This window comes from Mustela erminea, chromosome X, assembly GCF_009829155.1.
Source record: "Mustela erminea isolate mMusErm1 chromosome X, mMusErm1.Pri, whole genome shotgun sequence".
Taxonomy (NCBI): domain Eukaryota; kingdom Metazoa; phylum Chordata; class Mammalia; order Carnivora; family Mustelidae; genus Mustela; species Mustela erminea.
Window position 1 is genome coordinate 59385491 of NC_045635.1, and position 115662 is coordinate 59501152.

Genomic DNA, 115662 nt, shown 5'->3' on the forward strand with positions numbered 1-115662 from the left:
CTTCTTCTGGAGAAGACCACAGGAAAGAGCCTCAGTGAAGGCAGGGGATGAAAGGGAACATGCAGTTAAGAAAACCAGGGTGTAGTGTAGTTTGTTTCTCATAAAACAGGGGCTCCAGAGGGCATAGTGGAAAAGGCCCTGAGAAAAGGAAGCAGAGGGGAAAACAGGTTGGGGCTGTATGTGGATTAAACAGAGCATCTGGAGCTCTCATATAAGATATTAGCTCCTCCCCAATCTTGTGAAGTTGGCAACACCTACTCTACTGTAATTTTTTTTTCTTTGATGCCATTCTTTTTTTTTTAAGAGGTAGGAGGAGGAGGGGCAGAGGGAGAGGGAGGGAGAGAATCGTAAGCAGGCTCCACACCCAGCGTGGAGCCCGATGTGGGGCACAACCTCACAACCCCGAGATCATGACCTGAGCCAAAATCAAGAGTCAGACACAACCCACTGAGTCACCCAGGCTCCCCTCTTTAATGCCATTCTTAATGTGCTTCATTGCAACCAATTTTAGTTTCACTTGAACATATTTCTCTTACTTTCTTTTCTCCTTAAAATCTATAAAATTAGATTGGTATGTCTCCAAGTAAATACTCTTTCTAACCCTTCTGAAGTGTCCTCATTCTATAGCTAAAATGCTGCCATTCCAGTATCTTCAATCTGGACCAAAAGGCCAAATTGATTTTTCTTTTTTTTTTTAAGATTTTTTTTTTTAATCTGACAGAGCAAGCGAGTGAGCACAAACGGGGAGCAGCAGAGGGAGAGGGGGAAGCAGGCTTCCTGCTGAGTAGGGAGCCCAATGCCAGGCTCGATCCCAAGACCTCCAGATCATGACTGGAGCCAAAGGCAGACACTTAACCCGCTGAGCCACCCAGGTACGCCCCCCACCACCAAACTGATTTTTCTAATGCTATCAAAGAGCTATGCATTCACTTCTGCTCATATCCTCCTTGCTCTCCCAAAACCCCTGCCTTCACCTAGATGAAGAGGTAGAAATGCTCCCTTCTGCTCTCAAGAGCTTCAGCTTTTGGCTAGGCACCATTCCATACAAGTGCTTTGCAAATGAGTTGTAGAAGTACTATTCAACCCTGTGGGAAGCACCGGGAGCAAACAGAGCTCAGAAAGTTTGACAGAGGTTCTTTGACACACTCCAGATTCACAGTTTGGAAAAACAGCACCTCATCCCCTTTGAGAGTGGCTTTATATACAGTATTTCATTTTTGTACACATAATGTATAGTACAAAAATTGAAATCTACAAAGAAGGTGTGTGGAAAGAGTAAGTTTCCCTTCCTTTTCTTTCCTCCAATTCACTTACCCTCCCTAGAAGCAATAGCAGTTGTCAGTTTCTTATATATTCTTCCAAATAATCTATACATTTGTCAACATATATCTGTACTTTAAAAAAATCCCCACGAATTGTAGCACTATGTGGCCACCGATGTTGCACTTGGCTTTTTTTCTCTTCATAATACATCCTGGAGTTCTTTCCAAGTTAGTCCACGTAGAGCCACTCTTTGTTTCTCTGACTACATACTGTTACATGCTAACTGTACCATTGTTTGTTTTAACCACTTCCCTCCTGGTGAACGTCTAGGTTGCTTCCAACCTTTTGCTCTTGCAAACAATGTTTCAGTGACTCTTTTTGTATGTGTGTCATTTTAAACATCTATTTACAGAATATATATATGTATATGAACAAATACACACTCTATAGAGAATAAATAAATATAGAAAACATCCCTCAAAGTGGAATTTCTAGATCAAAGACCATGACACTATCCTTTTTGATTGGCCTCAAAGAGGCTCTATCCAGTGATCTCTTGAACACTGTGGCAACAAGCCATCCATTTCCACGAAGTCTCTGCTATTCCTGCCAAGCGCAACTGTTTCCACTTCTTTTTGTTTCCACTTACAGAATCCTCCCTCCTCTTCTGTGGAGTATGTGATAAAACATCTTGTCTAGTGAGTACCTACAAATCCCTCATGGAGAATTCTTCATATCTGGGGTGTAACATGGCTGGTTCAGTGTGTTTTTCTTTTCGTGTTCTTCTATGTATCATTATAACTTCAGTCATGAAAACCCTCTGCTGACCTGGTGTCTTCTCCCTTTTCTCTTTCCCTATGACTTGCTTCTCCCTCTCCTTCTTTTCCTTCTTACTCTCTTTTCCCTTTTCCTTTTTTTTTTCTTAGTAAAGATTTTATTTATTTATTTGACAGAGACAGACACAGCGAGAGAGGGAACACAAGCAGAGGGAGCCGGAGAGGGAGAAGCAGGCTTCCCGCTGAGCAGGGAGCCCCATGCAGGGCTCGATGCCAGGACCCTGGGATCATGACCTGAGCCAAAGGCAGATGCTTAATGACTAAGTCACCCAGGTGCCCCTCCCTTCTCCTTTCCTACACCTCTTCTCCCCTCTTCCTCCTCCTCCTTTGTGATTTTTTTTTTAATGTGCCAGCTTGGCTAGGTTATGGTCCCCAGTTACTGAGTCAGACTTATCTTGGTGTTGCTGCAAAGGTATTTTGTAGATGTGATTAAAATCCATAACCGTCTAGCTGTTGGTGTGAAGGTATTTTTATATGTGATTAACATTTAAATCAGTAGACTTTGAATAAAGTAGATCACTCTTAAAAAAAAATCCATAACCTGTTATCTTTCATCAAGGAAAGTATCCCCCAAAAGGGGAGATTATGCTAGAAAAACTGGGTGGGTCTGATTCAATCAATTGAAAGGCCTTAAGAGCAGAGCTGGGGCTTCCCTGATGAAGAAGATATTCCTCATTGTGAACAGCAGCTTCAGCCTGTGCCCAAGTGTTCCAGCCTACCCGTCTTGATGGCCTGCCCTCTGGATTTTGGACTTTCCTAACCAACCCCAACTATGTAAGCCCATTTCTTATAATACATTTCTTTTTTTTTTAAGATTTTATTAATTTATTTGTCAGAGAGAGCGAGAGAGCACAAGCAGGGGGAACGGCAGGCAGAGGGAGGGGGACAAGGAGACTCCCCCTGAGCAGGGAGCCAAATGCAGGACTCGATCCCAGGACCCTGGGATCATGGCCTGAGCCGAAAGCAGACACTTAATCTTACAGAGCCACCCAGGCCCCTGCAATAAATTTCTTAATATATGTTTTCTACTGGTTCTTTTCTCTGGTTGAACTGTGACTAATGCTTCTTCTGAAGTATTTTCTCCATCCAGCCTGGGAAGTCCTCATTTCACTGATAAGCATAGGGAGACACTCCCCAAAGGCACTCCCTTTTATCTGTACCTCAAGGGGGAAGACCAACTTCAGTAAATACTTAGAGTTCCATTGTTGCTTCTGACAGGAAGGAAAGCATTCTGCAGGTCCCAGGGAAGGTTTCCCGGTGTCAGGAACACTGTGCTAGGGATATCGAATGAATGACCCTCTTATGGTTGGTTGATGCCAGAATGCTGTCAATTGCATAACAAAGAAAGTAAAAATGATTGAGCATAAGAACCGAGAGTGGGGTAAAGTATAAAATAAAGACCCATGAGCCCATACTGATATAAATAAATGATTGAATAAAGAAAGAAGAGAAGAGACAAATGTCCCATGCAGAAGAATTCCAAATAATCTCTGTGGTTACTCTGCCCTCAAAGAGGTGGAGCTTGACTTCTCTCTGTTGTGCTTGGGTGTGTAGAGGGACTTCCTTCCGATGAGTACAGTGTGGAAAGAGGGGAAGGAGCAATTTTATATGGGAGAAATTTGACAGACACTACCTCGGGTAGGTGGTCAGCATCAGTAGTGAAAACTCATGTCCATAGTATGTATTATTTTAAGGTTTTTTTTTTTTAAGATTTTTTTTTTGACAGATCACAAGCAGGGGGTAGCAGCAGGCAGAGAGAGAGAAGGGGAAGCAGGCTCCCTGCTGAGCAGAGCCTGATTTGGGGCTCGATCCCAGGACCCTGAGATCATGACCCGAGCTGAAGGCAGAGGCTTAACCCACTGAGCCACCCAGGCACCCCCTATTTATTTATTTGACAGAGAGAACACATAAGTAGGCAGAGCAGCAGAGGGAGAGGGAGAAGCAGGCTCCCTGCTGAGCATGGAGTCCAATGAGAGGCAATCCCCCAAGCCGAAGGGAGACGCTTCATCGACTGAACCACCCAGGTGCCCCATCATATTATGTATTGTAACTATGATATAATGACAATAGCTCTTTACATCTGTGGTCTTCCTTCTGAAAACTCATAATCTCAGTCTCATCAGGAGAAAAACACCAGAAGAATCCTAATTGAGAGGCATTCTACAAAACACCTGACCAGCACTCCTTGGAATTCTTAAGGTCAGGGTGTCCCTGGGTGGCTCATTCGGTTAAGCCTCTGCCTTCGGCTCAGGCCATGATTTTAGGGTCCTGGCATCGAGCCCCGCATCAGGCTTCCTGCTCAGCAGGAAGTCTGCTTCTCCCTCTGGCCCTCCTCCTCTTCATCCTCTCTCTCTCTCTCTCTCTCTCTGTCAAATAAATAAATAAAATATTTTTTTAAAAAGAATTGTTAAAGTCATCAAAACAAAGAAAGTTGGAGAAAAACCATTACAGCCAAGAAGACATGAGGAGTAAGTGTAATGTTGTGTTCTGGATGAGATTCTGGAACCAAACAAGGTAAAAACTAAGGAGGTCTGAATAAAGTGTGGACTTTGGCTAATAAAGATGTATCAATATTGGTTCATTAACTATAACAAATATATTATAGTCATGTGAGATGTTAATAGTAGGGGAAGCTGGGGGTGCCTGGGTGGCTCAGTGGGTTAAAGCCTCTGTTTTCAGCTCAGGTCATGATCCCGGGGTTCTGGGATCGAGCCCTGCATCGGGCTCTCTGCTCTGCGGGGAGCCTGCTTCCCCTTCTCTCTCTCTCTGCCTGCATCTCTCCTACTTGTGATCTCTGTTTGTCAAATAAATAAATAAAATCTTTAAAAAATAGTAGGGGAAGCTGGATGTTGGGTGTACAGGAACTTTGTACTGTCTTCTTAGTTTTTTTGCAAATAGAAAACTTTTCAAAAAAAATTAAGTTTATCTATGGAGGTAATAAAAAGGTCAGTGGTTTCCAGAGGTTCAGTGAGAGGAAGGAAGAGGGGTTGAGTAGGTAGAGCACAGGGGGGTTTTAGGGCAGTGACACATACTTTATGATAGTGTAATGGGAAAATGCCATTATATGTTTGTCAAGGCCAATAGAAGGTGCAACACAAAGGGGGAGCCCTAATGTAAACTATAACTTATTAGACTATAACTATCAATTTTGGCTCATGAATTCTAACAAACATACCATGCTGTTGCAAGATGCTCCTAATTGGGAAAACCATGCGCCTGTGAGCGGAAAACCGTGCACCTGTGAGTGGAAATAGGTAAAGGTGGAGAGAGTAAGTTGGGTACATCAAACTTTACGTAGTATCTGCCCAATTATTCTGTAATGTAAAACTGCATGAAAAGAATTAAGTCTACTGAAATAAATGGAGGGGGATGCCTGGGTGGCTCAGGAGGTTGAGCATCAGACCCTTGATTTCAGCCTAGCTCACAATCTCAGGGTTGTGAGATCAAGCCCTGCATCAGGCTCTGCACTCAGTGGGGAGTCGGCTTCTCTCTCCCCCGACCCCCTCCTCCGTCTCCCTCTGCCCCTCCACCTGCTCACATGCTCCCTCTCTCTCTAAAATAAATAAATAAATCTTTAAAATTTTAAAATAAGGGGCTCCTGGGTGGCTCAATCAGTCAACCATCTGCCTTTAGCTCAGGTCATGGTCCCGGGGTCCTGGTGTCGAGTCCCATGTTGGTCTCCTTGCTCAGTGGGGAGCCTGCCTCTCCCTCTGCCCCACCCACCCACTTGTATTCTCTCCTTCTCTCTCTCTCTCAAATAAAATCTTTAAAAAAGAGAAAGGGTATATTTATGCAATATTTTTTCTAGTGTATATTCTAGGGGTAGAACTGCTGAGTCATATGGTATAACCATGTTTAGATTTATTAAATGTCAGCATGTTTTCAAAATTGTTATGGGGTGCCTGGGTGACCCAGTCAGTTAAGCGTCTGATGGGGTGCTTGGGTGGTCCAGTCAGTTAAGTGTCTGACTTTTTTTTTTTTAAGATTTTATTTTATTGATCTGTCACAGAGAGTACAAGCAGGGGAGCTGCAGGCAGAGGGAGAAGTAGGCTCCCTACTGAGCAAGGAGCCTGATGCAGGACTTGATCCCAAGACCCCCGATCATGACCTGAGCTGAAGGCAGATGCCTGACCGACTGGGGCACCCAGGTGCCTGCATCTGAATTGATTTCAGCCCACTGCTCAGTTCCAAAGCTGAGTCTCAGCAGGTGTTTCTGATTGGAAGAGGCTAAGTTCCCGGATGGTGTCCTGTCCACAAGGGAGGCTGGTGAAGAGTTCTGACTCTTACATGAGGTAGGCAGAGCTCATAAGGCAGAAATTCTTCTATAGATAGAAAGGCTATTCAAGTAATGAGGACAGCCACAAGTGTGACCCAGATGGTGCTGCAGTCAAGTAGCATAAGGCGTACAAGAGTTTTGGGGTGGTGAGGCGCCTGGGTGGTTCAGTTAGTTAAGCATCTGCCTTGGCTCAGGTCATGATCCCGGGGTCCTGGGATAGAGCCCCGCATTGTCAGGCTCCCTGCTCAGTGGGAAGCCTGCTTCTCCCTCTCCCACTCCGCCTGCTCGTGTTCCCTCTGTCTCTCCCTGTCAAATAAGTAAATAAATAAAATCTTTTTTTAAAGAAAGGATGACGAGTTCCATTGTGAACATAGGGACTGTGAGGTGTCTGTGGAACACGCACATACAGATGTCTAGTGGGGGGTGAGATATTGAGGTTTTTTTTTTTTAATGTTTATTTGGCAGAAAGAGAGATCACAAGTAGGCAGAGAGGCAGACAGAGAGGAAGAGGCAGGCTCCCTGCTGAGCAGAGAGCCCGATGCGGGGCTCCATCCCAGGACCCTGGGATCATGACCCAAGCCGAAGGCGGAGGCTTAATCCACTGAGCCACCCAGGCACCCCGATATTTGAGGTTCTTAACACACAGGTAGCCGCTAAAACAGGACTGAGTGGGATGGTCCAGAGAGCCTGCAGAGTGACATGAGAAGATATAAGAGAAAGTCCTGGTGTGGGAAATAAAACTTCCCCAGGTTTCTCAGTGACCCTGTAAAAAACCCTAGCCCCCAGGATGTATACAATAATACAGATCAGGGGCACCTGGGTGGCTCATTCTTTAGGCATCTGCCTTTGGCTCAGGTCATGATCCTCGGATCGAGCCCCACATAGGGCTCCCTGCTCGGCGGGGAGCCTGCTTCTCCCTCTCCCACTCCCTCTACTTGTGTTCCCTCTCTCACTGCCTCTCTCTCTGTCAAATAAATAAATAAAATCTTTAAAAAATAATAATAATACAGATCAAAAATATTTGCTCTCATTTCCCCTAGATACATTTCACTTTTCACGTACGATGAGGCTATCTTTAGCCATTTGTCTAGCTAACTGCTCTGATCCGAGTGGATAATAAAACTTCTCTTATCTCCCTAAGAGAGTCAAAGGGTCACAGCCAGGATTAAGTCCCCTGGAGAAGCTCCCAAGGTGTCAGGAAGATGAGCATTATTTCCCTAAGTATTAACACTTCAAAAGGGATGAAGCCTAGAACTCAGAGACAGCTCTAGGCTGTAAAAACTGGAGATAACAGGGCTTAGCTGGCCTTTGGAAAGACGTTAACTTTACAGAACAGTTCCTGTCAGAACCAGGATCCTTTACTTCCAACCTCCTAGAAGCAAAAGTTTTCTGTCTCAGAAGGGAGCAGGATGTCTGTGTTTTATATATATATATATATATAATATATTATAAAATATAAATTTTTGAAGATTTTGTTTATTTATTTGATGGAGAGAGACACAGCGAGAGAAGGAGCACAAGCAGGGGGAGTGTGAGAGAAGCAGGCTTCCTGCTGAGCAGGGAGCCCAATGAGGGGCTTGATCCCAGGACCCCTGGATCATGACCTGAGGCAAAGGCTCAGACTGAGCCACCCAGGCATGTGTATGTGTGTGTGTGTGTGTGTGTGTATATATATATATATATATATATATATATATATATATATATATATATATGATTGTTTTTAAATTTATTTTTTCATTATGTTCACTTAGCCAACATATAGTACAAGTTTTTGTTGTAGTGTTCAACCATTCATTAGTTGCATATAATACCCAGTGCTCATCACATCCTGTGCCCTCCTTAATACCCATCACCCGGTTACCCCATCTCCCAAGCCCCCTTCTATAACCCTCAGTTTCTTTCCCTGAGTCCAGAGTCTCTCATGGTTTGTCTCCCTCTCTAATTACATTTTATTTTTTTAGGGCACCTGAGTGGCTCAGTTGGTTGAGCGACTCTGCCTTTAGCTCAGGTCATGATCTTGGGAGTCTCAGGATCCAGTCCTGTGTCGGGCTCCCTGCTCAGCGTGGGGAGTCTGCTTCTCCCTCTGACCCTCCCCCCCTTCATGTTCTCTCTCTGTCTCTCATTCTCTCTCTGAAATGAATAAAATCTTTAAAAATAAACAGATACATTTTACTTTTTAAATTTAAATTTAATTACCCAGGTGCCCCTGTTTTGTTTTGCTCTTAATGAGAGTTTAAACACATGTTTAAGGCTGAGGACGAGGCACCACTGATTGAAATCAGAAAAAGAAGGGATACTTGTTGGAGGAGGATTCTGAAGGAGATTGAAAAAATATGGCACTTAGGGCACAGGGGGGATGGGTGGGCCTGGAATAGAAAGTGCGATGGAGATCAGGATGGGTGTGAATGCAGTGTTGTTTGTAGAGAGATTCAGCTGAGGCGGAAGACCAGGGATTTACAGTGGCCCAGTTTGTATGGTTTTGTGGATTTTCTGCAGCAGGGTGAAAACACATGGTTAAAGTGTAAGGGCCTACTTAGCCAGAGCGAGCCATTTTGTTGTTTATGCAGTAAACTTAGATTGAACCTGCCTCTTCCCCCCAAGAGAAAAGCGCTTAGAAACAGAACTGGTGAAATATGACTGACCAGCCCCTGATAACGGAGCCCACATACAAGGACGTGTCCGGCCAGGTGGAATCGTCCAATCAGTGAAAGGGCACGTATTACCTCCCTACCCGCCAAGGATGAGCCAGGCCAGGTGGAAACGTCCAATCAAGGGAAAGCGCACGTATTACCGGCCAAGGAGTGTGAGCCCCGCCTTTTGGGCTCCAGACAAATTCTAGCCAAGGTCATAGGCTGAATTAGATGACTATCATGGGGTAGAATGTAATTCCATTGGCCACCTGTGTGTGGCCAGGCTCAACCACATGGCCTTTACTCTATAAAAGTTAGTCTGTGAGGCTGGGAGGGGTCGCCTCTGTGCAAGAGACGGCCCTGGCCGGTCAGTTTGATTCTCGATGCTTGGCGCGAAATAAAGCTTTGCTTGACATTCGCTTTGTATCAGTCTCGTCCTTTTGTCTACGGGCCCTTTCAAAAGAAGGGGAGAGGGTGGTTTTCAGTACTGACCCAAGGTGAGAGGTTTGTAGGGCTGGTTCAGCAGACGGGAATGCGAAGGGGATTGAGAGTGGTGGTTAGAGTATATATAGTTCAGGTGATCAAGCACGGGGTTAAGAAAGGTTGAGAAGGGGGTGCTGGATGGCTCAGTGGGTTAAATGTCTGCCTTTGGTTCAGGTTGTGATCCCAGGGATCGAGCCCCGAGGGGGGTCTCCCTGCTCAGCGGGGAGCCTGCTTTTCCCTCCCTCTGCTGCTCCTGCTGCTTGTGCTCTCTCTCTCTCTCTCTCTCAAATAAAAATAAAATAAAATCTTAAAAAAAAAAAAAAAGGATTGTCTAGGTAGACTGGGATGGAGGGGATGGCCATTCCTGATAGAAGGAGATTGGGAAAAGGCATGGTTGGAAGTGTGGAACAGCCTGATGTCTTCAGGCAGCCAGAACCAGCATGAGCGTGAGCACAGGGAAATGGCAGGAGATGCGGCTGGATCAGCGGGAGGAGCTGACTCGGGATGGACAGCCCCACAGGACTTTGCAGCAGAGTACTGACTCAATTCTGATTTGCATTTATTTTATTTTATTTATTTTTAAACCTTTTTTTTTTTTTTTTTTTTTTTGAGAGCGGAGCAAGATTGCGAGTGATGGGGAGGGGCAGGGGGGGGGGGGAGAGGTCCTGAGCACAGGCCTCCATCCCACAAACCTGAGATGGTGACAAGAGCAAGAAATCAAGAGTCAGAGGCTTCACAGACTGAGCCACTGGGCGCCCCTCTGATTGGTATTTTAGATCGTCTCAGGTGAATCGTGGAACCTTAGGGTCAGGTAGGGCTAGAGACCAGTGAGTGGGCTGCTGTAGTTGCCTAAGCCAGGACCCAGGGGGAGTGGCAGTGGGCGGGGGAGAGGAATTCCAGAGCTATTTTGATACAACACGTGTTCCTTTCAGTGTGCAGTATGAAGCCTGGTAGCTTCATCTTCTCCGTTTTGGCTTTTGTGGCCCAGCTCCCCATCCCAGGGCAGCTGTCAGGACCTTTGAGAATGGGGCTGATTCCGCTCGCCTTAGAGGGCAAGGGATATAATTATCAAAGGCTTTTGGTCTCAGCTGACTGCTTTTTCCTTACTTGCTTTTGCTTCCCTCCGCCAACTCCTTCAAGTAATCCGAGACGAGAACGTGGTATCTTGAACATTATGGGATTGGGCTGTTTCACTCTTTCTCATTGCTCTATGACCCTACTTACTGCACACATGCAGCAAGCGGAAGGGGTGAATGCTGTACAGGAAAATTGAACCCGGATGTTTGACATGCACCAGGCAGCCCTCCCTCCTTCTTCAGGGTCACTCGGCCATGTGTGGTAGGTGGAATTCTTTCATGGCCCCCAATCCTGGCCCCCTGGGGAATGTACACCTCCTCCCCATTATTTCGTCAAAAACCAATCTTGAGGCAGGGAGGGGAGTGGGGTGTCTGGGTGGCTCAGTTGGTTAAGTGTCTGCCTTCAGCTCAGGTCATGATCCCAGAGTCCTGGGATCGAGTTCCGTGGGGAGCCTGCTTTTCCCTCTGCCTCTGCCTGCTGCTCTCTTTATCTCTCTGTCAAATACATAAACCAAATCTTAAAAAAAAAAAATCAAGATGCTACTGTGAAGGAATTGTACAGATGTAATTAAGACCCCAAATCGGCTAACTTCAAGAAATGGGAATTATCCTAAGTAAGCTGACCTAATCAGACAAGCTTTTAAAAGGGACTGGGTTGGGGCACCTAGCTGGCTCAGTTGCTAGAGCTTGCAACTTCTGATCTCAGGTTGTGAGTTTGAGCCACATGTTGGGTACAGAGATTGCTTAAAAATAAATCTTAAAAAAAAATTGGGCTCTTCAGTCATAGGAGGACACATATGGTATATAATTCCACTGGTACGAGGTATCTAAAGCAGCAAATTCATAGAAACAGAAAGTAGAATGGTGGTTAGCAGGGACTGGGGGAGGGGGGAGATAGGGAGCTGTTGTTCAGTGAATATAGTGTTTCAGTGTTTCAAAATGAAAAAGTTCTGGAGATCTGCACAACAATGTGAATATGTTTAACATGACTGAACTACACACTTAAATTGGTTTTAAGATGGGGTGCCTGGGTGGCTCTGTCGGTTAAGCATCTGCCTTCAGCTCACATCATGATCGCAGGGTCCTGGGATTGAGCCCCATGTTGGGCTCCCTGCTCATGGGGAGCCTGCTTCTCCCTCTCCCCCTGCCAACTGCTCCCCTGCTTGTGCTCTCTCTTTCTCTGTCAAATAAATAAATAAAATCTATAAAAAGAAAATGGTTGGGGTACCTGGGTGGCTCAGTGGGTTAAAGCCTCTGCCTTTGGTTCAGGTCATGATCCCAGGGTCCTGGGATCGAGCCCCGTGTTGGGCTCCCTGCTCATGGGGAGCCTGCTTCTCCCTCTCCCCCTGCCAACTGCTCCCCTGCTTGTGCTCTCTCTTTCTCTGTCAAATAAATAAATAAAATCTATAAAAAGAAAATGGTTGGGGTACCTGGGTGGCTCAGTGGGTTAAAGCCTCTGCCTTTGGTTCAGGTCATGATCCCAGGGTTCTGGGATCGAGCCCCGCAACCGGCTCTCTGCCCAGCAGGGAGCCTGCTTCCCTTCCTCTCTCTCTTTCTCTCTGCCTGCCTCTCTGCCTACTTGTGATCTCTATCAAATAAATAAATAAAATCTTTAAAAAAAGAAAAGAAAATTGTTAAGATGTTAATTTTTAGATTAAGTATTTTTTTTAATCAAATTTTTTTAAGAAGTGAGAGGGACTGGGCCCTTTGAGATTCAAAGCGTGAGAGGAATTTGATACAAGGGAGACTAGCACTGCTGACTTTGAGGATGGAGGGAGCCACATGGCAAGGAATGTGGGATGTCTCTGAGAGCTGAGAGTGCCCTTCAGCTGACTGCCATCAAGGACATGGGAACCTCAGTCCTGTGACTGTAAGAAACTAAATCATGCCACAATCACGAGTTTGGAAGAGAACCCTACATCTCAATGAGTTTGAAGCCTCTGAGACATCTTCGTTTCAGCCTCTGAGACCCTGAGCAGAGGACTCAGTCAACTTGAGACTATTCCCTATTCCTGACTCATGGAAATTGTGAAAAAAAGGGTGCCTGGGTGGCTCAGTGGGTTGAGTATCTACTGTTGGCTCAGGTCATGATCCCAGGGTCCTGGAATCGAGTCCCACAGCAGGCTCCCTGTTTGGTGGGAAGCCTGCTTCTCCCTCTGCCTGCCACTCCCCCTGCTTGTGCTCGCTCTCTTTCTCTCTGACAAATACATAAATAAAATCTTTTAAAAATAAGAAAAAATTGTGAAAACATAAATGTGTGTTTTGAATGAAATTTTTATTAATATACTGTATCTAGAAGCAGATACATAAATTCTTACACCATTTACTTCCAGAAACGTACAAGAAATTACTTTTATTTGTTTACAAACCAAACCACAAATTACAATCAATGGATTTGGGATAATTCATTCTGCGGGGTTCTAAGTACAAATGGTACATATCTGACTTGAGACACATATAAAAAGTGTAAACTATAGCAGTCTGGAATGAGAATATTACTTTCATGACACTCCATCATGATTCTAAAATCTCTTTAACCCAATAAGTGTATTTATTACAAAATTCTGTAAGAACTTTTCATCACCGCTACATGTAGAATTTGTAACACTTTAGCAACTACACATTTTGGCATGTCATGACTGATTAATAAAAGGGATGTTTATAGGGTTGCCTGGCTGGCTCAGTCGGCGGAGGCTGCGACTCTTGATCTCAGGGTTGTGGGTTCAAATCCCACACTGGGTGTGGAGTTCATTTAAAGCCTAAAAAAAAAAAAGGATGCATATTAAAAAAATTTTACAGGATTGAAAAAGTATTAAATTAAATCTGTGATTACTGATGTACCAATACTTTATTTTAGAAATCTAATGCTATTTATGAAACTGGAAGGACGCCTGGGTGGCTCAGGTGGTTAAGGAGCTGCCTTCGGCTCAGGTCATGATCCCAGGGTCCTGGGATCAAGTCCCACATCAGGCTCCCTGCTCAGTGGAGAACCTGCTTGTGCTCTCTCTATCTCTCTGTCAAATAAATAAATAAAATCTTAAAAAAAAAAAGAAACTGCTCCGCCTGCTTGTGCTCTCTCTGTCAAATAAATAAATAAAATCTTAAAAAAAAAAAGAAACTGGAGATTTTTTCCTTCTTAGACTTTTCAGCAAAACTGTGTATTGCTGATAGTATGATTTCATTTTCCAATTAAGACTTCATATCTGATTAAAAGCCATTAAAATTTAAATGTATATATAGTTTTGAATCACTCATAAAGCAATCTCTTATAAATAATGTGAAATGTACAGTAATTAAAATCGCCATTTCTGAAAGTATTTTCCTGTAGATTTATTTATTTTAGAGGTGGGGGAGGGGCAGAGGGAGAGAAAGTCTTAAGCAGACAGACTCCCCACTGAGCACAGAGGCGGGTAGATCTTAGGACCCTGAGGTTATGACCTGAGGCAAAACCAAGAGTTGGAAGCCCAACCAACTGAGCCACCCAGCTACCCCTCTGAAAGTATTTTTTTTTAAAGATTTCATTTATTTATTTGACAGACAGAGATCACAAGCAGGCAGAGAGACAGGCAGAGAGAGGAAGGGAAGCAAGCTTCCTGCTGAGCAGAGAGCCTTATGCGGGACTCGATCCCAGGAACCTGGGATCATGACCTGAGCCGAAGGCAGAGGCTTTAACCCACTGAGCCACCCAGGTGCCCCTCTGAAAGTATCTTATTTTATTTTTTTTAAAGATTTTATTTATTTATTTGACAGAGAGAAATCACAAGTAGGCAGAGAGGCAGGCAGAGAGAGAGAGAGGAGGAAGCAGGCTCTCTGCTGAGCAGAGAGCCTGATGCGGGACTCGATCCCAGGACCCTGAGATCATGACCTGAGCCGAAGGCAGCGGCTTAACCCACTGAGCCACCCAAGCACCCCTGAAAGTATTTTAAAGAAAATATTTAGACCTGTAAAAGTAGATATTGTGCATAGCCTGTTTAAGATTTTAGTAATTTATTCTGTTCAGTAATACTGACTCAGAAAAAAAATACTGACTCAGAAATTAAAATGCATACTTTATAGTTTACTTCATACATGCCAATGATTTAGTCTTTGGCATGGGACTTTATTTAAGAGCAAGATGGTCACTGGTTTCCTTAAAAATATTTTTAGTTCTATAATCATTTCTTGTGACAAATTTGACCCTCTAAATGTTCAGATTATTGCACTAAATAAAAGGAGAATAGTTTTTCTTAGACTGAGAGACAGAGACACACAGAGAAATTTTCTAAATTCTTTCTGTAGCTTTTTTATTATTTATAAAAATGCACAGTAGTTTTCTAATAAGCCTGATAATGGCTTGGCCTTTCATCATGGTTTTCTGAAGAAACATTGGACAAAAACCAGTTTGATTTTATGGTATTTGATTTTATTATATTATGGTGAAGGGACACATTTTTTTGTTTTGTTTTCTTTTCTTTTTTCTTTTTGTCTTGATCTCAGATTTTTAGAAGCACATATTTAAAAGTCAAGTGCGGGTTTTTACATATGTCCTTTAAGTTACCATTCAATAGAATCCAAAAATATACTCCAAATGTACTTAGACCAAACCAGAGGTTGAAATTTTCCCTTTTTCTCCTCCATTTTTAAAAAAGATTTTATCCATTTATTCGAGAGAGAGAGTGAGAGGGAGCATGAGAAGGGAGGAGGCTGGAGGGAGAAGCAGACTCCCCATGCAGCTGGGAGCCCGATGTAGGACTGGATCCTGGGACTCTGGGATCATGACCTGAGCCAAAGGCAGTCGCCCAACCAACTGAGCCACCCAGGCGCCCTGTCTTCCATTTTTAACTAGACTGTTCCAGTATCCCAGAAAGCTAAACTTTCACATTTTGTAGTGCTACCTACAGCAAATGGCTCGCTCTCTATACAAAAGCAGAAAATATGGCAATACCCCTTTCTTTCTGTTTATAAACGTAATTTCTTGGCAAATACTTCCATTTTTATTTATTTATTTATTTACTTATTTATTTATTATTTAAGAAGATTTTATTTACTTATTTGACAGTGAGAGAGAGACAGCAAGAGCAGGGGGAGTGGGAGAGGGAAAGCAGGCTTCCCGCTGAGCAGGGAGCCTGGTGTGGGGCTTGATCCCAGGACCCCGGAATCATGACCTGAGCCGAAGGCAGATGCTTAACGACTGAGCACCTGGGTTGGTATCAATTTTTATTGATATATTAACAGATCCTAACAATTTCAGATGGCATTATAATGGCATCTTTTTTAAAATTTCTATTTGAATTTGATTAGCATATAATGTAATATTGGTTTCAGAGGTAGAGGTCAGTGATTCATCAGTGTTATATAACACCCAGTGCTCATCACATCACGTGCCCTCCTTAATGCCCTTCACCCAGCCACCCCATCCTCCCACCTGCCACCCCTCCAGGAACCCTCAGTTTGTTTCCTGTGCTTAAGAGTCTCTTACGGTTTGTCTCCCTCTCTGATTTTGTCTTGCTTTATTTTTCCCTCTCTTCCCCTAAGATCCTCTGTTTTGTTTCTTAAATCCCACATATGAGTGAGATCATAGGATAATTGTCTTTCTCTGATTGACTTATTTTGCTTGGCATAACATCCTCTAGTTCTATCCTCATCATTGCAAAATAACAGCACCTTTCTTTACCATACTGTATATTATGGGTATCCAAAGACACATAAAAATTGGCTTCCTAAATAGAACATTATTAACATTTGTCCTCCCCAAAAGGACACAAAATAAAAAATTTGAAACACTTAGATAAAAAAATAAAACATTTACATGAAAATCAGAATAATTTTAACTTGGGGCACCTGGGTGGCTCAGTGGGTTAAAGCCTCTGCTTTCGGCTCAGGTCATGATCCCGGGGTCCTGGGATCAAGCCCCGCATCGGGCTCTCTCCTCGGCGGGGAGCCCGCTTCCTCCTTACTCTCTGCCTGCCTCTCTGCCTACTTGTGATCGCTCTGTCAAATAAATAAAATCTTTAAAAAAGAAGAATAATTTTAACTTAACGCTAAATAGCTAGATTTTATGTACACGGTATCACATGAGGAGAACCTGAGAACCGGGCTATGAACACGTGATGAAATGAGGTTCAGGACAAGTCCAAAGACTTTTGTGTACCATGATATCAAAAATAATACATGCCATTGCTTCTAGAAACATGGAGAAGTTACTGTAATAGTTTTTATTAATACACAGTGCCTCTCTGACAATAGCTGCCATCGAATATAGATGCATAAAGACTTTTACCTCATCCTAGATATATTTTAAGTTGTTTAGGGACCTGAATAAGTCCTTCTCCAATGAAGATGGTACAAATATCCAGATGGTGAACAGACACATGAAAAGATGTTCAACATTACTCATCATCAGGGAAATGCAAATCAAAACCACAATAAGATATCAATTTACACTGGTTAGAAGGGCTAAAATCAAAATGACAAGAAATAACCAGTGTTGGCAAGGATGTGGAGAAAAGGGAACCCTTGTGCACTGTCGGTGGGAAGGCAAACTGGTGCAGCCACTCTGGAAAACAGTATGGAGGTGCCTCAAAAATTAAAAATAGAGAGGTGCCTGGGTGGCTCAGTCGATTGAGCATGACTCTTGATTTCGGCTCAGGTCATGATCTTGGGTAATGAGATGGAGCCCCACATCGGGCTCTCCGCACAGTGGGGATTCTGCTTCTCTCTCTCTCCCTCTCCTCCTCACCCTGCTCGCACTCTTTCTCTCTCTCTCAAATGAATAAATAAACCTTAAAAATATTTAAAAAACGGAAATACCGCATGATCCAGTAATTCCACTACTGGGTATTTTTTTTTTAAAGATTTTATTTATTTATTTAACAGAGAGAGATTACAAGTAGGCAGAGAGGCAGGCAGAGAGAGAGAGGAGGAAGCAGGCTCCCTGCTGAGCAGAGAGCCCGATGCGGGACTCGATCCCGGGACCCCGAGATCATGACCTGAGCCGAAGGCAGCGGCTTAACCCACTGAGCCACCCAGGCACCCCCACTACTGGGTATTTACCTAAAGAAAGCAAAAACACTAATTTGAAAAAGATATATACTCCCGTGTGTAATTTATTGCAGCATTATTTACAATAACCAAGATAAGGAAGCAAGCCAAGTGTCTATCTTTTAAAATAAAAAAACAATTCCAGTATAGTTAACATACAGTGTTCCATTAGTTTCTGGTGTACAATATAACAATCCAACACTTCCATACGTCATCCAGGGTTCGTCACGACAAATGCATTCCTTAAACTCTATCACCAAATCACCCATCCCCCTATCCCCTTCCCATCTGGTAACCATCAGTTTGGTCTCTATATTAAGTGTCCACTGATAGATGAATGGATCTAGAAGGTGTGACATACATATAATACATGTATAATATGTATGTATATATAATTATATGTTATATAATTATTATATAATTTATATTAAAGTTCTATATCACATGTAATTTAATTTATATTAAATTATATGTATTTATTATATATAAATATATTATACAATTATGTATAATATAAAATTTATGAATACATATAATATATGTAATATATATAAAGGAATAGTACTCAGCCACAAAAAGGAGATCTTGCCACTTGTGACAACATGGATGGCCCTAGAGGATATTATGCTAAGTGAAACAAGTCATGCAGAGAAAGACAAATACCATATGATTTCACTTATATGTGGAATCTAAAAACAAAAGCCAGGAGCACCTGGGTGGCTCAGTCATTCAGGAGGTGCCTTTGGCTTAGGTCGTGATCCCACGGCCCCCTGCTTGGCAAGAAACCTGCTTCTCCTTCTCCCACTCCCCCTGCTTGTGTTCCCTCTCTTGCTGTGTCTCTCTCTGCAAAATAAATTTTAAAAATCTTTAAAAAAATAAAAACAAAAGCCAACAGGGACGCCTGGGTGGCTCAGTTGGTTAAGCAGCTGCCTTCGGCTCAGGTCATGATCCCGGCGTTCTGGGATCGAGTCCCGCATCGGGCTCCTTGCTCGGCGGGGAGCCTGCTCCTCCCTCTGCCTCTGCCTGCCTTTCTGTCTGCCTGTGCTCGCTCTCTCCCCCTCTCTCCCACTGATAAATAAATAAAATCTTAAAAAAAAAAGCCAACAAAATAAATGAACGAACAAAAACAGCACAAACAGAGTCATAAATACAGAGAACAAACTGGTAGTTGCCAGAAGGGAAAGGGGGTGGGAGGAAGAGCCAGAAGGGTGAAGAGCCAGAAGGGTGAAGGTACTGGCTTTCGGCCCCGGAATGAGGAAGTGGCATGGATGAAAGGTATAGCATGGGGTATAGCATGGGGAATAGAGTCCGTGGGTATTGGCATGGCACCCTGTGGTGAAGGATATTTGCTACAGTTGTTGTGAGCATAGCACAATGTATAGTTTTGTTGAAGCACTGTGTTCTATGTCTGAAACTAATGTAACATTGTCTGTCAACTGGACTTCAAAACGTTGTTTAAAAATAGGTCGCTTTGCAACAGTCTTCTGCGTGTTGATTCTGTATCCTGCAACTTTGCTGACCTGCTTCATGAGTTCTAGCAATTTTGGGGTGGAGTCTTTCCCGTTTTCCACAAAGAGTATCAGGTGGTCTGTGAAGAATCAAAGTCTGACTTGTTTGTTGGTTTGGATACATTTTATTTATTTTGTTGTCTGATTGCTGAAGCTAGGACTTCCAGTCCCATGCTATGCTGAACAACCCTGATGAGAGTGGGCATCCCTGTCGTGTTTCTGACCTTAGGGGAAAAGCTCTCAGTTTTTCCCCTGTTGGGGACAATGTTTGCTGTGGGTCTTTTGTATATGGCCTTTATGACATTGAGGGATGTTCCCTCTATCCCCACATTGCGGAGGGTTTTGATCAAGAAATGATGCTGCATTTTGTCAAATGCTTCTTCTGAATCTATTGAGAGGATCATATGGTTCTTGCCCTTTCTTTTATTATTGGGATGTATCATGTTGATTGGTTGCCCAGCCCAGGAAGAAATCCCACTTGGTTGTGGTGAATAATCCTTTCAGTGTACTGTTTGTTGGATCCTATCAGCTAGTATCTTGTTGAAAATTTTATTTTGTTTTATTTAAAAATAATAAGTGGCTTTGCAAAAAAAAAGTAGTTTAAAATGTCTTACACTAATTTGACAACAAGTTTACAACTTCATAATCTTCGTAATTCAAATAGTTTGCAGTGAAACCTTAAATTATATTATTACAACATCCCATGTTCCATGTTATTAGGTGAAAATATATCAGAAAATGAAAAAGGAGCCTCCCTAACAAGGTACATTCAGCGCTCCACCAAAATTAATTAACCCTTTTCCCTTTTAGTCAAAACACACAGTACCGTGCTATTATGGCTTTGTGCCTTTCCTTGGTAATACCTCAATTCCGACTTTAGGAACACAAATAGAGAAAAAAGTGGGAACAGATACATTTTTTTTAAAGATTTTATTTATTTATTTGACAAAGAGAAATTACAAGTACACTGAGAGGCAGGCAGAGAGAGAGAGAAGGAAGCAGGCTCCCTGCTGAGCAGAGAGCCCGATGCCGGATTCGATCCCAGGACCCTGAGATCACGACCTGAGCCGAAGGCAGCGGCTTAACCCACTGAGCCACCCAGGCGCCTGGGAACAGATACATTTGAATGACAAAGTCATGGGACTGATTTAAGACTTCTACCCTTGTGTTCACATGAAGATAGAGAAAAGTGACAAAGGAAGAAACATCTAGAATTACATCTTTCATCTTAGAAACATTTCTATCTATAGATAGATAAACATATAGATAAACACATCTAAAGATAGACAAACATATCTATCTTTAAGGCTGTGTATCTGGAAACATGTTGTGCACTGGGTAATCTCAGAACACTGTATTACAGCATTGTGCATTGAGTAAACATTCTGCATTTCAAAATAACTAAAAAATATTAGGGATACCCCCCCATACTGAATCAGAGGGAAAATGATTAACTAATGATTCCACATTAGCCAAGACTTAGCTAAATTAAAAATAAACAAACTTTTTAAAAGCAGCACTATATATGGTAGGCAATAAGACTTCCATATATCTGATATGGTTTTAGTATTTTTCTTATTTTTTTTTAAATTTTATTTATTTATTTGACAGATACAGATCACAAGTAGGCAGAGAGGCAGGCAGAGAGAGAGAGAGAGAGAGAGAGAGGAGGAAGCAGGTCCCTGCTGGGCAGAGATCCCAAGGCAGGGCTCGGTCCCAGGATCCTGGAATCATGACCCAAGCCGAAGGCAGAGGCTTTAACCCACTGAGCCATGCAGGCGCCCCAGTATTTTTCTTATAATGCTTCACATTTTCCACATTTTTTGAACTGGAGTGTTTGGTGGGGGCAGGGGTCAAGTCTAGCACATTTTACTAGTGAGTACATTAATGAAAAATATGAATCCAACTGCAATACAGTGTTTCCCTTGTATCTAAATCAATTAAAAACTTGATATAAAGCTTACTGTTGTAAGAGCATCCAATCCATTTATGAAAAGGAGTTGTATAATCAGGTTCCATCCAAGAAATTGTTGACTCAGCTGAAGAAATTAAGAGAAAATATTTGGGGGCGCCTGGGTGGCTCAGTGGGTTAAGCCGCTGCCTTTGGCTCAGGTCATGATCTCAGGCTCTTGGGATCGAGTCCCACATCGGGCTCTCTGCTCAGCAGGGAGCCTGCTTCCCTCTCTCTCTCTCTCTCTCTCTGCCTGCCTCTCTGCCTGCTTGTGATCTCTGTCTGTCAAATAAATAAATAAAATCTTTAAAAAAAAAAAGAAAATATTTGGCAAAGGAAAGTAACACGAAAAATTGCTATCATAGGAAATCTAACATCGTGTATTATTTCTTTAATAATAGTTCCAGTTCCATGGGTCTTTATATGTTATGCCACTTTGTATCAGAGTTTAATGGCAGGAAAGGCAACAATTTCTAAATTGGTGGCATACATTTCTTTAAGATTTTTTTAAATGTAAGGTCATTAAAAAATATACAAACGACTAGATGAAAATGAAGGCAGTGGAAAAATACAACTTTTCACAACCAGATAATTAACACAATCTAAAAAATAATTGAGAAAAGAGTGTTGTTAATTCACAATTCTAAATCTTTCTAAACTATGAGATTAACAAATCATTTTCAGTGAATTCTGCATTTTATCACATGAATATGTCTCTTTCATACTACCTTTTGAAAATAGGCCGTTTAAGGAGAAAACAATTTTTAACCCCAAACTTTCATTCAGCTTTACTGTGGGTTGAATACACGTGCAATGTGCTCTCAATGCATAGAAATCACAGTAGACAGCAGTGCAGGATGGTGGGGGGTGGTGGATTAAGGAGAATCTGCTAATTCCCGTGGTGATTTTTTTTTTTTTTTTGGTCCATGATGGAAGATAATTCACACTTCTAAAACCTCAAGACTTTCCATTTTATTTTTTAAAATTTTTTAAAGATTTCATTTATTTATTTGACAGAGATCACAAGTAGGCAGAGAAGCAGGCAGAGAGAGAGAGGAAAGCAGGCTCCCTGCTGAGCAGAGAGCCCGGCTCAGGGCCTGATCCCAGGACCCTAGGGTCATGACCTGAGCCGAAGGCAGAGGCTTAACCCACTGAGCCACCCAGGTGCCCCAAGACTTTCCATTTTAAAGAACCAAAAGCAAACTCAGGACACATCGCTAACCCTTCCCCACCCCTAAACAAATTGATTACTCTTTTCATCAAAAACTCTGAGAGTTGTAGCTGCAGAAGGTTTTTTATTTTTTTTTTAATATTTTATTTATTTATTTGACAGACAGAGATCACAAGCAGGCAGAGAGGCAGGCAGAGAGAGAGAGGAGGAAGCAGACTCCCTGCTCAGCGGAGAGCCCAATGCGGGGCTCAATCACAGGACCCTGAGATCATGACCTGAGCCAAAGGCAGCAGCTTAACCCACTGAGCCACCCAGGCGCCCCTGCAGAAGGTTTTAATAGCAATGCAAGTTTGCAAACTGTATTTCATTTTTTTTTCTTGAACTCAAAGTGCAGGATGCAGAGTTCTCCTCATTTTCATGAATGCTGCTCTTGTCACTAATCCTTCATTTTATTCTGCAAAGGCAGGTTTTGAATTAAGTCTCTTCTGGTGTACAGAAACATAATAAAATGAGACAGGTATTACAAAGAAAGCACCTGCATGAAATCATGATATTCAACTGGTAAGTTTGACCGGGTGAATAGCAATTTAGGCAACGAAGGCCCTGAATAACAACACAAAGCTCTGTTTTTAGAGTCCCTGGTTGAATGTTTAATTAGATCAGGAATTGTCTATCCACATCTGATTGTTCATCAAAGTGAAACCTACCGTTTGAGAGCCCAGTTCTAGTGTGACATGTTTTTACCATGGGAGCAAAAGCTCCAGCTTAAAAGATAACAGTCATCAGAACTATCCAGAACAAGAAAAGAACCATCTGGCACATTTACTAGATTTCCTTCTGCTTCCAAGCATGTGACTGGTTCCCAGTATCATCTTTATAAGGCTTGTCACAACCATAAGACCACTACTTTTCATTGAGTCATAAACTCTTGCAACCCCAGGAGCAGAGTCAGGATCAAAATTCAAATGATAGCACATAATTTGATTTTATTTTTTAAGGATTTTTTAAAAAAAATTTATTTGAGAGAGAGAGGGAGAGCGCACTGGTGGGGGAAGCAACAGAGGGAGAAGCAGAAGCCGACTTCCCACTGAGTAGGGACCCCCTCCCCCTGCTGACATGGGGCTCGAAACCAGGACCCTGGGGTCATGACCTGAGCTGAAGGCAGATGCTTAACCGACTGAGCCCCCCAGGCACCCCGATAGCTCATAATTTTAGACACAAGGACATCTGTGGCCGTGAGTCCACTGAAGTTCCTTTGGATTTGATTATTCTGCCCTGGAGTCAGCAATGGTGAGCGTGGGGGGACATCATCATGTCTTGTTCTTGGACTCTGCAATGTGATGACTATGGTGTCAACAAGCCATTCACAGACTGATTCCCAAAGATCCCTGGGGGCAATGACTGTAGGGCCCTGGTCTACCTGACTTCCATTTTCAGAGAAAGCTTCCCGCTGTCCCTCCCCCAAACACTTTAGAAGGCAGTGCTGGAACTTCCATTGGAAGGATCCAGAATACCAAATGCAGTACTGAGGTGTATGTCCACTAACTACAGACACGTGTTCATTGAGGTGACATTGCAAGTCTCCATTCTGGGATTCCGAGCTCCTTTATGAATTATCTTGCTCTTGGCACACAGTGCTGGGCTGAAGACTGAAAATCTTTTCAAACATCCTTGCGTGGGGCACCTGGGTGGCTCAGTGGGTTAAAACCTCTGCCTTCGGTTCAGGTCATGATCCCAGGGTCCTGTAATCGAGCCCCGAATCGGGCTCTCTGCTTGGTGGGGAGCCTGCTTCCCCCTCTCTCTCTGCCTGCCTCTCTGCCTACTTGTGACCTGTCAAATAAATAAATAAAATCTTAAAAAAAAAAAACCCACCACCAATAGCAAAAAACATCCTTCCGTGCTGGACTTGGATTGGAGGAAGGAACCAAAGCCGCGACTCTCGCCTTCTCCATTTTGATACACCTCTCTTCAGCTTTCGTGGGTCCAGAGGCCACAGGGTAGGACTATAGTCATGATTGCTAAGGGAAGTGGACCTCATTGGCCTCTGAGCTCTCACATCTTTCAAGACTCTAGGTGCTGAGAAGAGGAAAAGGTATCCTCATCTGGCAGAGCCCCCAGAGGGTGTGCTCCCCTTGTCTTTTTGCTTTTGTTCTGTAGAAAGTAGCCTTTTTTCATGTGCCCATTAAGCTTTGACTCTTTGATCTATTTTTTCCATCTTTTTCATCCCCACTGTTGATAGCACAGCCGGTCATATCCCTCCCTTAGCAGCTACCAAACAAGGAATCGTGGTTTCCAAACACTGGCTTAGGGATGCTTATGGTCCTATCATGAAGTCAGGGGCTCGTTTACTTTTATTCAGGTTCAAAGATTTCTGGAAGGTTTTAAGACTACTTTTCTTCGTGATGACGTGTTCTCTAATCCCCGGAGGGCTCAGTCCCTCTCTGGAATGTTATTCCCGAACAGCCGGAGAACCCTGCGGTGCGGCATCCATCCACGTGTGTTTCTCCAGCTTCGTTTAACCCTTGGAGCCATTTTCCAGCGGCAGCAGCGCGGCGGGTGGCGGCGGCGGCGGCCAAAGCGTGACTCCCGCTTCCTCTGCCAAAGCCGGCACGAGGGCTGCGAAATGCGTGCGGCTGGAAGCCGCGAAACTAACTGGTGGCAATTCGCTGCACGGTAACAAAAACCGAATACGTCATTAGCGATGTTAGCATGCAGGCAAAGTTTGGGGTTCGGGTGGAAAACGGGGCTGATTTATTTCAGACGATTCTGAATTTAGATTTGCTGCCCCTGAAAGGGAGGGAAAAAATAGCCAGAAATCAGGGTGAACGAGAATACACAAAAGCACCCTCTTCCATGCCCAGGTCAGGCCTCCAGCCTGAAGAGACCGTTCTCTCTCCAGATAGTTATAGACCTTCACATATTCTAGCACCTAATACTCTTGTTTTATGCTCCAGTGGCTTTTTGTGTCTGCCTAACTGGGCTTCAAGTTCCCTGGGGGCGAAGATCTCCTGCCGATTGCCGTGCCCCCCACCGTGCCTTGCACAAAGGGATGTGCTAGGAAATGTTTACTTGATTGGCCAAAGACGGTGTGTTTGTCCCATTAGCGAGTCCTTCAGACGAAACCTTCCAGGTGCTATGCCCAGAAGGTACCTGGAGCGGGTTCTTGAGACTTCAGCTGGGATTTTTCCTGATTGAAGCACTGTGAGCCTCACCATCCAGCCTCTCACAGCAGCAAAATGTATCATAATATCCTCTGACTCCTCTCTCTCTCTTGGGATAAGGAAACTTAGACCACAAGTAGGGATAAGCCCAATAGCCTGCCTCACAGGGAACATGACCTAACATTGAATAACAAAAAGAGTTTTACTTAATTAGCTAGCACCTGCTAATCAGCAAGGCCTAAACATCTGCCAGTGGAATCTGAGAAGTCTGTTCTAAAAGCTGAAAAGCTGAGTTTATTTGCCACAGATGGGGCACCTGTAATGAGAACGGGTAGAAAACGTTTACCCAGTTAACCCAATCTGAGAGAAGAGGTTGGTACCCAATTTCCAGAGAGAGTCTGTGGATTGAACTTGGTCTTTTTCATTGCATGTGACTATTAATCATCAGATGTGATGGAAGAAATTATCAGCATGAATTTTCTCTGCACTCCTATCCATAATTAACAGTTTATGAACTGTGCTGAAGAAATTGAAGCAGAACTTGAAGGCTTAGGGTTTTTTTTTTTAATGTAGTCAAATGACAAGGCAGTAGAAACGTTTTGAAGAAATTCACTGACCTGTTTTCTTAGATCAAGGATGACTTTTTGAAATAAAAAAGCTCTGAGAGATCCAACTTGTTGCCTCCATGGGCTTATAAAAATTTCTTGCTGATGTGACAAGGTAACTCAAATCCTTTCAACAAGGAGATATAAATTAATACCAATGTTACAAAATATCGGAACAATGGACTTGAAACTACAGGACGATCATAAGGGTTGATTTGTTCAGGGAAGTGGAAGCAATTCAGACTCAATCTGGATGTGTGGTTTTAGGTAGATGGCAAGTGAATTAATGTCATTGTTGAGCTGCCTTGAGCTAAATGTAATCATCGATTGTTAGGATCTGCAAAGCTATCTGGGGGAAGTGAAGTTACAATTCAGAAGAGAGTCAAGAATTTTGACGAATATGAATCATCTTTAACATTTTTATGGTTGCCTTTGGAATGCAAACTCTCAGCATGTCCCCGAGTTATGAAGCATTTGCCCGAAGACCGTGGGCAGAACTACGCTGCACACCAAAACGATTTTGAAATTTTGAACTGTATGCCTACGATCTGAGATGTTCAGGTTCATTCGGCCCGGTGAGAGTATCAGTGTCTTTCATCCAAAGTGCTGAGATCAGTGGGTGGAATCAGAATTGAGACTCGTTCCAATTATAACCTTCTCCGCCATCGTTTTGAACAACAGCTCAGTCTTTGAAATAGAAACCTTTAAATTCACTTGCTCAGATTGATCCATCAACCTTGTAACTATCAATTTTTACACGAATAAAGTTGATGGAATTTTTTAGACTCCTCTGGCATTGGTACCCAAAACCTTCACTACCGGCTAGGTAACAGACCGCACAACTCCGACAAAAATGTATCCGTCGTGTAGACGGATTTCTTTTTAACCCTCCGCTTCGCTATTGAAAAACTTGGCCGCTCCTGCCCCAGCCGGTGCCCTAAGCGCGAGTAGGGTTGACAGGGTTGCTCGCATGCGCTCTCGACACAATCGTGTTTGTCGCAATGGGCCCTGGGCGGAAGGTTACAGAGGAGCCAGCGACTTTGATTATAGTCATTTTGTCGGTAGCGCTGGTTACCGCGCTACTTCCGCGCTGGTACTTGATTGTAACAGAAAGTAGTTCCGGCCCGTGTTGTTTCGGCCGAGGAGCCGTCGCCGCCATTTCAAGACCGTGAGAGGTAGATGGCCAACCAGAGTTCCTAAGGTTCGAAGCCTGTAACTGCTGCCGCCGCTTAAGCCTGCCAAAACACTGGTACGGCTGCCGCCCTCTTTTTACTACCTCTAGAAACATTCTTGCCAGTAGTGGCGGCAGCGGGTCAATTACCCTCCTCTCGTTCTCCTTCAAGAAGCTCCAGATGGCGTCTTCCGTGGGCAACGTGGCCGACAGCACAGGTACCGGTGTCCGTTCTACCTTGGCAGACGCCCCGTCGGGGTCTCGCGCCGTCCTCGACCTCTCATCACTCCCTTCCTTACCCCTACCCATCCCCATTACATCAGTGGCATTGCTGAGCTTTTCGTCGTCTACCGGCATCTCTTCGGGTTTTCTGCTGTCCGCTCCTCGAACATTTCCTCTTTTCTTGCTTGCTTTCTGCTCCCATTTTTTTGCTTTTTTAACCCGATCAATTTTCTAGCTGCTGACTCTCTCGGGACGCCTCTGCCACACGTGCGCGCTTAGAACGTCTCAGAATGGACTGCATTGGAATCCCTGCCCTTTCACTCTCCTTCGCAGTCGTTTTCTCCCCGAATTCAGCCCACCGCCCCCTTCTCTTCCCCCTCCAGCCCTTTCCCCTTAGCCAGATTTGGTTCTTCTCTGTCAATCTAGGGCGGGGGTGCCATTCCAATGTAATCATGTCCTCACTTTGCATCACCCGAGGACAAGCAGAAGCTCCTTGGTGTGCTGTAAGTAACCTCGAGAAGAGGGGCTACTGAGCAGCACCCCGCTGGGCAGCGCCTTTTTGGTGGTGTTTCGGTCGAGCGGCCCCGGTTTAGATTGGAAATTTCCAGGGGTTCCTGTTGCCATCGCCCAATTCCACCCGCTGCCCCCAGCCTGGATTTCCGATCCCGTCTTCCCTCCCCTCCCGCGGGGAACCACACCCTTCCCTTCGCGAGGTTGCCAGCCCTGCGGTCCACTTCCTACCCTCGGGGAGAAACCACCCTGGTGCGGGTGCTTTGGCGTTGACCACCCTGCCCGCCGAATTCCTGCTTTGTGTTACTTTCTCCGTGTATTCCTCCGCCGCCGCCTCTGGGTCTTCCATCCCCATTCTTTAGCTTAGTGTCTTTTTATTCATAGGGTGTGTATTTTTTTAAGTTTTCATCCTTGCTTGAAGAGTTTGTAAAGCAACTGGAGTGTAGCTGCACAAGTGCAAGGCGGTTGCCCTTTTAGACAATTCAGTCGAGAGCATTCGGTACTAAAAATAAGAGGACCAAATTATAGGAGTGTCCTTCAGCTGCCTTTCCATATTGAGGCTATTTGGGGCGGAAGGGGGGGAAACTGAGCTGCGGTTCTAAGGTTTCCCACGAGGTTATTTTGTTGTTTCTCAGTTGAGATGTGTCAAGGGTTTTATTATTTTTGGACATTGTGCAGGAAGTAATAGAATCCTTCGTTGATCTTAATCCGTATGATTGTGGGTAGTGGGATCTCGTGATCAGTGTTCCCCTTCTTTCCAGGGATTTTAAAAGATGTAAGAGTCTGTATGAGCTTGCCCTTTTCTGTGTTACTTTGAGGAAGTTGTCATTTCAAGTGTTAATATTAGCAGATAAAGGGGCTTTGAAAGTTGATAGTGTGTTGAAATGAGGGGCTAGGAAGTTCCAGAGACTTGTCTAAAATGTCATTATTTCACTAGTTTCTACTTGAGATACCACCTCACCCAGATTTGGATGCATGTCTCTGCTATTGTGTAGTGGTCAGCTTTATGTTCTGTCAGGAAATTTACTTTGCTTTCCTGAGTATATGGATCACTTGCCAGCTCTAAGGGTTGGGGTACAAGGCTCAAATTTGAGCTTGTCACTGTGACCTTGGTAGAATTGAAGTAATTTGTACATGGTTTCCCATTCCAACCTCCTAATGAAAGTGCCATGATCAAATTCCTAGTAATGTATCATTGTTTAAGGAATTGTTTACAGTTGAGACAGGCAGTCTGTGGTTGTTTCTCTCCCCCTCTCTGGGCTTTAGCTGTACCCTTTATGTATCTGAATTAAGTCACTTACACAGTGCTTTCATTTGTTACTCATTCTGCCCCACTTTATCGAATGGTCTTATATTTGAGCATTTCCCCATTCTTCCTAAAAATCATTGCAGTTGTAGGTAACTGCTTGGTTTATTTAGGGTTGTTTGCAATGTCTTAATCCTTTAGTCAGTGTCAGAGCTCTTGGAAAATGCTGGTTTTAAACCACTATGGGTGGGATTTAGCTAACTTGGCCTCCATTGTGAATTGGGAATAGAGGAGCAATATAGTCTTGGTTCTTTACTTAAAAGGTTTGATGACCCCTTTAAATATTTTGGCTCCTAAAAGACTAATTCATGTTGTTTATCAGCTGTTTTAAAAATAGCACCTTGGCTTTTAAGGTTTTCCCCCTTAGTGCTGGTTTCAAGTGTATCCCTTAATAAAAAACAAAGTAGAGAAATTACCAATACATTCTTGTAATTTCAAGAGTTAAAAACACAGGTGGTGCTCCCAGTCAGTTGAAGAGAGAGATTGTTACCAGTATCCCACCCCCCACAAATGCAACTTGAAACATGGACAGAGTGTTTATTAAGTTTCCAGTAGGTGGTTCTGACATTAAATCTTTGTGACCTTGCAAATCATGTTGTATATTTTGTTTCTGTATGTTAACTAAGACAGGGGATAATGTTTGGTGACTCTTTAGATGCTACCTCTGTCTTATGATTTAAAAGTACAAAGTATTTTTGTTCATAAAAGTAATCTTATTTGGAAGTAAATGTTTCTATCTGGTCTGGGAAAGAAAAGTTAATGGTGAATTCTAAAAATGCCAATTCTGCACCTGATGTTAGCGTGGAGGTATAAATTAGTGCAGAACACTCTAGTGCTTTACATAGTTTCAAGCGTTTTCATCTTTGAGTTTAATATACCATATTTTTACATTTTTTTGTTTGCATTTCTAACTTTTTGTTTTCCCCCCTCCTTCCCTCAAATGTTTTGATGATTCTCCAGAACCAACGAAACGTATGCTTTCCTTCCAAGGGTTAGCTGAGTTGGCACATCGAGAATATCAGGCAGGAGATTTTGAGGCAGCTGAGAGACACTGCATGCAGCTCTGGAGACAAGAGCCAGACAATACTGGTGTGCTTTTATTACTTTCATCTATACACTTCCAGTGTCGAAGGCTGGACAGGTAGGAGATGTGGGGATACCTGCTGGTGATTGCTGCCTCTGGGTGCTGAGCTTAAAAAAATGATACTTAAATATTTGAACTTGAAATTTTTCCAGTACTGGGTTTCAACTAAGCCACCAACGCACATCTGCTCTTTTGCCCACTTGGGACATGCCCAGCTGCCAGTTTTTCTCCTTTCTTTCGTTGTGGTGTTTATATTCTCAGTATGACTAGGGACCTTTTCTAGATTTTCCCACCTACATCTGCCTTCTTAACTCTCTTCAGGTATACTAAGAATAATTTATTCCATCTGAGCATCCTGTCTCACCTTTGTAAGCTTTGTCAGTTTGAGGAATGGAAATGCTCAGAAATGATGGTGTATGTTGCTGTGGTAGGAGGTGCATATGTGGTTCAAGTTGCAGATGCACAAATTGTTATGATACGCTACTTTTAGCTCATCAGTTGAATTAATCAAAAGGGAAGAATCTATCTTACCCTTTTAATAAATTGCCATTCTGGCTTATTTAGACATTAAAAGATGAATGTCATTACATTTTAATCAACAAATGGAAATAAGGGTCATGCCCATAGCATTTTCATTCTTGATCTTAGTGTTCATGTCTTTACAGTGTGGCAGTTTGATAAGACTTTGGTAAAAATTTTATCTCCTAAGAAAAAATGATTCCAACTTGAAATCGGGGATCCCTCTACTTTTGGAAAACTTTGATTTCCAAAATATTTCCTACCCTACAGTAGTTGAAAGATACTGTCTTGTTACACAGTCAGCAGTAATAGCACAGGAGCTTCAGAAACTGAGTGCGTGTGGGCCATACCTTCTCTCTGTGACACGCATACCCATGTATCAACACTTTTCGCTTTTTCCAGATCTGCTCACTTTAGCACTCTGGCAATTAAACAGAACCCCCTTCTGGCAGAAGCCTATTCGAATTTGGGGAACGTGTACAAGGAAAGAGGGCAGTTACAGGAAGCAATTGAGCACTACCGGCACGCACTGCGTCTCAAACCAGATTTCATCGATGGTTATATTAACCTGGCAGCCGCATTGGTAGCAGCAGGTGACATGGAAGGGGCAGTACAAGCTTACGTCTCTGCTCTTCAGTACAATCCTGTGAGTAACATTTTAATGGTTATTATTTCCCTTTACAAAAGCCCACAGGGAAATTGCCTGCTACTTCAGACATTAAATAGGTTTTTGGATGGAATGAAGTTAAGAGTTAGAAATGTTTGATGACTTAAAATGGTGAAATTGCTTGGACTGGATCTGTATTATGTTTTAAAAAATTAGTTTTATCTAGCAAGTTACATTTAAAAAGCATAAAAATTACCCTTATTGCAAGAAGTTCTACACCTATTTTTATAATGACTGTAAAAATGCAGAACATATGACATTTTGTGGGGGTTGTTTTGATTAAATTTGGATATGTTCTGATAGGTATTTGTAACAGTTAATTGATTTTCAAGGCATACTGGATGAAGGGCCTTAATCTGTAATAGGAAATAGTTATAACAGGATGCTACTGTGTGGGTCAGTGACATGAAAACTAGGCTGTGAAATGTGTTCCTCAGTAGCTTATTCTGTTTTTGTTCAACATAATTACAAGTGGTGGAATTGAGGCAATAGCATCCAAGCCAGGTTTTTGATTAGTTTTTAAATTTGGGGCGCTAAATTGCTGATGTTCTCTGGCGGACAAGTGAGGCCCAGCTGGCAGACATTTAAGTTCACATTGAGTTAGGTAGGGTCTCTGAAAGATTGATAAAAAAAAGTAAGACTGGCCCTCAGAACTTTTGATGTAGTTAAGAAAGAACTACAGATAGATATAAACTTAGGAGGTAATGATAGGAGGAGTGTAGGTCTCCAGAAAAAATGAAGGGTACATAACCCAGCTAAGAGGTCCACATTTAGTTTTGCAACAAGTCTGGAAGTTATTTATGTTAGTTAAGTTAATTATGTTAGCTACCATTTATTGAAAATCTGCTATGAGCTCAAATACTGTGCCAGTTGTTTCAGATATTGGTCTTAATGCTTATGATCCTTTGAAGTAGATAGTATTATTGCCAGTTTTACCAGTTAAAAGAGAGTGTCAGGAGAGTCAGGTCCTGTAACTTTCTTGGGATCACACAGTCAGTAATGGAGAAGTAAGATATTAAAGCCTGAGCCTGAATATAATTTTTTTCCTCTTGGTAACTTTTTAAAAAAACTCACATAACATTAACATACAGTGTTATATTAGTTTAAGGTGTATAGTATAGTGACTCAGCAATTCTATACATTACTCAGTGCTTCTCACAATAAGTGTATCTTAATCCCCTTGGCCAATTCCACCCCCCCCCCCCCCCCCCCCCCCCGGGGGCAGCCACCACTTTGTTCTCTGTATTTAAGAGTCAGGTTTTTTTCCTTTGTTCATTTCTTTTGAGCTTGAATATCTTGAAAGTAAACACGGAAGAGGGAAGAAATAAAAGATTAAAAAAGGGATGATGTGCCCAGAGGCCATCCATCGCTCAAGGCAGCTGTTGAGTACAGTTTGAAAACCATTGATTGTATCCTACTATCCCTTAATCCCTATTTTACAGGTTTGGAAACTGCAGCTTAATTTAGTAGTTTGTGCAAAAGACCTGAAATCACTTTTCATTATGACATCTGTTAATGATTATTTTTCCAGTTAATTTTAAGAGTTTAATACTTATTATTATTTTTTCATTGCTTTTTGTATGGATACAGTGAGAAGTCTCCCAGTGACTCTTCTTGGAGGTAGTCAGTGAAACTAACTTCTTACATGCATTGAGTATTCTGAAAGGATATGTAGATTTGCATGGCTTTTTATGATTTTTATTGGCTAGTTTCCACAAGAAGTTATGGGGGGAGCCCTGTACTGCCACTGGGGCTTGGACCCTGTTCTTCAGAGCCAGGGCTCAGAGTTCACTTGTGCACCTAGTTTTCACAGTAACTTCGTACCTTTTATTAATCAGGGTTGGTTCTGCCCTTCTCTTGTTGATTGAGTATAAACTCACTTTTGTCCTCTTATATAGCTGTGGTTTCACATCTTGAACTCTGATCCCCTTGGCTCAGGTTTTCACTTGTTTACGTGTGTAGCAGAGCAGTCATTGCTGCTGACCTGATACCAAACTGCAAGAGTAGAAAACCTAAAGGAGAAGGGAAGACTAAAGTGGGAGACAGAACCGTGTTTTTCAATATCTAACCTGTTAACAGAAACCTTGTTGTTGGACCTTACCAAAGAAGTAAAAACAGTCCTAAAATATATCGTGGGACTACCTCCTTAAAGGCACTGAACAGCTATGAATTCCCATGTGGTTCTGTTTCTACTAGTGGAAGTCGCTGCTTTATTTCTGTGCCTTCACCAATAAGAGTGAAAAAAGGATTGTGCAGACTGCTGTGATTTCACCTTAAGTATACCAGTAATGTTTTAACTTATTGAAGGATATCTAACCTTAACTAGACTTCAGCTTAGTGTCAAATGCCTTTGTCAGTTCAGTATTGACAGTCTATAGTCTGTTCCTAAGTTGTGCTCTTGTTAGCAATGCATTGTTGTCTTGAATCATAGAAGTAGTTGGCCTATGAAAAATAGTTAAAATCACGTTATTTTGGTTTTGCAGCAGTGAAAAGGTAAAATGTTATGGTAGTATTCTTGGTAATCTGTTTTCAGCAGTGTTTATCCTTTCTAGTTAATGGTAGAAGTTATTCTGTGACTTGATTATAGAAATTTTAAGACCTGGAGCTGTTTCATACTTTTATGTTCTTAACTGTCTTCTGTAATGTTGGATGATTTAATAATTTCACTGAAATTTTAGTCCATTGTATTTAAAGGTGCTATTGCAGCGGTTAATCTATATGATGGTTCACTAGAGTTTCCTCATACCCAGCAGTTGCTTTTATGAATTACGTATAAAATTGTCCTTTGTAAAATGGCTATAACCCTGAGTTGTTCTAAGGAGCTCTGTTGGTTGTTGAAACATTGCTTTGGCTTTGATTGTGGATGCATAATGCTGAGAGCTACTGGCATCCTGACTATCACATTACTGTCATGTAATTTGTTACTGTTGTGAGCCAAGCTGTGGAAAACCATATATTTCTGTTTCTCTCTGCTTTTTATTATGTTTGCTGTGCAAATGTCACATTTAAATATTTGAGTGCTTATTGTGTGTGCAGTGCTTTATTAGGAATTGGGGTGATATGCCGGGGAGAAAAAGTTGAAGGTTCTAATATGAGAGAGGACCTGACCCGCAAAGAGAAAAAGGGTGTTAGGTTCTTTGGATGATTATTGTTAGAGAGTATTAATCAGAAGATATTCTTGAGTGGGTGCTTATAACCTAAGCATTCTGTAGGAAGGTAAATAGCAAGTAGACTTCCTTGGCTGAAGTGGTGAGTCAAGTAGTAACAAGAAGTGAGTGTAGTAGAGGAGAGTCAGTTTGAAGATTCAGAAAGAGTAGAGGCTGAGGAGTTTAAATTTAAATTGAGAGGGAATTGAGAACTACCGTATGTTTTTATCAACCTGATTCTTGCTTCATGTGTATGTGTGTAAGTGTGGATAGATAGATAGATGTGGGTAGGGGTTGGAGCTCTAGGAAGAAAGGCAGGAAATAAATGTTGTTTTGAGAGGGGTGGTTATATAGGAAATTCTTTTTATCTTTTAAAGATTTTATTTATTTATTTGAGAGAGAGATCACAGGTAGGCAGAGAGGCAGGCGGGGAGGAGGCCCCCTGCTGAGCAGAGAGCCTGATGCGGGACTCAATCCCAGGACCCTGAGATCATGACCTGAGCCAAAGGCAGAGGCTCTAACCCACTGAGCCACTCAGGCGCCCCTCTGTAGGAAATTCTTACTCATTTTGAAGCAGTCTTAGGTTTTGAACTTTTGGGAGAATACTTGTATCCTTGGATTTCCTAGAAATCTGCTGTTTGTGCATAAACGTTTGGATTCCCAAATGGGCGACTTGGATTTCAGTATTATATTTAATATGAGATGTTTTACCTTTTTCTAAAACTGCCTTGTTGATTATCTGCTAGTGATCTTGAAGATAATCTGTTTTTAACTGTGGGCATTGTGTTAACTTGATTTAGTATGCTGTAATGGATCAAGATGGTATTATTAAATATAGGTAGGCACTGTCAGCACTTGGATGGCATCCATCCAAGAGTTTATAGAAATTAGAGGGTAAAAGTATGCAACAGTTGGCTAAAATATATAGCCCATTAGGGTCACTGTTGGAGAATTATTGCAAGATTTTGATTATTATGGCTCAGAAGAGACATAGGAATTGGTAAAAGTCCAAAGGTAAGTAACTGCAATGTAGTAATAGAGCTTTTATGAGCAGATTGGATTGTTTAGTTAATGGTTGGCCCAAACCGAAGGGTAACCCTTAAAGTTTAGGAAGAAAAATTATACAAAGTAGATAGCAAGATTATAGAATCATTATTTCTGAGTATAAATAGGGCTAAAAATGCTTAGAGTCATTAGAGGAGGATAAATCTGTAATAAGACTAATGATACATGTGACTTTTTTTTTTTAAAGGATTAGTATTAGCCTTTTGTACGTGAGTTCACAGGAGACAGTCCTTCTCTCTCCAAACACCAGTCACTGCTTGATGGACAGACAGGACAGATCAGGTAGATCATAGAACTGACCCAATATGGTCAACTGTAGGCTGTTCTGTGGCAGTCTGTTTGCTGGCTGACTTGGTTCACCTGATGGATGATAGTATACAGTCACAAAAGCTGTTTGTCAGTAAAATTAACCACCTGATTCTGGAAGCCATAATACGATTGTGCATAGAATAGCGTATATGATGTTACTTTGGCACAATTGGCAAAATTTCTCTTACTGGGACTTAATAAGACTCTTTTCCCCCTCTGTGGAACAGTTTGAAATGATAAGCTTACTCCCTGTTGCCATTGTCTGTGCTTGTTAGCTGGTAGATTTGAGTGACAAAGGCAAACAAGGACAAATAAAAATTTAAGCTCACTGTTCTGATGAGTCTTTCATACTGATGAACGGAATGGTGAGTCAGATGACTCACAACACAATGGCGTTGCTAATAAAAAAGCAGAGTCAACTGCTTTTCATTATTCACCCACTCAATTCTAATGGCACTTAATACTAATGAGTGATCTAGTGGCAGGTGCCAGGATTGAAGCTTTGGTTGGATGATAATCCTTCTGTCTAATGCTGAAATGAAGTCAAGGTTTCTAAATATGTCTGACAGCCCAAGGGTAGGTTTGCTGATCGCCAGTCACAGCTAAATACTTTTTTTCACTATGGAAAATTTTTGGCCCTTGATACTGGAGTGATTCATCATAACCTTTGAACAAAATAGTTGAACAAATATTTGGTGCTTTTTTTTTTTTTAAAGTGACTGACGTTTAGGGAGAGGAGCTACAGTAGAGCCCCTAGTCTCCCCCTGCATTTTAAAAATTTAAATTCAGTTAACATATAATGTATAGTTTCAGAGGTAGAGTTCATGATTCATCAGTCTTACATAATACCCAGGGCTCATCACATCACGTGCCCTCCTTGCCCTCCTTAATGTCCATCACCCAATAACTCCATCCTCCCACCTCCCCTCCCCTCTGGCAGCACTCAGTTTGTTTCCTGTGTTTAAGAGTCTCTTAGGGTTTGTGTCCTGCTCTGATTTTGTCTTGCTATATTTTTCCCTCTCTTCCCCTATGATCCTCTGTTTTGTTTCTTTTTATAAAAAAGATTTTATTTATTTATTTGACAGAGATCACAAGTAGGCAGAGAGGCAGGCAGAGAGAGGGGGAAGCAGGCTCCTTGCTGAGCAGAGAGCCCGATGCGGGGCTCAATCCCAGGACCCTGAGATTGTGACCTGAGCCGAAGGCAGAGGCTTAACCCGCTGAGCCACCCAGGCACCCTGTTTTGTTTCTTAAATTCCGTATATGAGTGAGATTATAGTCTTTCTCTTATTGACTTATTTCAGTTAGCATAATACTTTCCAGTTCCAAGGCCCATAGTCTCTTATCTGAAACTGGTGGGATCAGATGCATTTCAAAATTTGAAATTTTTTAGGATTTTCAAAAGATGGTAATACCATGTATAAAACTCGCAGGTGAGTCTGGAGCAGTACCTTCTAGTAAAACACTTACATGTTTCTGCAGCGGAGGTTTGAGTATTCACACTAAGTGGGATCAATGAATTCTCTAAATAGCTTTGTGCCAGTTCTGGTCAGATTTCATCATCAGATAAGTTTTTGGAACTTTTTGGAATTTGGAATTGAGGATGTGGGGTTGTGGTTCTGTAATTTGTCAAGCAGTATCTTTAGTTGGCAGAATAAAAGGACAGCAAGTTTAGATGCGTAAAAGTAATTTCAAGGTATTTTTGACAGTATAATTAAGGAGTATCTCCTGGTTTCTAGGATTTGTACTGTGTTCGCAGTGACCTGGGGAACCTGCTCAAAGCCCTGGGTCGCTTGGAAGAAGCCAAGGTAGGTGTTTGATAGAATACATTGAACCATCAGTGTTATGAAAACTTGTACTTTTTGCCAAGTCTTCAACTCTTCATTGAGCTATCTCCAAAAAACAGTCCTATGAAACTGAGGAAAACTGATGGCATGAATCACCTCAGACTAGAGCAGGGCCAGGCTTTGGCATATCTGTTCTAAGTCTGGGGGTAAAGCAAGAGCCTGAACATTTTGGAGCCTTTCTGCTGAGCTAGATCATCTTTATAACAATGGGCTCCGTCATGATCTTACGTGGGAATAAGTAACTATTCCTTCAAATCTGAGGCTTGCCTGCTGGTGACAAGCAGAGCGCCTGTGATTTGGCTCAAGACTCCTATATGATGCAGGTGCCATTGAAAATGCTGCTCTTCTAAGTCCTTTGTGGCTTGTAAGTGGAGAAGAATTTCATCCAAATGTTACCCTGTAATACTGGCATTTAAAATTCTTATTTAACCTTCCTCCCTTCATCTTCCTTACCCTTTTTACAGTGGAAGAAAGGCTGTTAAAATGATTGCAAATTAATAATTGGAACATCCTGCCCCTTGTCCCTACTCCCTCCCCTAAGTTCCTTTTTCCTCTTTTCCAAACCTATTTGTCTACCTTCTTTTCTTCCTTACTTCCTTCTTTTGTTCCTCCCCACCCTACCTCTTTCAAAAAAAAAGAAAAAAAAAAAGGACAAAGCTGGTTTGTTTGGGAAATGGACTGATCGAAAGAAAACTTGCCAAAGTGGAAAGGTGGCTTTTAGCATTCTTTGTTTCCAAATAATGGATTTGAACACCAGGTTGGGTTATTAAAGCTTTTGGTATAATTGTAAATTAAATTTACAAATGAAATTGTCTTGTTACAAGCCACCTTACGCAACCGCGCTGCAGGGGTGAGGAGTGGGGAGAAACCAGAATGCTTCTGAAACTCCCACCTGTTGCTCTGAGCCCCACGCGCATGCTAATGCGTGGAGTGTATGCGCAGCGTAGCTGTCTGTTTGCTTCATCTAGGGAGGGCGAAGGCTTTTCAGCACCATCTAATGTTAAAAGGCACTAGTTTTAAGTGCGTAGCTCATAAATTCTGCTGACACTTTGGATTAACCTTTATGTAGGTTTCCAGCTAATGAATTGTAATGGATTTCAATCTTAGCTGATAAATCTAATTGGTAATTTATAGAACAAATATTTGATAAGCTCCTATTAATTGTCACCCCACCAAGCGGACAGCTAACATGAATTGCACTTCACTGCAGCTTTAGAGATCGGTTTAGGCTGAGACATTGCGCCTGCCTTAGGTTGCTGACTTCTTTATTTCAGAGCTCTGGAGACACCTAGTTTGAAAAATGTTTATTCTGTTTTTGTGAGAACTTAGTGAACAAGAACATACTCTTGAGTGAAATGCAATGTATTTCTTTTGTAATCAGTGCATTTGAAAATTCAAGCCAGCATATTCCTAGTAGATGGAAGCAAAATTAAGTTGTCTTTGTAGAAAGCGAAGAGCCTTTCTTCCAGCAAAAATCCCTGCTGTATGCAATAGCCCTGATTAACCCTCTCCCTTCTGCATGTTTCCCATGTTACAGACTTGAGACTGTCCTCATTCCCATATGTAATAGACATCCAAAGAATTTCAATTGCTTTGTTGAACTTTTACTAATGATCTTGTTTTTATTTTCTCTCTTGTTTTTGGTTTTTCACCATTGATATTGTATTTAGAAGGTTTCAGGTGGGTGAAACCTCCTATTCCATGCGTAAGGTGCCTCGCTGAAGGGAGCTCGAGGCCTGGATCTAGGGCAGACACACACCTCCTCCTCTTCCAGCAAGGAACGCACCGAAAAGTCACATGATGAGAAATATGGTAACGGGTTTGTAACTGCCACAGCAAAACAATTTGCCTCCATGCCTGAATCTTCTGTCTTGTGGCTTCAGAAACAGCTTAAAATAATTTTATTTACGAGCAAGTTATGTAAGAGAATGTTTTATACTATAGCCACAATTCTGTCAAAGATAAGTAAAAGTTAATTGATATTAAAAATTATTAGAGATAATTTACTAGTAAAAGCTTCTAACTCTTCTTGTTGTTCATTTTTTTCCTTTTTTCTTCTTTGTTTGGATTGCAGCATTCTGCTCTTCTGATGATGCGCTGTGACCCTGCAGTAGCGCAAAGGCTGCGCAGCGTTAATGCGCAATGCGTGCAAATGAGCCCCTGTGAACGGTTGACTAGATGAGTAATCTGATTGACTGGCTCCCTCAGTCCTATTGTGTAGCCTTTTTTGGATAAAATTGGGTTTTAACATACCTCGAGTCCAACTAATCTCATTAAACAAATATTCTCTCTGGGCCTGTCTAGTAGATTAATGGATCTGGTTGGCCGTTTGCTGCGTCTAGGGGTGTTCTATGTAGCGCAGCAGTTCGCAGCGATCGCGCAGTGCGTTGCTGTTAGGTTGCGCAAGCGATGTTTGCGCTCGCATTACAGGGACCTCAACCTAGGTGCAATCCTGTCATACGAGGTTTCAGCTTTGGTCCCCCTTGGGAGTTGGTCATTGTGAGGATGGATAGCCTGGCTTTCTTATACCTGATGTGGCAGAAAGACATTCTTCTCCTCAATAGCATAGTTTTGATGTGAGTGAGGAACAGTATTGTTTAGAGCAGTGTTTCCCAAAGTGTGTTTTGTAGCATTCTAGTAATATGTCCACGGAAAAAAAGAGTTCCATGGTCAACTAAGTTGAGGGAGTCCCATATAAACTGTTAAAGGCTTAGGCAAGTTCTGTAGCAAAGAAACCTGTTTTCTGTTCACCTAATTGATTTGATCATGAAATCTTTTTTTTTCCCAGTGAGCTCTGGTAACATTTTGTAGGGCATGCTTTGGGAAACTGGTGAGGGGGTGATGGGGTGGGAAATTTGGTTCTGAGTGTCACCCTCTAGAGCAGACTTGAAAACCTAACAGAAGCCCTTAGGAGTTCAGGTAAGAGAAGTCCAGCATAGAGTATTAAGGCAACTGACTTCCCAGATAAGTCCCAGAATAAAGGGTCGGTTGTTGGTCAGCAGAACTGAACATGGTGGTTTGCACTTGGGTTCTGGTGGCGCAGGCGCAGGAGCAGCCAGCTGTGGCAGCGCATTAGTTTTGGCGCAAGCGAGCCTATGCTGCAGGGTCACTTTTGGCTGGTCAGAGAAGGAATAATGATATCACCTTCTTCCCCCCCCAATCTTTTTTTTTTCCCTTTACAAATTTTCCCTTTTCCCTTTACCTCCTTCCCCTCCCATCTTCTTTCATTAACCCCTCCTAAGGCATGTTATTTGAAAGCAATTGAGACGCAACCGAACTTTGCAGTAGCTTGGAGTAATCTTGGCTGTGTTTTCAATGCACAAGGAGAGATTTGGCTTGCAATTCATCACTTTGAAAAGGTTAGTCATTAATAATTGGTACTTGGGAAGTGCTTATGTATGCAGGGTGTTTTTACTTAGAGCCAAATAATAGGCCTTTACTTCATCAGTCACTTAATCTTTGTTTCTTTGACAGCATTATAGCATTTGCTGGATGGTATATGATGTGGCAGTTTCCAGTTTTGTTTGTCTCTGAAGATTTTATTTTATTTATTTTAAGATTTTATTTATTTGACACAGAGAGAGAGAGATCACAAGTAGGCAGAGAGGCAGGCAAAGAGAGAGAGGAGGAAGCAGGCTCCCTGCTGAGCAGAGAGCCCAATGTGGGGCTTGATCCCAGGACCCTGGGATCATGACCTCAGCCAAAGGTAGGGGCTTTAACCCACTGAGCCACCCAGGTGCCCCTGAAGATTTTATTTTTTAAAGTAATCTCTACATCCAATGTGGGGTTTGATCTCACTCATGACTCTAGATTCAAGAGTCGCTCGTGGCTCCATCGACTGAGCCAGCCAGGTGCCCCCCCCACCCCACCGGCAGTTTCCAGGTTTGCATGGAAAATGTATTTTAGAAATTAAAGATACTTTTTTTAAGAAGGGCAACTTTAAAGAAGCAGGGTTTCTTGGTCAAAAGGCTGATTCCAGATTGGGGTAGGAAATGTACAAAATTAATCTGGAGTGCCCTGTCACACCAGAAAGCAAGGAATCTTTGATAGAGTATGTCGAGAGGACTCGAAAAGGCAACCGGAAGAGGCTCATGCTGGCTAAAGATGGGACTTGAACATCAGCTGGAATATTAACTGAGATATATTTGAAACTTGTCAAATGTGTGTAAATTCATGAGTTTATAAATATACTAAGAAGAAATTCATTTGTTACCTTTGGAAGATAAGGAGTAATTCATTTTGAAAACGGACTAAAGTAGGAAGAATAAAGCATTTGTCTTCCTTCTGTGTGAACTGGACCTTAGGGTAACCCAGTAGTTGATGGGGGAAGTTTCTATTTATAGCAGTGTTCCAGCTAGTAAATGAAAAAGGAATGATACAATCAGAGTTTTACCATTAATAGATTTAGGCATTTATCTGTAGCAAAGAAGACGTAACCAGACACTAGGTACTTTGTGATAGAAGCAAAGAGAAGAGGAAGTGTTCTTTATGACTCTTTAATATGTTCACAATTATCATTACCTTTACCTTTTCAGTATTTCAGTTAAAGTTTGCATTTATTACACTATAGGAGTACCTACCTCTTGCTCGGTGGTTCTCTACCTTGGTTGCACGTGAGGAGCTTATAAAAGATAGGAATTCCTGGTGCCATCTTCAGAGGGTCTGATTTAACTGGTACGTGAGAGAGCCCAGGCACCCTTTAGGAGGTGAATTCTTAATGTTATGGCCGGGGTTGAGAATCCGTGCTCTGGTTATATCTGGCCATATTTTAAGACAACTTCAGATTTATTTGGATAAAACCATTTAATGGTTAGTATCTCCTTGAAGTTATGTATATGACTGAGTGTGTAGCTCTAATTACATATCTTACTAAGGTCTTACTGAGTATGTAGACTTTATTAATGAGCTGTATATTTCCCTTTTCAGTTAGAGCCTGCTACTGCTTCTTCCTGCTATTATGTTTTAGAAGAGTTAGGATTTTTTTTTAAAGATTCTATTTTTTATTCATTTAATTTTAAAAAAAAATTATTTATTTGATAGGCAGAGATCACAAGTAGGCAGAGAGGCAGGCAGAGAGAGAGGAGGAAGCAGGCTCTCTGCTGAGCAGAGAGCCCAATGCGGGGCTCAATCCCAGGACCCTGGGATCATGATCTGAGCCAAAGGCAGAGGCTTTAACCCACTGAGCCACCCAGGCACCCCTGTTCATTTAATTTTTTGAGGTGGGGAGGGGGCAGACAAAGAGGGAGAGAATCTTAAGGAGGCTCCAAGGCCAGCGTAGAGCCTGATGTGGGGCTTGATCTCAAAACCCTGAGATCATGACCTAAGCCAAAATCAAGAGTTGAACACTTAACCGACTAAGCCACCCAGGCGCACTTTTAAGATTTTATTTTTAAGTAATCTCTACACCCAACATGGGGCTCAAACCCATAGTCCTGAGATCAAGAGTCACATGTTGCACAAACTGAGCCAGCCAGGCACTCCTAGAAGAGTTAGGCTAATTAAACTTGAATAAGATAGGGCCCACCGTTGGAAGTATTAGCTCAGTAAAATTGGAGCAGACCCAGTTTAAAATTTTTCCCTTCAGGACACATTGTGCTCTCCCATTACACAAGTTATTTTGATAACATTGAGGTTTGTGAATAATGAGTGGGTACTAAAATAACGGTTTTTAAAAGTTTGTTTCATAATTTCTCCACCCAGTGTGGAGCTCAAACACACAATGCTGAGATTAAGAGTTGCATGCTCCGACTGAATCAGCCAGACACCCCTATATGGGTTTTTTTTTAAGTGAAAGAAATAAGATTTAACTATACTGGAATATGTAATTGGAGGCCTAAAATTATCTCAGAATAAAAAATTGTAATTGCCAAGTGTAATCTGAAATCTTAACTTGTCTCTAAGTAGCTGTCTTGTAATTTTTAGGCTGTCACCCTTGACCCCAATTTTCTGGATGCTTATATCAATTTAGGAAATGTCTTGAAAGAGGCACGGATATTTGACAGGTGAGAGAATGTTCTGTTTGATACATTTTCTTGAGTGTTGTATTGGCACTTGAGCCTTTGGACTAAAAGGATGAACAGTGGTCCATTGAAAGACATTTTCCTTTTCTAGTATGTTACTTTTCCCTCATCATGTCAGCTGTGTTACCTTTTATTTAGAGGCATTGTTGCCTGACTTTTCATTGCTGGCTTTCGTCCAAGCCATTATCCTTCTCACTGGGAATTTATTTTGAAATTCCTTTTATTGTAAACCTGTTGAAGTGGTTATCTTTTAGACTAAATTTATTTCTTTCATCTGATTCCAAAGGCTAAGTAAATCCTGACTTTTTGACCTCTTTCTCTCTCTTTTTTTTTTTTTTAGTTAGGGAAGAGCTGATTTCTTATGTGGAAATAGAAAATATTTCAGTGTAAAAATACATTTTTATTAAGTTGGAATGTTGATGTGATGTTTAGTATAGCATGAATTATAATTAATTGATATACTTTGGTATAGCTTGAATTAATTGTAACAAAGCATCCATTAAAAGTTAGTTGCATTGTGTGTGTGTGTTTGTATTTTTTTTTTTTATTTACAGAGCTGTGGCAGCTTACCTTCGTGCCCTAAGCTTGAGTCCAAATCATGCAGTGGTGCATGGCAACCTGGCTTGTGTATACTATGAGCAAGGCCTGATAGATCTGGCAATAGACACCTACAGGCGAGCTATTGAACTGCAACCACATTTCCCTGATGCCTACTGCAACCTAGCCAATGCACTCAAAGAGAAGGGCAGTGTAAGGACATTTATTCAGTCTATTTCTTTGTTACCTGGTGGGATTAAAAGGCTGTTTCTGTACCTATTGTTATTAAGTATGGAAGTGGTGAATTGTTTTACTTTCAAGTTTTGGTTGAGAGCATAGCAAAAATACTTACTTTCTGGAATATTATCAGCCATTAGGCTTAATTAAGCAGTTGTTGGAATAACATCTGTGGTGGCTCTGTGCTTCCTCTGTATAGGTGTTGAATGATTTGTTTCATTTTCTAGGTTGCCGAAGCAGAAGATTGTTACAATACAGCTCTCCGGCTGTGTCCCACCCATGCAGACTCTCTGAATAACCTAGCCAATATCAAAAGAGAACAGGGAAACATTGAAGAGGCTGTTCGCTTATATCGTAAAGCATTGGAAGTATGTTCAGGGTGGTGTGGCTGGATATTTTTTTCTGTGTGTTAGTAGAGGAAAGGCAGTTAAAGATTGCCATGTCATCCACCTCTTTTGTAAAAGCAGTGGTTGAATCATTCATTGAACCAGTAATTGAGTATCTAAGGTATGAAAAGTCTTGTGTGACATTCAGGGAAGTCTCTATGTTGAGTTTGTTATTTTATGGGCAGGTAGAGCTACACGGAAAAGTTAAACTGAGTTAACAGTTCAAGAGAGGTTACAAATAAGTACATAATTTCAGTGCCTGATGGCTGTAATGGTGGGTGGTGGTTGTGGTAGGAGTTTAATAAGAGACCAAGATTTTAGAAAAGAGATGCTGGAGTAATCGGCATAAGCTGGATGAGGAGAGGTCTTACCTCCTCACCTTTGGAAACAAGGAGAGGTAAAAAATAAAGGAAGAGGTAGAATTTGAGTCACTTGATTTTGAAGAATGAGGAGACTTGGAGAAGGTAGACAGAAATGTAGGGATATAAAGATACTTGAGCAAAGTTCTTACCGTGGTAAGTTTTTACTGCTGGTTTAGAAGTTTTTTTTAAACCTCGGATGTCATCTTGACTCTGTAGGTCTTCCCAGAGTTTGCTGCTGCTCATTCAAATTTAGCAAGTGTACTGCAGCAGCAGGGAAAACTTCAGGAAGCTCTGATGCATTATAAGGAGGCTATTCGGTAAGATCCTCACTGTCTAATTTTTTTTTCTTTTACATTTTTAAATGTTTGGCCTGTGGCATATTTGGCTTGTGTTAAGATGACTTTTAATAACCACAGACTAACATTACAGGGAGTTAAAGCTTTTTGTACTAGAAGAAGAAAATCTTCGTTTTCTCTTTTAGAATTAGTCCTACCTTTGCTGATGCCTACTCGAACATGGGAAACACTCTAAAGGAGATGCAGGATGTTCAGGGAGCTTTGCAGTGTTACACCCGTGCCATTCAGATTAACCCTGCGTTTGCAGATGCCCACAGCAATTTGGCTTCCATTCATAAGGTTACTACTGTTGATTATAATACATGCATCTAAGCACCTAATGTTTAATTCTAGCAAAACTTTTAACCATCCCACTTTACTTATTTCTAGGATTCAGGGAATATTCCAGAAGCGATTGCTTCCTACCGCACTGCTCTGAAACTGAAGCCTGATTTTCCTGATGCTTATTGTAACTTGGCTCATTGCCTGCAGGTAAAGAATAACAGGCCAGTAATTGGGTTTCGGTGTGGCAATCACTTTTTAATTGTTATGTGCCACATTAATCCAACCCTGGCCAGAGACCTTTAAACGAACTGTTTTCTAAAGGGTTATCTGAAGTTATATTAGGCCAAAGTCATGTAAAATGTTAAATCTTGGAATAGGGTTTTCTGGGAAATAACCCCCCCCCCAAGACTTTATTTGACAGAGAGAGCCAGAGAGCACAGGCTGGGTGGTGGGGCAGAGATGGCAGAGGGAGAGGGAGAAGCAGGCTCCCCACTGAGCAGTGAGACTTACATGGGGCTCCATCCCAGGACCCCGTGATCACAACCTGAGCCAAAGGCAGATGCCCGATCACCTGAGCCACCTAGGTGCCTCTGGGTAGTAACTGCTTCTTGCCTCCTCTAGATTGTCTGTGACTGGACAGACTATGATGAGCGAATGAAGAAGCTGGTCAGTATTGTGGCTGACCAGCTAGAGAAGAACAGGTTGCCTTCTGTGCACCCTCATCATAGTATGCTATACCCTCTTTCTCACGGCTTCAGGAAGGCTATTGCTGAGAGGCATGGAAACCTCTGCTTGGATAAGGTACGATTGTTTTGTCTCAATCTTTCTGTTTCATAATAAAGTACAGATACAGAAGATGACGTGAATCAGTCATATGTATGTGGTTTCATGAGTTACTTACTATAAGGTGAACACAACCCACGCTGAGAAACGAGATACCCCAGAGACACCATGTCTCAATCATGACCCTTCCATCCCCTAGGGTGGAATTCTAACAGTAGAGGACTGGTGTTTGAAAACCATGATGTTTAATAAAAGTGTTTGGTATTTTATACTCTGCTTTGAGAATTAGAGCAGTACTTGATCAAAGATGACAGTTTGCTCAGCAGAATGGATTAGAGTGCTAGATGTAATTCTGTGTTTTAGAAATGCTTCCTTATAGAATTTTCTAAAATGCAGGGTATGTCATGCTCTGTCCACATTGCCTCGAGCTTTCTCCAAGTTTTAGATTTGCTCATGCTACTTCTTAGGCCTCAGGAACAGGTCAGAGTATGAAGCATATTATATAAACTGCTAAGATTGGATTGAATTGGCTGTATGACTTAAGTATTCTGGGCACACCATTCCCAACAGATGGAAAGTACAGGCTTGTTTTGTTTTTTATCAGTTTTCCTAGATGAAGATTTATGTATAGATTCAACTGTACTAACCGGCATTGGTTTCTGTTGGTAGATTAATGTCCTTCATAAGCCACCATATGAACATCCAAAAGACTTGAAGCTTAGTGATGGTCGGCTGCGTGTAGGATATGTGAGTTCTGACTTTGGGAATCATCCTACTTCTCACCTTATGCAGTCTATTCCAGGCATGCACAATCCTGATAAATTTGAGGTAAGACTAGTATTTCCCTAGAGACACTATTTGTTTTATTAAAAAAAACAACAACAACAAAAAATATTTCTGGCTTTATCATCACCATTAGGTGTTAAGGTCAGTCAGTGTCTTTTTGAAAGATTTGAGCCAAGATTAGTTTTACATTTAATTTTTTAATTGAAATACAGTTGACATACAATATTACATTAGTTTCAGGTGTACAACATAGTGATTCACATTCGTTCATTATGAAATGCTCACCACAGTAAGTGTAGTTACTGTCTGTTACCATATGAAGTCATTAAATGTTGACTGAATTCCCTATGCTGTACTTTTCCAGTTAGAAAATAAGTCACAGGGGTGGAGTTTGTACGTCTTAATCTCGTTCACCATTTTACCCATTCTCCTCACCTCCTCCCTCTGGCAACTACCATTTTGTTCTCTGTACTTAGGAGTCTGTTTCTGTGTATTTTTTGTTTGGTCATTTGTTTTGTTTTATAATTCCATATGCAAGTGAAACCATATGGTACTTGTCTTTTTCCGTCTGACTTATTTCACTTAGCATAATATTCTCTAGTTCCATCCATGTTGTTGTGAATGGCAAGATTTCATTCTTTTCTCTGGTTCTATTGTATGTATGCATGCGTGTATGCCAACACCCTCTGTGTATTCTTTATCCAATCATCTCTTGATGGACATATAGGTGGTTGCTTCTGTATCTTGTTAAGCTGAGGATTTTAAATACATTGTGTGCTGCCCTTCAGGTATTCTGTTACGCCCTGAGCCCAGATGATGGCACAAACTTCAGAGTGAAAGTGATGGCAGAAGCCAATCATTTCATTGATCTCTCTCAGGTAGGCGAAACTCCTACACTTCAGGCTTTAAATTTAAAACAAATAGTGAATGAAACTGTTGGTGTATAGCTTGTATTTTTCATGACCAGTATTTAACATCAGCCATTACATATGGATAATTACTGCGATCTTATTTCTCTGATCATTTACATTTGTAATCAGTGTGGATTGTGCTGACATTGCCGATGAAATCAAAATGGGATCTATTTGTGCTTGGACATAAAACTCTTCAGGAAATGCTGCCTTGGAAGAGGAATAAATAGGTTATTTAAAGAAAATAGAGGAATTCTAGGGTTCATCATGGTTCATCTGTTTTTGTGGGCATTAGCCTTTGGTTAACTTTATTTCTGTACTTGCTATATTGTTATTTTTAGGAGCATCAATTTTATGATAAATTAAGATTGAGGGTACCTGGGTGGCTCAGTTGGTTAAGCGGCTGCCTTTGGCTCAGGTCATGATCTCCGGGTTCTGGGATCGAGTCCTGCATTGGGCTCCCTGCTCAGGGGGGAATCTGCTCCCTCTGCCTGCTGCGCCCCCTGCTTGTACTGTCTGTCTTTATGTGAAATAAGTAAATAAAATCTTTTTTTTAAAAAAAGATTTTTAAAAATCTTAAAAAAAAAAGATTTTATTTATTTATTTGACAGAGATCACAAATAGGCAGAGACGCAGGCAGAGAGAGAGGGGGAAGCAGGCTTCCCACTGAGCAGAGAGTCCGATGCAGGACTCGATCCCAGGACCCTGAGATCATGACCTGAGCAGAAGGCAGAGGTTTACCCACTAAGCCACCCAGGCGCCCAGTAAATAAAATCTTTAAACAAAATTAAGATTGAAACTTGTGGAGGAATTAATTTGCTTGGTCTAGAGGTTTTTCTTTATAGATTCTGTGGGTAACTTTGGTGACTAAAAGGGATATGCAGTGTATGGTATATCTAGTAATTGATAATGAATCATTCAAGTTCCAGCAGAAGGGTTGTGAGATCTTGTCATTTAGTAAATAGTGTGTGCCACCATTTTCAGCAATGTAGCTGTTGCTTTGGGAGTATACTTAACCCTTCCTGATGTAGTGTTTAGATTCTGACCAAGAAGCATACTGTCCTCCACATCTGGGATGTTCAGGGACCCACTGCTTATTGACTGTGGAGTCTAAACTCTTCAGCAGGGCCCTCACAGTCTTTGGTTTTTTTTTTAAATATATTTATTTAGAGAGAGAGGGCTCAAGTTGGGGTGGGGAGAGACAGAGGGAGAGAATCTCAAGCAGACTCCCTGCTGAGTGTGGAGCCCGACATAGGGATCCATCTCATGAACCTACGATCATGACCTGAGCCAAAATCAAGAGTTGGACGCTTGACTGAGCCACCCAGGCACCCCAGCCTTCACAGTCTTTCTAAGTCTGAGCACAGCCATGTTTGCCAATACTTTTCACCTGCCATTTGCCCTCATATATACCTTAAACCAGACAGAAGTGATCTACTCAGCATTTGCAAAATCTGCCATGCACTTTACTCTGGTTCTTTATTCATTTTGTTTTCTATTGAGATTCTGTTCTGTCCAACTGCCTTATTCATCTTTGAAGGCCCATTTCAAACACCAGTCCTTTATGAAGTCTTGTTATTCATAGGTTCAATATAGAGTAAACTCCGCTTCCTGTGTATTCTTTTTCTGTAATGTTTTGGGCCCATTTTAATGGCATTTAGCCACATTTTAATGCTGCATTAATGTAATTTGTGTTACCGTGTTTTGCACCTATGACTCTGAATTCTATTTGCCATTAAAGCTAATTGAATTAGTTTGAGATTACACATAGTTCTTATTTTTTTTTATTCCACAGATTCCATGCAATGGAAAAGCAGCTGATCGCATCCATCAGGATGGCATACACATCCTTGTAAATATGAATGGTTATACCAAGGGTGCTCGAAATGAACTCTTTGCTCTCAGGCCTGCTCCTATTCAGGTAAAGGAACTAAATAGTAATTGCTCACAATGTTTATTGAGCTAAAAAGAGTGATTTCTGCTACCCCCGACCCCCCGGTTACCTGGCATTTGAAATAACAGACATGCTTGACTTAAGAAAAAAAAATATAGTTTTTGAAGTGTACAGGGATAAAGAATTTTGAGTGTCGAATACAATATGCACAGGCACATGATTAGAGACACGCAATTCATGGTTGAGTACAAACAGTTGTTTGGTATTGTAAATTGGAAAAACATTGAACACTTCAAAAGGTAGTCTGAGATACTACATCATCTCTCTTGGCTAAAGAAGTCAACCCTTCTTGTATGTTTATTTAGTTTTGAACTCTTTTGATTAAAATTTTTAGGTTTTGGCCTGGTTTCTTTTTTCTTCTAGGCCATGTGGCTGGGATACCCTGGGACTAGTGGTGCACTTTTCATGGACTACATCATCACTGATCAGGAAACGTCACCAGCTGAAGTTGCTGAGCAGTATTCTGAGAAACTGGCTTATATGCCCCATACTTTCTTTATTGGTGATCATGCTAATATGTTCCCTCACTTGAAGGTAGGTAGAAAAACAGTGCTATGTGGATGTTGCAAAGAACTGTAGTCATTTCTTTGTTGTTGTCCCTAAGAATCCTAAAAGATTTGTCTCAAACCTTTTTTTTTTTAATTAGAAAAAAGCAGTCATCGATTTTAAGTCCAATGGTCACATCTATGATAATCGGATTGTTCTTAATGGCATCGACCTCAAAGCATTTCTTGATAGTCTGCCGGATGTGAAAATTGTCAAGGTCAGAACCTGGTCAATATTGTCATTGAAATGAAGTTGTCTGCATTTGGGATCTTATCCCTAATGATACATTTTGTCATTTTTTCCTTACAGATGAAGTGTCCTGATGGAGGAGACAATGGTGACAGCAGTAATACAGCTCTTAATATGCCCGTTATTCCTATGAATACCATTGCGGAAGCAGTTATCGAGATGATTAACAGAGGGCAAATTCAGATAACAATTAATGGGTTCAGTATTAGCAATGGACTAGCAACTACCCAGGTGAGGAGAGAATAGAGCATAATATGTACCACCAGGTATTCTTTTATCCCCTTTAAGTCTCATAATAACTGCAGGAGGTATAAGCATCATTATCCCTGTTTAATAGTTGAGGAATTGAGTCCAGTGGAAATTGGCATCTTACATAGATTTGTCTTATTTTATTATTTTATTTTTTAAAAGATTTTATTTACTTGAGAGAGAGAGAGACAGAGATAGCGTAAGCAAGCATGAGAGGGAAAAGCAGGCTCCCTGCTGAGCGGGGAGACTGATGTAGGACTCAATCCCAGGACCCTGGGATCATGACCTGAGCCGAAGGCAGATGCTTAACCAACTTGGCCACCCAGGTGCCCCTCAGTTTGTCTTATTTTAAAAGTCTCTTGGATTCAGCCAGTAGCTCACTTAATGAGGGTCTACTTGGTTAACAATATGTTCTTACTCCTTGCCTGTGGCTTTCTTCTTATCAACAGTGAATAATTATCTGTACTTAATACAGTTTCTTGCTTCTGTTACTCATTCTTTCCCTAGTTAAGTCTTCTTTCCTTTTAAGACTTTTTAGTTCAGATAGTTCCTCCAGGAATCCATTCCTGTCCTTATCACTAATCTGCTAATCTCACCTTTCCTGTTCTGTGCTACTTGTCTTTTCTGCTTCTGTAATACCTGGGATGTATTTTATATCCAGCACAGCATGTTATCATTGTTGTGTTGTGTATTCTCTGTTGAACTGAATTCCTTGAGGGTCCATGTCTTAGTCACAGTAATGTACTATGTGTTCAGTAAATATATATTGTATATTGGAGTGAGTATGTAGCTCTGTCAAGATTATAAGGCAAGGATTTCTCAGGAGTTAAAAGTTGTAGTGGTGTAATAGTTTATACTAAAGGTGCTCAAAATGAACTCTTTTCTCTCAGGCTAGCTCTTGTTAAGGCAAAGAAATTGATAATAGTCACTTACAGTGTGTATTGGGCTAAAAAGATGGTGTGTTTTCTCTTAATCTCTGATTAACTGCCATTTGAAATAGGACAGACATGTTTGACTTAAGGAAAAAAAGTGTATAATTCTTGAAATGCACAGGGACAAAGAATTTTGAGTTTAGAATACAATGCCCAAATGTATGAAATGTCCATGCATACTTGGAATAGTTATATAACAGTTTAAGGCAGTATACCCAGATGTGTGGGAATTGTAAGGTAAGGCTGTAATTAATTGTATATGTAGATACTTAAAAATAGTGATCATCAGTATGAGGAGATGCAGGAGAGATCATTTGGAGGAATAAATTTAGCCTTCAAGGGTGGGTGTGATTTAGAAAAGGACATTTCATTCATTAAAAATAAGCAGAAAAGGGGTGTGCCTAGATGGCTCAGTCATTAAGTGTCTGCCATCAGCTCAGGTCATGATCCTGGGATGCTGAGATCGAGCCCCACATTGGGCTCCCTGCTCCATGGGAAGCCTGCTTCTCTTTCTCCCTCTATTTCTGTTCCCTCTCTAGCTCTGTGTGTGTGTGTGTGTGTGTGTGTGTGTGTGAAATTAATAAAATCTTAAGAAAATAAGCAAAGCTTGCTGTTGGAATAATAAGGTTTTGAAAAGAACTTTTTGGCTTGAGTCGTAAGTTTGAAGGTGTGGAGTGGTTCCCCCCCCATTAAGATAATACTGTAACATTTTCCGTTTTTTGACTTAATATGTCATGAATATTTTTTCATAGTTCAAATGACGTAACTTTTAATGGTTATACTATTTGGCATCTGAAGGTTTCTTTCTTTCTTTCTTTCCTTTCTTTCCTTTCTTTCCTTTCTTTCTTTTCTTTCTTTCTTTCTTTCTTTCCTTTCTTTCCTTTCTTTTTTTCTTTCATAGTTATTTGAGGGCTTCCTGAGTGGTTGAGTGGGTTAAAGCCTCTGCCTTCTGCTCAGGTCATGATTCCAGGTTCCTGAGATCGAGCCCTGCATCAGGCTCCCTGCTGGGAGCCTGCTTCCTCCTCTCTCTCTGCCTACTTGGAATCTCTGTCAGTCAAGTAAATAAATAAAATCTTAAAAAAAAAGATAGTTATTTGAGAGAGCGTGTGTGCATGTGTGTATGAGAACAGGTTGGGGGAGGGGCAGAGTGAGGAGAGAGAAAATCCTCAAGCTGACTCACCGCTGGCCTCGGAGTCTGAAAACCCCGATATCACAACCTGAGCTGAAATCAGAAGTCAGGTGCCCAACCTGCTGAGCCACCTGGCACCCCAAGGATTCTTCATTAGTTAAAAAATACCAGATGCTGCTGGCTTTAAATATAAATGGCTTTAAATATAAACATGTATTGTTTTTCATGTTCCAGATCAACAATAAAGCTGCCACTGGAGAAGAGGTTCCTCGTACCATTATTGTAACCACACGTTCTCAGTATGGGTTACCAGAAGATGCCATTGTGTACTGTAATTTTAATCAGTTATACAAAATCGACCCTTCTACTTTGCAGATGTGGGCAAATGTGAGTATGGGTAGATTCATTATTCATGTCTAAATAACTGGTAGAGATTATGTAGACCATGTTACTAAGGCTGGCCTCCACTTCCATTCAGGAGCTGTTGTGCTCATTTCTACAAAAGTGTAGATTTTTCAGCCATTTTTGATTTTTTTTTTTTTAAATAAAAAAATTTTTTTTGAGTATAGTTGACACAGTATTTTTATTTTATTTTATTTTTTAAGGTTTTATTTATCTATTTGAGAGAGAGAGATGAGAGGGGAGAAGGTCAGATTCCCCACAGAGCTGGGAGCCTGATGCGGGACTTGATCCTGGGACTCCAGGATCATGATCTGAGTCTAGGGAAGTTGCCCAACCAACTGAGCCACCCAGCAGCCCTACTTTATTTTATTTATTTATTTATTTATTTAGCAGAGAGAGAGAGAGAGACACAGCTAGAGAGGGAACAGAAGTAGGGGGAGTGGGAGAGAGAGCAGCAGGCTTCCCACTAAGCAAGGAGCCCAATGTGGGACTTAATCCCAGGACCCTGGGATCATGACCTGAGCCGAAGGCAGATGCTTAATGACTGAGCCACCCAGGTGCTCCTTGATTTTTCCTTCCAATGTATAAATATCACGTTAAGAACCTTTTTAACTTATGTATTCAAAACCAGGGATCAACAAACTTTTTTTTAAAGGGCCAGATGGTAATTATTTTTGTTTTTTGTAGTTCATACTCTGTTGCATTTGCTTAACTCTGCCATTTGGAGCAGGCAAGCACCATAGACATTATGTAAATGTAGGAGTATAAATATGTTCCATTTAAGTTTTATTTACCAAAGCAGACAATATGCCAGATTTGGCTTACAGGTTATAGTTTACCAACCCATGGTCTAAACTGAAAGCAAAAGCATCATGTCCACATCCAGCCATGTGTGACAGTCTACCAGTATTGTAGTATATGTAGGCTCAGTATTGAGCCACCCAGGCGCCCTGTTTCTGTAACTTTTATACACACAGTCACGCCTGCTTGTTTACATACTGTCTGTAGCTGTTTTCCAGTGACAAGGACAGAATTGAGTAGTTATGACAGAGTCCATGTGGTTGCAAAGCCAAAAATATTTGTTCTCTGGTCCTTTACAGAAAAGTCTGCTGACACCTGACCTTGATTAGGCACGTAGTCAGGCAAGTGTGAGCTAATCCTGTTTGTTGTGTCATGCTGGGGGATTTAAAATTTGAAATGGAAAATTTCTTGCTCATCGGCAAAAACCACTGTCAGTAATGATTCCCAGAGGACACAGCTGCTTCAGATTTTGCCAATTAGTAACTTGTTTTGTGTCTTACGTCAGTTTTCTCTTTCTTTGAACTCTGGGGACAGCTAAGCACAACAGGAACCTGTAATTCAGTTGATCTAATTCATCTATGAGGGAAAGACAGAGTTCATCGTGTAGGCTGCTATCTGGGTGACAAGAATAGAGGGGTAGAATTATTAGAGCTCTATGAGAGCCTTTCTTGAGAAGGGCAGAACTGCTATTAAAAACTATTCTTGGGGCACTTGGGTGGCTCAGTGGGTTAAAGCCTCTGCCTTCAGCTCAGGTCATGATCCCAGGGTCCTGGGATCGAGCCCCACATGGGGCTCTCTGCTCAGTGGGGAGCCTGCTTCCCCCACTCTCTCCCTGCCTGCCTCTCTGCCTACTTGTGATCTCTGTCAAATAAATAAATAAAATCTTTAAAAAAAAAAAACCTATTCTTATTTTCCCTGTTTTAGATTCTAAAGCGTGTTCCCAATAGTGTGCTGTGGCTGTTGCGGTTTCCAGCAGTAGGAGAACCTAATATTCAACAGTATGCGCAAAACATGGGCCTTCCCCAAAACCGTATCATTTTTTCACCTGTTGCTCCTAAAGAGGAACATGTCAGGAGAGGCCAGCTGGCCGATGTCTGCCTGGACACTCCCCTTTGTAATGGACACACCACAGGGATGGATGTTCTCTGGGCAGGAACACCCATGGTCACTATGCCAGGTGAGTTGCCCATAAATCATTGGAATCTTCCTTTTTCCTTTTAAAACCTCCTTTAGGGGAAACATTTTTTAGGTGAAATTGTGTGTACTAGAAGCAGCACTTAGGGCAAGATGATAAAAAATGAGCTTTGTTCCAAGTATAAGCACTTCGTTCCATGCTCTTCATCTGCATTGTATGGGGTACATAACAAACAACATTAATAACTGCTGTTTACATCCTCAGATGTGCAGTCTGTTCTCTTTTCTTTTTCTCCTTTTTTTTCTCTTTTTTTTTTTTTTTTTTTTTTTTTTTTTTTTTTGCAGGAGAGACTCTTGCTTCTCGAGTTGCAGCTTCCCAGCTCACTTGTTTAGGTTGTCTTGAGCTTATTGCTAAAAATAGACAAGAATATGAAGACATAGCTGTGAAACTGGGAACTGACCTAGAATAGTAAGTAAACTTTTCCGTGAACGAATTTTATGGTAAAGGAGATAGATAAGGAAAATTTAGAGAGGATATAGATGTTACACAATGAAATCATAAAATAAGGATAATATGAAATAGGTGATTTAGTTGTATGATCTCTAGATGAGAGAACTTCTGAACTTCCATAAAAGGTAGTGATCAATAGGTGTGACTATGTAAAGAGTAAATGGCTGAATAAAAGTGAGTCAAGAAAATAAAAAGGCAAGCAAAGAGGGAAAGAAAATCTTTGTTTCTGTGTCAAATAATAATAGCTTGGTTATATAAAGACCAAAGAACATTCATATCTTAAATTCCTTAAAAGGAAACTAAACACGGAAATGAACAGACAGCTCACTCAAGTAGAAATACAAATGGTTAATAAGAGAAAGTTTCAACCTCTGTAGTAGAAATGCAGATATAAAATAACATTGTAGTATAGCCATTATTTGCCAGAAAATAAATATTTTTAGTATGATACAAGGGATGAGGGAGCCTTTTCATACATTTCAGACAGTGAGTAAATTGGTACAACCCTTCCTCAAAATTTGAAGCGTCTAGGGAAAACAGCCAGACCTTTGACCCTATTAGGGTGCTACATCTTCATTATAGCCTAAGGGAAAATGCCAGCATAACTTCAGTGCCCTAAGTGGGTGGGAATTAGAGGGGGGGTGGTGCTTAGATAAGTGGTGCTTTAGCCTACAATGAAGTAGTGTTTCTCTCTTAAATGAGGCTTTTCTTTGGGTATTCTAGGTAATTTTTTTTCTTGTTTTTCTGAGAAGTAGCATATTCTAGAGAGACCGCTTGGCGGTTTGAATCCACGCCCTCCCACTTATAAGGTTTGTGACCTTGGGCAAGTTAGTCTCTACGTGCCTTGCTTTTTCTATCTGCAAAATGGGGATGCATGATAGTACCTACCTTGCAGAGATGTAAGGGTTAAAAAAAAAGGTGTTCCATGTAAAGCACTTAACAAAAGTTCTTGGTAAGCATTCAGAAGATGTTAAGCATTTATATTTTCAAAATCTTCATTGAATATCATATATATTTAAGAAGAATGATTGAAAATTTTGAGCTCAGTCATTAAAAAAATTAAGGTTTGTGTCCATCATTCTAGAGATAACTACAGTAAATGTTTTAGTTTTAGTGTATTTAAAAATTTTTTTTGGAGCTTAGTTGATTTCATATGATACTTTTCTCCAACATTTTGTTATAAAAGTTTTCAGTCTTACAATAAACTTCTGTACCTACTGCCTAGATTTTACCACTAACACTTTACTATCCTTGCTTTATTACGTATCTGTTCGTCTTTTTATTCCTTTAGCCATATAGCAATCCATCTTATATGATACATTTTGAAGTACATTACAGACCTCCATACTCCTGTATACTTAAGAATGGACATCCTTAGAGTTTAATAGTATTTTGGAGGCAGAATTTATATACAGTGGAATGCATAAATCTTAAATTTGAGTTTTAAGACCTGCCTTTGTAACCCAAACCTGTAACAGTATATGGAAACATTATCATCACTCCGGAAAGTTCGTTCACATTCCTTCTCAGTTGGTCCTTCACACCAACCCTCAGGACAACTACTACTGTCCTGAAATTTTTTCCCCATAACTTAGTTTTGCCTTTCTAGAACCATATACAAATGAAACCATACAGTATGCACTCTATAGGTTTTTTTCATCTAGTATAATGTTGTGAGATTGATCCCTGATGTTGGCCTATATCAGTACTTCATTTTTTTTTTATTGCTGAGTAGTATTTCATTGTATGGATGTAGCACAGTTCATCCATTCTCCCGTTGACATACAGAACTTAGAAAAATAGAGCACAGAAGTACATTTATTTGAAAGGTAGCATTAATATAGTCATGGTTGGGTTGAAGCCAACATAATGTATAGCCATTTTACTAGTTCTGTCACAAAAACTTTAAAACTTTTTTATTAATTGCTTTTAAAAATGCATAAGAGTGTTCCAGCTTCTCCCTCTGAGGTAGTAATTCTCTCCATAGAAGAAGAATCTCATCACAAATTACATATTCAGAAGAGGAATTGAGAATTCTTTACCTGTCTGTTCCCAGTGAAGGACTGATTGCTTTTTTTCCCTATTTTGAATAAAACCATGTTCTTGGTGATAATTAGGAACACTTTTTGCTAATATCTAAATAAGTAATTCACGTGTAAGTGGAAAATTATGGCAGTAGAGATAGTATATTTCTTATCCCTTGGAGTATTTTTCCTATTTCATTAAAATATTCATAAACTGAAAACTTCATTTCACATTCGTGGCTTAGCTATTGTAAATGATGCTTCAGTGACCATCTTTGCATGGCCAGGTTTGCCTGCATCTCTGATCATTTCCTTTTGGATAGATGTAAAAGTGTTACTGATCGGTCAGAGGGTTGTTAACATTTTAGTTTCTTGACACACACATTGCTAAATCTCTTAACGAAAAGAGTAAGCAGTGTACATTCTAACTGGTACATGGGAGTAGACACGTGTGATTGCCAATTCTTTCTTTTAAAGGTAGAAGTGAGCTGAAATGGAGAAAGCATGGGATCTCGTGGATATACTTCTTTAGGAAAAACAATATTTTCAGAGGACGTGGAGGCGAACTTGATTATTCTAAGTGTTAGCATTACGTTAGCTGTGATCCTTCCCTTTTTCAGCGTTGAGGTCAGCGTGGCCAGTCAGAAGAGAACACAGTGTGAAGTACAGTCATGTATTTTACCACAAAGGTGACTAGGAATTTGTGAGGGCTGGTTCTGAATTTTTCTGCTCTGATTTGTAAGCTTGGTTCTTTTTTGTTTTATTGCCTAGCCTGAAGAAAATTCGTGGCAAAGTGTGGAAGCAGAGAATATCTAGCCCTCTGTTCAACACCAAACAATACACAATGGAACTAGAGCGGCTCTATCTACAGATGTGGGAGCACTATGCAGCTGGCAACAAACCTGATCACATGATTAAGCCTGTTGAAGTCACTGAGTCGGCCTAAATAAAGACTATGCACAGGAGATTGCCCCTATACCTGAGCCTCAACCTTCTGGGGAAAGGGAACTAGATAATGTACTTTTGCTTATCTGTACGGTATCATGTTGCAGATGGGTGACAAACGATAATAGAATAGCACAGCCAGACTTGCTTCCTGTGTGATAGGGAGAGACACGAGATGGGAAACTGCTGTTCCACAAGGAATCTACACAGAATTTTGCAGCAACCAGGTGGTGCATAGGTCTGGAAGGTCTGATCTCCCTTGGTCTTCCGTGGGATGGTTAGTGTGGAGGGGAGATACAGATTGTCCAGCCGTTTTGTGATTCCATGGATTGATTGAGTCTTCTGAATTAATTTTTTTCTTTATACTTTGGGTATTGGAGCTTTTAAAAATGTTTGGTTTCAGGTATTTTTATTCATGTGAAGTGTATATGATTCTCTTGAGATAAGGTTTTAAGCTAAAATGTTGCTCCTTGTTTTAGTTTCTGAACTCTACAAATTAATGGGGACTTTGCTGGTGTAGTCTTTTTTATAGGTTTTATAAACCACTTGAGCCTATATCAGTCGTTTTAGTGTCTGACCTAATGTTTGGAGCTATCAGTGCTTTGTTGGTTTAGATGATGACTCAAAAAATTTTTTCTGGTCCGTTTCCCATTTCCTTCTCTTCCCTTCCCCTCCTTTAAAGTTTCTCCTATAACTCAGCTAACAAAACGAAGTCTGATTTTAAATATCCCAGAGTGTTTATCTTAAACACATCATCTGGTGCCAAATGAAAATTCTTAGGAGTGATTATTAATTATGCAGGGCATAGTTGTGGTACTGTCATTGATGATAATAATATAGATTTTTGGGGGGCCTAGTTTTGACCTATTTCACCAGTGTTTTACCTTTGACTGCCCCTCTATGCTGCTTCCAAAAGTGATAGTGTGTGATAAGATTTTTACCTTCCTTTCTCGTTTGTTTTTTTTTTTTTTTAAGTGAGTCCTGTTCTTCCTATTTCTTTCAGCAGAAATGAAATCCCAGGTAAGTATAAGTATTCACGTATTTGATCAGTAAGTCACAGTTATCTTCGATACATTAAATAACTTTCATCAAAAAACATGTTAGAGGTAAAACGCTCTGAAGGACCAGCTATGTAAATGAGTAATTATTTTTCAGACCTTCTCGGGTATTATGTAATAATTGTCTTCTGGACTTGGTATTGAAGTCTGTACAGATCAGCCTCAGTAGTAGCAAGCGGCTTTGCTACTTGGTTTGGAGTACAAATTAGACTTTAGCCCTCCTGGAGCTTGAGTTCTTGGTATTAAAACCCATAGGAATACAATTACTGAATTTCAACAAAGGATCGAGGGCTTGAGGCTTAAATAAGCCGACATATGAATATATGTTTTGTGTTGCTGTACTGTACTTATGCTCTCCAGTAACAGATATTTTTTTGTCTGCTAGTAGTGTTCTAGATTATAATGTCTTTCCAAAGCGCTGAGGCAGTGCACCTATTCTGTAGTTGCAGCTGATGCCTGAATGTATCCTAGCTGACAAATTATTGATTAATAAGAACTTGAATTTCTGAAAGATTCTTCCTGTTAACCAAAATCTGAGCAAGGAGTCTCAAATGTAATTCTTGCCAGAATTACATCTTAAATGAACTGTGTACCTTTTAAAAAATGTAAATCAAGAAACATCAGTATAGGGATTTAATTTATTTTTTACCCGATGGAACTACCAGTCAGAGGTTGCCAGCATGGTTGCAGATAAACTGATGTTTGAAATGCACCAAACTACTTACTGTGGAATAGGAGAATATACTTCCAGTGCCCTCAAGGCTGTGACCTTACAGCCATTTTACATAGCACATCATTCCTCCTATAGGGATGAACTTTTTTTTCCTGGCACGAAAAGTAGCCGCTCTGGTTGAAGCTTTGCTTATTGTAATAGGCTTTTGTTTCCAGGTAACATGTCTGTGGAAGACTTAATTCTGAATAGAGCTATAGATATATCACTGGAAACTAATTGTTTTTTCTATTATACTCTGCTTTATCAGAAAAGTAAAACATTTAAATTGTGCTACAGAAATCCAGATGTTGTCTTGCGATCTTTAAACAATAAATGAATGATTTGCCCTTAATATGGCTGATGTATTTTGTATTCTGTGAGATTGAGTGTTGGACAGAAAAACAGGGTCACCCAGTGATGAAACTTCTATTGGAACATCTCCAGACAACTGGAGGAGCACATTTCCCTGGTGGAACTGTGATCTTAAGAATTATTTTGTTTTCTCAGCCAGGTGTGGAAGAGGGGTGGGCTTGGGATCCGTTAGAGGACGACAAAGCCTGTGACTCCCAGCACACCCATTCATGGTGGTTTTTGTTTGGCTTACGCAATGACTGTGACTGCTCTGGCTTCGGCTACTGCTGTAGTCTTACTCTTCGTGTGAACTATTCGTGCTTGGTGGTGGAACTCTGCTACAGGTATGAGGGAGGATATCAGAGTAGCAGGGACCAGAACAGACTGTTTTGCTACCTGTTTTCTCAGAGATAATAAAATAAAAATTTTCAATAATATTTCTGGGGTGCTAGGCTGGCTCAGTTGGTAGGTCATGCGACTCAATCTCGGGACTGTGGGTTCAAGCCCCACGTGGGGCATAGAGCTTTAAATTACACAAAAAAAATTTTTTTCCAGCTAATTTACCTCCCAAGCTCTGTGGGGTTTGACCCTCAAAGTCCTGATGTATATGGGTGTTTGTTTCCTAAAAGGTGGTGGGGAAGAAAGGTGTCAGGCATCCTATTCAAAGGTTCTCACTCCTCCCCTCTTTCTGTCCTTTTCAGTCCACTTCAGCTCCTCCTGCCTCAAGTCTGTAGAAGTTGCTTGTGGATCTGGAATAAGCTTGGGTAACAAGATTTGATTCCAGTCCTAACCCTTTTTTACCTGAAGCACATGCCTCTTAATATTAATCACAGCTAATGTCCAGATTCTTTGCCCAAACCTCTGAGGCACAGTTATGTAGCTCCCATTTTTATAGAAGGGGCTTGTAGAGGTAAACTTTCAAGTTTGTTGTTTGTATAATAATGATAAGTCCTTCTTATCCAATTCCTGACTCATTCAGAAAGTACCTTTATGTATATAGGCAGTTTGGTGCTTAAGAGTTTAGATTTTTAAAAAGATTTTATTTAAAGATTTTGTTAGGGAGAATGCATGATCAGTGGGAGGGGCAGAGGGAGAGAGAGAAGCAGGCTCCATGCTCAGCCCCGAGCCCGATTTTGCGTGAGGGTTTGGGGGGCGGGTGGAGAGGTTCAATCCCAGGACCCTGAGATAGGGACCTGAGCCAAAGGCAGACGCCTAGCCAACTGAGCCAGCCAGGCGTCCCTTAAGATTTTATTTTTGAGTGATCTATAATGCGGGGCTGGAGCTCCCATTGCTGAAGTTCGAATCCCAGCGCTGGCACTTTGTAGCCGTGTGATCTCTATAAAATCAGTGCTAACATTGCCTACTTTCTGAGGTGTTTTAAAGATTAAATACATATAAAACACTTGGAACAGTGCCTAGCATGAAATAAATGCAATATTATTAATATCTCTACATGCACGGAGGTTTTGTGTTCCGTTTGGGCACATGCTTAAATTATGAAACTTAACGGGCGTCTGCTGGAGAAACGACATCGTCTAGAAAGCATTTACTTCCCGGTTTGTTTTTCTTTCTTTCTTTCTTTCTTTTTTTTTTAAAGATTTTATTTATTTATTTGACAGATCACAGGTAGGCAGAGAGGCGGGGGGTGAGGGGGGGCGGGTGGGCGGGGAGCAGGCTCCCTGCTGAGCAGAGAGCCCTATTTGGGGCTTGATCCCAGGACCAGGACGCTGGGATCATGACCTGAGCCGAAGGCAGAGGCTGAGCCACCCAGGCGCCCCTCGGTTTGTTTTTCTTGGTGTGCTCGGAGTGAGTGCCGAAAAGCTTCAAGTAACCAACCCCTCTATTTCCAGGGTCTGGAGGGTTCTGGAAGCAAGTGTTGCCAGGTGCTGTTGCATTGGTGCCTTGTTCTTATTTAGGGGTCTAGGTGGCTTTCCCCTATACCCCCTAGCTCACAGTAGGTGGGGCAGGCAAACAAGCTTAGAGGTTTGGGCGATTTCGGCAAGGAACGGGGCTTGCTTTATCCACATTCTCACAAAGATGAAGCTTTGGGGAAGATTCAGCCCAGTTCTTCCGTGTCACCTGAAAGTTAATTAAGGGATCGGCAAACTACAGAAGCCGGCTCGGGGACTAGAGCTCGGCGCGAAATAGCGCTTTCTGTGACAAAATAAGCAACACCCGTGGAAGTGATAGACCTGACTCCGGAAGCACTGCAGCTGGGCGCCAAATTTGAGTTCCTGGGCGCGAAGTTTAAATTTGCCCCGTCACCACACACCACACTGTGATAGGTGGGTACAGGGAGTATGAGAACAACAAAGTTTAAATTTGCCCCGTCACCACACTGTGATAGGTGGGTACAGGGAGAACGAGAACACGTCAGTTCCTATCCCCCCACCCCCCACGTTGAGCCCGGGATCTATAAAAGGTCTCGCGCCTGGCGTCCCCTCGCAGTTGCTCAGGAGCTCCCTTGGCATCGACCACCAGCTGGAGGTAAGCGACGATCCGCCACGCTAGAGGCGCCCGGAGCAGGTAGGCGGCTGGTGGGGCTTAAATGGTTACTGAAGCGGGAACAGTCTTGAAGCTCATCCTAGTTGAGCGGGCTTAATTAAAATCAAGACCGCCGCATGCCCGGACTATGAACCTTGGGACTGAGATTATGGCAGAATATTTTGCCGACTTCTACTTTAAAAAAGGCTTTTGGAAAAAGCTATTTTAATTTTTTCTTAGCAATATTAGCTCCAATGAAGCGAAGATGAGGAAGGGGGGTTGTGGAGATCCCATTGGGGGCATGAGGGAGAAGGGGCTTGGGTACGTGGTGTACGGTTGTGGGTGGGGGTCGTCTAGGCCTGAGCAGTGGAAGAAGAACTGGCTGAGATTGCAGAGTAAGGGGAGGTGGAGGGCTGGTGAGGGCATGGGGGTGTTAGATGCCTGATTCCGGAAGGCTGGCGGGCGGATTGAGGTGGGAATGAGGGTGGAAATGTGGGCAGATGGAGGGTGGGTAGGAGTGCGTGCAGGGAGTGGGGGGTGCAGGGGGTGTGTGTCTGATCCGCTAGCTGCGGTGAGAAGGTTGTAAGGGCCTGGTGAGTGGAGGTTTTGAGGCCGGATTGGTGTATGACTGGTTGCCTGGTTGCGGGCAGGCTGGCTGGGGGGCTGAGCTGGGAGGAGGTCTGGACGTGTTGGTGTAAAACCTCTGGGATTGAGAGGGAGGAGGGGGAGTGAAGGCGGGGTGGTGGTGAGTGGCGTTTTTGAGGCCTGATTGGTGCAAGACTGGCTGGGGGCGGAGTCTGGGCCCATTGGTCCAAGAATTTCTGGGGTTGGGGGAGGTGGAGGGGGGTGGAGGTGGTGAGTGGCGGTGTCGAGGCCTGATTGGTGCAAGACTGTATGGGGTTGGGGGGAGGTGAGGCGGGAGGGTGGAGGGTGGTGAGTGGAGGTGTGGAGACCTCCTTGGTGCAAGACTGACTGGGCACGGATGTGTTGGGGGCGGGGTCTGGGCCTGTTGGGTCTAAGACCTCGTGGGGTGGGGGGAGGTGTGGTGGGAGGGTGGGGGTGGCGAGTGGAGGTTTCGAGACCTGATTGGTGCAAGACTGGCTGGCCGCGGACGTGTAGGGAGCCCAGTCTGGGACTGTTGCTGTAAGACTTTCTGGGGTTGGGGGAAGTGGTGGGGGAGTTGTGGGGGGGCAGAATGAGTGGCAGTGTCGAAGCACCTGACTGGTGCAAGACTGGCTGGGGGCGGGGTCTAGGCCTGTTGGCTCTAAGATCTCTTGGGGTTGGGGGAGGTGCAGGCGGGAGGCTGGGCGTGGTGAGTGGAGGTGTGGAGACCTGATTGGTGCAAGATTGGATGGCCGTGGAAGTGTAGGGAGTGAAGTCGGCCTGTTGGTATAAGACTTTCTGGGGTTGGGGGAGGTGGAGGGGGAGTTGTGAGGAAGGGGGGGATGAGTGGCAGTGTCGAGGCCTGATTGGTGCAAGATTGGCTGGGGGCGGGGTCTGGACCTGTTGGCTCTAAGACCTCCTGGGGTGGGGGGAGATGCAGGCAGGAGGGGGTTGGCAAGTGGAGGTGTCGAGACCTGATTGGTGCCAGACTTGCTGGCCCCGGAAGTGTTGGGGGTGGGGTCTGGGCCTGTTGGCTCTAAGGACTCGTGGGGTTGGGGGAGGTGCGGCGGGAGGGTGAGGGTGACAAGTGGAGGTTTGGAGACCTCCTTGGTGCAAGACTGGCTGGGCGCGGATGTGTTGGGGGCGGGGTCTGGGCCTGTTGGGTCTAAGACCTCGTGGGGTGGGGTGAGGTGTGGTGGGAGGGTAGGGGTGGCGAGTGGAGTGTCGAGACCTGATTGGTACAAGACTGGCTGGCCGCGGATGTGTAGGGAGTACAGTCTGGGACTGTTGCTATAAGACTTTCTGGAGTTGGGGGAAGTGGTGGGGGAGTTGTGGGGGGGGGGCAGAATGAGTGGCAGTGCCGAGGCACCTGATTGGTGCAAGACTGGCTGGGGGCGGGGTCTGGGCCTGTTGGCTCTAAGACCTCGTGGAGGTGCGGGGGGGGGGGGCAAGTGGAGGTGTTGAGACCTAATTGGTGCGGGACTGGCTGGCCCCGGAAGTCTTGGGGGTGGGGTCTTAGCCTCTTGGTGTAAGGCCTCCTGGGGACCCAAAGGGGGAGTAGGGGTGTCTTGGCGGGGTAAGTGAAGGTTTTGAGGCTGTATTTATGCAAGGCAGGCTGAGGCAGAAAACTAGCATAGGGAGATAAAGGCATTGGGGGAGGGTGGAGAGCAGTTGGGGATGGGGGTGACCTGGTCCCATGTAAGACCATTGGTGCGGTGGGTACAGTAAAGGGATGGGGAGAGTAGAGGTTGGCTAATGGTATGTAGTGGGCTGGCCTATGTAAGAGTGCCTGGGAATAGGAATAGAGAGGTGGAGGGATGGCAGAGTGTAGAGGGGTCAAAGCCAGATAGGTGGAAGACTCTGGGGCTTGAGGTTGGAGTAGGGAGAGGGAGTAGAGAGCAGGTGTGGGGAGAGTGGTGGGCCAGTGGTGATCGGGGTAGTGGGAATCCCTTTTGAGAGAAGATACTCATGGGCCAGGGCCTAAATGGGGATTAGTGCATTGTAAATCCTTACAATGGGGAGAAAATTTCTCTGGGGACTAATAAATGAATGGATTACCCTGGTGCATTGCTATAAGATGCAGTTGAAGTTACTGCCATGTGCTTTGGGCTTTCTGATTGGTCTGCAGAGAACCTTGGCAGGGCATGGTGGGAGAGGGTGTTGCTCTAGTTTTCTCCAGCCAGGAAAAGCCTGCAACAAACATTTAAATACATCTCGTTTCACAGTGCAGAGCTTTGGCCTCAAATTAGGGTGAATAAGCTGCTCAAAGATAAATGCAGAATGTAGAAATGTTTGTTCCGGGGGCACCTGGGTAGCTCAGTCAGTTAAGCCACCGACTGGATCTCATCTCAGGTCTTGATATCAGGGTTGTGAGTTCAATCCCCTGTGTTGGGCTCTATGCTGGGCATGGGGCCTACAAAAAAGAGAAAAGAAATGTTGGTTCTGAGTTTTGGTGTTCTTTAAAGAGTATATTTTTGTTTTGACTGTAGACATGGACATGTCAGAAGAAGCAGCTGGCCAATCTAAGATCCAGGATGATGATTGGTGAGACTTGAAAAATTCTGTTTTCTCTTAGTGTAGTTATACTTGTGCTGGCCAAATGACTTTCTCAAAAAGTGTATGTTTCTTTCGAGTCTGCGGAGTGTATAACTTGGTTATAGAATGAATTGTAAAAAGGAACCTTAGAATCATATAGGAATCCAGCCTCTTAATCAGTGCACGAATGCTGTTATATATATAACGTCTCTGTTAGTGCCCAGGAGCATAAAACTCCATGAAACAACATAGTGCATTGTTGAATATGTGTAATTTCTAGAAAGTTCTTCATTTTAGTGAACTTAAAACTTGTCTTAGGTGCTTCTATCCCATTGTTCACTGTGCTGCCCTCCAGAGGTACACAGATGAAGTGTTTATCTTCTCCATGATAAGGGGGTATTTTAAAATCATTGTCTTATCTCTGAAGTCGTCTCTCTCTCTCCGGGGACACTGCCTTGATTTCCTCCACAGATAAGCATGTAAGCTTATAATATGGGAGAAAGCAGAAACCATAGAACAGAGAGTCTGGAAATCGACCCTAATACCCAAATATGAAAACTTAGTTCATGATAATGACATTTCAAATCAGTGGGGAAAAGATGGATTCATCAACAAATAATTTGAAGATAATTGGCTAACCATTTGGGAAAAAATGAGAATTGGATTCTTCATCTCTCCTTACGACAAAATAAATTACACCTGGGTAAAATATTTAAAAATAAAGGAAATCATTAAAAATGTTAGAAAACAGGTAGATTTCATTTCCAATAATTTTGGAGTGGGGGAAGCCTCAGTTTGATATCAAACAGAAGTATAAAAATGAAAAACTGGAAAAGTATTCACATTACCCATGATAAAGTGTTGTTATTCTTCATCTACAAAGAACTTTTACAGGTCAACAATTTAAAAAAAGGTGAACACACATATGGAAAATGGGCCAAAGATATCAGAAGATAGTTCTTAGGGAAAAAAATAGTGTTGGCCCATAGACATTAAAATTTATTCACCTTAACTTATATTTAATGAAAAAAATTTTCATGAGATACTCTTCTTCATATATCAGGTTGGCAAAATTTTAAAAAATGATAATAACTGGAGTTGGTGAATTTGTAGGAGAATAGGCAATTTCTTATAGTCATTGTGGGAATATAAATTGGTGCAACATTTTTGCAGGGCAATCTGGAAATATCCAAATTGTAAATGCCCATGTCCTTTGACCCAGTAATTACTAGGACTTTTTCTTTCCCTGTTAGAAGAATTTTATTTAATTTCTGTGTGTATATATATATATGTTCACATACACCAAAGTGCGTAAATGTGGTTATGTCATATATTCCTTTCTGTGTGTTTACATTTAGTTGCTCTTGACTCCTTTTCCCCTTCTCCCATGTCCTTTCTTCCTATAACTCATATTTATTTCATCATATGTAGACATGTACAGGCTGAAACTTTGTTTTGGTTCAGTTCTGGGAATGAAGGATGTATGATTGAATTACATGTCCACAGAGAAATACACACAAGGATGTTCGTTGCAGGATTGTGTAATAGCACCAATTTGGAAAAAGTTTAAGTGACCTAAGGGTGTAGTTGAATGAATTATTGTTCGTCCAAAAAAAATGGTAAGAATTGTATGTTCTGGTAACGGAAAGACTACTAAGATACGTAAAGTGAAAAACTTACAGTGACAGAACAATCTGTGTAGCATAATACTATTTATTTTAAAAGATGTGTGCACTTGATTTGTGCTGGTATGTGCTTATGTTTAAGAACTTTCTAGAAGAATAATAAGACACATTGTTTATTCCTGGTGAATGGGACTCTTGGAGGAACAGGGACAAAGTGTTCCTCTCCCTCTCCTCTTTCCAGTGTTTTTTAATCACTCAGAAAGCTATCTGGTAAACATTATAACATTGATAGTCATTAAAATGGAAGGGGGAATTAGCAAAAGAATGCAGCAAATAAACATTGGAAGATACACATCGTAAGTAATAAAAAGAAATGAAAATTTCAATGTTATTTACCTACTAAATTAGCAAATGAAAAAAAATTATCCTGTTATAGTAATGCTCCTGAACCGTGCACTGATCTAACCCTTTGCAAATGATTAAGCAAATATACCAAGAGTCATAAAATTGGTCATGTTTTTGATGACTTTGACGTTTGGGAATCAACTTTATAAATCCACTTTATAAAAGTAATTAAATGGACAAAGATGCTTGTTGCAGGATTCAGCTGAATAATTAATGTGTGTTTTCAAATATGCACAGGGTAAAATTCTCAGCTCTCCCGCTGACTCTCATTCTCTTGCCCCAAATAATGCCCTGGGCGGGTGGTTGGCATTAGTTCTCCTGAGAAGTAAACAGGCGGTCTGCATTATTAGTTCTCCCCTTGCAAAGCTGGTTAACAGGAGTCCTTCCTCTAGCATTTGATGAAGAATCGAGAGACCCAAGTTCTGGAAACCACAGCTGGGATAGACCAGATCCTGGAGTTCTAGGTGGAGGTGGCCCTTGAGGCTGGATATTGACTGGCCAGTCTCCCCACCCACCCTCACTGCAAGTCAGGGCCACTATGTCTTAGGACCTGGGCACTGTGTTTTCATTAATGCAGATGACTGGTTTTGTGTGTGTGTGTTTGTTTTTTCTTTGGGCTCACTCAGTACCTCACATAACCTTCATGTAAGGTTCGTGTAAGTGGCATGTGTAATTAATTTTTTAAATGGAGAAACTTATTGGTGAGATCTTTCAGGCCAAGTCTTTTTTTTCCCCCAGGCCAAGTCTTTTAAAAATAAGGTTCTATGGGGGTGTGGGTGGGAGGATGGAAAATAATAAAAGGGACCCTTTTTGAGATTCATTCATTCTTTTTTATTCAGCGCAATAGTTGAGTACTGACTTCCGAATCCTTGTATGGTTTACTGTCTGGGATGGGAGATAGAAACATGTAAAGAAGCAATTACGGTATAGTATGATAAATGCCGCAATGTGGGAGAGGTACGTGATCCTGTAGGAGGGCAGACATTATCTTACTTAATTTTCATAGTAGCTGTATGAGGTAAGTGGTTCTTTTTTAAAAAAATCTATTTATTTTAGAGAGAGAAAGTGGGGGAAAAGGGGCAGAGGGAGAGGAAGAGAGAAAGAATCTCAAGCAGACTCCTCACTGAGTGTAGATACTGGCAGGGGCTTAATCTCATGACCTGGAGATCATGACCTGAGCTGAAATCAAGAGTCCAGTGCTTCACTGACTGCACCACTCAGGCATCCCAAAATGAGTGGTGTGTGTGTGTATGTATGTGTGTGTGTGTGTGTGTGTTTTACAACTGAGGCCCAGGAACTTATTTACAGAAGTCTAGGTGAGAGGCAATGGTGGCATAGAGTAGGGTGGTAATAGTAAAGTTGTAAGATTTTATTTATTTATTTGACAGAGAGAGAGAGAGAGATCTCAAGTAGGCAGAGAGGCAGGCAGAGAGAGCGGGGAAGCAGGTTCCCAACTGAGCAGAGAGCCCGATGTGGGGCTCGATCCCAGGACTCTGAGATCATGATCTGAGCTGAAGGCAGAGGCTTAACCCACGGAGCCACCCAGGCGCCCCTGAGACTTTTTTTTTTTTAAGATTTTGTTTATTTGACACAGAAAGAGAGCACATGCAAGGGAGTGTCAGGTAGAGGGAGGAGAAGCAGGCTCCCTGCCAAGCAGAGGGCCTCATGCGGACTCGATCTCAGGACCCTGGGATCATGACCTGAGCCGAAGGTAAATGCTTAATGACTAAGCCACCCAGGTGCCCCAATTCTGAGACTTTTTCCCCGAAAGTTTTGAAATTGGGATCCATTATACATTTGATAGTTTGTCATCAGTTGGTAGTGTTTTTTTTTTTTTTCTTTCTTAGTGGTACTTGTGCTTAGACGAGATGAAATGTATTACAGGGGCACCTGGGAGGCTCAGTTGTTAAGCGTCTGCCTTCTGCTCAGGTCATGATCCCAGGGTACTGGGATCGAGCTCTGCGTCGGGCTTTCTGCTTGGCGGGAAGCCTTCTTCTCCCTCTCCCACTCCCCCTGCTTGTGTTCCCTCTCTTGCTGTCTCTCTCTGTGTCAAATAAATCAATAAAAATCTTTAAAAAAATAAAAGAAATGTATACTAGAAGTAGAGCCAGCAAATCTTGCTGATGGATTGGATGTGTGATCAGGAGAGGAATTAAGGATGACCCCTAAGTTTTTAGTCTGTGTTACTGGGCAGATGGTCGTGCCATTGACCGAGATTGGTCAGTCTCCTATAGGAACAGGATTGAGGGAAGAAATCGAGAATAATGTACTGGCTATGTGATATTTCAAATGCGTATTAAATGTCCAAGAGGTCACTCAGACAGTTGGAGCTCAGTGGAGAGTTGGAGGCTGGAAATATAAAATTGGGGGATGTGGAGTCTTAGGATAGTAGAACAAATGATCCAGGATAGAGGGGACCATAGTGCAACACAGAATGGAAAATTGGAGGAATAAAATCCTTGAGAAGTCGGGAGGGGGATGAGATCCAAAGTATAGGGGAGGGTTTGGCCGGAGGCGGTGGTGCGAACACTGTGTTCATTGTTAACTATAAAGAAATAAGAGGGTTGCGGGTAGTTGCTGATAGGCTGGTAGATTTGCTGGTGGGAGGATGAGGCAGTTCCTGTCTGATGGCTTTATTTTCCCGGTGACTTAGGAGACAAGGTCATTAACAGAGCAAAAGGGGTTTCCACAGTTTGAAGGCAGAAGGACTCCTGAAATACATAATATGAGGGGCGGAGGACTGGTTTCTCACTGATCAACCAACCAAAGTCCAATTAGTAGTTCTGGTGGCCTGGCCACTGACTAGTCTTTTTTTAGCCCAAGAGACTTTTTTGTTTTTAATACTACGAGATGGAGGAGCAGAAATACTATATTTTAAAAATTACCAGGGGCGCCTGGGAGGCTTGGTCAGTTGAGCCTCCAACTCTTACAGCTCAGGTCATGATCTCGGGGTCCTGGGATCGAGCCCCACTTCAGGCTCTGTGCTCACAGCGTGGAGTCTGCTTAAGATTCTCTTCTCCCTCTAACCCCTCTGGCCCATTCGCACGTACTCTCAAATAAATTTAAAAAAATCTGGGGGCACCTGGGTGGCTCAGTGGGTTAAAGCCTCTGCCTTTGGCTCAGGTCATGATCCCAGGGTCCTGGGATTGAGCCACGCATCGGGCTCTCTGCTCAGTAGGGAGCCTGCTTCCTCTCTCTCTGCCTGCTTCTCTGCCTGCTTGTGATCTCTGTCTGTCAAATAAATGAATAAAATCTTAAAAAAAAAAAAAGATTTCTTTTCTCCCTCTAACCCCTCTGCCCCATTTGCACATACTCTCAAATAAATTAAAAAAAATCTTGGGGCACCTGGGTGGCTCAGTGGGTTAAAGCCTCTGCCTTTGGCTGGGGTCATGATCCCAGGGTCCTGGGATCGAGCCTCGCATCAGGCTGTCTGCTTGGCAGGGAGCCTGCTTCCTCCTCTCTTTCCTCTCTCTCTCTCTCTGCCTACTTGTGATCTCTTTCTCTCAAATAAATATATAAAATCTTTAAAAAAAATCTTTAAGAAAAGAGAACCAAGGTCATGTTTTTGACCCATACCTGGGAAACCATACACCCAGCAAGAGGTTTTTTTTTTTTTTTTCCTCCGATTAAAAAAAAAAATTGACTCTGAAACCAATAATACATTATATGTTAATTGAATTTAAATTACAAACATGGAAAACAAATTTGAGGTCTACTCCTGAGTAAGTCCAGTGTACAGTGACAGATACATGAGCAGGAAATTGAACCCAGGGGGGGTGAGCCAGCATGTATCTTGAAAAACAGAAAAAAAATATTTTCAATGCAATATTATAACCCAATATAAAAATATTATCCATCCAATATATTGTTAATCTGATATCCAATCTCAAGGTTAAAATGAACACCCTCAAGAAGCGAAGGTTAGCTTGATGCAACTATTAGGTCCACCTTTAGTGCTTTTTGGTTTCCTCTTTGAGCTCTGTGTCACACTAAGATAACCTGTGATTAGGTCCTATGCAGCAGCCTGGTACATTACAGGGGTGGGGGGGCAGAGAAGCAAGGGACCCAGCATCACTGTTCACTGCAGGGAGCAGCTGCAGCTGGGGCAATCCCCCTTCGTTTGCCCCCCAAGAAATGGATTTCAGCGTTTGCCAGTGTAGCTAGACCACAGTTCCGGTACGTAGGCCCTCTTTTTTTTTTTTTTTTTTTTTTTAAAGACTTATTTATTTGACAGAGAGATCACAAGGAGGCAGAGCAGTATGCTCTGCCTGCTGGTGGGGGGGGACAGGGGGATCAGGCTCAGCAGAGAGCCTGATGTGTGGGGCTCGATCCCAGCATCCTGAGATCATGACCTGAGCCAAAGGCAGAGGCTTAACCCACGGAGCCACTCAGACGCCCCAGTAGGCTCTCTTCAAACCAGTAAAGCTCTACAAGGCGGACCTCCTCCCTCTTTGGTCCTTTTGATTTTTACCTGTAATCTCTTCATTTTTGAGTCCTTTCATGGGTGGCCCTTGTCTCAGAAATCCCTTTCATATCTTTCTTTTCCTCTTTTTCTTAGATTTACTTAGTTATTTTAGAAACAGAGAGAGTGGGTGTGGGGAGAGGGAGAGTGAATCCTCAAGCAGACTCCCCTCTGAGTGTGGCAACCGCTTTGGGCTCAATCTCACAACCCTGAGATCATGACCTGAGCTGAAACCAAGAGTTGGATGCTTAATGGACTGAGCCTCCTGGACGCCCCCCCCCCTTTCATGTCTTTCATAGAAATAGATCACTTGGCAGAAAACAGGCTTCTTGCTGGTAGCTGATGATACTCAATGAACATCCTTTCCCTATTTTCGATTCTGTGGTAGACTGAGCAACTTGTCGCTCCTAATTTTTCTTCACCTCCCCTGCTGTGATCTTAATTTCCTAACTCCCTAAAACTTTTCATGCATGTCAGAAGCTCTGGTGGGTGGTTCTCTCCATGCGAGATCCTCTGCTCATGGACTTGCGAACGATGTTCATTGGCCTTCCTTTATAACAATGCGTATCTCATTTTTCACAGTTGCATTCTTACTGTGGACTCAAGCAGTGATGAAGAGTTTGAGCCCTGTAAGTAGCTTCCCTTCAAAGTGGTTATTTCCGTTTTAAGGTGTAACTTAACCCTGTCTTTGTGAAGATGACTGAAATGTGGTTTGGGACATTTGGTGTGAGCTGGTCAAGGGTCTGTCTCCTCTAAGGTCTCTCTCCACATTGGTGAGACGAAGGTCATTTCCCTGCTATTAGGAGCAGAGGCAGTTCTTTGTGCTTGGTTTGCCACCTTGACCTTTTTCATTCTAGGCATCCTGACTTTTATTTCCTCTCTAGCTCACATAGGGTGGGGGGGATATAAGCCTCCCAACGATTTTAACCAGCCCTAACTTCTGGACGTAGGCTTTAGGGAGTTAAAGATGTGGGTAATTATTTTTTTTTTAAAGATTTTATTTGTTTATTTGACAGACAGAGATCACAAGTAGGCAGAGAAGCAGGCAGAGGGAGAGGAGGAAGCAGGCTCCCTGCTGAGCAGAGAGCCTGATGTGGGGTTCGATCCCAGGACCCTGGGATCATGACCTGAGCCGAAGGCAGAGGCTTTAACCCACTGAGCCACCCAGGCACCCCAAGATGTGGGTAATTATTATTCTCTTTCAAATGCTTCCTGACACACTCTTTCCTTCTCTGATTTAGTTGGAACCAAAAAGAAGGAGCAGAAAAGGAACTTTAGGTGAGTAGGAAAATTAGCGACATTTGACATTTGTTGAGGAATGATGTTGTGGGTAAGAAGATTGACAAATAAACAACACATTTCTTCTCTGAGCACTATGTTCAGGATCATAGTAGGTATCTGATCTCACAGCCAGGTTCAGAGTATTAGATCTTTTTGCCAGGCCTGTTATCTAATTGGTCACTTTCTTTTTCGGAATGTCTTTGTGATTGATTTGTCCGCTAATTTCCACTCTCTACTCCTCAGGCCCTTATGGGCCCATGTGCCAGACTGTAGGAGGTGCTAAGAAAATTTTCAGGAATAAATCCAAAATAGGATGCTAGGTAACTGATGTTTCCACGTCGACTCCTCAAATTACCGTAGCAGGTGTGCTGAAACATGATTTACATAATGGCAAAATTCACCCTTTGAGGTGTATAGTTCGGTGAAATTTGACAAATTTATGTGGTAGTGTAAACATTTCCACAATCACAGGAGATGCAGGATCTTTTCATCACTGCCATTTACATTTTATTTTATTCTTTAATTTTGAAATTTCTGTGTTTTGACAATATTTTTATATTTATTTATATATTTATTTGTGAGTAAAGCAATATAAGTTTATTAAGTGAAGAAAGAAAAAGCTCTCAAGAATGAGAGGGGTCCCAACAGGGTTGCCCTATTTTTTTATTTTTAATTTTTATCTTTCTGAAGACTTTGTTGTTTTTTATGTTCATTTGTTTTGTTTTTAAATAATCTCTACACACAACATGAGGCTCGAACTTTGAACCCCAAGATCAAGAGTCACTTGCTCCTCCGACTGAGCCAGTCAGGCACTCCCTACAGTATTTTTGTTTGTAATTGTAAAAATTTTTAATTTTAATTCCAATACAGTTAATGTGCAGTGTACTATTAGTTTCAGGTGTACAATAAAGTGATTCAGCACTTCTATCCATCATCTGGTGCTCATCATGGTCATCATTTAGGTTTCAGATGCTTTATTGTAGTTTCTTTGTGGCTTCCAGTATTGTACATAATAAAGTCCTTACTTGATAATACATTTAAATGTCCAATTTTTAAATAGAAAAGTTGGTTTCTTCCTGCCTCCAAGGGATAGATGTTGAACAAATACGTAGAGAAAATCTGTTCTAATGGGCCTGCCGGGAATGCCCACAGCTCTTGGTCTAGTCCCTGGAGGCTACTATAAGTGGGATATTGGAGGAAGGGTGAAACTGGGGAAGGAGGGGGCTTTCCGCTTTTCAGTTTTCCTTGAACTGAGTTCAGTTTTGGGCTTGTGTAAATGGAGGGGCCTGTAGGCAGGGCCGATCCTCAAAACATTTAACGACCGGTTGAGTACAGACGGGGATCAGTCAGGATGACTGCCAGACCCGTCAGAACAGACGTGATCAATAAACACTGGGCAAGGCTATTCCTGCACGTGTGGACTGCAAGTCAGCCCTACCCACGGGATTCCAGGTAGGAAGTTAGAAATTGTGGAGCTGGAAGTCAGGCACACAGTTGGGCTGGATATAATGGCTTGCGTTGGCGGATAGGTGATGTCCATGCAGACCTTAGGAATTGATTAGCTTGGTGTGAAGGCACTGTGGAAAAAGCCTGGGAGTGAGCTGAGGAAGAGAGGTTAGTGAGAAGGAGTGGATAGAGGGGCAGGAAGAGAACCAAAACAGAACAGTAGCTTGGAAATCCCAAAAAGAGTTTTAAGGAGGGAGTGACCAACAGTAGAGCCAAGGCCCCTCAACCTGGCAGCTTAAATGTGAATATGGTAGAAGTGGATTAGTAGATTTGTGACTGTAACAGGTAAAGATAAAGGAAAATGGCCACTAACTGATAGAAAGTAACATTTGCCTAGTCCATTTTTGTCCTGCACCAGAACTGTTGGCATACATGCCTTCGGACAGCCCATTTCACTCAGTACTTGACAGATAGCTCCTTTCGCAAGGATAGAGCCAGATTTAGTGATTTCGTTGAAAGATGGAAAATCAGGAATAATGATTGAGTAGTTCTGAAGAAGGGGAACGGCAACAGAACGTTTTCAGGTGCTCATGTTCATGGTGGAGGCGTTAGGAAAGGCCGTGAAAAGAAGACCGTAGTGCTGACGTTTCACCGTTGTTTTTCCTTGTCTCCTCACTCAGCTATGTGGTGATTGACTCTGACTCTGAAGACGAATACTTCAGTAATAATGTCAGAGCTCACATATCTGACATCAGCAGTGAAGGCAAGTATACTCGTGATGGAGGGAAGTAGCTGAGATCGGCATCCCTATCACACAGTGGTTTTAGGGTACGCGTCAGGATATGCGTCAGCAAACGTTCGATTCTGGCACTCACTTAGTAGCAGGTGCCACCATTTCTTCCCTCGTGGGTGCTGGATGTGGATATGGCCGGATTCCCTACACACACCCCCTCCCTGGTGAATTTCCAAACATAGCAGCAACTGTTCTAGGCTCTTTAGACCTTGGTCATCCCCCTCCATAGAGTTCTGGCCACCTACATGCAGGGTTCCTCTCCTACCTATATATAGGGGCCAGGGCTGGGGAAGAAAGGAGCTGACACTAGGAAGGTATGAAGGCTGCTCAGCTCCCCTCTCCACCCTCCCCCCGCACCCATCCCCACCATTCTTTTCCTCCTCCTCTGTGTGTGGGAATGACAGAGAGAGGGAAGGGGAGAGGCGTGGGCCTATTCTTTCCAGCTGGGGAGAGACTTAGCTAGGTGATGGTGCTGAGTCAGCCCACTGTGACTTCTCGGGGGAGCCCTTACTTTCTCCAGCTAGCTCTTTGTCTTTGCCTTTCCCCATTCTGCATATATTTTCTGGAGATTTCTGTCCTTCTTGGAGCCCATATCCCACAGCAGTTCTTTGCCCCTGTGGTTTCAGAGGCTCTTTTAAAAACCTCTCCAGAGGCAGGGAGCTATACCTGCAGTTTGGAACCTATTCAGTGGTGGAGGGGGGTGAAAAGTAGGAAGATTGGGAGCTTTTTCTTTTTAATTTTAGATTTTATTTATTTACTTAATTATCTGAGAGAGCAGGGGAGGAGCAGAGGGAGAGAGGCAAGCAGACTTCTCACTGAGTGTGGAGCCTGATGTGGGGCTCGATCTCACAACCCCCGAGATGATGATCTGAGTCAAAATTAAGAGTCAGATGCTTAACAGACTGAGCCACCCAGGTGCCCCAAGACTAGGAGCCTCTTTGGCCTTAGGGATGGTACTTTATTGATCATTGTTCACTTCTGACCCATAGGCCTCTCCTTAAGGTACCTGCACCCTTAAAGTGCTGGCTGCTTCTTTGGTAACTACCAAAGAGCTACCATTGGCCAGAGTTTCCTGGCTAACCTGCGTTATCAGAGCAGGGAAAGGAGAGGTGGCTTGCAACCCTAGTCTGCTACTGTTCTGCTAGCTGTCCCCTCTCAATGATTTTTCCTGTGGTTTTTGTCTTTCTCTGACTGACTTGTTTTCACTTAGCATGATGCACTCTAGCTCCATCCACGTCAGAGAACAGTATGGAGGTTCCTCAAAAAGTTAAAAATAGTGGTGCCTGGGTGGCTCAGTTGGTTGAGTGGCTGCCTTTGGCTCAGGTCATGATCCTGGGGTCCCAGGATTGAGTCCTGCTTCGGGCTCCCAGCTCCGTGGGGAACCTGTTTATGTTCTCTGTCAGTCTCTCTCTCTCTCTGATAAATAAAATCTTTAAAAAAAAAAAAGTTAAAAATAGACCAACCCCACAATCCAGCAATTGCACTCCTAGGTATTTACCAAAGGATAGAAAAATACAGATCCGAGGGGGTGCATGCACCCCAATGTTTGTAATAGCACACTCAACAACCAGATAACAGATTCTTAACTGTGATTCTGAATGTCCCTGTTTCCAGCTTGCTTCATTTGTGCTCGATAATCTGAAGTTGAGTGTGCGGGGTGGGCAGAGGGAGTATATGAATATGTGACCATGTCTCGTGAATTTCAGATGAGATTCTGGATGTGTTATCAGACACCGAGGAGCACCCTGCCACCAAGGAGCCACCAATAGTTATTACTGATGATGACAGTGATTTTGAGGGCCCTGTGCTCATAATAGACGAGGATTCGTGTGATCAGGGCCAAACTGCCTCAGAGGAAAAAGAGATGGAGGTCTTCAATGTCTCCCAAAGTGGTTCCTCTAATGATGCTGGGGAGCTGAATCTTGGTGAAAATCTGGGCCAGCCACCACGCGGTGCCGAAGCCGAGGTGGAGATTGCAGATGACAAGCCTGCACCTGTGGTGGAGCAGCCACGGAAGAGGAAGAGTAAGACCAAGAATATATGTGTGACACCTGGTAAGCCAGTCACCTCAAGGACACCCGACCTCCCGAATCCGCCCTGCTCTCCCCTCTCCCTGTGCACCAGCCAGGCCTCCTTTGCCCTTGAGAGGTCTGTCCTGCCTACTGACCTTGGGCCTTTCAGCAGTTTCCTGGTGGCTAAGGGAGATAGCCATCCCAGGCAAAAAGATTTTTCTGGAAGTGGGGGAGGAACACCTGTGTCTTAGGAGCTGTTGTTCCCTCGATCTGGCACGCTTTCTCTCTGTGCTTTTCATCCTAAGGAGATGCCATTTTTCTTGGGACCCAGCCCAATTGTCAGTTCCTGTAGGGAGCCGGACATCAGAGAGGCTCCTCCCTCCTGGGTTCCCAAAGTTCTCAGAGCCTGTCCCTGCTAAAGCACTTACCCAGCTGTCTTATGATGTGTTTCTGAATCTGTCCCCCACTCCCCAGTGGACGATGAGCCTCTGGGTGGGAGGACTAAGTCTCTCCCAGGGTCTAGCTTGGTATTCAGCCCATAGTCAATGTTTAATACTTTTTTTCAGTAAACGAATGAATGACACTGCTGTTACAGAAGTCTCTGGCTAGAGCAGTCAGCAGTAAATGGGGGCTAACCAAAGACACACAGGCTGGGCTTGTATGCTGAGTGAAGGTCTACCCTAGAATCTGAGATGCTTCCTTGTATTGTTTTTTTTTTAAGATTTTATTTGAGAAGAGAGAAAGGGACAGGAACAGGGGCAGAGGGAGAGGGAGAAGCAGGCTCCCTGCCAAGCAGGGAGCCAGATGAGGGGTTTGATCTGAGCACCCTGAGATATGACCTGAGCCCAAGGCAGATGCTTAACTGGCTGAGCCACCCAGGCGCCCCTAAGCCACTTCCTTAGGGCAAGTGCATGAGATGTGCTACACTGTTCCTTATGCTGCCTGTGCCTCAGTTGCCCCACAATCTGACCTCTAGCGGCAGGCTCACATCACCTCATTATATAGTCCTTGTACCTATGACAGCCTCATACCCAGCTTACTCTGCTGACAGCTCTGGGATTCACTCAGGGAGACTTTGTCACCAACCAATGGAGAGTATGCAGGCTTCAGACCTTTTCTAGATGGTGCTCTGGGTGTGGCTGTGGGGGCTGCTCCTGGGTGCACCTTTCTTCCAGTTCTGGATGGGCCCAGCTTTCAGGGTACAGATGAGCTATTATCTTTACAGCTGTGAGAGTCTCCAAAAGACGTGCGCCTACAAAGAAGAAGCCCGGTGCAGGGAAAATTGAAAAACGCACGCCCGGGTACGTACTGTTCATGTTCAGCTGCATGGGAATTAATGGTACCGTTGTCCCGTCCATGTGAAGTGGTCCACCGCACCTGTGGGAGGGTCTTCCAGGGGATGGAGGAGTCTGGTTGGAGAGGGGACAAGGATTCATTCCCTGAATTGGGGGGGCATAAATTGGGAGGAGGACGGAGGAAAGGAGGAGGAGACACTGCACTGCTCCCCACCTCTTTTTGTCCCCAGCAGAGCCCTGCACGGGCGCCCTACCACAATTCCTGTGCTCCCCTGGGTGGGTCCAGAGCCCTTTGGCCCCCACATCAGTGCTGGCCTTTCCTCGGTCCTTAAACTCAGGTCAAAAACTCATGTGTAGCCAAACATGAGACTTCTTCAGACTACATACTGCCTTGTTGCCACCAGTGGGCACAAAACCAAAGCAGTCACAGGGGAGATGGTGGGAAGGCAGAGTGGACATGTCCCCATCTATTGGAATTGGGAGGGGGCAGTCAAGATTGCCTTTCGGGTTTTCATGGTGCTTTGGCTGCCTCCAGTTACTCCTACAGCTTGTCGATGTTCTTGAACATTTCGAAAGCTTAAACATCAGGGTGAAACTGATGGCTCATGGTACCTTTATTTTTATTAGGCTGTGTGGGATTGGTCCTGAGAACAGCAGGTCACTTAGACCAAAGACATGTCAATACTTTAAAGGAAGCCAAAAACTGACACTTTTTTTTTTTTCCCATTCAGATTGCAGGACGTTCTCACCTTTCCCCTTAAAAAGACGGTGTAGTAGGCATAATTTTCTTCGTTCTTCCTCGTGTTCAGGAGTCATACATACTTACATCCGAATTATCTTACAAGACAAGAAATGTGTTTGAAGGACTCTGCTTGTTTGGTTTTGGTTTTGTTTATACCTGGATCTTGAAGCAATAAATGCATCTTTTTTTTAAAAGGTTTTATTTATTATTTGACAGGGAGAGACACAGTGAGAGAGGGAACATAAGCAGGGTGAGTGGGAGAGAGAGAGAAGCAGGCTTCCTGCTGAGCAGGGAGCCTGATGCGGGGCTCGACCCCAGGACCCTGGGATCATGACCTGAGCCGAAGGCAGCCGCTTAATGACTGAGCCACCCAGGCGCCCCACAATAAATGCATCTTAAGGGGAGAAGAAGAACGACATGGCAGGCACGGGCACAGCAGGGCCACTTGAACCTGAGCTGAGAGGTGCTCTCTTCTTCTGCACTTGTCGCTCAGAGAAGCAGCTCTCGTCGTTTGGCATGTTCTCTCATGGGTGGATCTGTGGCCAGCCAAGGGTCTTCTCTGGGTTCCTAGATAACAGCCATGAGCTGCCTTTGTGTCTTGGGCAGCTCCCAGATTGCTTTACTGTGGTGTGACAGAAGGAGGCCGTCAGCTGCCCCTGGGCGGCGTTGTCCTCCGCATCAGCCCAGGGAGGCTAGTGTGTTTGGACTCCTCACGGTTGCCTTGGCGCTTCCTGTGGTAGTCTGTGGGCTTCCTGTTGTGCCTCGCCTTGTTCCTGTGCAGGCTGCTCGCTGGTCATGGCGTCTGATGTACCCATTTGGGGTCTTGCTCGTTCCTCTGATGTGGAGGTATTCTGCCTGCAAGTGAAGTGGCAGAGGCATTGAGGGGAAGGTGGGCCAAGTGACATAGGTGCCAACGGCGGGGGGGTCCCCCCTTCTCTGCTGAGGTCTGCAGATGGTTTGGGTTTTCATCTGCTACCTTTTTGGATGCAAATTTGCTTTCAGTACAAGGTAATTTGAGGCAGACCATGTTCGACACCAGTCTCGGACTCTGGGAGATGAGGACCCTGACTTGAGCTGCCTTGGCCTGGTTTTGTTCTGATTTCCTCTCTCCACCCCAGCCCCCTCCCAGATGGCTTCTTTTGTGACTTCAGGATTCATGAGTGTCCCGGCAAAATCCCCATCTCAGGAGTTCCATTAAGTCAGAGACTCAGCTTACGTGTGTTTGCTCCTGTTTTCATCTGTGCTGCTCAGTGGGCTCATCTCTTGGGACCTGTGGGGGGTTGTGGCCAGGATGAAAGGGTGAAATGAATTGTTATTACAAGTGTGAGTCCTCCATGTACTTAGCACTATTCTTTGTGCAGTGCAATTAGACCTCAAAAGATGGGATGGCAGTAGGGGTCTAATGGGAAAGACCCCAAGATTTGGGTCCAAAGATCCAGGGTCTCTGTGAACTTGGGGGAAGTCACCTGACCTCAGACCTTCGGTTTCTTGTCCGCCAAGTAGAGATGATGAGAATAGCAATCACTTCTTTGAAGGGTGTTGGTGAGGATTAAGTAAGATAAGGCAACAATAAGTTCTCTGCAAAGGAGAAAACACTACATGGATGGGGGTTCTCAGGAGAGCTGGAGACATGGTCATTCTAGGGCTCAGGGGTGAATCGGTTGTGTCCAGACATGAACAGACTTCGGGAAATCACAGTTCCTGTCCAGAGAACATTTAACTTGTCCACCTTGGCCATGGTGGAAATGGTAGCTGGAGACAGAGGTTGGGGCCCAATTAACCTGGGCCTTGAATGGGCAGACTACACAGTCATGGCAAGGGGAGGGACGGAATAGTGTGGGGGGGGGCGGGGTTGGAGTGGAGGAAGAAAGAAAGAAAAAGGGCCTGGAGGGGAGGAACATAGAGGAACACTAGCAGCAAGGCCCAGAGGGGAGATGAACTTGAACTAGGCTGGCGACCGTGGGGTGCAAAGGAAGTCTGGCTGGAAGAGATGTGAAGGAGATTGTGGTTTTTGAGCTTATTTGAATATGGGGCAAAGGAGAAAATGGATTTTAAGCTGTCTCTGAGGTTTTCAGCCTGGTATAACAGAAGTCCGCTAACAAAACACACTGAGCAGGGGACGTACTCAGGTTAATCAGTTGGCAGTGCACCTGGGGACCTTGTCAACTTGGAACTGGATCCCCCAGAAGAGAGCTCCAGACTGCGGATACAGGAGTGGGATCACTCCTGCTGAGGTTGAAGCCACGGGCTTCAATAGCGGAAAAAAAAAAAAAAAAGGCTATGCGTGGAACTCTGGGGACTGCTCTCCTATAAGGAGCTGGAAGAGGAACCGGCACCCTTTCCCAGTCTCTCTGGATATGACCCGCATGTGCGCTCTTCTCTCATTTCTTCCTCCAGCTGTACATAACTCAGTTGAACTTACCTTCGCAGGAAAGCAACGTGCAAAATACCTGGATGTTTCCTGCGTGACCTGGAAAACGCGAAGCAGTATTCTGGAAGGAAATTCAAGCAAAATAAGGATAGCCTGGTTCAGAAAATCTACACCCTGTTTAACAGCTCGGTGTTTAATAAAAAGGTATTGATGAATGGGCGCTAGTTGAGCACCGGCTGGACACCTGGTGCTCTCGGGAGCTGTGAGGTGTTTGGATGTGTTAGCTGTGTATTTCTGGCTCTGGAGAAGTGCCAGCTTACGTGGAGAGATGATGCAGTTGTAGGTGAAAGAAATCACATTTGTTTGTGGCTAATCATCTATGGTAGACTGTTACCAGCACAGGAGATCAGCAGAGGCAGAAAAATCACTGAGAGCCCCAACTGGTCAGGAAATAAGGTTGCCTGCAGGAAGTAAGACTTCTGGTTCTCGAGGGATGGTAGGCAGAGAGAGCAGCAGTTGTGTGTGGGGGGTGGAGAAGGCGTCTGCTGATCTTGAGTATCTGGAAAGAGAGGCTTTATGTTGAAGAATAATGGGAAGGAGCTCTGTGAGCCTGGGCAAGTTACTTATCCACTCTTTGCCTGAGTGTCCTCATCTGTAAAATGGGAATGATAATAGTACCTGCTACTTCATAGAATTAATGTCCTTTTTTAAAGATATTATTTATTTGTCGGAGAGAGAGTGCATGAGCAGGGGGAGGAGGGGCACAGGGAGAGGGAGAAGCAGACTCCCCTGCTGAGCAGGGAGCCTGATGCAGGACTCGATCCCAGGACCCTGGGATCATGACCCAAGGTGAAGGCAGACACGTAACTGATGGAGCACCCCCAGGTGCCCCCACAGAATTATTGTTAGGCCTAGGGAAGGTAATACTCCTTAAGTGTCTAGAACAGAGCCTTGGCAGTTGTTAGGATTTTCAGACTTTTATTATTTCTGCTGACACAACCAGGTTCCCCAGCTTTTGGGGAAGTCACTCCCCATGACAGTGGTGTCACATCACATGGCTGATGAGGGGACTGAGGTGCATGTGCAGTTTCACCTCTGCATTCTTATGCTGGGAGGGGAGGGGCTCTGTCTCCTGCCTCAGCGGGGTTTGCCCTCTCCTTGGCTGCCCCTGACCTGTGTCCCCATGTGGGGCAGCTCAAGTCCTTTGTGCATGTACCCTCAGCCATCTCCCTTGTGTCCTGATGGCTTGTGCATCATTTTCACCTGGGCTTCAGCCTGGCTTTTACTCTTCCCAGAATGTTTAGATGTGCAGAACTTTTCTTTCTTTTTTAAGATTTTATTTATTTATTTGAGAAAGAGATCACAAGCAGGGGGAGGGGGTGGAGGCAGAGAGAGAAGCAGGCTCTCCATGGAGAGTTTGAACGCGGGGCTCGATTCCAGGACCCTGGGATCATGACCTGAGCCGAAGGCAAATGCTTAACCCTCTGAGCCACCCAGGCACTCCCCTTGCAGGGCTCTTGAGTAAATAGTCTTTGGTCTGCTTGAAACTGCTTGCTGACTCATTTTGCTTGCTGATTTGTTCTCAGCTACCAGAGAAAATTGATATTGGCTGGAATAAAAAGATGCTGAGGACCGCTGGCTTATGCACCACGGGTGAGACCCGTTACCCTAAGAAGCAGCGTTATGCGAAGATCGAGATTTCCCTGAAAGTCTGCGACTCCGCAGGTGACAGGCAGCTTTCTGGCTGCGCCCTTTCCTTGTGTAGTGACTCTTACATACTGGTGTTTCCTGACAGCCTATGCCACAGCTTTACCTGTCCTTCCTGGGTAGCTGGGCCTACTACGCCTTGCTCCAGGGGCATTAACTTCTTATTTTTAGAATTTTCGGGAAAGATTTATTCATTTATTTTAGAGAGAGAGAGAGCATGAGCAGGGTGAGAGGGAGAGAGAGAATCTGAAGCAGACCATGCTGAGCACAGAGCTTGACATGGGGCTCGGTCCTACTACCCTGAGATCGAGATCTGAGCCAAAATCAAGCGATGGACTGTGCCACCCAGGTGCCTCTGCTCAGAGGACATGATTATCGGCTTGGCTGTCTTTCAATTAGGCTAACTGTCTCTCTGCAGGTAGCTCCCCTGTTGCCAGTGGCGGTGTCTCTATTCACCCGGTAACTAAGGTTCAAGGTCTCACCCCCATAGCTAGCCAATCACCAGATCTTCAAAATGACCCTTCTATCCTCGTTCCTTTGCCTCTGCCCAGGTCTGGGGCCCCATCACCTCACTCTTCATCTCCGTTCAGTTTCCAGCACACCACCGCATCACTTTCCTACTAAGCCACCTGGGACGCGTGTGTGGCAGGGTTGAGGGTCTCAGGTGGTTGGGTAGCAGACTGGAGGGCAGTGGTTCAGGTGCTCATGATTTCTTTCCATCCCTCTTCCAAGACCGTCTCCGGGACACTTTGATCCATGAGATATGCCACGCAGCCTCATGGTTGCTTGACGGCATCCGTGACTCTCATGGGGACGCATGGAAATATTACGCCAAGAAATCGAACATGGTGCACCCGGAGCTGCCCATGGTCACCCGCTGTCATAACTATAAGATTAACTACAGGATCCATTATGAATGTACTCGGTGCAAAACCAGGTAAGACCCTCTGCCTCAGACTTCTCTTCGGTTACGTTTCCGCTGTGGCCTCCAGCTAACTGGCCCTTTGTGGTTTCGTTAGTAAGCCCATGGCTGGCCTGCCTGTGGAGTAAACCTCTGCTCCTCTTCGCGTCTTCTTTCTCCATGCTCTGCTACTTGGAGCTGGCCTGAGAGCCTTGCTTTGGGCCTCCAGCCAGCAGCTCCGAGAACATGCTGAGTTCCACTGACTGATCAGTTTGCTGTGTGGTGTCTCTTTCCTCATTAGGGTTGGCCGCTATACCAGATCCTTGAACACCGATCGCTTTATCTGTGCCAAGTGCAAGGGGCCTCTGGTCATGTTGCCGCTAACTCGCAAGGATGGAACCCCCATTGCGCCCCATGTGAGGCCCTTTGCTAAGTATGTGCAGGAGAATTATAGAACGATTAAGCATGAGACGGAAGGGATAAGCCACGGGGATGTGATGAGACGGCTGAGCAAGGATTATGCCGATAAGCGAAGGCAGGATCATTGAGGTTATCTGGGGGCGTATTTCTGTGGGCTGAGCCCCCCTTAACTGCTAAGAAGTTTTAGAAAAATATCTGTTTCTGATAAGTGATGAATATTAGGAATATTAGGATTTAAACCATTTCTTTATAGCCTCATAGAGTTAACGATGATTGTTCTTAGGCAAGGATTCTGCTACTAAGCAATTTTGTGCCCTTGAGGTACTCATAAGCCCTTTGGATCAGATCCACTCTGGGTATTACTCTTAACATAGTTTCAACATGTAGAACACAATTCAGACACAAACTGCATTTTCAAGAGGGGCAGGTGGAGATAAGAAGGATGCTGGAGGTGATCGAGTTTTAAAGGCCGCGCTCCAAGACCAGGGCTGCTGGCCGGTAGAACATGTTATACTTAAATAGACATAAAAGACAAGCATATTTCATGAATTTAGTTGCTCTTGACATTGAATAAGCCTGTGCTGAGCCAATGTAATTGTTATTAAGACAAAAAAAAAATAAAATGTTTTCTGAAATTTGCTTGTTAAATGGGGTCAGTTCATTGACACCCTGTGCCTAGTGCAGAACCAACCCTCAGGTCCTTCATCCAAGACCCTGAAATCAGGGGGTGGGCAGGGCTGTGTTTCTCTCTCTGGACGCCCTGGGGTTTGGGGATCCATTTCCATTTCCTCATCTTGTCCAATTTCTAGAGGTCACCAGCATTCTTTGGTTTGTGGCCCCCTTCCATCCTTCAAGCCAGCAACATCTGTCTCTCTCTTCTCTTCTCTCTCTCTCTCTCTCTCTCTCTCTCTCTCTCCATCACTCTCCCCCACCCTCTCCCTCCTTCTGCTCCTTTTCTTTCACTTTTAAGGACCCTTGTGAAGCCACTGGGCCCACCTGGATAATCCAAGAGAATCTTATTTTAAGGGCAGCTTATCAGCAACCTTTTTGCCATGTAAGGTAACCTATTCATGAGTTCTGGGGATTTGAGGGCAGACATCTTGGGGGACCCACTGCTCAGCCTGCCACAAACCTCATTACTAATCTAGCATCATGGGACATCATTGATAACCTTTTATAGGGCAGGATGTCTCATTTTGTCCTTTTCCTTCCTTCCATCGTTCCTTTATTTCACAGGTGCTTTGTCTTTCCGTGGTGGCGGACTGAAGCCTAACCACAAGTCTAAGGGTTTGGGTGTGGGCACTGGGGTCATAGGAGCTTTCCCAGCTAGATAAATCTTCAGGTTCCTCCTTAGCAGGCCTGCCTCCAGTCGCATCTGCAGTCTTGGCAGAGGCCCAGCTGACCTGCGAAACTGGATCATGGCACGTTGGTGGCTTAATGAAGGGGAACTGACAGCACAGTGGTCCCACTCCTGCAAAGGGACGGTCTTCACTCAGTAGTCCTGCCGCCTACCTTTCTGGGGAGCCCCGGTCATTTCCCCTACTCGCTTCCACCTCAGCCATAGCGCCCCCTCCCCATGCCTCCCCATGTGCTAATGACTTAACAAGTCATTCAGTCTCAGTCTCAGTGTTTGGCTCCCATCCTCGAAGGAGCCTGCATACCCTCTCAATTGAACAGCTGGCTACCGCCGTCTAGCAGGACTTTCTGATACCATCACTTGATCCTAAACCAACTTTAAGTCTCACTGTTTTCAACCCTTCCCTATCTGAACCCCTAACTCTAGCCAGCTGGGAGCACTTCTGGGTCTGGTAGGCTTTGCAGTTTTCAGCCTTCCCACGCTTTGCCAGTGCTTTCCCTTCTGCCCAGAAATACTGTCTCCCATCTTTTTGCCCTTGGCAATACCACTTGTTCATTAAAGTCTGCTCATTCCTGTCTTCAGGAAGCCTTCCTAAATGGCTCTAGCCACGGGGCTCTGAATGCCAGGGTTACAGTCCACAAGCCACTCATTTGCCTCGTGGCATAGACAGTTTGGTATTGTCATTTCTCACCACGTCATCCCTGCTAGCCTAAACTTCTGGAGTGCAGGGACTAGGTCTTCGTGTCTGAAGGCCCTTCCCCAAATTATGTCCACAGAGCAGCTGGCTGGTCCAGGCAGCTGTTGGCACACACCCATGCACCTGGGTGCTTCCCTGTGAGGGGCAGGAGCGCCAGGGGTCCCAGAGGAGGCTCAACATGGATGTTCATGCAAGCAGCACTGGTTGGCATAGATCCGGGGTCCAGCAAGGAGAGCGGGAAACGCATCCCTGAAGCCTGGGCTGGCCTGGGGATAATGATGTGTGACAAATACACCCTGGGCCTGCTTATCTTGTTTATTGAAGCATTGTAAGCAGAATTGTAGACATAAAAAAATAAACCAGGAGCAAATACACAGGTCTGGGGGACCACAGCTACAGATGCTGGGTTGGAGGTCTGGGCCAGGGCCCCATGGGGGCATTCTCTACCATGCTTTCTGCTATGTGCTCCCCAAACCTGGGGAAGGCCAAGGTCTAGTTACTGGATAAGAGGGACAGTGGGGCTCTGGGCAGCCAAGGGAACAAGGCCTTGAGACAGCCACCTTCCAAGTGGGGCGCTGCAACTAAGGAGCAGCAATGGGCATAGACCCCACAGCCAAGGGCAGGGCCGGGGCAGGGGTACCTCCCCGGGACACCCTGGGGGTGCTGGGGCTGCTGCCAGAGCATCCCCAGAGTGCACGTGGGGCAGGAGGCTACCAGGAGAGGGAGGAAGGAGCCTGGAGCACAGGGGCACTGGGGCCACGTGCTGAAAGGAGAGCCCCGACCTGGCCTCACAAGCCCGAGTAGGAGGCCTCTGTGGTCTCAGACCATGATGACTCGCGGCGGGTGGACGACGGCTGCCGCTGGTGTGCTCTCTGGCTGCGGCAGCCCAAGCGTGCCAGCAGCCTCCACATATGCTCACGGAACTTGATGCCCACGAAGGCATAGAGCAGTGGGTTGAGGCAGCAGTGCATGTAGCCCAGGCCCGCGGTGACCGACTTGGCCACATCCACGTGGCTCTCCCGGCCACAGTTGCGGCCCAAGGCACCCAGGTCCATGAGGGTGTCCACCAGCACCACCAGGTGGTAGGGGGTCCAGCAGAGGGCGAAGGCCACCACAACCACGACGACCAGCCTCATGGCTCGCAGCCGCCGCTGGCCCCTGGAAACCAGCAGCACGGCCAGGATGCGCGCATAGCAGTAGGCCATGACCAGCAGGGGCAGCAGGAAGCCAGCTACCAGCTGCAGGACGCGCAGGGCTGTGCGGCCCACCCGTGGGAAGTCGTACTGACAGTGGGTGGCATTGAGGCGCTCGTCTCGTTGGGCTGACAGGAAGATGAAGTCGGGGATGGCGAAGAACAGACAGAGCCCCCACACGACCCCACAGGTGAGGGTCACACGGGCCGGGGGACCCCGGCGGTAGAGCTGGGTGGCGTGCACGATGCTCAGGTAGCGGTCAAAGCTGATGCATGCCAGCAGGAGGGCCCCGGCATAGAAGTTGATGTTGAAGAGGGCCCCAGCCACCTTGCATAGGCCGGACCCAAACACCCACTGCATGGCGGCGTCAACCGCCCAGAGGGGCAGGGTCAGCACCAGCAGAATGTCGGCCACGGCCAGGTGGAGCAGGAAGGTGTCAGTGCTACTGCGGGCCGCCCGCTGGCCCAGCAGCACAGCTGCCACGGCGCCGTTGCCCAGCAGCCCCAGCATGAACAGGAGACCGTACAGGGCCGGCTGGAAGGCACGGTCGAAGTTCAGGCTGAAGTCCTGCGGGCATGGCGGGGAGGCACAGCATGAGTCACTCTCGTTTTCTCCATAGTCATAGGAAGAGCTGCAGTTTTCCAGGAGGAAGGCAAGCTCCGAGGCTTGGAACACTTGGCGCTCGCTCATCTGCAGACGAAGGCAGGGAGCGGATCCGGTGAGGCCTTGCAGTCACTATGGGAGCATTTCTCTGAGGGGCTCCTCCATCAGGCAGGCCCCAGGCCAGGGGCATGCCCTGCCACTGCTCCTGCCTTTCTTCAAAGGCCTCGCCAATGGAACTCAGAACTCCATCTGCTCAGGCGTGGCCACCACTGCTGCCACCATGCCCACCCCTGGGTGGCAGGGGTAACTTCTTATCCCAAAGGTTGCTTCTCTCTCACCCTTCTGGACCACCCCATCAGCCTGGGTATCGTGGGCCCAAGGGAGAGCCGTCCTCCCATGCCAAGAACCCTCCTTGCCCCCTCGCCTCTCCCGGCTCTTCCTTCACGACTCACCTTCTGTTGCCCCAGCCACGCCTAGTTCTACCACCTTCCTCCCCAGGCACCTCCCCACAGTCCCCTCTCTTAGTCAAGTTCCCTCCTCAGTCTTTGCCTAAGGACCCCAACTTCCTGCCCCCCGTGGGGCCTCTCCACAAATCATTGAAGCACCCCCCCATCACATGCTTTTGGCTCCTGATCTTCCTTTCCCAAACGTGGAGGCCACCCGCCACCCACTGGGGGTTCCCCCAATCAAACTCTAGTAGAACTATTCCTTACCCCATCACCCTGCAAACCACCCCAGAGCCTCGAGCCTTCTCAGTGCCAGTTGAGTCCCGCATGGAAGAGTAAGCTCCAAGTCAAGAGCTGAAGGCAGCCTTGGAGGCCGTCAGAGGTGAGCCTCTACCTGCTGCATTTCGCAGATGAGGTGCCGAAGCCAGACAAGACAGGGGACTCCCCTGTGGTCCTACACAAACCAGGGGCCAAGGTGGGTTCCCAGTTCCCTGGCCCAGGGCTCCATTTACCACAACCTCTGCATGCTCTCTCTACTCACCCAACCCTCAGGTGGCCCCAGCTTCAGGAGGGGGAGGTGGGGGTTACCCAGCCCTGACTCTCCCCCAGTATCCTGGGCTCTCTGCTCTGAGTGGCGTAGCTGTGTCCCTCCTGGCCTTCTGGGCTGCGGCACTTACCTCAGGGACCATCGCTGGGCTGGTACTCCGGCTGCCGGCCTGCGTGCTGCCTGCCCCTCAGCCTTGGTGCTTGTGGTCGGGACCTGTGTTACACAGAGGAAGTGAGGGTTTCGCATGATTCTCAGCAGCAACCTCTTCCATGGGGTTGTCCGTACCAGGCCTCCCCAGACCCTGGGCCACGGGAGTTCCTACTCCAGACATTCTCCGCCTGGCCAGGGGAAGCTGCTCTGCAGGTGCTGGCCTGGAGTCTGGGACCAGACAGCCTGGGGCCTGGGAAAGGGCAGGGCATCCAAGGGGAGGGATCGGAGAGAGAAGCACCGTGTCTGGCAAGTGGGGGGCAGCCCCCGCTGCCAGGGGCACAAACTGCTGCTCCTGCCTTGTGATAGTCAATGCTTGATGCTCCGAACTTGCGTTCGTGGGCCCTGGGCTGGAGCGGATCGTGCGTGACTATAGACTGCGTGGCTAAAGGTCTTCGGTCTGTAAAAGAGACGAGCCTCCTTGAAAAATGAAAATATTTATGTATTTTTAAAGGTTTTATTTTTTTATTGGAGAGAGAGCAAGCGAGTGCGCGCACAAGGAGTGGGGCAGGGGCAGAGGCAGAGGAAGAATCAGGTTTCCCGCTGAGCAGGGAGCCCGATGCGGGCCTCGAACCCAGGGCCACAAGATCACGACCCAAACCAAAGGCGGACGCTTAACGACTGAACCACCTAGGTGCCCCTAAAAATGAAAATATTTTAAAGCAATCCATCACACTGAATCTAGTCTTCCACTATTGCTTCTCCCTGCTAATCAATGGGACGAAGAAAGGGAACTACTAATAATGGACTTGGTATGTGCTAGACAGTGTTATAGGCGCTCTCTCCAACGCTAGACAGTGTTATAGGCGCTCTCTCCAACACGGCCTCATTCAAACCACACAACTCCCCTGTGAGGCGGGGGTGTTATCCCCAAGGCCAATCCAGAGCAGGGGGGAAAGTCCTTCGGCAGACACAGCAAATAAGGCTTGGTGCTGGGAATGAAACCATGGCTATCTCTCTTTATCACTCATCGCACTGCTTTCAGTCATTTTAAGTGGATAAGCTAGGATATATCTATGCACTTAAAAACAGAAGGCCTGCTGGGACGCTTGGGTGGCTCAGCTGATTAAGCATCAGCCTTTGGGTCAGGTAGTGATCCCGGGCGTGGGATTGAGTTCCACGTTGGACTCCCTGCTCTGCAGGGAGTCTGCTTCTCCTCATCCCCCACTCCTGCTTTATTTTCTCTCCCTCTCTCAAATAAATAAACAAAATCTTTTTTAAAACAACCTGAAATGGTATGTTTTGACATGGCTGCAGCTAGAAAAATCTAATCACCACATGGTGGAAAAGGCCAGTTATAGAACGCATCACGTGGAGTCAGACACCACTTATGTAAATTCGAGAAACCACACGCAAAAAACTATACCCTGTTGTTTGGGATGCAGCTATTTGTCCCAGAAGTTTGAAAGAAGGGCTGGAGGGACGCCTGGCTGGCTCAGTCGGTGGGACATGGGACTCTTGATCTCGGGGTCGTGAGTCTGAGCCCCACGTTGGGTGGAGAAATTCCTTAAAAAAAATCTTAACGAAAAATAAAACAAGACAGGGACTGGAGACACTACAAATTCGTGAGAGTAGTCGCTTCTAGGGTTAGAGGGAGGAGGATAGGGTTAGGGAAGGGTACACGAGGTGCTCCCGATTTGGAGGAAAAGCTGTAAACATTTGTGGAACCGATCAGGCCTTTCATGGTTACATGCTATACTGGTTTCTCCCCCCGTTCTGGCCCTTGGCCCTCTGCCCCCTTCTCCCTTCCCTATTGCCCTGTTCTCCTTATCCATAGGGAAAGACTGCCCCTACCTTGTGTCTGCTAAGCAGTTTCCTCTTTCCCTATCTCCCACCGAGACAAAAAGGAGATGCACAGAGACAGAGACATTGAGGCAAAGCATGTCCACTGGGGTCTAGTTTTCAGGCAGAGGGCTTCGCCAGAGCCTCTAGGCTCAGGCCTGGAATTTGTCTCAAACTTCTTTTTATTTTTTTAAAGATTTTATTTATTTGACAGAGAGACAGATCACAAGTAGGCAGAAAGGCAGGCAGAGAGAGAGGAGGAAGCAGGCTCCCCGCTGAGCAGAGAACCCGATGTGGGGCTCGATCCCAGGACTCTGGGATCATGACCTGAGCCGAAGGCAGAGGCTTTAACCCACTGAGGCACCCAGGTGCCCCTGCCTCAAACTTCTTGATGAGACACACGCTTGCAAGGCAGCAAGCCCCTCTCCACCTTCTGTGGACAGAAGATGTGAGTGTCCTGGCTCTAAACAGCTTGTTGCCCACAAGGTCCGGGCCAGAGGGAGCTGAGGACCCTGGGGGACGTCGGGAGGAGGAGCACAGGTGGGCAGGGCCTGTGATACCAGGGGCCTCGAAGTTAGGATGGGTCAGACTTGGCGGTTGACTGCCTGCGGGGTGATGAAGAGGGTTGGAGCTGGGAGCCCTGTTTCCGGCTGCCGGCCCATGAGGAGCTCCCACCAACTGGGCTTTTAAGTGAGAGTAACAAAAATCTCTGTTCGACTTAAAGAAGGGTCTTATATTCTGCAATGATGTCATTCATCCCCCTTTTTGGTGTTAAAAGGATCTTTTCTGTATGAAATTATGCAGGAAAATAGCCAATAGATTTGGAAACAGCTTGTGTTGGCTGAAGTGGGTAAATAACTCCCTTTGGGGCCTCCAAACAGAGGTTGGGAAGTCACTGGTCCGTGTACAGTGTCAAAGTCTAGGCATCCCTGGTTCCCCTCCTGTGCCCCGGTCCCCATTGGTCACATGGGGATCATGCACCCCACCTTCCCAGGCTGCCGGCGTGGAGAAATGAGAGAAGGTCGGACATGAGGTTTGAAAAGTTGCAGAGAGCTTTTCTGAGTTGGGCTATAGCCTCCGGCGTGGCTGTGATGGGGTGGGAAGAACTCTGAACTTGACTGGGTCTGGCTCAGGCTCCCCCCACCCCTTACTTGAGGATGTCCTTGAATAATACCATGCCTGAGGGTGACCTCAGACAAGTGCCATACCCATTTCGCACCTGTCCCTTTGGCAGGGTTGTTAAGGAGATGAACTGAGCTTGCAGAGACTGCGAGGCCCCTGCCAGGGCCCAGCACATGGCAGGAGCTCAGCAGAGAACATTGAGCAAGGGAGGTTGGCTACACATGAGAGTGACAAGGAGCCTTTCGGGTCAAGGGGAACCCCCGGCGTAGGGTGTGCTGCCCTGTGGGCCATGAGCTGGGGTGGCCTCCAAAAAGGTGGGCCCTTGCCTAATCCTCTGGCATTTCACTTCTTTGCCTCAGGTTCCTTGTCTGAAAGGTAGGGGTAAGCCCAGGATGCGTGTGAGAGTTGGGGCTGCTGTGGAAACTGCCAGTGACACCCACAGGTGCGCGGCCCAGGAGTTGCCTGGTGAGCGGCGGGCTCCTCCTCATTCTGGTTACTTTCCACGGCGGCCCTTGGCTTTGGTCCTCTCCTGTCCCAAGCTGCCCACAGGGTAAGTCTGGGGCGGGCCCAGCCCTCACGCGGCAGGAGGGAGAGAACCCACCACACCAGGGGCCCGCACCCAGAGTTCTGCTAGATGTGCCTCTCCTGCCTCTGCCCTCCCGAGCAGCCAGAGGGGAAGCTTGAAGAGGAAGTTAGTCAGAGCGAAGCTGCTCTGGGCCCCACCTGTGGTCAAGGTGTGAAATGTGCACCTGTCTCTTCTCTGCCACCCATCCCCCTGTTTTTTTTTTCTCTTTTTTTCACACCTCTGGGCTGTGGTTTGGGGAGATGGGAGGCTCAGAGGTCTGAGCCCTGGGCCCAGGCTCTCACAGGAAGGAGGGCCTCTACAGCTTTCTGTTGGGCTGATCAGGGAAGGGGGCCATTTCCTTCTCCTTCCCCTCAGTGTCTGCTGCCTCTCGAGACCTCCCTCGTGGGGCCTTGCCATGCCCCTTGGGGCCCTGCTCCAAAAGCGCCAGGCTGCTGGGGCCTGAGCTTCTTGTGGGACTCAGGTGGCGGCCTCAGCTGTGGCTGGACTCTTCTTACAGATGGTTAAGAAGGGTCTTAGCTAGCCCCAGGAAGGGCTGTGAGTTTGCCCCATTCGGGGCTGGGACTTGGGGATTCCTTCTGCTGGCCCTTCTCCTCAGAGAAGTACAGCTTAAGCCACAAGGAGGCCCCGGGACTGGGGACCACCCCCATCTCTGTTTCCTGCAGCTCTGAGCCCTCTTCGGACGCAAGAACATTCTGCATGCTGGGGCCGTGGGCCAGGGTGTATGCCGTCCAGGCCCATGAGGGTGATTTCCCAAGCTGCAGGGGCCCTCATCATTTTTGGGACTAAGGCCGGAGGGTGTTGCTGCCATTTGTCAAGACGATTCAGGTGGTGAGAACAGCAGGTGCCAAGGCAAGAAAGTCAAGAAGAGACTGTCAGCCCAGGGGTGGTCAGTCTGGCCAGAAAGGCAGGCATGTGTGTGAGCAGGAAGGTAGAGGGGGCTGGACAACAGCTCAAGACCCAAGCACAACGACCTTCTCATCATCCCGTCCCCAGCTATGCCTGGAAACTGAGACGTGGAAATGGCTCCCATTCAGCAAACCCGTACTTTCACACACATGATCTCTTATTTTTATTTTTTAGAATTGGGGGAGAGGGACAGAGGGAGAGGGAGAGAGAATCTTAAAAGCCTGACACGGGTCTCGACCTTATGACCCTGAGATCATGGCCTGAGCCAAAACCAAGAGTCAGACTCTCTATCAACTGAGCCACCCAGGCAACCCCACACGACCTCCTCTGAGGGATGGAGGTGGTGACTCAGAGAGGTCAAGTGACTTGTCCCAGGCTAGTTGGCCAGTAGGCCTTGTGACAAGATTCCTATTCACGCTGCTTTCTAATGGGCTGTTCTGACTGCTGAGGCTGGAGACCCCTGCCTGCGCCCCACCCCCCCAAAGCACACTGCTGCCTAAGGACTTGTTCTTCTAAGAGCCACGCCTTCCTTACCATACGGTCCCAACCAGGCATCTTGTGTCCTAGAGTGAGCTTTGCCAAAGCTCATCACAGCCCCATTCTTCTCGCCCTGTTCCTTCCCACCTACCAGGGAGAAGAAACATCAGAATCTCCATGACAAGAGGTCTGGAGGACCCAGCAAAGACCAGCCACGGGTCAGACGCCTTTTGCGACGTCCCCAGGAGAATCTGTGTTGCTCCCGGAAATCGCCATACTATTGCAGGTCAGCCCTGGAAGGCCTGGCTTGGAAACTTCCCTATGTGTGGGCTCTGGGTGCCTCTGTTTCCATCCTGGCCCATACCCGGGGCGCCCACCTCAGCTGGGAGGCCAGCCCACACTCTCTAGAGGCATACAGGTGGCAATGCTGTTATGTTGTAATGCACACAAATCTGACTGTGGAAGCCTGAACTGAGTCCCAGTTACTCCCATCGTGAACGGTTGGGGGATGTCCTCCACGCTGGTAAGCTGGGCTACCCCTTGGAAACAAAGTTATTGGCAGGCCCACCGTTTGGTTGTTGGGTTCCCTTGGGTTGCCCCACGGAGTAAGGTCAAACAGGAGAATAAGAACAGCTGAAATGCACTGATTACGTAACTATGTGCCAGGCACTACTCTAAGAGCTTTATTGGGACAAATTAATTTGATTGCTATAACCACGTAGTGACTTTGACATTATTACTCTTAATCACCCCTGTTTTACAGACGACAGAAACACAGAGTTTAAGGAACTCACTCAAAGCCGCACAGCCAACAAGTGGCAGAAACGTCATGCTCTTGGTTTTTTTTTTAAGATTTTATTTGTTGGGGCGCCTGGGTGGCTTAGTGGGTTAAAGCCTCTGCCTTCGGCTCAGGTCATGATCCCAGTGTCCTGGGATCGAGCCCCGCATCGGCCTCTCTGCCTGCCTCTCTGCCTACTTGTAATCTCTGTCTGTCAAATAAATAAATAAAATCTTAAAAAAAAAAGATTTTATTTGTTGATTTGAGAGAGCGTGAGAGAGCACAAATGGCGAGGGGTGGGTAGGGTCAGAGGCAGAGAGAGAAGCAGACTGTCTACTGAGCTGGGAGCCCGACATGGGACTCGATCCCAGGACCCTGACATCATGACCCGAGCTGAAGGCAGATGCTTAACCAGCTGAGCCACCCATGTGCCCAAGACCTCATGCTCTTACCCATTACAGACACTATAATACCTTTTAAGGTCTGAGGGACTGGGATGGAGGGTGGTGGGCCAAGAAGACTACTTTGGCTCTATCTGTAAGGTTTTCCTCAGAGACTGTATTCACATATTAGCTGAGTGATTTTTTTTTTAAGATTTTATTTATTTATTTGACAGACAGAGATCACAAGTAGGCAGAGAGGCAGGCAGAGAGTGAGAGAGGGAAGCAGGCTCCCTGCTGAGCAGAGAGCCCGATGCGGGACTCGATCCCAGGACCCCGAGATCATGACCTGAGCCGAAGGCAGCGGCTTAACCCACTGAGCCACCCAGGCGCCCCTAGCTGAGTGATTAAGAAGCCATCCAAAAGGAAAATAAAATTAAGCTATATATCTGGGACAGTCGGTGAAACTTGAATATGGCCTGGAGATGAGAGAATAACCCTATATCTGTGCTCTTTTGCTGATTTCAGCGATGTAAAAAAAGTCTCTGTTCTAGAAAATACACACTTAGATATTTAGGGGTAAAGGGCCATCACATCTGCAACCTACTTACATATAACTTGGAAAGCATATGCGCAGAGCGAGAGAAGGTTCACAGAGAATAAGGCAAACCAGGTAAGATGCCAATGGTTGCTGACGTGGGTGTCAGGGAGCTCTCTGTGCTCTCCTGGCAACTTTCCCCTCAATGATATTCTACTGAAATAAAAGTTACTGAAGGAATCTTCCTTGAACTGGGTGGGGTCGGCATCTGATGCTATTCCCACGAGAAGCTGGGAAACCTCACGTGAAGACAGTGAAGGGAATAAAGGCTCCCTGGCTGTGGCTGGCGGCCTCCTCCCCCAAAGCGCCGTCTGCTCCCACAGTTGTGTCCCCACTGCTTCTCCCTGGCAGGCGCTATTTCCGGAATCCTGGGCTGCTTCTTGCCTTTTCCCTCTATCGGGCTACATGTGACCTCTCAGGCCTGACTCCTTCCCAGTTTCCCTGCACTCTCTTTCTTTTTTTTTTTTTTCTGTTGGATTTTATTTATTTATTTGCATTTTAAAAATTATGTTCTGTTAGCCACTGTATAATAAACACATCATTAGGGTTTTTTTTTTAAGATTTTTTATTTATTTATTTGACAGAGAGAGATCACAAAGGAGGCAGAGAGGCAGGCAGAGAGAGAGAGAGGAGGAAGCAGGCTCCCTGCTGAGCAGAGAGTCCGATGCGGGACTCGATCCCAGGACCCTGAGATCACGACCTGAGCCGAAGGCAGTGGCTTAACCCACTGAGCCACCCAGGCGCCCCACATCATTAGTTTTTAACGTAGTGTTCAGTGATTCATTAGTTACATGTACTCCCCAGTGCTCATCACCCACATGCCCTCCTCAATGCCCATCACCCTGTTATCCCCTTCCCCAACCCCTCCCCTCTGAAACCCTGTTTGTTTCCCTGCAGCTCCGTTCTGTAGTCTCTCGTGTTTCCTCTCCCTGTAGCCTCTTGAACCAGGAAGGAAAGTGCAGCCTGCTCTCCAGGTAGGAAGCTTTAAGGTCCTTGAGCTCCCTCTCCAAGCCACTCAGCGTCCCTCAAAGAACAGTGGCTGTGCCTGGAGCTTTCAGGGTGACCCCATCCTGGGCTCAAGTGGCTGAAGAGAAGGGGTTAAGATATGCCTCCTTCACAGGGTGTGCCTAGATGAGAGCCTCGAGTTCTTTCTCCCAAGCAGAAAGAGGCCCGCCAAATTGAGGGAGTGGCGGGGCGCTGCCCGGAAGGCAGACTCTGCTCCCCCTGGAGTCTGGGCTGGGGCTCTTCGCTGCTGCTGGGCTCAGAAGAGATGCACCTGGAAACCCCAGTACGCCCAGCCCAGAGGTAGCCCGCTGGGCAAACACAGCTGACTGGTGTCTCTCCCTGGTTCCTTACCGTGGAGGGCACCCAGTTGTGCCTGAAGCTGCCCTCCTGGGAGCCTGCACGAGGCCCCTTGGTGATGATGGGCCCCATCCCGTGAGGACTCTACCTGCCTGGACTCCTGGGCCTTCTGGAAAATTCCTCAACTACCCAAACAGATCTCCTAAAATCCCAACAGGGTGTGGCATTGGCCTGGGAGGGGCGCTTTTCCCACAGGTCCTGGGCAGGGCTGCGGCTGGTCAGGGCCCTGCTTAGTCTTAGTGTGGAGCCCCTTAGCTCTCCGCCCAGGGCATCGAGTAGCACACACAGGGCAAGCATCGGTGCTTGCTGGTCTGAGCTGACCTGGCCCCGTGTGAGGCAGTGTGGCAGAGCAAGTGATCACAGAGACCATGGGACAGACTGGGCTGGATTCCTAGCTCTGCCATTTGCTGGCCGTGTGAGCCTGGGTGGGTCATTTCACTTCTCTGGGCTCCTCTGCGGATGAAAGGGGGCTGTCCAGGTACAGACGCTCAGATCCCAGCCTGGCGTGCAGTGAATGCTAGGTGTGACTTGTTAGCTCCCCGCAGCCCACACCCATGGAGGCAGCTTCATTTGCATGGAGGTACCCCACGCCCTAGATGGGGAGGCCTGAGCCTGGGCCCTGAGTTGCAGAATTGGTCAAAGTGCTGCTGCCTTTGACTGTGGGGCCTGGGTACCAGTTTTGAACTCCACACCCAAGTCTTCATGGGTAATGGGGTGAGAGGTCCCTTCGAGACAAGGAGCCTGCCTTGGAGGGGGGGCGCATTCTCCAAGTTGTGGGGGGTAGCACGAGCTGGGCCTGGCTTCTGGGGATCAAACCTTTAAAGGAGATTGAGGGGACACCAAATATTCTCTGTGGTACCCATAGTTTCCCCACTCACACGGTACCACATTTATTGTTGCCTTAGCCAAAATGCCTGTTGATGATGACACAGACAGGCACCAACAATATTAATCAGTTCCACTTAGGTAACAGAGCATACCAGGTGTAGCTTTATTTTTAAAATTTTTATTTATTTGAGACAGAGCGAGAGAGAGCGAGCATGAGCAGGGGGGGAAGCAGATGGAAAGGGAGAAGCAGACTCCTCACTCAACAGGCAGCCTGCCTTGGGACTTGATCCCAGGACCCGGGAATCATGACCCAACCTGAAGGCAGATGCTTAACTTTCTGAGCCACCCGGGAAGCCCGCAAGGCACTGTTTAAAGCACCATCACGCATACATATCCTCATAACAAGTCTTTCACGTAGGTTCTATTTATATTCCCATTTTAAAGATGAGGAAACAGACGCAACTAAGTTAAGTAACTGACCCATGGTTCAACGACCAATAAGTGACAGCCTGGATTTCAAACCAAGCAGTCTGGCTTCAAAGTCCACACTTTCCACCACCCTCTTCTACTGTCTCAGGTTTGAAGAGTCCATGATGTGAATTTAAGAGGAGCAGAGGAGCCTGAAGCTCACCCCCTACCTGGGCCTGACAGGAGGGGTGTGTTGCTCAGGAAGCGTATCCCCAGCCAGAGTTCCAGAGTGCCTAAGCCTGGGCAGGGACTGGGGCAAGGTTCAGGAGAAACCAAGGCAGGGCCCCTTCTTGGAACAAGGGAGAAAGCCACAGCTGTGTACCAGCACAGAAAAATGAAGCACAGGAGTCTGGAACCATCGGTGGTTACCATGGAAACCAACTGGTGCAGTAAACTCAAAGCTGAGCCTGTCTGGGTCTTAAAAAAAAAACAAAAAACAAAAAACAAACAAACAAAAAAACCAGGCAGGCAAATGATATTTTTAAAAAAATTCTAGATTGTTCTGGAGGATGGCTTAGGATGAACCCTCTGCAGAATCAGATGCATTTGTAGCATATTTGCTAGTGAATAGAGGTCTTTCACACTTAGAGTATCTAAAAGTTACTGTAGCTTCTAATACAGCTGGAGAAGCACTTGCATAGGAAGAGGCCCCAGACGGGATTGATGGGACACAGGAGGAGGAAGAAGAGGAGGAGGAGGAGAAGAAGGAGGGGGAGGAGGGAGGTGGTGGGGTTCGGAAGCTATTTGGAAGAGAGTTTAGGAGCAGGTAGGTGCAGGGAAACAGGTTGGAGGGAGACTGCTGGCTGAGGTGGGGGTGGTGGGGGTGGCAGGGAGGGGACAGAAGATGATCCAGAGCCGGAGTCCACAGCACTGACTTGCCAGCGCCAGCCCAATCTGCCTCCAGTGGGTCTCTGCCCACCTTTGCCACGAGGATGGCATCCACGGTGGCCTCTCTGTTCTCCCTCTGCCTTCGTGTCAAGTCTGGGGAGTCCGGCATAAAAGAAGTCTGTTTAGGGGCACCTGGATGGTGCAGTCGGTTAAGTGTCTGACTTGATTTTGGCTCAGGTCGTGATCTTGTGGGTCCTGGGATTGAACCCTGCGTCAGGCTCCACACTCAGCGTGGAGTCTGCTTGAGATTCTCTCTCTCCCTCTCACTCTGCCCCTGCACCCCCACTGCTCCCCCGCCTCAGATAAATAAATAAGTAAATCTTTTTTTTTTTTTTTAAAGGATATCTGTTTTAGTCTCTTTGAACTCCACCTTCCTGGTGAGGAACCTTTATTTCCTCACATAAAGCCTCTTCCTGTCACTGCTATTACTATCCCGAACAGTGAGTTGTCTGCAGTACAAGCTTTGGCAAACACCAACCCAGAGAGCGAAAGCTGTTCTGTGATCTGGCCCCAGCCTCCTGCTCCAGCCCCAGTCTTCACTCTGCTTCGGGTATCCTGTGTCCCAGGCAAACTGGGCCATATGCTGTTGCAAACACACCCCAGGTATCCAGTGCTTGGCTCGTCTCTGCCCACATCCTACCTGCCATCTAGGACCCAGAAGTGCAGCCAGAGCCAGTGAGCCATAAACACTCAAAACTCTCTTTATCTGAGATCTCATGGCCCTGCCCTGAGGGCCCCAGCTGATGGAGCAGGACAGAAAAGAAAGGTGAGATGCCACAGGGGGAGCAGTGGGAAGTTTCAGTACTCCGTGCCTACCTTCCCAACACAGAAACAGACTGAAGAAATTCATTTTTAGAAGATTTTATTTATTTATTTGACAGAGAGAGAGAGAGAGGACGAGAGAGGGAACACAAGCAGAGGGAGTGGGAGAGGGAGAAGCAGGCTTCCCGCCAAGCGGGGAGCCTGATGGGACTTGATCCCAGGACCCTGGGATCATGACCTGAGCTGAAGGCAGACACTTAACTGACTGAGCCACCCAGGTGCCCCAGACTGAAGGAATTCTGCAGGGCAAGTAGCCTTTGCCAATCCAACCTCCAGCCTTCTCACCCTCAGAACCATTCATTCCACTGTTGTGGACCAGCCCACCCCAGGTTCTAGAGGCTCTCGCTGTGAGTCCAGCTGAGTACAGACACGATATAGCACACTACTGGTAAATGGACTTTTAGGGCAGTTATTGGTGTTGGTCAGGCCTGGATTTCCATCCCATATTAGCCACTGAACAGCTGGATGATCTGGGCAGGTCACTGCACTTCCCTGAGTCTCGGTTTCCTCCTCGGCAAAATCGAGATAATATCTACCACATATGGGGAAGAAGAAATGGTTCTTGAGAAGATTAACATGCAACTAACGTAGGGAATCACCTAGTGAAAGGCTTTACCCAATCTAAAGGAGCGACCCCCCATCCCTCTCTACCCTTTCAGCTCATTTTATGCTCTTCTTAGCGTTAGTCACTACCTGGTATTTATTCGCTTATTTGCTTACTGACTGTTCTGTTAGAATGTACTTTCCACAAGAGACATGATTTTTCCTTTTTGTTTTTATTATTTTTATTTTCACTATTTACTTATTTATTTATTTTTAGAGATTTATTTATTTGAGAGAGAGAGAGAGAGATTGAGAACATGACCAGGGGAAGGGGCAGAGGGAGAGAATATCCAAGTGGACTTTGGCTGAATACGGAGCCCGACACGGGGTTCCATCTCAGGAACCATGAGATCATGACCTGAGCAGGAACCAAAAGTCAGATGTTTAACCGACTGAGCTACCCAGGTGCCCCTATTTTTGCTTGTAAAATCACTCTATCTTTCGTGGCTTGAGGCTTGAGTAATTTCTGATATATATAGTGGGTGCTCATAAATATTTATTGAAAGAGTTTATAAGCAAGTGCATAGTAGGTTCTGAAAGGGTAGAGGCATGATGAATCTGTGTGTGGCTATAGCTCACACATAAAGGTCTTGCACACACGCATCCTGCAATGCTGTGAGTTCTGCTCCCTGCTGCTTGGCTAGCATGTGACCTAGCACAAGGTGCATTCCGGGGAGCACTCATCCAGGGCCTGTGTTTGAGAAACAGTGCCCGTTAGCATAGGAAACTTTTGGTGAAGCTATAAAAACAAGAGCTGGGGTGCCTGGGTGGCTAAGTTGGCTAAGTGCTAAGTGCCTGCCTTTGGCTCAGGTTGTGATAGTGGGGGTGGTCCTGGGATCAAGTCCCGCATTCGTGGCTCTTTGCTCAGCAGGGAGCCTGCTTCTCCCACTGCCCCTCCCCCTGCTTGTGCTCTCCTTCTCTCTCTGACTAATCAGTCTTAAAAAAATGAAGAGTTACTGATCTTATTTGGTCACTGTATCAGCTTCCTAGGGCCACCATAAGGAATGTCCACACACTGGAGGGGGGGGACTTAAAAACAATGGAAGTTTGTTCTCCTGCATTCTGAAGGCCAGAAGTCCAAAGTCAAGGTGTTGGCAGGGCCACACTCCCTCAGAGGCCCTAGGGGAGAATCCATTCTTTGCTTCTTCCAGCTTCTGGTGGCTGTTGGCCATCAAACCTTGGCTTGTGACCCTGTCACTGCAATCTCTGCCTCCATCTTCAGACAGTACCCTCTTCTGTGGGTCTAATCTCCCTCTGTCTCTCTCTTATAATGGCACTTGTTGATGGAATTTGATGTCCACCCAGATAATCTAGGAGAGACTCCTCATCTCAAATTGTTTTTTTAAGATTTGTTTTTTTTAAAGATTTTATTTATTTGAGAGAGAGAGAGAGAGAGAGAGAGAGAGAGCGTGGATGAGAGAAAGCATGAGCGGTGGAAAGGGGCAGAAGGAGAGGGAAAGGAAGGCTCCCTGTGAGCAGAGAGCCCCACAACATGGGACTCAATCCCAGGACCCTGGAATCATGACCTGAGCCCAAGGCAGCCGCTTCACCGACTGAGCCACCCAGACGTCCCACGTCTCAAAATTTTGAACTTAATTACGTCATGAAGACCCCATTTCCAAGAAAGGATGTCAGATAATGTACATAGTTTCTAGGGTTTAGGACTGGATGGCTCTTTGGGAACCATTCAGTTTTCCACAACTCCCCGGCTATCACTGTAGAGTATATTTTGAGCCAGGATCACTTGTGAAAAATGTGCTTTTGGAAAGAATGGGCGTGGAGACAGAAGTAGGGTACAGGAAGAAACAACTTGAAATTTGGAAAGGATACTACAGATCGTCAGACCCTTCTCAGCATGGGAGGAATGGGGCTGGATACCGATGGAGCTCTCCTGCTAATTCTTTTTGTGGGTCAAGGACTGGGACCCACTGCTTACAAAGATGTGGAGAGGTAATTACGCCTGATGGAGAGTTATGACTGCGCTGTGCTTCTCATTTAATTGGGCTGGGGAGGGTGTCTGGGCTTTGGGCGGCTTTCAAGAGCTCTCCAGGTAATTGTAATGCGTAGCAAGAGCGGAAAACCACTAGGCAGGAGTGCTGAGGAGATGCGCGTTTCAAACACAGCTGTTAATGAATATTATATTGAAGAGTGGTAATAAAGTTCACAATGTTGACATCAATTATTAACCCTCTTGACCTTCTTGGGGGAGATAATACCGGATGTGAAAAGTGCCAGGAACACTAGCTGCCTGGGGGGAGGGGGGTTGTGGGGTGGGATGGGGGCGGGGATGCTGGGCAAGGAGGAGGTGCGGAGAGAAAGCAGAAAGCATGGCGGGAGCCAGGGATGGTCAAAAGCCTCAGGCCCTGGTTGGAGACTACAGGGCCAAGGCTAGGGCGTGGAAATAGGGAGCCAGCAGAGAACTGCCAGGACTTGTGAGGAAGAAAGAGGAGGTGTTAATTTATTTTTTTAAAGATTTTATTTATTTATTTGACAGAGAGAGAGAGATCACAAGTAGGCAGAGAGGCAGGCAGAGAGAGAGAGGAGGAAGCAGGCTCCCCGCTGAGCAGAGAGCCTGATGTGGGGCTCGATCACACGACCCTGAGATCATGACCTGAGCCGAAGACAGAGGCTTAACCCACTGAGCCACCCAGGGGCCCCAATTTAATTTTTTTTTTTTAAGGGAAAGCCCTTGGGCTGGACCCAGCAGTCAGTGGCCTCCAGTCCCTCCTGGCCCAGTAGGCTAGGGCACCCTGGCCATGACTGCTGAGGCTGGAGTGGGGGTGGTCAGCAACTCTGCAGGATCTCAGAGAGAGAAGCCAGCCTTTAGGAGAGGCCGAGTGCTTTTAGTGCCCAATTATTTTTTTTTGAGTATTAAATGTGAGGTTCAAGCCAACTGATCTGAGGCCTTACAAAGGATACCTGAGCCCCTTTTGAGGCTGGGGCTGCCAAAAAGGAATACTCTTCCCTTTCTCTATGGGGTCCTTATCCAGGGCTTTCTTATTTCCCGAAGTTCCCCAGCTCTCTGGGGAGAAAAACCATGTAGCATTATTGTTATATTTTTTCTCATTTTATTTTATTTTTTTTTAAATATTTAATTTATTTATTTGGCAGACAGAGATCACAGGTAGGCAGAGAGGCAGGCAGAGAGAGGCGGAAGCAGGCCCCCTGCTGAGCAGAGAGCCTGATGCGGGGCTTGATCCCAGGATCAGGGCCTGAACTGAAGGCAGAGGCTTTAACCCACTGAGCCACCCAGGCACCCCTTTTTTTCTCATTTTAAACGCGACAGAAAACTTGCCATTTTAACCACTTTAGGGAACAAAGACTCACAGATACCTTTTTATGCTGGGCCATGCCTTCTTCATAGAGAGAAAATCACATTAACCTCAACATCTCCAATCATTTCGGTATATTGAAAGGATAAAATGGGATGATGGCTTTGAAGCTAGTCTGTGTAAACTTAAAGTTCTAGAATATGTTGGTTCCTTATAAATACCAAGAATACACTAATTAATACCTGTTAGGTCCCTCGGCCTTCTTCCCTCACAATGATGGGCAGGAGGGAGACCTGTATGTCAACGTGGAATCAGACTCTTTGTTTTGAGTTGTTTCATTTAGACACTTTATGATTTTATTTTATCATTATTATTTTCTAAGATTTTATTTGTTTGACAGAAAGAGATAGCCGAGTGGGGAACCTGATGCAGGGCTCAATCTCAGGGACCTTGGATAATGACCTGAGCCGAAGGTGCTTAAGCAACTGAGCCACCCTAGGGGCCCCGACACTTACTATTTTAATGTGAGTGTTTTACTTTAGTGATGGGCAAGTCATTTTTAAAACCTAATGGCAAAATATGCATCACTTAAAGTTTACCATCGTAACCACTTTTTCCAAAGATTTTATTTCTTAAAAAAAAAAAAAAAAAAACATTTTATTTCTAAGTAATCTCCACACTCGACGTGGGACTGGAACTCACAACCCAGAGGTCAAGAGTTGCACGCTCCACCAACCGAGCCGGCCAGGTACCCTTTGTCGGAGTCATTTTTAAGAGCAGAGCTCAGCGGCATTACGTATGTTCACACTTTCATGCACCCATCACCACATCCATGTCTAGAGTTCTTTTCATCTTCCTCAACTGAGGCCGCACCCATTAAACACACATTCCCATTCCCGTCTCCTCCCAGCCTCCGGCAAACACCATTCTGCTTTCTGTCTCTATGAACTGGACTCCTCTGGGCACCTCATGGAAGTGGAATCATACAGTCTTTGTCCTTTTGTGACTGCTTTATTTCACTTCGCAGGTCTTCAAGGTTCATGCATGTTGTAGCACGGGATAGGATCTCCTTCCCTTTTATGGTCTAACCCTTGTGCAGGTAGACCACGTTTTCTTTATCCATGGGTGCGTCGACGGACACTTGAGTTGTTTCTACCTTTTGGCTGGTGTGAATACTGCTGCTGGGAGCTGGGATCATTACTTTTCAGGAAAGTAAAGTGAGGTTCGGAATGATCACACAGCAAATAAAGGGCAGGGCCGGGATTCAAAGGCAAGTCGTCCCCCTTGGCTGGGCCAGCCACCTCCAAAGACGCAGTTGCCCTGCACTTCACACCCAACAGCCCTAGCGATCTATCTTTTGAGCTGGGAGCTGGCCATTTATACCCCCTGGGAGGTTGGAATGGGCCCCCTCGATAAGACTCCCCTGGAAAAATCCTTCTCTTTACCTTGCAGAAGCCCTGGGGGCCAGATGGCTGGGTTCCTCTGTGTGGGTGATATTTGTGCCTGCTTCCAGCCAGAAGGAAGATGCTGGGGTCTCCTTGCCTAGTCTGTGTCCTGCCTCTTAAGGCTTCCTAACCACTCTGGTCTCCAGCAGGGCCCATCTATTCTTGAATCACCGCAACAGTCTCCAGGAGGTGCTGGAGGGAGAAAGAGCCTGGCCATTGTCTGCCTGGAATTTTCTGTCCAGGCTAGGTCGGAGAAGCCAATCTCTTACAAGCTCTCTGGTCCTCCTTCCACCCGCCTCCCCACCCCTCCCCCTGCTGCTGCCCGATAGGTAGAAAGCACAACTTAGCAGGATGCTTTTGAAAACTCAGGTTGCATATAATGTGCAGGCAAATGACCTAGCTTTCATGCCTGCCTCTAAGGAATGCCAGCCTCTGTAACAAGCCCAAAAGTTAGAGGAGGCATCAACACTCTCTAAGGCTTGGCATTAAACCTTCATTCGAGTAGTGTTTCAGCCACAAGGCTTGCTCCCTTGGTGTTGCGGCTCTACCATAACCCAGGTGGTCATCTGGCCAGGAGCGTGGGAAGGAGTGAAAGCAGAAAACCCACTACTCAGAGTGAACCCCAGTATCCCAGCTGGTGCGGGAGGAAGCAAGATATTGAGCTCAGGATGCTGTCGTGGAGAGGCAGGCTAAAGCTTGGGCTGACCGTGGCTCTGGAGCCTTCTTCTCGTTGCCTGCCTGACAGCCGTGCGCCTCTCCTTTTCCACTAGAAAACCCTTTCAATGTCAGGTACTCACTCTCCCAGACTCCCTGGGAAGCAGGAGTAATCATGTGTGACGACTGAGTTCTGGACCATGCTATGTAAGGGGAAACCAGCTGGCTGGCTTTGGGGAAAGGGTTCCCCTGTCTTAAAAAAGAGAAATAGGTAAAGTAGCTTTCCTCCTTAACTTACTGTCTTTGGACATGGCTGGAAGAAGAATCTGTTTGCAGATCCAATAACTGTTAACACTCATCTTTGGTCAAGACTTGGTTTCCAGATGGCTTGGAGGGCAAAGAGAGGACATCAATTGTTTAAAAAACTTTCTTAAAAAATATTTTATTTATTTATTTGAGAGAGAGAGCACAAGCAGGGGGAGTGGCAGAGGGAGAGGGAGAAGCAGGCTCTCCTCTGGGCAGGGAACCTGACTCGGGGTTCGATCCCAGGGCCCTAGGATCATGACCTGAGCCGAAGTCAGATGCTTGACCCACTGAGTCACCCAGGATCCCTGAGGACATCAATTTCTATAAAAGCCCAAGTAGGCAGGGCTAGAGGTGAGCCATCTGCTCTAACCACACCATCTACCACCGAGGCATGGGAGCAAACATGATACCGGTCTTGCCCAGTGCTGCCTTCAAGCCCTGGGATGGAAGCAGTTATACTGGAAACAATGATGAGAAATTCACAAGTTGGATTTTCCCTTGTCAGCTTGTACTCATTCCCTATTGTTGCTTTAACAAATTATGACAAACTCAGTGGCTTAAAACAACACAATTTCATCTTACACTTTTGGAGGCCAAAGTCTGAAATGTGTCCCACTGGGCTAAAATCAAGGTGCCTGCAGGAGGCCTTTCTGGAGGCTCTAAGGGAGAATCTGTTTCCAGCTTCTAGAACCAGCCACATTCTTTGGCTTATGACCCCTTCCTCTACCTACAAAGTCGACAATGTCGGTTTGAGTCCTTTTCAGACTGTCATCTCTCTGGTTTCTTCACTCTGGCTCCCTCTTCCACTTACAGAAATCCATGTGAGGGGAACCTGGGTGGCTCTGTCGGTTAAGTATCTGCCTTCGGCTCAGAGCATGATCCTGGGGTCCTGGGATGGAGCCCTGTGTTGGGCTCCCTGCTCAGCGGGGACCCTGCTTCTCCCTCTCGCTCTGCCCCTCTCCCTGCTCTGTGTGTCAAATAAATAAAATCTTTAAAAAAAAGAAAAATCCATGGGATTATATTGACCCACCCAGATAATACAAGAGAATCTCCCCATCTCAAAGTCAGCAAAGCTTAATTACCCTTTGACATGTAATATAACATAAATTCACAAATCCTGGGGAGGATGTGGACATCTAATTTCATCCACCACACAGGCGTAGGAAGAAAAGAAATTTTGCTCCTAGGAGCAAAATTGGATGTCCCATGAGTACATGATATGGGGCTAGAAGCCATTTTAAGTGTCTTAAAGTTAGATTGGATGCTGGAATTTTCAAATTATTTTTTAAATCCTAAGCTCCCACATCGCTTTATTCTGATATTATATCAGTTTTCATAAATCCGCTCATCAGCTAATCACCTCATCTTTGTAAACACCTTAGGCTCAAGGGTGTATTTTTCCCTTTTCTCCCCACTGGCCCCCCCCTACCAAAGTGAAGCCAGCTTTGCTCCTTACTGCCTCACTACTTCAACAGGTCAGGGAAGGAATGTAGCCTGGCAGGGGGGAGAGAGAGCACTGTGGGTCTCCGGACCTGGCTTTCTAGCAGCGCTCTGAGGAGCTGGTAATTCCCCCAAAGTGTAGTTCTCCCCCGCCTCATCCCCGCCTTGTTCACACAGAAACACAAGAGCTCCCAGCCGTCTGGCAGATTTCCTCAGCTTCCCGTGACAGGGACAATGAAAGGGTTAGTGGCAGTTTACAGACAACCAATAATTGATGATGAGATGGTGCTCCCTCAGATGTCTGGCATTGTGGAAGTTTCCAAGACCTAGTCTTGATCTCAGGGAGGCAGGAAATGCAAGAATGACTCAGGTAGAATTTCCCAACACTCTGCTGAGATGGGGTGCAGAACCGAAATTGAGCTGATTTAGAAAAACAAGAGAGGGGCGCCTGGGTGGCTCAGTCAGGTAAGAGGCTGCCTTCAGCTCAGGTCATGACCCCAGGATCCTGGGATCAAGTCCCAGGTCGGACTCCCTGCTCGGTGGAGAGCCTGCTTCTCCCTCTCCCACTCCCCTTGCCTGTGTTCCCTCTCTCGCTGTGTCTCTCCTTGTCAAAATAAATAAATAAATAAAATTAAAAAGAAAAGAAAAAAAAAACCCAAGAGAGAAGGATAATATTCTTCCATACCTAGATTTATGATCTGGGACTAATAACAAAGCAACATGCCTTTCAATCTGCCAAAGGGCTTGGACACACAGTTACATGGGAAATGACATGCTTAAAATGAAGCTTTTGGGTGTCTTTATCCACAATCAGAGAATACAATCTACTTCATGGAGCAGTGTACACGAACAAGCATTCTAGGGAGACTGAGCGAGAATGGAAAAGCATTGCGGTGCTCGAAGGAACTCACCTGCACACACTGGCTGCCCGTATTTTTGGAGAGCAGCGAGCCATATCTGCTAAGCAGGTATATCTCCTATGATTCCATGACCCTGACAGCATGAGTGCTCAAAATTACCTGTGCGAGCTGCCTCGGATCCATTTCCTCCTCTCTAGCTTTCCTTGCATGGCTCAAGCCAGAGTCTCTCACCTGGCCCACTGTGAACAGCCTCCTCTCCAATTTTCCTGGGTCCAGACTTTCTTCTCCACGGAAAAGATTGTTCAGAATACAAACCTAATCCTATCACCTCCTTGTTCACCTTCCTGTTCAAAACTCTCCAGAACTCTCCTCTACTGCCTTCCTTAAATAGACTGATATTCTGTCCCTGTGATCTGGCTTCTTTTTTTTTTAAAGACTTATTTATTTATTTGAGACAGTGTGAGAGAGAGAGAGAGAGAGAGAGAGCGTGCACACAGAGGCAGAGGGAGAAGCAGACTCTCCGTTGAGCAGAAAGCCTGATGCGGGGCTTGATCCCAGGACCCTGGGAACCTGATCTGAGCCAAAGGAGGACACTTAACAGACTGAGCCACCCAGGGACCCCTGTTTCCTGGCTTCTTAACAGTTTTGCAAGCATGCTGCAAGGTTTGTTCACCAAATGGGTCTAGAGGCTCTTGTCTGTGTCCCTGGGCACACTGTTCCCATCTGCTATGCCTGAACTCAGTTGCCTTCTTACCCTTCAGGATGCTCTTTGTGCCAGAAGCTGGCTTTCAAAGCCCAGCACGGTAGTGGTTGTTTCTCCTTGGGGATCCCACAGTACAGTGTCTACCAGGATGGCATAGAAGCTAGCATATTGGATTGCTATTTTATTTTCTTTAAACGTTTTTTTTTTTTTTTTTGACAGATAGGTAGTATAAGTAGGCAGAGCGGTAGGCGGAGGGAGAAGCAGGTTCTCCACTGAGCAGGGAGAGCCATGCGGGGTTTGAACTGGAACCTGAGCCGAAGGCAGCCGCTTAATCGACTGAGCCACCTAGGCACCCCTGGATTGCAATTTTAAAAACAATTCTTTCTCCATCTCGACACAGATGCGTTCTTTGAAGGTACAGTCTGTGTCGTTATGTCTGTATTTCTGCCATTTTAGAAGATTCTCAGTAGTACTCTCCAACTACGTGGTTTCAAGCATGCATGGCTCTCATTTTCCTAGACCACCCCCTTCTGGTCCCAGATAATTCAGGCTGAAGGTGCTAGAGCTAGAGATTTCTTCAACACTGAAGTGATGGTGCGGGGGGGGTGGGGTGGGGTTGTAAATCCTACTTTCAACACTGTGTCTGGACTGCGCCCCTTCATCTGTCACTTCCTGTGTGATCACGGACAAATCACAGTCTATGAGCTTCTGTTTCTCCCCAGGAAGACGAGCATAATCATGGTAGCTACCCTCAGAGACTGTCGGGAAGGCACCAAGCGACGAAGTGAAAGTGCTCACCAAATTGTCATGTGCTACATGCAGATAACCTTTAAAGAACCACTTTTGTTAAAAGTGGCCCCAGAGAAAATGAACTTAAAAAAAAAAATGAGGTCCCTAGTGTAAGAACCTAACGAAACCTTTCTTTTTGATCTTATTTGCATTTATTTATTTATTTATTTGTTTGAAAGAGAGAGAAAGCATGAGGTGGGGGAGGAGCAGAGAGACAGAGACAGACAGAGAGAGAGAGAGAGAGAGAGAAACAGACTCCCTGCTGAGCAAGGAGCCCAGCGCAGGACTCGATCCCAGGACCCCGAGATCATGACCTGAACCGACTAAGCCACCCAGGCACCCCCGGACCAAACTTTCTTATTTCTTTTCCATTGTCCAAACTAACTTTGTGCTTAATTCTGCCTTCACCTGCCCTCACCTGGGGGACATCGTCCTCCGTCTATGCCATCTGTTTTATGCCAATTCCCTGCTGGTGGCAGGAGAGCACCATGTCCCTTTCACAGATCTGGGTTCAAATCTCAACCCCGCCATCTCTCTTGACCGGCTGCCTCACCTCTTCGGGCCCAAGTTTTGTCATCTCCTGGGTCCTTGGTATGTGATGGGGAATAGATGACACCATAGAACTGTTCCTTTCAATTTCAGTAATTCCCACCTCTGCTCTTAGTCAGCCTCCCACGGGTTTAATCACACCTAGGATGCCTTCTCCGCTCAACCCAAGTTTCAGGTTTCATTTTCAAATATTTAAACTTGGAAATCCTCTTTTCTGAGTACCACCTCTGGTTTTTTCAGTTCTCTTCCTTCTGCCAAAGTCACTCTGCCTTCAGCGTGGCTTCCAGCCCCTCCAGCCAACCTTGTTTTCCCAGACAGCCTCAGGGACAGCCTCAGTCACCTCTCTGCCAAGCCAGAACCTGAAGCCTTAGCCACGTCACCGTGCCCTCAACTGCTGCCTCACATTTCCACACTCCCTTTCCCTGGGTGGCCTTGGGCCCAGATAACTTTCTGCTTACTGTGTCGGCTTCCAAATGTTCCCGTTTGCAACCAATAGGTTTTTTCCTCCTCTGCTGGGGGAACACACTCATTAGCAGAACGCCTGTCTCCTTCTCCCTGACTTCCTTTTGCCATAGCTGAGGAAGAGTCATCCCCCTTCCCTGCCAGCAGTCTCTGACAGGCACCCTAGCTCCTCCCCCGTAGCCCTTCCAGCAGGCCTTGATCCAGAACGATCCCCTCTATCGTTTGCCTCTTCAGCTTCTTCTCTTTCCCTCTCCTCTCCTTCTGCATATAGCAACCCAGATCTCCCCCATTCCAAGATGACCTTCTCAGGCTTCCTCTCCAGATACCACCTTAGATATGCCCATGGTACCATCCGGGTTCTTCTGTGTGGCCATGGACTTACCTTTACCAGAGATCTTTCCATTTTGACATAGCTTCACATAGCTGTTTACCATCCCTTGGTTTCAACTTGAAGGACTCCTTTTTAGCACTTTTTGTACAGCAGGCCTTGTGGTAAGAAACTCCCTCAGCTTTTGCTTGGGGGGAAACTCTTCCAGCCTTGTTGACGTGAGGGCCAGGACCTGAGATGATGGTGCAAGGCCGTAATGGCCACCGTAGGGGTGAGGATAGCTTCCTTTCATCTTTCTGTCTCTCCCCTGTATCTATTCCGGTGACCCACCCTTCTGTGTAGACAGGTTTAAAAAATACATACTTTTTAAAAAGATTTTATTCATCCATTTGAAAGACAGAGATCACAAATAGGCAGAGAGTCAGGCAGAGAGAGAGAGGAAGGGAAGCAGGCTCCCTGCTGAGCAGAGAGCCCGATGTGGGGCTCAATCCCAGAACCCCGGGATCGTGACCTGAGCCGAAGGCAGAGACTTTAACCCACTGAACCACCCAGGTGCCCCCATACATGTTTTTTTAAAAAGAATTATTTATTTATTTGAGAGAGAGGGAGAGCAGGGGGGAGGGGCAGTGTGAGAGGGAGAGAGAATCTCAAGCAGCCTCTGTGCTGAGCATGGAGCCTGACATGGGGCTGGATCTCACAACCCTCAGATCGTGACCTGAAATGAAATCAAGAGTCAGAAACCCAACCGACCGAACCACCCAGGCGCCCATATACAGTTTTAAAAATAACCTAACTGCCCTGCCTTACAGCTTTGGTTGGTACAGAGCCCACTTTTTAAATTACCATAGGCAACATTGTTTGACCAAATGTTTCACCACCAAATAACTAAGGGTGATAACTTTCTAATCTTCCATAGTTTTACCATTATGGCTCCAAGCCTAATCCTCCTTATTGAGCCAATTCTAAAATTTTGGATTTTGTACCTTGTAGCTCCTACTTTGAGGTACCACATTCCAATTTAGCTCCAATAACTGGAACTCCAAAGCCTGGCCCAAACAAATAACATAAAAACATATTTTCCCATGTAAGGAAAAGTCCCAAGACGGGTAATCAAGGGCTGAAATGGTATCTACACGATGTTTTCAGAAATTCGGACTCTTTGAATTTCTGCTCAGACAATGTTAGAACATTTAACCTTCACAAGATGGCTGCCTGACTGCCAGCCTTCACATCTGCCTTCAAAGCAGCAGAGGAGAAGAGAAGTTAATGACGCAAGGAGATAGGTCAACTGATTCAGCTCTCTCATCCGTGTTTCTTTGCACAAAATATACATGTATAAACATTCAGTCACTTTTCAGTGGGAAGGATGATACTCAGATTTCACTGTTAGGTTCAGTAGAACATAATATCAAAGGATGACATATCCAATGTGACACACTGAAAAGAATGTTAAATAAAGAGTACTTAATCGTCAAAGAAATTTATAATAATAATTTAAAGCTTCATGAATTAGGGTTGTGCCAATTTAAAACACTAAGGAATAGGACTATCATGAGAAACAAAATCAGCCTCTGAGGGTATGAAAAGGGATGTAGGGCAAACAAGAAGAAAATTAGCATTCATTGCGTTACGAGTATGAGCTTTCCATATGATGAAT

At 45.0% G+C, this 115662-nt stretch overlaps 3 protein-coding genes and 1 pseudogene across 11 annotated transcripts; 2 read left to right on the forward strand and 2 right to left on the reverse strand.

Annotated features, from left to right (window-relative positions):
- Positions 1 to 22804: 22804 nt before the first annotated feature.
- LOC116582274 lies at positions 22805 to 24666 on the reverse strand (annotated as a pseudogene).
- A 2435-nt stretch (positions 24667 to 27101) lies between these two features.
- Positions 27102 to 60369, forward strand: OGT (O-linked N-acetylglucosamine (GlcNAc) transferase). 4 transcript variants are annotated; one of them, XM_032331851.1, is made up of 22 exons: positions 27103 to 27372; positions 30153 to 30333; positions 31198 to 31441; positions 37719 to 37787; positions 41069 to 41185; positions 43749 to 43828; positions 44401 to 44596; positions 44848 to 44988; positions 45585 to 45685; positions 45850 to 46003; positions 46094 to 46195; positions 46610 to 46789; positions 47441 to 47599; positions 48346 to 48435; positions 50264 to 50389; positions 50786 to 50956; positions 51069 to 51185; positions 51278 to 51448; positions 53762 to 53914; positions 55655 to 55907; positions 56210 to 56333; positions 59171 to 60369. In XM_032331851.1, the coding sequence occupies exons 1-22, from the start codon at positions 27336 to 27338 to the stop codon at positions 59343 to 59345; spliced, it is 3141 nt and encodes a 1046-aa protein (XP_032187742.1). In that variant the 5' UTR covers positions 27103 to 27335; the 3' UTR covers positions 59346 to 60369. The 4 variants fall into 4 exon arrangements, with proteins under 4 accessions (XP_032187744.1, XP_032187742.1, XP_032187743.1 ...); XM_032331852.1 differs by having other exon boundaries at positions 30183 to 30333; XM_032331853.1 differs by lacking the exon at positions 56210 to 56333 and having other exon boundaries at positions 27102 to 27372; positions 59171 to 59275.
- A 1175-nt stretch (positions 60370 to 61544) lies between these two features.
- Positions 61545 to 87182, forward strand: GCNA (germ cell nuclear acidic peptidase). 4 transcript variants are annotated; one of them, XM_032331857.1, is made up of 11 exons: positions 61545 to 62229; positions 67042 to 67096; positions 74162 to 74208; positions 74821 to 74857; positions 76987 to 77069; positions 78806 to 79153; positions 80337 to 80412; positions 83579 to 83723; positions 85106 to 85244; positions 85959 to 86163; positions 86429 to 87182. In XM_032331857.1, the coding sequence occupies exons 1-11, from the start codon at positions 62067 to 62069 to the stop codon at positions 86673 to 86675; spliced, it is 1545 nt and encodes a 514-aa protein (XP_032187748.1). In that variant the 5' UTR covers positions 61545 to 62066; the 3' UTR covers positions 86676 to 87182. The 4 variants fall into 4 exon arrangements, with proteins under 4 accessions (XP_032187748.1, XP_032187746.1, XP_032187747.1 ...); XM_032331855.1 differs by lacking the exon at positions 61545 to 62229 and adding an exon at positions 63195 to 63991; XM_032331856.1 differs by lacking the exon at positions 61545 to 62229 and adding an exon at positions 63195 to 63952.
- Positions 87183 to 88881: 1699 nt separating this feature from the next.
- Positions 88882 to 113766, reverse strand: CXCR3 (C-X-C motif chemokine receptor 3). Of its 3 annotated transcripts, none has more exons than XM_032331861.1 (3): positions 113674 to 113766; positions 91521 to 91603; positions 88882 to 90361 (listed from the first exon to the last, which is right to left on the reverse strand). In XM_032331861.1, exons 2-3 carry the CDS (start codon positions 91530 to 91532, stop codon positions 89390 to 89392), a joined length of 984 nt encoding a protein of 327 aa, XP_032187752.1. In that variant the 5' UTR covers positions 91533 to 91603; positions 113674 to 113766; the 3' UTR covers positions 88882 to 89389. The 3 variants fall into 3 exon arrangements, with proteins under 3 accessions (XP_032187752.1, XP_032187750.1, XP_032187751.1); XM_032331859.1 differs by having other exon boundaries at positions 88882 to 90484; positions 113674 to 113764; XM_032331860.1 differs by lacking the exon at positions 113674 to 113766 and having other exon boundaries at positions 88882 to 90484; positions 91521 to 91622.
- Positions 113767 to 115662: the final 1896 nt, after the last annotated feature.

What these genes read in the sequence shown, in the direction of transcription:
- OGT (XM_032331851.1), top strand. Translation starts at nt 27,336, where the DNA reads ATGGCGTCTTCCGTGGGCAACGTGGCCGACAGCACAG. An exon ending in ACTTGGCTCATTGCCTGCAG is followed by an intron (nt 46,196 to 46,609) that starts GTAAAGAATAAC and finishes TGCCTCCTCTAG; the next exon opens with ATTGTCTGTGACTGGACAGA. An exon ending in ATGGACTAGCAACTACCCAG is followed by an intron (nt 51,449 to 53,761) that starts GTGAGGAGAGAA and finishes TTCATGTTCCAG; the next exon opens with ATCAACAATAAAGCTGCCAC.
- GCNA (XM_032331855.1), top strand. Translation starts at nt 63,766, where the DNA reads ATGAGAACAACAAAGTTTAAATTTGCCCCGTCACCACACTGTGATAGG. An exon ending in AAGATCCAGGATGATGATTG is followed by an intron (nt 67,097 to 74,161) that starts GTGAGACTTGAA and finishes CATTTTTCACAG; the next exon opens with TTGCATTCTTACTGTGGACT. An exon ending in TGATGAAGAGTTTGAGCCCT is followed by an intron (nt 74,209 to 74,820) that starts GTAAGTAGCTTC and finishes TCTCTGATTTAG; the next exon opens with TTGGAACCAAAAAGAAGGAG.